This window comes from Hyperolius riggenbachi, chromosome 8 (assembly GCF_040937935.1).
Source record: "Hyperolius riggenbachi isolate aHypRig1 chromosome 8, aHypRig1.pri, whole genome shotgun sequence".
Lineage (NCBI taxonomy): Eukaryota > Metazoa > Chordata > Amphibia > Anura > Hyperoliidae > Hyperolius > Hyperolius riggenbachi.
In genome coordinates, this window is record NC_090653.1 from 285,543,483 (window position 1) to 285,687,661 (window position 144,179).

At 47.2% G+C, this 144,179-nt stretch overlaps 4 protein-coding genes across 6 annotated transcripts in view; 3 read left to right on the top strand and 1 right to left on the bottom strand.

The window, feature by feature from the left end:
• LOC137527948 (glutamate rich 3-like) overlaps nt 1–25,445 on the top strand; it is a 43,311-nt gene extending 17,866 nt beyond the window's left edge. Inside the window, exons 6-11 of the mRNA XM_068249068.1 lie at nt 2,759–3,013; nt 10,039–10,338; nt 14,454–14,561; nt 14,682–14,992; nt 17,256–17,479; nt 22,715–25,445. Coding sequence (XP_068105169.1) covers nt 2,759–3,013; nt 10,039–10,338; nt 14,454–14,561; nt 14,682–14,992; nt 17,256–17,479; nt 22,715–23,339 — 1,823 coding nt within the window. The 3' untranslated portion in view covers nt 23,340–25,445. The remainder of the gene's footprint in view (nt 1–2,758; nt 3,014–10,038; nt 10,339–14,453; nt 14,562–14,681; nt 14,993–17,255; nt 17,480–22,714) is intronic.
• Nucleotides 25,446–44,580: 19,135 nt separating this feature from the next.
• On the bottom strand, nt 44,581–73,519 carry PSMD5 (proteasome 26S subunit, non-ATPase 5). Its single transcript, XM_068249085.1, has 10 exons — nt 73,209–73,519; nt 68,366–68,510; nt 63,537–63,650; nt 61,108–61,236; nt 58,109–58,218; nt 54,819–54,961; nt 53,252–53,443; nt 51,166–51,275; nt 50,809–50,949; nt 44,581–44,990 (listed from the first exon to the last, which is right to left on the bottom strand). The coding sequence occupies exons 1-10, from the start codon at nt 73,502–73,504 to the stop codon at nt 44,733–44,735; spliced, it is 1,638 nt and encodes a 545-aa protein (XP_068105186.1). The 5' UTR covers nt 73,505–73,519; the 3' UTR covers nt 44,581–44,732.
• LOC137527955 (protein CutA homolog) lies at nt 73,432–114,139 on the top strand. 3 transcript variants are annotated; one of them, XM_068249091.1, is made up of 6 exons: nt 73,432–73,532; nt 94,891–95,039; nt 101,865–101,924; nt 105,475–105,520; nt 108,384–108,433; nt 113,465–114,139. In XM_068249091.1, the coding sequence occupies exons 1-6, from the start codon at nt 73,503–73,505 to the stop codon at nt 113,559–113,561; spliced, it is 432 nt and encodes a 143-aa protein (XP_068105192.1). In that variant the 5' UTR covers nt 73,432–73,502; the 3' UTR covers nt 113,562–114,139. The 3 variants fall into 3 exon arrangements, with proteins under 3 accessions (XP_068105192.1, XP_068105190.1, XP_068105191.1); XM_068249089.1 differs by lacking the exon at nt 73,432–73,532 and adding an exon at nt 91,675–91,917; XM_068249090.1 differs by lacking the exon at nt 73,432–73,532 and adding an exon at nt 91,675–91,917 and having other exon boundaries at nt 105,475–105,511.
• Nucleotides 114,140–123,476: 9,337 nt separating this feature from the next.
• DNLZ (DNL-type zinc finger) lies at nt 123,477–140,697 on the top strand. The gene is made up of 3 exons (XM_068249940.1): nt 123,477–123,760; nt 129,884–130,023; nt 140,334–140,697. The coding sequence occupies exons 1-3, from the start codon at nt 123,527–123,529 to the stop codon at nt 140,503–140,505; spliced, it is 546 nt and encodes a 181-aa protein (XP_068106041.1). The 5' UTR covers nt 123,477–123,526; the 3' UTR covers nt 140,506–140,697.
• The last annotated feature ends 3,482 nt before the right edge of the window (nt 140,698–144,179 follow it).

Below are 144,179 nucleotides of genomic sequence, written 5' to 3' on the forward strand. Positions count from 1 at the left end.
TTTGGTGCTGTACAGACAGTCACTGAGATTTGGTGCTGTACAGAGAGTCACTAAGATTTGGTGCTGTACAGAGAGTCACTAAGATTTGGTGCTGTAAAGAGAGTCACTGAGATTTGGTGCTGTAAAGAGAGTCACTGAGATTTGGTGCTGTACAGAAAGTCACTGAGATTTGGTGCTTTACAGTCACTGAGATCTGGTGCTGTACAGAGAGTCACTGAGATCTGGTGCTGTACAGAGAGTCACTAAGATTTGGTGCTGTACAGAGAGTCACTGAGATTTGGTGCTGTACAGAGAGTCACTGAGATCTGGTGCTGTACAGAGAGTCACTGAGATATGGTGCTGTACAGAGAGTCACTGAGATCTGGTGCTGTACAGAGAGTCACTAAGATTTGGTGCTGTACAGAGAGTCACTGAGATCTGGTGCTGTACAGAGAGTGACTGAGATTGGGTTCTCTACAGAGGGTCACTGTGGTTTGCTGCTCTACATAGCGTCACTGAGATTTGGTGCTATACAGAGAGTCACTGAGATCTGGTGCTGTACAGAGAGTCACTAAGATTTGGTGCTGTAAAGAGAGTCACTGAGATTTGGTGCTGTAAAGAGAGTCACTGAGATTTGGTGCTGTACAGAAAGTCACTGAGATTTGGTGCTTTACAGTCACTGAGATCTGGTGCTGTACAGAGAGTCACTGAGATCTGGTGCTGTACAGAGAGTCACTAAGATTTGGTGCTGTATAGAGAGTCACTGAGATCTGGTGCTGTACAGAGAGTCACTGAGATTTGGTGCTATACAGAGAGTCACTGAGATTTGGTGCTGTACAGAGAGTCACTGAGATTTGGTGCTGTACAGACAGTCACTGAGATTTGGTGCTGTACAGACAGTCACTGAGATTTGGTGCTGTACAGAGAGTCACTAAGATTTGGTGCTGTACAGAGAGTCACTAAGATTTGGTGCTGTACAGAGAGTCACTAAGATTTGGTGCTGTAAAGAGAGTCACTGAGATTTGGTGCTGTACAGAGAGTCACTGAGATTTGGTGCTGTACAGAGAGTCACTGAGATTTGGTGCTGTACAGAGAGTCACTGAGATTTGGGCCTCAATTCATCAAGACTTATCAAATTGGTTAACAACAGTTAAGTTGATTTCAGGATTCATCAAATTTATCTACAGCTGTAAGCGAGCATTCGGTAATAATTCGGTAATCATTTGTTAGTGATGCGTTAAAACGGAAGAAAGTGCAATTCATGAAAATGTAAGTGGGCGTGGTTTAGCGTTACATTTAGTATTAGTTATCTCCTTCACTGCTCTGTCGTTATTCCTGTCAGATCATTGCTGACAGAGAAGATGGAGCCATTTGAAGTGGTTATGTATTAGCTGAGAGTGATTCAGAGGCGCAGAAAGGCAGGAATAAGGTCTAGAACTACATCAGTTTGCAAGAGAATGGATTTATTTGCTATAACAGGACATCTGCATTTCTCTTGAATCATCTTGTAAGAGAACACAGGCAATGCCAGAGTTAACTAATTTGCTAGCTGCACTACATTGATTCAGAAAAGGATCCTATCAAGCCGCAGCTGGCGAAATTGTGGGATTGTCCCCAAACCACTTCCAGAATCCTGGTCCAGGTGTTAAGCCCTATTCAGAATGTTGCTACGTAGTGTTCAAAGGACTGCCTTTTCCCACAATTCCATGGGAATCTTATGGCCTTGTGTAAGGCTGTAAAATGGAAATATCGACACGTTACCGAATGGTTACCGAATTGTTATCAATATTTCATCGAATTCACACCGAATGCGGAAAAACCTTGATGAATACAACTAGAAAAATCGATAAACTTCGAATTCGGTAATTTAACAAACTGGAAAAAGTAATCGCAAAAGACAATGATGAATCGAGGCCTTGGTGCTGTACAGAGAGTCACTGAGATTTGGTGCTGTACAGCAGTGTTCCCGAACCCTGTCCTCAAGGCCCACCAACAGTGCATGTTTTGTGGAAATCCACACAGGTAGTTAATCAGCTCTGCTGAGACACTAATTACCTCACCTGTGCAGGTTTGTGGTTTCCTGCAAAACATGTACTGTTGGTGGGCCTTGAGGACAGGGTTGGGGAACACTGCTCTACAGAGATTCGCTGAGACTGACATCCTAGTACACATCTGTGGCACCAAATGAGAACCCCAATACCTCAGAAAAGAGGTAACAATGGTGGCTTCCATATCTGTGGTATGATAGACTTACTTCAAAGCACACCTGAACTGAAAATAAACATAGGAGATAATGAATTGTATTTGTATCACTAATGATAAATAGAACAATAGTAACATAATTTTTTTTTTATTTTTAGTTCAGACTTGCATTTTAAGACTGAATTCGAAATAGCAGCCACGACAGTCTCAAGTACAATCTGCTTCATTCAGAAGCAAAAAATAAATAAATAAACAGAAGTATCAACCCTTTGAACCTTTCAGCACTAAAACCTTATCAGCATTGTTTCCCCAGCCAGATAAAGGTGTTTTGCCTTCCATTTACTTTTCAGGACAGCAGGCTAAATTCTGTTTGACTGCCTCATTTGCATAGGTAGCAGAAATCTTTATTTATTTATTTTTTTTAACACTTGCGGTTCTGGAAAACAGAAAGGGCCTTCGGACAATTCCTTAGCAGGACTAGTATGAATGCACCTATGTTTATCTCACCATGTCACATGTCAGTTCAGGTAATAGTAACGCCTATGTAGCCTTCTGAGTGTTGTTGAAATTTCCGCAGTTCCTGAGGTGACAGATACACGGGAGAAGGTAGAGGAAGCAGCAGAATCTCGACCAGAGAAACCGCCAGATGTATCTGACTCTTTGCCCAGCACTCACCCCACGCCTCAGGCACCACCAGTGCCCCTTACCAGGCAGAAGAGGAGGAGGAGAGTGAAGAAGTCAGCGAGGAGACCCTCCAAGAGCGAATCAGATTCTGAGCAAGAGAATAAAATGAGTACCGCCAATCGGAGGCAGCGGAGGCCGCGGGACAGGGGTAAGGCTGCATATAGCACCTCAATAAAGGAATTTATATCGAGCAAATAAAGATCACATATTGCACTCCATCACGTTACACATACACCAAACAAAAGAAGAATTTTCAGACTAGGATAAAGTTCTGCAAAAACTAAATTCAACCTAAATTAGATTACTGTTAAAATCAAACACTCAACCACTATGGACTCTTTATGGAGGCAGGAAATGTGGACGCCCGTGGCTAATGGACGATATGTGCGGCGCCATTGGCGTTAAAGAGAACCAGAGAGGAAGAGCATAACAGATTTATACATACCTGGGGCTTCCTCCAGGCCCATCAGCATGGATCGCTCCCACGCCGCCGTCCTCTGCTGCCTCTGTCCGCCGGTACCGGGTCCCGTCATTGCGGCCAGTCGATGCAAGTGCAGTGCGCTCCCTCCGTACTGCGCAGGCGCATGTGTAAAGCAGGCGCCGGCGAGTGGAGGGAGCCCCTGTGCATGCGTACAACTGGTCGCGTCCGGCGGAAGTGACGGGACCCCGTACTGGCGGATAGAGGCAGCGGGGGACGGCGGCGTGGGAGCAATCCAGGCTGATGGGGCTGTAGGAAGCCCCATTGTATGTATACATTTTTTTTTTCATTTTTCAAGTGCCTTAATATCTGGTTCCCTTTAATGCAGATATGGGCTATTGGGCGCCGAAATCAGAAGTCTGGGCACCCGATAGGAGGGGGGGGGGGTTAGTGTTAGGCTTCAGGAAGGGGGGTTTAGAGTTAGGCATCAGGAAGGGGGGGATAGTCGTCAGGAAGGGGGGGGGGTTAGTCATCAGGAGGGGGGGTGTTAGGTTAAGGCGTCAGGAAAGTAGGGGGGGTTAGGGTTAGATGTCGGTAAAGGAGGGGTTAGGTTTAGTAGTCAGGAAAGGGGGAGGGGGGATTTAGGGCTAGGAGTCAGTAAAGGGGGAGGGGGGATTTAGGGTTAGGAGTCAGGAAGCGGGTTCATAGTGCTCAGTTGCTTTGCATGTGTAAGCCTCTCTTTCTTACACCATCTGCGACACTTCCAGCTTTCGCACTCACTCGGCCACCAGCTCCTCCAGGCATCAACTCTAAGGCGCAGTGCACACCAGAGCTGTTTGGCTGCGGTTTGCGATCTGCTTGCGGGTGCGGATCCGCTTGGGTAATGTATTTCAATGGGCTGGTGCACACCAGAGCGGGAGGCGTTTTGCAGAAACGCATACTCCCGGGCTGCTGCAGATTTTGGATTGCGGAGGCGTTTCTGCCTCAATGTTAAGTATAGGAAAACCGCAAACCGCTCTGGAAAAAAACGGCACTTCAGAGCGGTTTTCCAGGCGTTTTTTGTTACAGTAGCTGTTCAGTAACAGCTTTACTGTAACAATACGTGAAATCTACTACACCAAAACCGCTACACAAAACCGCAAAACGCTAGCTGAAACGTTACAGAAAAAGAAGAAAAAGCGTTTCAAAATCTGCTAGCATTTTGCGGATCTGCTAGCGGTTTTTGGTGTGCACCAGGCCTATGTGGACTCAAAGAGATGACCCTCAGACCTTCTGCGTTTCATTGCTTTATTAAGGTGGAGTGCACTTGGCTGGAGCCTCCAAGATAATAGGGTAACACTGCCACTATCTGGTATACTGCCAGGCCACCAGTCCACCTATATCACAATAGGCAGTCATTATATTACATTTTCACATATATGTTAACAATGACTACAGAAAATGTAACAAACGCTTAACTGCTTGCCGACTGCGTCGCACCCATGGGCGTGGACACGGCAGCAGCTCCAGGACCGCCTAACGCCGATCGGCGTAAAGTACTGGGGCTTCGTTTTTGCAGGAGATCGCGCGCGCGCATCTCCTGTTGGTAGGCGGATCTCCACCTTCAGTCTCCAAGCGGCGATCGCGGCTCGGAGACTGTTAGACGGCGAAACGGCGTCTAATTAGCATGTACAGCGCTGTACTGGGGACAGCCGTGTGACACGGCTGTCCCCTCCAGGGGATCAGAGGTGATCAGCTGTCATAGGCTGAAGCCTATGACAGACGATCACAGTGATTGGCTGGCGGGGGGATAGACGGCGGGTTTAGTAGAAAAAAAAATAAACAAATTTATTATGAAAATAATAAAATAAATATTTGTTTAAAAAAAAAATAAACATGGGGGGGAGCGATCAGACCCCACCAACAGAAAGCTCTGTTGGTGGGGAGGAGAGGGGTGGAATCACTTGTGTGCTGTGTTGTGCGGCCCTGCAGCTTGGCCTTAAAGCTGCAGGGGCCCCTTTTTTACAAAAAATGGCCTGGTCTTTAGGGGGGTTTAACACTGCGGTCCTCAAGAGGTTAAAGGACTTCCGTGGTGACAGTTTTAATCTACTTTTACTTAAGGCTTCTCACAGCCCCTTGAAGCCATTTTGTTTCCTTACCCCAGCTCCAGTCCACCTCAGTGTCCCACTGGCCTCCCATATAGATCGGCAATCCGCAGGCGGGTTGGCGATTCTGAGCGCGCTCGTGCATGCCTGCACATCCATGTCATCTGCCACATACTGGCGGATGGCTTCTAGGGGCTGGGAGAAGCCCCAGGTAAGGAAAAATAGATTAAAACTGTTGCCTCAAGTCCTTTTACAAAAAACAATCCACAGAGATATTGCCGCATGGTGATGTGGAATACAGCATGTCTAACATACGGCAGCCATTCCAGGAAGAGGAGAGCACCTGGCTAACTTTATATCATCTACGCAGCCTGGCATGCACTGTAGGGCTCTCAGGCTGCAAAAAGCACACAGTCATCTCTTCACATTCTACAGAACATTTGCAGATATAAATCATAACTTTATACAACAGATAAATGAACTTTTGCATGAGAGAACATAGAGTTCTTACCTCTTCCGAATCCACAGTCACTCTGTGGGCCAAACCAACTGGTAGGATACACAGGGGGCTTTCTGGAGGAGTCCAGTGCTAAGATTCAGTCTGGTTAAACTTTCCTCAGTTTTAGCTAATGACACAGTTAAAGAGGTTTATTTTGCCTGTCCAGACACTCTGTTAACAGCTTTTTAAACTATAACAAGCGTACATTGCTGCAGCTCCTGTATGTTGGTACGACCCTCTTGCAAACCTGCAGATTGGATTATTTGGTAAAATGCCCGGAGCAGTGCAATAAAAAGGAGATCTGGACTCACCTGGGGCTTCCTCCAGCCCCCGTAGCCCACAAGATCCCCCAGGATCCAGGCCCAGTGCACACCAAAAACCTCCAGCAGATCTGCAAAACGCTAGAGGTGTTCGAAGCAGATTTTAGAGCGATTCTAGGCATGTTAAGGGCCCATTCACACTAGAATGTTTTGCCTGCGATTTTGGCAAAACGCTAGCGCTTTTCAAAGCACTATTGTAATGAAACCCTATGGGCCCGTTCTTACTTGGGCGATTTGCGCTACGCAAATGCGTAGCCCACCATTTTCAGGTGATTTCCCGGCAATCGTGTTTCAGTACTATAGAAGCACTAAACGCGATCGTGAAAAAATTGAGGCAGTAACGCCTCCGAAATCTACAAAATGCTGCAGCCCCCGAGTTTGTGTTTGTGGAAAAAATGAACCCCTCTGGTGTGCACCATCTCATTCACTTTCATTAGCCAAGCGGTTTTCCCCCTGCAAGCGTTTTAAAAACCGTTCCAGGACCGATCTGGTGTGCACCAGCCCTTACTTCCTTCCGTGGTCCCGCTGGTGGCTCCGGGAATCCCGCGACTTTGGCTGAAGTTGCGCATGTACGCCCCTGACGCATCATCTCGCGATCGCCGGAAGCGTCCTGTGCAAGCGACGTTCAGTCTTTAGAGAACCGTGCATGTGCAGGATGCCTACGGCGGCCAGCGTAATAATGTGGCAGGGGTGCGCATGCGCGAATTCAGCCGGATTAACGGAGCCACTAGCGGAACCACTGCTCAGAGTCCCTTGAGGCCCCATTCACACTTGCAAAACGCAAAACCCAAGCGCTTTTGCTACCGTTTTGCTCTGCCAATTGTCGGCGATTAACGCTAAAAAAAAAAAATCGCCATTCACACTTGCTGATTTTTTGCGTTTGCAATTAGCACTTCTATAGCACTAAAATGCGATCGCCGGGAAATCGCCTGAAAATGGCGCAGAATACAAATTTCCGTTTAGCAATTTGCGTTAATGCGACTAACGCAAATCGACCACGTGAGAACGGGCCCATAGAGTATTATGGCACTAGAGCATTACAAAGCGCTAGCGCTTGAGCGTTTTTTCGAAAACACCAGCAAAGCACTCAGATGCGAATAGGGCCTTAAAGTTCACTGTGTTAAACATGTCAACTTACTGCCCATACAATTCTATGGGCCTGGTCACAATGCAGCGTTGTAACTAATCGCATTATCCTCATGGTGCCCATACACAATACAATAAAAACGTTAGATTTTCCCGTTTCTTCGATCTAAATGATCAAATCGAATGAAAGTTGAAAATATTTTATTTTTTTTTCGATCAACAAATTCGAACGATTATCCAGTTTTTTCGAGAAAAATCTGATCGGACATGCTGGAAAATCTTTATATTCCAACTAACGGAATAATCAAACTAAATTATCTAATCGAAAAAAAAATGAAAAATTGTACCATGTATGGCCACCTTAACTCTGCATGCAGGCTTTGCATTAACATCTATATCCAGTCTTCATTACAGTTCCCACTCATAACCCGTGCGTGTGAATTCCGGCTACACAATACTTCTTTTTGTACATACCAGTAACTTTTAATGATAATTTACTTTTGCTAAACCTAACCTAGTTTTCACTTAACCCCTTCCTCTCTGCAGTATCGATAGGAAGTTACAATAGCCTCAACTAACATTGAGCTCTGTGCAGTGCGTGCCCACTTACCAAATATCCTGCTTTGTGCAGATATCTGGTAGATGTTATGCTATAGCACTCTGGTATACTGACAGTAAATGTGACAGACAGATATCGCTCTATATTCGTACTCAGTACAGCTCTACATAAAAAAGCAGCATTTAAAGGAAACTCGAGGTGAGAGGGATGATCCAAGAAAAACTTTTACTCATTGCATTATTGTGTTCCTTTCATATAGTTTATAGGGCATTCCTCAAGCCAAATACTTATTTTGTTTTAATACTCTAATTCCGTATAAACTAAACAAGCCTCACCCACAGCTCCTATTGTGCCTTGGCACTGTAGCAAAGGCTTATGGGAGCTCAGTCTGGGCAGGAGGAGGAGGAGGTGTTCCTAGCAAGAGATTTGATGGCAGAGGTGAGGAGGGAGAAGGAGAAGGGACTGAATTTACACACAGGCAAGCTCATAGCATCTCCAGCCCTCAGCCTGTGACAAACAGAACATGGCTGCCCTCATTGTATCACAGGAATAAATAATCATATTCTATTTAAGCTGTTTTCAGCTAGATTTGCTGTGTAAACTATCTAAACTTTACATGAGATATATAGACAAGTTACTTGTTATAGTTCGTTTTTCATCTCGGATCTGCTTTAATCACTTAAAGGGATACTGTAGGGAGGTCGGGGGAAAATGAGTTGAAGTTACTCGGGGCTTCTAATGGTCCCCCACAGACATCCTGTGTCTGCGCAGCCAGTCACCGATGCTCTGGCCCCGCCTCCAGTTCACTTCTGGAATTTCTGACTTTAAAGTCAGAAAACCTCTGCGCCTGCATTGCCGTGTCCTCGCTCCCGCTGATGTCACCAGGAGTGTATTGCACAAGTCCAGTATGGTCTTTGGTCTGCGCAGTATGCTCCTGGTGACATCAGCAGGAGCGAGGACACGGCAATGCAGGCGCAGTGGTTTTCTGACTTTAAAGTCAGAAATTCCAGAAGTGAACTGGAGGCGGGGCCAGAGCATCGGTGAGTGACTGCGCGGGCACAGGATGTCTGCGGGGGACCATTAGAAGCCCCGGGTAACTTCAACTCATTTTCCCCCGACCCCCCTACAGTATCTCTTTAAGGACCACAGTGTTAAACCCTTCTAAAGACCAGGCCATTTTTCAATAAATAAATAGGCCACTGCAGCTTTAAGGCCTCGCCGCAGCGCTGCACCTGTGAGCACACAAGTGACCCCCCCCCTTTTCTGCCCACCAACAGAGCTTTCTGTTGGACACCCCCCCCCCCATGTTAATTTTTTATTTTTTGTAAATATTTATTTTATTAGAAATGTACATTTTTTATTTATTTATTTTATGTACCCCCCTCCCTCCCTCCCCCCATCAGCCAATCACTGTGATCATATGACAGCGGAACACCCCCGAGCCTACCAGGGGGACAGCCATGTCACACAGCTGTCCCCAGTACAGCGCTGCTGCAGATCGCAGCGCTGTACGGAGTGAAAAGACGGCGTCTAACAGTCTCCTAGCGGCGTTTGCCTACCAAGCTAAACAATACCAGTTGCCTAGCATTTCTCTTGTTACTCTGCCTCTAATACATTTAGCCATAGACCCGGATAAGCATGCAGCAGATCAGGTACTCTGACTCAGATGACTCAGGTTTTACTGGATTAGCCATACGCTTGTTCCAGGGTTTTGTCTCCGACACTACATATGCCAGAAGATCAACAGGACTGCCAGGCACCTGGCATTGTTTACAAGGAAGTAAATATGGCAGCCTCCATATCACTCTCACCTCGGGTTTCCTTTAACGGTGGACAAAATATTTAATGTATAGCTGCAGCCAGAGATATAGGCAAGTATGTAGAATGTGTATTTTGGATAAAGGAGGAGTACTGGACAGGATAGATCATATTCCTGCAGGATTATTTATAACAAAAACAGCAATGTGCAGAAACCCATAGCGAGTGGCTGGATTTTACTGCAGGGTGTAAGGCAGGTGTCGCTCTGGACTATCGGAGTCTGTACATTGCTTTATACATTGCAGACTATGTTAAGACAGGATTTTTAGCCGCAGAAGCCTCGCTTCACACAAAGCGGAGACATCTGAGCACTTTTCATTGCTGAGCTATAAGACAGTATTCTTACATCTGTGTGTCTTCAGCCTATCAATACTTTACTTCACATTTAGATTGCAGAAGGAGCCAAAAGCTCACCCCCGATACAGAGAACGCCACTGAGATGGGGGCTGGGCGAGCGCGGGGGTGTCACGTGATGCCGTCCATTAGCGAGGACGCGACTGTCAGCTCTGTGGACAAGGAAGAGACATCCAAGGGTGTTAAAGGATCCCCAGGAATCGCTGTGACCAGGGAAGACAACTCACCAGGCAAAACAAAATGGCTGGAAGCGGCGGACGCAGCGAGGACAAATAGGGGGCACAACCAGGACAATGACAGAGTCGACGCACAGGGGGCGCCACTGCGCCATTCCAGTGAGTAATTATATCTGTTGGGGGGGGGGATGGGAGAGCACTGTACCTCTGGCAGTCCTATAGATCCCACAGGACGGAACAGTTGATGGAGGGTGGGGCAGGAACAATAGCCAATCAATGGGCTATATCATTGCACTGCATCCAACAGCACAGCCCACGGTTGCAACGATTTTTTAAAGGGGCACTATGGCAAAAAATTGTAAAATTTAAAATATGTGCAAACATATACAAATAAGAAGGACTAGTCCAACTCTTAATAGGGGATTCTTATGGATTTATTTATTTTCAAAAACACTTAGTGAATGGCAGTTGCTCTGTCCAACTGCCAAAAAACTGTGTAGCGAGCAGGGAAGATGGCCAGCATCTTTGTTTAAATCCTTTTTAGGGAATATCTTTATAAAGAATAAAAGCCTTGCTGAGAATCCCCTATGAAGAGATGGACTAGTCCAAATCCTGTCGCTTCTGTCAGATTTCTATCACCTACTGTAAGTGACAGCAACATAGGAGAAAAGTAATTTATGGCTCATTTTACTCTGGAAAAAACGTACTTCTTATCTGTATGTTTGCACATATTTTAAATTTCAAAAATGTTCGCCATAGTGCCCCTTTAATAGATTTCCTGCTGAAATGTATTGAAAATCGATCTGCAGTATGTGGTAGGAACCGACCCCTCTCTGGTCACATTCTAATCAGAGAGGGGTCGCTCGTTTTGTCAATATGTGGCAATCTATGTGTGTATGGCTAGCTGAAAGGACTTAGTTGCTGTAATGTTAGAGTGCTGTGAGTGGAGTCTTTCTCAAGAGCTCCACCTGCTGATCAGTATGAAATATGCAGTCTTGTACTAAACCAAACTCATTTCAAATTAAGTCAAATACTGCATTCTGTATTTTACATTGTAAATCTTTTAAATCCCTGATTTACATTCTGACATTTATTACATGGTGACATTTTTACTGTTGGCAGGTGATGTAGCTGCTGCATGCTTTTTTTGGCAGTTGGAAACAGCTGTAAGCAGCTATTTTCCACAATGCAGCAAGATTCACAGACAGGAAACTGCCAGGAGTACCACAGTCCTCAGAGTTTCTTGTGGGAGGGGTTTCACCACAATATCAGCCATACAGCGCCCCCTGATGGTCTGTTTGTGAAAAGGAATAGATTTCTCATGTAAAAGGGGGTATCAGTTACTGATTGGGATAAAGTTCAATTCTTGGTCGGAGTTTCTCTTTAATGGAGTCATCAGGCAAAGACTAGGAAATCTTATTTACTTTGTCTGCAGCTGCCGGTCCGGGGTCCCCGCACATTGAAGAGGCCGTCCTTACTGCGCCTGCATACAGCGCCACTGTCAATCAAGTCCACGTTGTCTGCGGTGTACTCCCCACTACCTTGAGGTCGTCCTCTGCACCATGCGGGGACCCTGGGCTGGCGGCTGCGAATTAAGCTGTCAGCGTGGTACAGGCAGCTGCAAGGGGCTGGAGAGAGCCCCAGGTAAGTAAATCAGATTTTCTATTCTTTGCCTGATGATTCCTTTAAAAAGGAACTGTCGCGAAAATCTTAAAATTTAAAAACACATACAAGTAAGAAGTACATTTCTTCCAGAGTAAAATGAGCCATAAATTACTTTTCTCCTATGTTGCTGTCACTTACAGTAGGTAGTAGAAATCTGACATTACCGACAGATTTTGGACTAGCCCATCTTCTTATAGGGGGGTCTCAGGGTTTTCTTTATTTTTAAAAGCACTTAGTGAATGGCAGTTGCTCCGTCCAACTGCCAAATAAGTGTACGGTGAGCAGGGAGGCTGGCCAGCATCATTGTATAAATCTTTTTCAGGGAGTGTCTTTATAAAGAATAAAGGCCATGCTGAGAATCCACTATGAAGAGATGGACTAACCCAAAACCTGTCGGTAATATCAGATTTCTACTACCTACTGTAAGTGACAGCAATATAGGAGAAAAGTAGGTTATGGCTCATTTTACTCTGGAAGAAATGTACTTCTTATTTGAATGTGTTTTAAATTTTAAGATTTTCGTGACAGTTCCTCTTTAACCAGTTCGCATTCAGTCGTTTTTCGCTTCATGCATCCGAACAATGTTCACCTCCCATTCATTAGCCTATAACTTTATTACTACTTATCACAATGAACTGATCTATATCTTGTTTTTTCCGCCACCAATTAGGCTTTCTTTGGGGGGTACATTTTACTAAGAGCCACTTTACTGTAAATGCATTTTAAAAGGAAGAATAAGAAGAAAACGGAAACAAATCATTATTTCTCACTTTTCGGCAATTATAGTTTTAAAATAATACATGCCTCCATAATTAAAACCCACGTATTGTATATGCCCATTTGTCCCGTTTATTACACCATTTAAATTATGTCCCTATCACAATGTATGGCGACAATATTTTATTTGGAAATAAAAGTGCATTTTTTCCGTTTTGCATTCATCACTATTTACAAGCTTATAATAAAAAAAAATAAGAAATATTTCATCTTTACATAGATATTTAAAAAGTTTAGACCCTTAGGTAAATATTTGTGTTTTTTTTTTTTTTTTATTGTAATGTTTTTTTTTTTTTTTAATTAAACATTTTATGTGGGTATTTTTGGGAGGGTGGGATTGAAATTGTATTTTTTTTGTAAATATATGTGTATTTTTATTTTTATTTAACATTTAGATGTAGTTTACTTTTTGGCCACAAGATGGCAGCCATGAGTTGTTTACAGTGACGTCACTCTAAGCGTACCACGTACGCTTAGAGCGACATAGGAAGCAGAAAAAGCGTAGCTTCCGAGAGAAGCTGTCGCTTTTTCTGCGGGGGAGAGGAATCAGTGATCGGGCACCGTTGCCCGATTCACTGATTCACTGGCTAACAAACCGCCGGCCGGGAGCGCGCGTGCACGCGCGCGATCGGCCGCGTGGACGCGCAGGAGCGCACATGGCTTCCTGGACGTGAGTTTCACGTCCAGGAATGTCAAATAGTTAAGGCCTGGGACCCACTACAAAGTGCTATCGCAATTGCTAGCGATTTGTGGTAGCGATTTGCAAGTGATTTTGGGAGTGGTTTCCCTGCTCCTATAAAATGCATAAGAATGGAAACACTCCCAAAATGCTGCATGTCCTGCGATTGCGATTTGCCTAATCGCAATCGCTCTAGTGGAATCTGTATCATCCATTTACATTAGGTGAGCGTTTTCGGAAACTCGCTAGAGATTGAAAGCGATCCCTAACTGCTCAAAAAAAAAACCGCTCTGGTGGGTTCCAGCCCTGAGGGAGAGTCTACACTATGCAACTCTTTGTATTCTATGCATGTTTTCGCACACCATAGACTGCCTGCCCCAGTTAGCAGACTATGGGAATTGTACGTGCATTACACACGCACAAATCCCGGGCGGAAAAAAATCAGAGTTACAAATGCATGCATCGCTATTGAAAAGCATTATGTGCAATTTCGCATTGCGCAAAATCATATGTGGCCCCAGCGTACGAGAGGAATCGGCGCGGGAGACTTGGGCGCAGGATACAGCCGATATATGGCTTATCCTGCTGCTGCACAAGTCCCGGCCGTGTTAATTACTATTCCCCTTCCAGGCCGCCATGGATGGTGGGGAATGAAATAATTCGGCTTCCAGCGATTGCTGTAGGCCGAATTATTGTGTTTTAATTGTAACTTCAGTTCTGTCTTCTGACGGCACCAAAGTTACTCCCTGTGCGCTGTTATAGCTGTAGTTCCTATTACGGCCTATGGTGGCGCCGGCTGCACCCAAGTCTCCTGCGCTGGATTCACCGTGTTTGTGGCCCCAGCCCAAACATTGGAGTGTTTACCTTCCATTCCATTTTCACTCTAAAATACACAAAAGAAGTGGCACATTTTTTGTTCACATGATTAAATCAATTTCAGAAGTTGGCCAAAATTGCAGAGAAGCTTAGGGCCCGCTCTGCTCCAGAGGGGAGACATTTAGCAGCGCACACCTGCCTTCCCATGCAGCCGCCGTACTGCGGAATCTCAGAGACCCGACACGCGGTGTAACTGATGTGGCCAATTCTCTCCTGCTCTCTGCAAGTGATTTTCCTGTAATTAGATCTTGGAAGCTGATACTCCCTGTTATCCCAGTACAGACCATCCACGGGCGGCTGGCCAGGGCTCTGAGAGAGGACACGCACCATTCTGACGTGGAACTGAGCGATTCCAGTGACAGCAGTGACATCCTCAGCATCTCCGGTACGTCCAGACTGGGGACAACTCTACAACGGACAATGTCCAACGTCAACATGATCGCGGAAGTCCTGCTTATGGGTTCCTTTCCTACTAAATATTTACACCCTTTATGTTTTTTTTAAGGGACGTCCACTAAAGAGATGTCACTGCCACACCTGGAGCAGAGGGCAGCAGCCGAGAGGACGGAAGAGGTGGTTGACGGAGTGAATGTTCTATCACTGAAGACATCCAACCATGCGCCATTACCACCAAAATCAGACCAGCAGGCGGCAGCAGAGAGCATGGAAGTGACAGCTGAGGTAAGAAGTCCTGAAGATGAGTCTTCAGTACCAGAGCTAGACCAGAAGAAAGCAGAAGAAGAGAGGACAGAAGGCGACAATGAGGAAACACCCAAAACAGCAGCGGATGAGGAAGAGGAAGGTCTCCTCTCTCAGGTGAGAAAGAGCACTCTGCCATTTCAAGATCCAAATACTCATTTAACCAATTAGCAGCTTCAATAGAGTCATCTGGGTTGAGATAAGCGCACTGCTTGTGACCTCAGTCGGCAAAACTCATTGTGCTGTAAATTCTTGGAATGCTTTCATCTCTCTCTACTAGCAGAAAATATAGAAACTGAAAGCAGAGGCCCTCTGCTATTGTCTCACACTGCCCCCTAGTGACAAGTGGCCATAAATACATATTGCAGCTGTACTAAGCAGGGAAATGTAACAAATAAGAAATAAAAAAATGTGCTAAAATAAATTGGCCTGGAACACTTGAAATCCTCTTAATAAATTGGCTGCTAAAGGGTTAACAATACCTCCACCACCTTTTTCACTGACAAAGCACGCCTTCAAGTGGACACATAACCAAGGCGGCGTATAGGGATGGTCAACGAGATACAAATAATTCCGAATTGATACAAATTTATTTACGCTTGAAAATGGACCATTCCAGCCCCACCTCTGCTTCATTCAATTGGTCCATCTTCAAGCGGTATATACTGTATAATCTCACGATAGTAAACTCTGATATAATAAAACTTCGGGTATAGTAAACTAAAGGTGCTTGAAAGAAATCGCCGCCCCCTCCCCCAAGCCGTGGGTGTGGGGGGCTGCCTGAGCTGGAGGGGATAGCGGGCAGGAAGGGGGTATTGGGCTTAGCGGCGGGGAGGGGGGGTCGGACCCCCCCTCCCTCGCCTGGGTCCCCCGTCCTCCGCTCCCCTCCAGCTTTAAAAAGTGACGTCGCTGGCTGCAGCTATAAGAGGCAACGGGCGGGGATCACTCACCTCTTCCTCGTTCCAGCGTGCGCTCCACTGCCGTCACTTCCTGCTACGCCGCAGGAAGTGACGTCATTGGAGCGCACACTGGAACGTCACTTTTTAAAGCTAGAGGGGAGCGGAGGACGGAGGACCCAGGCGAGGGAGGGGGGGTCCGACCCCCCCTCCCCGCCGCTAAGCCCAATACCCCCTTCCTGCCCGCTATCCCCTCCAGCTCGTGCGGCCCCCCACACCCACGGACGGGCGGGTGCCGCCCCCGGGTGCCGCCCCCCCAGAAGTGCCGCCTGAGGCAAAAGTTTCACCCCGCCTCATGGGCGGGCCGGCCCTGCGTACACAGGTCTGATTTTATGCCCGATTGTCATTCAAACTGGATGTTTGAACGGCTTGTCATTCAAATGAAAAGTCGTACAGATACCTTGTATACATGGACGACAAAACGTTTGAAATGCTAACTACAGCTAATTTAAATGTCTTTTGACTGGTCAGTGGACTGGATAGAACAATGGACCAGATCAAATGACTGATCAAACTACTTGTTGTTTGAATGTCTATTAGTGTCAAAGTAATAGACTTTCATTGTCGGTTGTACACATGTAGGGACCTAACTGTCGTTTGAACGACAGTTACTCCACAGATCCACCAAGCGGATCAGTGAAAACTGCTGCTATCAGTCTAACGATCGAACATACAAACGCCCAACTGTTGTTCAAAGGACCGGTTTGAATGATAAGTCGTTCAGAAATATCAGACGTGTGTACGCACCTTTAGTGTCCAGGTCCGGCCAAGCACCATTATAGGCATAGTAATCCCATATACAGTAGAACTTCTGTTATAGTGAACCTGTTTTTAAGCCGTTGCATGATTCGGTATCCAGTTATAGTGGAAAGTGGGCGGGCACATATATCATCAGTCGGAAAAAAAACCCCACAGTATCTAGGCTCCTCCCCACCTCTAGTTAGAATATTTAAATAAGTAATGAGGGATGTGTTAAAGGGGGTGTGCTTAGACGACATGTGGACAGAGGAGAACACTATAACTACTGTATCTGCATGAATTGGTGAGAGCTATGCTTCCTGTGAATGATTGATTGAGATGAGATGGAGCCCCAGGCAAGATAGTAGCTTTGGCCAATCCTGATGGGCCTTTTGGCAATCTAAGGAGAGAGACATTACAGAGAAAGTGGGGGCACTATATAGCCAGATTCCTGTAATGATTGATGATTAGTTGGGGGTCACATTATCACAGTTCCCTGCTTTCCACGCAGATGCTGCCATCTAGTGGAGCCAACAGGAAGTCCCTGCATCTGCTTGAGGCTGGGAAGGGGGTGGAGATTTGTCTGCTGCATACCATCAATCACACCACTGCTGTGAGATATTTTACTTATGAATTGTCTCCCCATCACTAACACTGTACTCTGCACCGGACTCCTGTCTCAGCAGATCTCAGACCTTGCGGCAGTCCTCCAGGAGAGCGATGAGGTGCACCAGCTGGTTCTCCGGAACACCGGCATGACAGACCGCATGCTTCAGCAGCTGATGCCCGCCATAGTAGACAGCAAGTCCGAAATGGAGACCATTAACCTGAATCTGAATGAGATCAGCCCAGAGGGGGTGCAGAGCCTCGTCCAGCTGCTGCGGGTGAAGCCCAGTATAGAGAGCCTGCTGTGAGTATGGAGAAAACTGAGGGGGCTGGGCATACCCTGGGGATGGGGGGGGGGAGGGATGTGACTGCGGAGGAAGGGGGATCTGACCGCAAGGGGAATCTGACTGCTGGGGGAGGGCAGGATTTGGACGCAGGGGGAGGGATCTGACCGCAAGGGGAGGGGGTTCTGACCACAGGGTGAGGGATCTGACCGCAGGGTGAGGGAGAGATCTGACCGCAGGAGGAGGGAGGGATCTGACCGCAAGGGGGGAGGGGGATATGACCGCAGGGGGGGAGGGGGATATGACCACAGGGGGGGGATCTGACCGCAAGGGGGGAGGGGGATCTGACCACAGGGGGAGGGGGATCTGACCACAGGGGGTTCTGACCGCAGGGGGATGGAGGGATCTGACCGCAGGGGGAGGGAGGGATCTGACCGCAGGGGGGGAGGTGTCTAACCGCAGGGGGATGGAAGGATCTGACCGCAGAAGGAGGGAGGGATCTGACCGCAGGGGGAGGGATCTGACCGCAGGAAGAGGGAAGGATCTGACCGCATTTGAAACAGCCTCTTTACTACCCAGACAGGAGAGAGAGATGCATTATTATTGATTTTTAAAGCACCAACCTATTCTGTGGTGCTGTACACTTTCAATTTTGATTTGCCAATTTTACCACCTTTATTTAAAGTGGACCTGAACTCTTGCATAGGACAGAAGGAAAACTAAGATAAATGAACCCTGTTTGTATTTAGAGACGTGTAGGGAAGTGGAATCGCTACAACCACCGATACATGACCCAAAGGAGCAGGGGTCATGAGTCTCAAAACGTACAGGCAAACAAAGATGTCCCGCTACACCATGGATGGGTAAAAAAAAATTCCTTCAATTTTATTGGCACATCAGTAGAACAAAAGTCTGACGCGTATCGGAGCTCAAGGCTCCTTAATCATAGCCCATGAGCTCCGATACGCGTCAGCCTTTTGTTCTACTGATGTGCCAATAAAATTGAAGGAAAATTTTTTACCCATCCATGGTGTAGCGGGACATCTTTGTTTGCCTGTATGTATTTAGAGAGTTTAGCCTGTCAAATTCTCCCTTATCTGTGACTAATCACAAGTTGTAATTTGATCTCTTCGCTGTGTCAGGTGGCTGCCATGGCAGAGCAGCTAATTTGTATACATAGGATGTTAACCCTATGTCTGCTTCCATGAAAGCAGGAAGTAGACACACTGCAGATTTATTAACGGATTTGTATCAGCTGTAACACAAAAATGTTTTTCTGTAAAGGTTATTATGCTGTTGCTTATCTTCTAGAGCAGAGAGGAAGTTCAGGACCGCTGTAATATGAGGTCCAACAGATTTTGAATACTGTGGCCTCAATTCACTAAACCTATTACTGCACAGAAAATTTGAATTACCGACTAGTGAGGTAAATTACCGACCGCATTCGGTAAATCAAACAAAAGTGTTGAATATTTTTCTCCAGCTCTTACCAGCCGAGAACTCACTCTTTCCAAACTCTCTGTGCGGTAACTTGACAGACAACCAGGCAGCCAATAGGGAGAGCCACACAGCACTGCTTCTCATCCTGAGGTGTGGTCTGACACCCTGGAGGGCGGGACTTCACTCTGGCAGAGTAGGTGAAGGAGACAAAAGAGCTTCCCCTGGTGGCTGCAGCACATCTAAAGGGATGACAGAATGCACTGCGCAGAAAACCAGACTCATGCACACAGTTTCCTGCCTGCGCTGCTCCACAGCTGACATAGGCCCAGTGCTCACCAAAAACCTCTAGCAGATCCGCAAAACACTAGCGGTTTTTGAAGCAGATTTCAGAGCGATTCTAGGCATGTTTAGAGACGTTTTCTAAACATGCCTAGCGTTTTTTTGGAGCATTTTTGTGTAGCAGATTTCAAATATTGTTACAGTAAGGGCCCGCTTCCACTAGCGCGGAAACGGGCCCAATTCGGAGAGTTTCCCCGCAGGCAAATCGCGTGGGGAAACTCTCCCATAGGAAACAATGGCGCCGCCGGCCGAATCGCTTAATGCTTAATGCAAAATGCTAGGTGAAACGCTACAGAAAAATAACAAAAAGCGTTTCAAAATCTGCTAGCATTTAGCGGATCTGCTAGCGGGTTTTGGTGTGCACCAGGCCTTAAAGTATAGGAAAAGCTCAAACCGCTCTGGAAAATGCTAGATCAGAGCTGTTTTCCAAGCTGTTCAGTAATAGCTTTACTGTAACAATATTTGTAATCTGCTGCACAAAAATGCTACAGAAAACTCCTCTAAACATGCCTAGAATCCCTCTGAAATCTGCTCCAAAAACCTCTAGCGTCTTGCGGATCTGCTAGAGGTTTTTGGTGTGCACTGGGCCTGACATTGAGGCAGAAACGCCTCAGAAATCTAAAAAATGCTGCAGCCCCCGAGTTTGCGTTTGTGGAAAAAACGAACCGCTCTGGTGTGCACCAGCCCATTGAAATACATTAGACAAGCAGTTTTCAAACCACTAGCATTTTTAAAAACGCTCCAGAACCACTCTGGTGTGCACCAGCTCATACTGAGCAGGGCTTAGTGGATTGAATCATGTTTGCTCGGTAAATTACCAAACTTCTACTGCATGCAGGAAATCTTAGTGAATTTAGAAAAAAAAAGGTGTAAAATAAATACTGAACTAAATTATTTTACCGAACTTAGTGAACTGAGGCCTATGAGCAGATTTTGTAGGCGAACTCTCATACTACAGAGGTGATCAAATGGGTCAGTGATTGGCCAATCAAAATGGAAGGTGTGTGCCAGGCTTTAGAAACAAACACAGGGTACATAATAATACAGACAATAGGATACACAAAATATTAACATTGGTACATAATAAAGAATTAGCAGACCTGGTAATTATAGCGACAAATGTAACAATGAACAAAATGTATAGCTAATTCCAAGACACAAAAGGGTGAGAGAGCCCTGCCCTTGTGAGCTTACAATCTAGGGGTGTAAGAATAGACCCTGCAAGGGATGCAATCGCAGGGGGCCCAGAAGCCACATGGGGCCCCATCCTGGGAGACTGACAACTAAGGGCACGGAGAAAAAAAAAAACTTTCTGCTCTCTGCATAATTGTTCTAATGACTGCATCTGCTCAGCCAGTGATAAGGAATCATACAAAGTTTTGTAGACAAAGATTTGTAGACAGTCCCTGGCGGCATCCAAAGTTTCGCAGGGGGGCCCAGTGATTTCTAGTTACGCCCCTGTTACAATCTAAAGGATTAACGGAGGAACAAGTGGCAGGGTAGCACATTTAGGGCTGGAACCCACTAGAGCGATTTTCTGAGTGTTTAGGGAGCGATTCAAACCGCTAGCGAATTCCCTAAACGCTCAGCTAATGTTAATGAATGGGCCAAATTCTACTGGAGCGATTGTGATGACCAAATCGCAAAACGCAACATTTTTCGAGTTTAGCATTAGCGGTTCTGCAATGTAAACCTTAAAATGTAAAGGTTATAAACGCTGGCGTAATCACTCATCAAAACCTGCCCAGAGCGATTTTGATAGCGTTTTGAAATGACTGCACACTGTAACAAAATGAAAATAATTGAAAGGACCAATGAGAATTTAAAACGCTAATCGCGAAACAATCGCTGGCAAAAAGCTAACACTTTTTAAAAACGCTACCGCAATCGCTCATGAAATCGCTTACAAACCGCTCATACAAAACGCTAGCAATTGCGATTAGCGATAGTGTTTTGTAGTGGGTTCCAGGCCTTATACCTGGAGGCAGTGTGTTTTTAGGTTATATTTAGTAAGGAGCACACCTTGGCCAGAGGTTGAAGGGGGAATGGCCTAAGCTAGTGTGTGTACTTGTCAGAAAAAAGGGAGTTTTGAAAGAGTGCTGAAAAATTTCAAAGGTTGGAGAGTGACGGATTTGTTTTGGAAAGGGGTACCCAGAGGACGGGTGAAGCATGTGAGAAATCTTGTATACGTGAATGTGAGGAGGTGATTGTGCCTACGGCCTACAGTCTCACTACACGGTGTGGGGACCCCGGAGGACTGGTGCTGGCCTTGGGAGACACCAAGGTGGGTGGGTGGGGGGGTGGTGGAAGGGAGAGCGGTTGGAGGAAGCACCTGCTAAAGGGTGAGGATGATCAATGACATGCAAGGTATTTCTCCTGGCATTCAAATGTCATGCACATGTTATGCAAACCTCATTGTTTATCTCTAGTATTGGGTGCGGCCGGTGGGCAGAGCTGAGATTTTAGAAGGGGAGAGATCTCACTTTTAGAGTCCCATAGAGACAGAAGGATCCAGTAGAGGAAGACCTGATAATGGGTGCAGAACTGGGAACTTAGAACGCAGAGCTCTCGCCACTGAAGCTCCTGTAAGGCAGGAGGAAACCATTAGGGATGGGACCCACTAGGGCGTTTGTTTGTTTTTTTGCAGTGTTTTGGGATTGCCAACAATCGCCAGTGATTACCAAAAACGCTTCGCCAATGAAAGTGAGTGGTGGGGAACCCAGTAGCGCGATTGCGATTAGGTTTAATCACAATCACAGGACATGCAGCATTTTGAGCACGTTTGCGCCCAATGCTCGGTACAGTAGTGATTTTGCAGCAATTTGGGGGGCGAGCAGTTATTTATACTGACAGAGTGTCCGGCTTCTGTCCGTAGCCCCGCCTCCTAGCAGAAGAGGTGACAGGTGCTTCTCTGATTGGACCTAGAGAAGCACCTACGACCTCTTCCTTTTGGGGGGCGGGGCTACGGACCGAAGCCAGACACCTTCTAAGTGTTATAAAGATTATTTTTTTAAAAAGAGACTCGCTAATCAGAAGCGCTGTACAGTTTATTGTACAGGGCTTTTAAGCGTCAAAAAATTGCGAGCGTAATCTCCCTAGGAATCGCTACACAGCAATTCCTAGTGGGTTCCAGGCCTTAGGTGGTTTAGTTATCTGCCCTCCACCAAATGCTGACCGGTTTACAGTGGAGTGGCTTTTGTAAAACTACAAACAGAACACACACATACTAGTGATGGGCATCTAGGAGAACTCATGAGGAAGCATGTGATCAGTTTGATCAGGTGACAGATATGTAAGTCTCTGATTTCCCGTGATCACATCCTGTTTTACCACATGATCATGACTAGCAAATCAGAGACTTCCATATCTATCACCTGACCAGACTGATTACATGCTTTCTCCAGGAGTTCTCCTAGACATGACGCTCGAACTATCAGTTTTGTTTTGATACCAGAAGTTTTGTCTTTCCTGGGCAGGTTATACGGGAACCAGCTGGGCGATAAAGGCATCAAGATCCTCATGGGCGGTCTGTCTGACATCCTGGTGTCCCAGCAGGAGGCCGCCGCCCTCTCGTCACATGACACGCCCCTTCTCCGCCTATCAGAACTGGATATAGGAGGAAACGACATGGACGACGAAGCACTGAAGAGCGTGGCGGATTACCTGAGGCTGGACCCGCCCCTCAAACACCTGGGCCTTGCCCACATCTCCGTCCAGTCCGCGGACGCCTGGAGAGATCTATTCGACGCAGTGAAAGAAAACACCAACCTCACCCACCTCCTCCTGGACGAGAACGGGCTCGGCGACGCCGGGGCCAGGGAGGTGGCGGAGGTCATTCGTGTAAACCGTGCTCTGGTCACCATCGATCTAGACGGTAACGAGATCGGTGAGGAGGGAGGAGCGGCCATTGTGGAAATCCTTACCGCCATTACAGGAACGCCCCTCACTACGATAAGCTTAGACGACAATGCGATCAGCGAGGTCACCGTGTCGACTATCCAGGGATTACTGACGGCAAATCTCACCGACCAAGAGGGCGATCAGGGACCTTCTGTGACAGCAGAGAGCGAGGACAGATCAACGGAAGAGAGTCCAATGTGACATTGGGGGCCACAAAACTCGCCCACTTCTAATGATGTTCATTTTTGTTTATAACAGAACTGTAAATTATATCCTTAAAGGACCACACTAGCGACAAAAAAAAAAGTAAGCAGTTCAAATCTGTAAGAACTGACAGATTTTGGACTAGTCCATCTCCTCATGGGGGAGGTGTTTTCTTTGTTTTCCAAAGCACTTCCTGAACAGCAGTTACAAAGTCTAAGGACCCATTCACACTTTCTGATCGCAAAACACTAGCAATTTTGCAAGCGTTTTGCTCTGGCATTTTTTGGCGATTAATGCCAAAAAAAAATCACCATTCACACCTGGCGATTTTTTAGCGATCGGGTTTTATACTTCTATAGCACTAAAACGCGATCGCAGGGAAATAGCACGAAAATGGTGCAGGCTACACGTTTGCGTTTAGCGTTTTGCGCAAATCGCCCGAGTAAGAACAGCCCCATAGGGTTTCATTGCACTAGTGCTTTTAAAAAGCACTAGCGTTTGAGCGTTTTGCCAAAATCGCGGCAAAACGCTCAAGTGTGAATGGGCCCTGACTGACAAAATAGTGTGTAAGTGAGTAGGACAAACAAAGAAAATCCTGAGAATCCCCCATGAGGACGTGGACTAGTTCAAAGCCTGTCAGTTCTGTCAGATTTGAACTGTTTACTTTCTTTCGCTGGAGTAGTCCTTTAACCTCCCTGGCGGTATGATTCCTTGCTGATTTTAGGGTCTAAAAGGAGTACAATTTTCTCATGTGCTTATAGACCCTAAAAACAAGAAGAAAAAAATCATACCACGACAGAGCCTGGAGCAGCCTCTGCACTTGCTCTCCTCCCTGGGCTCCAGCGCTGCAGTTCTCCCTCCGTCCTCTAGGTGGTGCTGTAACCCTATAGTGAGATTGCCGCCTGTCGTCATGACGACAGTCTGCGATTTCACCAGGGGGATGCACAGCCTCCGTGGACAGGAAGTGGAATGGCTGCCAGCCCGGGGAGTGAAATCGTCCGCGGTGCGCAATGCTCTGCATGGACCTCCCGCCGGCTACCACGAGTGTAGCTCGGGGTTACCGCTCTGAGCTGCAGTTTTCCACCCCGAGTCTAGCTCGTGGTTACCGCTATGGAGTTTAATGTAAATTATTCATACAATTACAAAGTAGCGTTCATCTATTAGTCAAACTGATAATTATTGCATGCAGATTTCATACAAATTTGTACGCAGCTTCAAATTAGGCCAATCGAATGCAATTCCTGGTGACTTACTGGCCCAATTCTAAGCTGCATAGCATTTAAATTAAAGAGGCCCTGTAGTGACATAAAGTAGAATGTTGTAAATTACCCAGGATGCCCGCATTCATTGGTAATTTTCCTGGTTTCCGCATCAGTAACACTTCCTATATCTATAGATTGCTGTATGTTGGTCAGTAGCCCCGCCCTCCCAGTGATGCTTAGCCTAGGCTGTTTAGCTATGCAGATATCTCCCCAGAGCATTCTGGGAGGCTAGGCATATTTTCAATGACTTCAGAGCGATCAGTAAACAAACATTCCGGAGAGATCACCTGACAGGAGTAAAGATGTGGCCACTTGTGATAAATTTCAGAATGTAAATCGGAGAGGAAAGATTTTACAATGTGCACATGCTGACTAAATAACTAAATAATATTGTATATATAAATTATTCATTACTTTATTGTCACTACTTCTACTTCCTCTTTAAATCTGCATGCAAGACAGAATTATTAGAATCTCACTGACTAGAAGCCACTCCTCTTCTTGTCAGACCGCCCTTTTTGGCTGCTGCTGCCCTAGACCATAGCCATTGGGGCCTTTGCATAAAACCGGTCTTGCTAGACTCCAGGTGCCCCTCCCCCCCATATGCTGGATTGGAAAGAAGATACTGAGAACCCCCCATGAGAAGATGGACTAGTTCAAAACCTGTCAGATTTGTATTGCCTACTGTAAGTGACCGATACACAAGAGAAGAGTAATTTATAGTGCATTTTACTCCAGGAGAAATTTACTTATTGTACAAATGTATTTAACAATTTGCAATTTTTTAATGATAGCGGTTCTTTAGGAAAGATAAATATTATGTGGCTTATAATTCATATAACAGTTTGCATGCGTATGATTTCTAGTGTGTATTCAGTAGTTGTGTGCTGTATACAGTAACGTATGGAACCGTTTGCATTCATGTAAGACTTGTTTTCTTGAACTTAGCTCTCAGGTGAAAGACAAAGGCCCATATATGCAATGTTTTTTTTTTCACCTGAGTTATCTCCTAGGAGATAATTTTCATCTTCTCTTTTAAAGAGAACCTGTAACAAAAATAAAGTTCCTCTGGGGGGGTACTCACCTCAGGAGGGGGAAGCCTCAGGCTCCCAATGAGGCTTCCCCCTCCCCTGTAGCTGCAGGCAACCCAGTGCTGGCTCCCCCGAAGTGTCCCGGAATCCTCCCGTGACAAGTGCTTATTTATTTACCTTCCCTGGCTCCAGCGGAGGCGCTGTTGTGGCTCTCAGCCAGGGTCGGACCGCCCATGAGGCGGGGTGAAACTTTTGCCCTGGCGGCACTTCTGGGGGGACAGCACTCGCCCGTCCGTGGGTGTGAGGGGCCGCCCGAGCTGGAGGGGATAGCGGGCAGGAAGGGGGTATTGGGCCGGACCCCCCCTCCCTCGCCTGGGTCCCCTGTCCTCCGCTCCCCTCCAGCTTTAAAAAGTTGCGTGGCAGGCTGGCTGGCTGCAGCTGTAAGAGGCAACGGGCGGGGTTCACTCACCTCTTCCTCGTTCCAACGTGCGCTCCACTGACGTTACTTCCTGCCCGCTATCCCCTCCAGCGGCCCCTCACACCCGCGGGGGGGGGGGGGGCTGAGTTTGCTTAAAGCTTGCCTCAGGCGGCAAAAAGTCTAGGGCCGGGCCTGCTCTCAGCACGATAGGCGGAAATAGCCGATCTCTGTCGGGTCCACTCTACTGCGCAGGTGCAGGAGACTTGCACATGCGCAGTAGAGCGGCCCGACAGCAATTCCGCTATTTCCGCCTATCTGCGAGCGGAGAGCCGATACTGCGCCTGCGCTGGAGCCAGGGAAGGTAAATATTTACGTACCCGCTGTTCGGAGGGGCAAAATGAGACCGCCGTGGGACACAGGAGGACTGGGGAAGCCTCAATAGGATCCGGAGGCTTCCCCCACTTGAGGTGAGCACCCCCCAGGGGAAGATTTTTCATTACAGGTTTTCTTTAACTTTTCAGCATTTTACAATAAAAAAAAAAAAAAGTACACAAAAGTTGGTGAAAAGGTGCTTTCAAATTTATTTTGAGGATTTTCTTGCTTGCCAGTGGATTAAATTGTACTTGAACTCTTGCACAGGACAGAAAGAAAACAGAAATGCACCCTGTATGTATTTAGAGAGTTCAGCCTGTGTAATTCCCCCTCATTTTTCTCTAATCACAAGTTGTAATTTGATCTCCCCTGTGTCACATGACTGCCTATGGCAGATAAGTCTATTTGAAAGCACAGGGTGTAAATAATATATCTGCTTCCATGAATCAGGAAGTAGAAACTGCAGATTTTAAGATTTGTATCGGCTGTAACAGAGAATTTTTTTTAGTTTAAAGGTTATTATGCTGTTGTGTATCTTTTAGAGCAGAGAGGAAGTTCTGAGTTCAAGTCCGTTTTTAAAAAGCACTTTATGACAAGTTGTGAAAATATCGCTTAGGAGAAAGCCGGGGAGAGAAAGTGAATTGCATATGGGCCCGCATGTCTGCACATATGGTCTAGATTTGGTATATCTTATGCTACACACACACTTGAGATATAAGTCTTTTGAAAATGAAAGATCACAGACCAATTTTACCCCCTTCCATGTAGTATGAGAGCCACACCTACACAGTCTTTTCTATGGAGCTGCACTCCCCATCAGACAGAAATCTTACCCCCTTCCATGTAGTATGAGAGCCACACCTACACAGTCTATTCTATGGAGCTGAACTCCCCATCAGACAGAAATCTTACCCCCTTCCATGTAGTATGAGAGCCATACCTACACAGTCTATTCTATGGACCTGCACTCCCCATCAGACAGAAATCTTTCCCCCTTCCATGTAGTATGAGAGCTACACCTACACAGTCTATTCTATGGAGCTGCACTCCCCATCAGACAGAAATCTTACCCCCTTCCATGTAGTATGAGAGCCATACCTTCACAGTCTATTCTATGGAGCTGCACTCCCCATCAGACAGAAATCTTACCCCCTTCCATGTAGTATGAGAGCCACACCTACACAGTCTATTCTATGGAGCTGAACTCCCCATCAGACAGAAATCTTACCCCCTTCCATGTAGTATGAGAGCCATACCTACACAGTCTATTCTATGGACCTGCACTCCCCATCAGACAGAAATCTTTCCCCCTTCCATGTAGTATGAGAGCTACACCTACACAGTCTATTCTATGGAGCTGCACTCCACATCAGACAGAAATCTTACCCCCTTCCATGTAGTATGAGAGCCATACCTTCACAGTCTATTCTATGGAGCTGCACTCCCCATCAGACAGAAATCTTACCCCCTTCCATGTAGTATGAGAGCCACACCTACACAGTCTATTCTATGGAGCTGCACTCCCCATCAGACAGAAATCTTACCCCCTTCCATGTAGTATGAGAGCCATACCTACACAGTCTATTCTATGGAGCTGCACTCCCCATCAGATAGAAATCTTACCCCCTTCCATGTAGTATGAGAGCCATACCTACACAGTCTATTCTATGGAGCTGAACTCCTCATCAGACAGAAATCTTACCCCCTTCCATGTAGTATGAGAGCCACACCTACACAGTCTATTCTATGGAGCTGCACTCCCCATCAGACAGAAATCTTACCCCCTTCCATGTAGTATGAGAGCCATACCTACACAGTCTATTCTATAGAGCTGCACTCCCCATCAGACAGAAATCTTACCCCCTTCCATGTAGTATGAGAGCCATACCTACACAGTCTATTCTATGGAGCTGCACTCCCCATCAGATAGAAATCTTACCCCCTTCCATGTAGTATGAGAGCCATACCTACACAGTCTATTCTATGGAGCTGAACTCCTCATCAGACAGAAATCTTACCCCCTTCCATGTAGTATGAGAGCCATACCTACACAGTCTATTCTATGGAGCTGCACTCCCCATCAGACAGAAATCTTACCCCCTTCCATGCAGTATGAGAGCCACACCTACACAGTCTATTCTATGGAGCTGCACTCCCCATCAGACAGAAATCTTACCCCCTTCCATGCAGTATGAGAGCCATACCTACACAGTCTATTCTATGGAGCTGCACTCCCCATCAGACAGAAATCTTACCCCCTTCCATGTAGTATGAGAGCCACACCTACACAGTCTATTCTATGGAGCTGAACTCCCCATCAGACAGAAATCTTACCCCCTTCCATGCAGTATGAGAGCCATACCTACACAGTCTATTCTATGGAGCTGCACTCCCCATCAGACAGAAATCTTACCCCCTTCCATGTAGTATGAGAGCCACACCTACACAGTCTATTCTATGGAGCTGAACTCCCCATCAGACAGAAATCTTACCCCCTTCCATGTAGTATGAGAGCCATACCTACACAGTCTATTCTATGGACCTGCACTCCCCATCAGACAGAAATCTTACCCCCTTCCATGTAGTATGAGAGCTACACCTACACAGTCTATTCTATGGAGCTGCACTCCCCATCAGACAGAAATCTTACCCCCTTCCATGTAGTATGAGAGCCATACCTTCACAGTCTATTCTATGGAGCTGCACTCCCCATCAGACAGAAATCTTACCCCCTTCCATGTAGTATGAGAGCCACACCTACACAGTCTATTCTATGGAGCTGCACTCCCCATCAGACAGAAATCTTACCCCCTTCCATGTAGTATGAGAGCCACACCTACACAGTCTATTCTATGGAGCTGCACTCCCCATCAGACAGAAATCTTACCCCCTTCCATGTAGTATGAGTGCCACACCTACACAGTCTATGGGACTGTAGGCAAGCACTGTTAAGTAATACACTCTAAGATGAATAGCTAAATAAATAAAGAATAAGACTCCAGGCTGGCATTTAAAGGCCGTGGCCATCTTTATTGATTAAAGTAATAATAATGAAAAGGTTGAGGTCCTTAAATAACTTTATTAAATTAACACTTAAAAAACATATATAAATAAAACGTTAAATAATATGATCCACCACTACGGTTCAGACCACACAAACTGAATAAAGACTCCGTAGGACCCCAACTACATTCATCCACACTCGAAGGCGTGATGTCGATCAATAAAGACTTGCCACGACGTTGTGATCTGTAAGAAACAAGAAAAACAAAGGGGAAGGGTGGGAGGGGAGCTCACCCAGACCGCTTCTGAACAAAAGGCAGAGATACTGCCGACGGACCCGTCTTATATACACCTAAAGTGCTTCTCATTGGCTGGTGCAACAATGTTTTACCTTAGCAACACCTGGCAGAACTTCACCTGCCAGGAGCGCCGACCAATCACCTGCTTCCCTAAAGCAACGCCTTTCTGCAGCTGCTTCTCAGCCAATCAAAATCTTGGCTACCTCACAGAGGGAACTTTGAATGCAATACTATATGCCTCAGGTTTACCACAGACCCATGCAGCGCCAATTATTATTCATATTGGCCCTTTCCATGGGACTGTAGGCAAACACTGTTAAGTAATACACTCTAAGATGAATAGCTAAATAAATAAAGAATAAGACTCCAGGCTGGCATTTAAAGGCCGTGGCCATCTTTATTGATTAAAGTAATAATAATGAAAAGGTTGAGGTCCTTAAATAACTTTATTAAATTAACACTTAAAAAACATATATAAATAAAACGTTAAATAATATGATCCACCACTACGGTTCAGACCACACAAACTGAATAAAGACTCCGTAGGACCCCACCCGCCAGGCAAACTAGCCTGGCACCCCACCAACAGCCTTCTCAATACAGCACTGGAGGTTCCAATTAAAAATGTCTAAGCCAACATCGCTTAGATGAACTAAATCCTGCCGATATAACCCTTGAGGGCCTCCTTCCAGATCCATGTGCCTGAAAGAAAATCCCCCAATATTTGGAAGGAATTTCTCCAATTTGTGGTTTAGGCGCCTTCTAATCTTCTCGCATGGGAGAAGATTAGAAGGTTGGTACCAAAGCCAACGAGGGATGATCTCTGAAAAAACGATTTTCGTATTTGGAAAGAGAGCTGAACACATTGAGAGATCGTCCCTAATATTAAAAAACAGTTCAAGTGACTTCATTTTTCCTATGTCATTCCCACCTAAATGAATGATTAGGACATCAGGGGCTGGCCAAACACTGATAAGATCATACATAACGTACTTGAATTGATGCCACGACATTCCTCTAACACCATGCCAAAAGACTGAAAAATTTACAGGATCCAAGTTCAGGTTTGTTGAGTAGCATCTTCTATAGGCTCTGTTATGGGCCCAAAAGACATAGGAATGGCCCACTATCCAGACTACCGTTCTTGCCCCTGAAACAGAAATAAATATTATGGGCGTATATATAGCTTAAAAGCTCCAGATTTCCATCTACCCATCTTTTTGATGACACTATCAGAAAGGCCTAGTCTAGCAGCCTCCGTGGCGGCACCAATACGGAATGAGTGTGATGTTAATTTGTAACCCTCTAAACCAGCTGCTGAAACACATAAATTAAGCACCGAAGTAAACTGAAATATCGACAAGGCTAATCCATTCTTGTGTCGAAGCAAAATACCGGGGGAATTACCCCGTACTTGCAGGAAATTACTCACATTGTTTACTGGGCACAACTTATGCCCCTCCCACGAGTTTAACTCAATCAGAGAACCCTTTCCTAACTGGTCAGTCTTAGAGGATTCAAGGAAAATTACTACTTTTCCTGCTGATAAGGTCACATTCCCATATTGCAAACCATTAGAAGAAGAAGTAGAACGCGGAATGAGTTCGGAAACACGAAGGGCGGCAAAAAACATTAAACAAAAAACACAGCGAAAAAGAAGAGATTCAAAATCAGAAAAACAAACGGAAGAGGTAGCCTCCCATAATTTATCTAAAAATTCCAAAGAAATTGGCTGCCTAGAATCAGGCTTCTTGGAAAAACGCTTGTGACCTTTTAAAACCTGCTTAACAGAAAAATAAGAATTACAAGCGGGAAGGTTTTTCAACTTGAGAAAAATGAAATACCCGCCAATGATTTAGCGATATGAGAATGTGACAGACCTTTTGACAAACCGCACGAAATATACTGCAAAACCAAACCCTCTGAAACCTGGTATTCAGATGAGCCTAATAATTGAACGAAATTAACCCAGTCTCTCCATGCGGCTGAGTAAGCCCTCCAGGTCGCCATGGAGACAGATTGTTGAATCCTTGTGGCAATTAATTCCAAATTAGACTCCAAAGAAAAAGAGGCACTTCTTCCCCCACTGGATCTGCTAATGGAGCCAGAGACCGGAACCTTTCCATCTGAAATCGGGAAAGAGCATCCGCGATATCATTGTTTATTCCTGGGACGTGCTGTGCTTTCAGCCAAATATTAAATTTTAAAGTGTATAGTACTAACAATCTTAGTAACCTTACCACTGGTGGCGACTTGGAAGAAAGGCAATTAATTGAATACACCACCCCTTTATTATCTGACTGCACTATTATTCTTTTCCCTTGAAAATGGTGTCCCCAAATATACATTGCTGCTACGACTGGGAATAGCTCTAGCAGAACTATGTTTCCCGTCACCTCCTTCTGCAGCCATTCTGAAGGCCAACCCGCACAGAACCAACGCTTATTCCAGAACGCTCCGCAGCCTACACTGTCGGAAGCGTCCGTGAAAAAATTTAACTCCGTGTTTGTTACGAAATTTTCCTGCCAAATGGATCTCCCATTATACGAGTTAAGGAACTCTGCCCATACTAGTAAATCTTCTTTTAAATCTATTGTTAACCTAACATGAGAAAAGGGGGATTTTAAACCCTTGGTAGCTCCAGACAAGCGCCGAGAGAAAACTCGGCCCATTGGCATTATGCGAGTAGCAAAAGCCAAGCAACCTAGTAAGGATTGTAAATCTTTTAGCAGAACTTTCTTTTTTCTCAACAGGGTAAAAATTAAATTCTTAAGTTTAACTAATTTAGCTTCTGGCAGGCGAAACTCCATTTCGCCCGAATCAATGGTGATACCCAGAAATTCAATGCATGTACAAGGGGTTACTGTCTTTTCTTCTGCCAATGGGATGCCAAAATCCTTACAAATTACCGAAAAAGCCACCAGCAACTTATGACAAACATTGGAGGAAGCGGGGCCCATGAATAGGAAATCATCAAGGTAATGTATTAAATGACTATACCCAGAGATTAGTTGTACTACCCATTCCAAAAAACAGGAAAAACTCTCAAAGTATGAACAAGAGAGGGAACATCCCATCGGCAAGCATTTGTCGAAGTAATACTCATTTTCTATGCAAAAACCAAGCGAGTTGAAAGATGAGGGATGAATAGGTAAAAGACGGAAAGCGGATTTAATATCTGCTTTAGCTAGTAGGGCGTTCTGGCCTAGCGGGCGTAGCAACTCTATTGCTTTGTCAAATGAGGTGTAACATACTGACGACAATTCACTAGAAATTTCGTCATTAAGGGAACTGCCAAAGGGGTATGACAAATGGTGGATTAAACGGAAAGATCCTGGTTCTTTCTTAGGTACGACACCGAGTGGCGAAATACGGAAATTTTCGAAAGGAGGTGACGGGAAAGGGCCTGCTATCCTGCCCTCACACAATTCCTTCTGAATTTTTTCTTTTGCTATGCTCAAATGGGTTTCCATAGACCTAAGGTTCTTTACCCAAGCGCAGGCCACTCCTGAGAAAGCTGGCAAAACAAAACCGCTGCTAAAACCATTAATTAGAAGCGCAGCTTTCTTCCTGTCGGGGTAAATTTTGAGCCACGGTAACATGCTTGCCAGATTCACCGGTGTGGGAGCCCTTGAGAAAAAGCTCCTTGGTTCCTGATTGAGCAACTGTGGCCGCCTTCTTGAAGCATCTGCTTATAGGATGTGCACCTGCACAAAAACCACATTCATGACGATATTTGCACGTTCCCGGCCATTTGCAGTGACTATCATTAAAAGCGTAGCATACGCCTTTTTTGTAATTACTGGTAGTAGAGGATGTGCTTTTGTGACTTGTTGTCTTTTGAGGCATCATTAAGCTGAGCCATAGCTCCACATCCTTTGAACCCCATTCTGTACCTGGGTAAATTGAGATTTTTTGTCTAAAAGCCTCATCGTATGTGAACCAGCCGAAACCTCCATAAGCCTTATATGCTTCAAGAATCGTATCCACATAATGGAACATTTGCGGGCACTTTTCAGGATAACGTTCACCCATAACACATGCATAGATACAGAAGGCTTGTAGCCAATTGTTAAATGATCGCGGCACCGGACGCCGCCTATCATCCTCAGATTTTTCCTCCTTTTTATCAGTTTTTAAATACTCTTTAGCTATTGGTAGTAATGATAGTAAGTCTACATAATCCCCATTCCAAATTTTTTCTTTCACACTAGCTGATAAGTGAAATCCTAGAGGGGAAAGTTTACATGTCATTTGATCCTTGTAGATTGCCTCAGAAACACCTGATTTCCTAATAGGAATAGCAGAGGACTGCTGAGAAGAATGAGCAATAAGAGGAGGAGGAGGGTTAGGAGGGAGAACAGCTGGAGCAGAAGAAGATAAAACAGGGTCAACAGTAGAAACATTGCCTAACCAAACTCTGTCAGCATTAGAAACAGTGCTGGCCTGTAAAGCAGACAATAAGGCTGGAATTAAAACATTTATATCATTGCTGCAGGCATACTTACTACCTCTAGCAGCTTGTGATGGGAGAGGGGCCGACTGCCCCACAACTTCTATCCTTTGAGCGGAGGAGGCGCTGTGGATTCCCCCAGCATGGAGCTGCGCTGCACCGCCCGCTGCCGCCGACCCAATCAACCCAGGTTGCCCTGATAGCTGGAGGTCAGCGGCGCTGGCATGCCTGTGCACGCTCCCACCGCTGAACGCTGCGGATGCCTGGTCGCAAGGAGGCGGGGCTGCCCCCTCTTCGGCGTCGTCATCGGAGGAGGAGTCAGAAGAAATGCCGGCGGCCACCCGATTGGTCGCCGCCGGGTGGGCGGGGCCACTGCTGGCACAGGGAGCGGACGTGCTGGGGAACTCCGATGCTTCGCCCCGCCCATCAGAGACAGCCGAGGCCCGACTGGCCGCCACTTCAAATCCTTCCGCAGGACACGCCTCCTCAGAGCCCGGATTGGTCGGCGGAGGGGAAGGGAGCGAAGGGCGGGCTTGGACCTGGAAAATCTTCACCGCCGATGTCGCCGCTGCAGAGCCCGGTCCGCCACTTCGCCGCTCAGTGCCGGGAGGTCTCCTCTTCTTCCCAGATGGGACGGGTGCTGCCGCCTTCGCTCCGCTGGTCCTGGGAACTCCGCCGCAGGGGTCGTCGGGCGAATAGGATCTCCGCTTCTTCCTGGCCCTCTTCGCCTGCAGGTCAGTAACTCCTCCCGCTGCGCCGCCGCTCCGCTGTTCTTCCTCGGCCAGCTGGAGACATCTCGCCAACATCTCCAGTCCCCCAGGCTCTTCGGCTCTTGAAGCCAACAACCTCACAATGTCCATTGCGGCTGGGGAGCAATAGTAATACAAGCAGTATTACAAGCTCAGAGCTCACCCAGACTGCTTCTGAACAAAAGGCAGAGATACTGCCGACGGACCCGTCTTATATACACCTAAAGTGCTTCTCATTGGCTGGTGCAACAATGTTTTACCTTAGCAACACCTGGCAGAACTTCACCTGCCAGGAGCGCCGACCAATCACCTGCTTCCCTAAAGCAACGCCTTTCTGCAGCTGCTTCTCAGCCAATCAAAATCTTGGCTACCTCACAGAGGGAACTTTGAATGCAATACTATATGCCTCAGGTTTACCACAGACCCATGCAGCGCCAATTATTATTCATATTGGCCCTTTCCATTCTATGGAGCTGCACTCCCCATCAGACAGAAATCTTACCCCCTTCCATGTAGTATGAGAGCCACACCTACACAGTCTATTCTATGGAGCTGCACTCCCAATCAGACAGAAATCTTACCCCCTTCCATGTAGTATGAGAGCCACACCTACACAGTCTATTCTATGGAGCTGAATTCCCCATCAGACAGAAATCTTACCACCCTCCATGTAGTATGAGAGCCACACCTACACAGTCTATTCTATGGAGCTGAATTCCCCATCAGACAGAAATCTTACCCCCTTCCATGTATTATGAGAGCCATACCTACACAGTCTATTCTATGGAGCTGAATTCCCCATCAGACAGAAATCTTACCACCCTTCCATGTAGTATGAGAGCCACACCTACACAGTCTATTCTATGGAGCTGCACTCCCCATCAGACAGAAATCTTACCCCCTTCCATGTAGTATGAGAGCCACACCTACACCGTCTATTCTATGGAGCTGCACTCCCCATCAGACAGAAATCTTACCACCCTTCCATGTAGTATGAGAGCCACACCTACACAGTCTATTCTATGGAGCTGCACTCCACATCATACAGATATCTTACCCCCTTCCATGTAGTATGAGAGCCACACCTACACAGTCTATTCTATGGAGCTGCACTCCCCATCAGACAGAAATCTTACCCCCTTCCATGTAGTATGAGAGCCATACCTACACAGTCTATTCTATGGAGCTGCACTCCCCATCAGACAGAAATCTTACCCCCTTCCATGTAGTATGAGAGCCATACCTACACAGTCTATTCTATGGAGCTGCACTCCCCATCAGACAGAAATCTTAGGTAACAGTAAAAAAGGGCGCAGGAGGCTAGTGGACAAATCGGGCGCCGCCATTCACTCCCATAATAAATATCGTTTAATGGGCGCCCGATAGGAAAAAAGGGCGCCGGAGAAAAATAACGTTTTAAAAGCGGCGCCCGGAGACTTAATGTTTTATTACTGCTTCTCATGATTACACATTATTTAATGATTTATACATTTTTTAATATTATTTTTAAACGAAAAACAGTACAATATGTTTTTGAAATGTTATTAATGCTTATCACAGGGGGGTCTTAGGTTTAGGCACCAACAGGGGGGTCTTAGGTTTAGGCACCAACAGGGGGGTCTTAGGTTTAGGCACCAACAGGGGGGTCTTAGGTTTAGGCACCAACAGGGGGGTCTTAGGTTTAGGCACCAACAGGGGGTCTTAGGTTTAGGCACCAACAGGGGGGTCTTAGGTTTAGGCACCAACAGGGGGGTCTTAGGTTTAGGCACCAACAGGGGGGGTCTTAGGTTTAGGCATCAACAGGGGGGTCTAGGGGTTAGGGGTAGGTACAGGGAGGGTTACTTAGTAATTTTTTTAATAAACGTTATTATACGTTTCACTATTTAAACGAAAGATTAACGTTTTTACAATTGCCGATTTAATGCACATTATTTAATGATTTATAACTTTATAAAACATTAATTTTAAACGAAATACAGTACAATACATTTTTAAACGTTATCCATGCTTATCGTTTAAAACCCCGCGCCCTTTTTTCCCAGCGCCCCTTTTTAACGTACGCGAAATCTTACCCCCTTCCATGTAGTATGAGAGCCATACCTACACAGTCTATTCTATGGAGCTGCACTCCCCATCAAGCAGAAATCTTACCCCCTTCCATGTAGTATGAGAGCCACACCTACACAGTCTATTCTATGGAGCTGCACTCCCCATAAGACAGAAATCTTACCCCCTTCCATGTAGTATGAGAGCCACACCTACACAGTCTATTCTATGGAGCTGCACTCCCCATCAGACAGAAATCTTTGCAAGATGCTGCACACACAGATGCTGTACACATGCAACAGATCAGTATCTGCAAAAGATCTCTTCCTGCAAAAGATCCGTTCCTGCAAAATGCATTCATAGTCTATGAGATCTGCAGATCATCATACACACCTGGTTTAACCCCCTTGGCGGTATGAAACATTCCACCAGGGGGAAGCGCAACAGTTTTTTTTTGTTTAAATCATGTAGCGAGCCCAGGGCTCGCTACATAATAGCCGCTGCTCAGCGGCACCCCCCCGCCCTCTTTGATCGCGTTTGACAAGTTGTGTTTTAGAGATCTAACACTCTAAGACACAGTTGTGTTTTAGAGATCTGTGCTGCATGGGATCTGCAGCCCGCAGCACAGATCGTGAATACAGCAGGGCGATCAGACTCCCCCCCCCCTTTTTTCCCCACTAGGGGGATGACCTGCAGGGGGGGTCTGATCGCCGCTCTGTGTGGCCGAGCGGGGGGGGGGGAAGCTCCTCAAAGCCCCCCTCCGCAGCATTTTCCGCCCTCCCTACCTCTTCCGCCCTCTTGCTCTGGCTGTGAAGTGCGCAGGACGGATATCCGCCCTGCGCATTGTAGGATAGGCTTCAGCCTATCAAATGACGGCGATCCCCGGCCAATCAGAGGCCGGGGATCGCCGATCTGCCCTACGGCGCTGCTGCGCAGCAGCGCCGTATGATGTAAACAGCGGGGATTTTTTCCCCGCGTGTTTACATTTTGCCGGCGAGCCGCGAACGGCGGCTCTCCGGCTGTTCACGGAGACACCCTCCGTGAACTACATGGAAATGGTAACTCACTTAAGACCTGCTGACGCCTATGGGCGTTAGCTGGTCGTTAAGGTGTGTATGATGATCTGCAGATATCATAGACTATGAATGCAATTTGCAGGAACAGATCTTTGGCAGGAACAGATCTTTTGCAGATACTGATCTTTTGAATGTGTACAGCATCTTTGTGTGCAGCATCTTGCAAAGATTTCTGTCTGATGGGGAGTGCAGCTCCATAGAATAGACTGTGAAGGTATGGCTCTCATACTACATGGAAGGTGGTAAGATTTCTGTCTGATGGGGAGTGCAGCTCCATAGAATAGACTGTGTAGGTGTGGCTCTCATACTACATGGAAGGGGGTAAGATTTCTGTCTGATGGGGAGTGCAGCTCCATAGAATAGACTGTGTAGGTGTGGCTCTCATACTACATTGAGGGTGGTAAGATTTCTGTCTGATGGGGAGTGCAGCTCCATAGAATAGACTGTGTAGGTGTGGCTCTCATACTACATTGAGGGTGGTAAGATTTCTATCTGATGGGGAGTGCAGCTCCATAGAAAATACTGTGAAGGTGTGGCTCTCATACTACATGGAAGGGGGTAAGATGTCTGTCTGATGTGGAGTGCAGCTCCATCGATTAGACTGTGTAGGTATGGCTTTCATACTACATGGAAGGGGGTAAGATTTCTGTCTGATGGGTAGTGCAGCTCCATAGAATAGACTGTGTAGGTGTGGCTTTCATACTACATGGAAGGGGGTAAGATTTCTGTCTGATGGGGAGGGCAGCTCCATAGAATAGACTGTGTAGGTGTGGCTTTCATACTACATGGAAGGGGGTAAGATTTCTGTCTGATGGGGAGGGCAGCTCCATAGAATAGACTGTGTAGGTATGGCTCTCATACTACATGGAAGGGGGTAAGATTTCTGTCTGATGGGGAGTGCAGCTCCATAGAATAGACTGTGTAGGTGTGGCTCTCATACTACATGGAAGGTGGTAAGATTTCTGTCTGATGGGGAGTGCAGCTCCATAGAATAGACTGTGTAGGTGTGGCTCTCATACTACATGGAAGGGGGTAAGATTTCTGTCTGATGGGGAGTGCAGCTCCATAGAATAGACTGTGTAGGTGTGGCTCTCATACTACATTGAGGGTGGTAAGATTTCTGTCTGATGGGGAGTGCAGCTCCATAGAATAGACTGTGTAGGTGTGGCTCTCATACTACATTGAGGGTGGTAAGATTTCTATCTGATGGGGAGTGCAGCTCCATAGAAAATACTGTGAAGGTGTGGCTCTCATACTACATGGAAGGGGGTAAGATTTCTGTCTGATGTGGAGTGCAGCTCCATAGATTAGACTGTGTAGGTATGGCTTTCATACTACATGGAAGGGGGTAAGATTTCTGTCTGATGGGGAGTGCAGCTCCATAGAATAGACTGTGTAGGTGTGGCTTTCATACTACATGGAAGGGGGTAAGATTTCTGTCTGATGGGGAGGGCAGCTCCATAGAATAGACTGTGTAGGTGTGGCTTTCATACTACATGGAAGGGGGTAAGATTTCTGTCTGATGGGGAGGGCAGCTCCATAGAATAGACTGTGTAGGTATGGCTCTCATACTACATGGAAGGGGGTAAGATTTCTGTCTGATGGGGAGTGCAGCTCCATAGAATAGACTGTGTAGGTATGGCTCTCATACTACATGGAAGGGGGTAAGATTTCTGTCTGATGGGGAGGCAGCTCCATAGAATAGACTGTGTAGGTGTGGCTCTCATACTACATGGAAGGTGGTAAGGTTTCTGTCTGATGGGGAGTGCAGCTCCATAGAATAGACTGTGTAGGTGTGGCTCTCATACTACATGGAAGGGGGTAAGATTTCTGTCTGATGGGGAGTGCAGCTCCATAGAATAGACTGTAGGTGTGGCTCTCATACTACATGAAAGGGGGTAAGATTTCTGTCTGATGGGGAGTGCAGCTCCATAGAATAGACTGTGTAGGTGTGGCTCTCATACTACATGGAAGGTGGTAAGGTTTCTGTCTGATGGGGAGTGCAGCTCCATAGAATAGACTGTGTAGGTGTGGCTCTCATACTACATGGAAGGGGGTAAGATTTCTGTCTGATGGGGAGTGCAGCTCCATAGAATAGACTGTGTAGGTGTGGCTCTCATACTACATGGAAGGGGGTAAGATTGGTCTGTGATCTTTCATTTTCCAAAGACTTTTATCTCTAGTGTGTATGTAGCATTATAGCTGGTGTACTCAGTACTGTCTCCAAGCCAAAGTCAACGATCACATCTGTGTCTGGGAAGCACATATACAAGAAAATATCGCTGTATAAATAGGTGAAAGAAAGCTCATAGGACACATTGCCGAGATATGACCTGAAGGAGTTGGTATGTATTTTTTCCTATGTGACTCTTGAGGACAGATACTGAAGATATGTTGCTAGATATGTTTGCTATTGGGATACGGATTATAACCCTGTTATGTGTCATTTGTATAGAATTCCAAGAATACATTTATTTTAGAAGAAAAAGATTTTGGTGAAAGACTCCGGTTATTTCATTCGGGGATATCTGTGATGCTACAAATACATATTGTTGGTATGACAGGGGCTGAGAGCCCATCTGGCCGACCCCAGGAGAATTGATGCTTAAAGGACTTCCGAGGCCAAAAACAAGAAAATGACACTATACCTTTTTAATATCAGAATCCACGGAGGATGTCCAGCGCGTCCCCCGCACCGTTCCGCCGTCATTGCAGCCCTTTTCGTTCCCCCATGGCTCGGCCCGACCCCACTGAACGGGTCGCATGTATGCCACAAGTAAGATGGCCGCCGCCTTGAGCCGCGGCTGCGCAGTACGCTTTGCCGCAAGTGCGACTGCGCAGCCTTACGGGACTCTGTATGCAGCGGGAGGTGGCTAAAGGCTGCACAGTCACACTTGTGGCATACATGCGACCCGTTCAGTGGGGTCGGGCCGAGCCATGGGGGAACAAAAAGGGCTGCAATGACGGCGGAACGGTGCGGGGGACGCGCTGGACGTCCTCCGTGGATTCTGATATTAAAAAGGTATAGTGTCATTTTCTTGTTTTTGGCCTCGGAAGTCCTTTAAGAGACCCTGAAGCGAAAAAAAAAAATATGATATAGTGAATTGGTTTTGTACTATGAATAATTACTAGAAGATTAGCAGCAAAGAAAATATTCTCATTTTTATTTTCAGGTATATAGTGTTTTTTCTAACATTGCACCATTCTATAATATGTGCAGATTACACAACACTCAGCATTCAAAATAATTCTTTCAGAGCAGTCTGTGAACTAATGACCTCTCCTCTGGCAGAGAAAAAAGTAAATAGTTCAGGAACAGTGGAGATAATAAATGTCAGAAGACAGCCCTCTCCACGACTTTGAAAGTCGTAGAGCTTAATTGCTTTTTTGCATAGAGATAACAACTGGAGTTTAACTCTTCCTGTACTGGAAACAATTAGACTGATGTATCTGATCTTAATGTTTTATTTCTTAGCTGTACTACACATACAAATCATAATATCATAATTTTTTTTTTCGCTTCAGTGTCTCTTTAAAGGAGAACTGTAGTGAGAGGGATATGGAAGCTGCCATGTTTATTTTCCATTAACCCTTTGGGGACCGACGTAGATTGAATCTACTCCAGCAGGTGGTGCTGCCGTCCTGATTGGACGTTGATTCAACGTCCGCACTAATGAACTGTCCCGCCGCGATCGTTCGCACCGGAGAGATTAAGCTGTCATATGATCAGCTGGCATCTCCCCTCAGTGATCAGCAGCCATTCCGTATCACCGACGGATCATAGTGATCAGTTTGACAGCTGCGGCGGTAGGGGGGAAAAGAAGAGGATCCACTAACCTCCCTGCCGTTCCCGCGACGATCGGCACTCCCCACTGCTCTTGTCAGCATCTCTGCACCTTCTGACATCAGCGTTGGGTCCCGGCTTGATGACGTCATCAAGCCGCAACCCGGAACTGAGCGGCAGTAGGAGCAGAGATGCTGGCCGGAGCAGAGGGGTCCGCTGCGTCTCATCGCTGGAGCCTGGAAGGTGAGTGATGGCTGCTGCGTGCAGGGAGGACATCTGGCTAAAGGGAGGGACACACAGCCCAACATACCACAGAGGGGATCAGGCTGCCTTACCCCCCCCCTCCCCAAATGCGCCCCCCCCCCTTTCAGCAAAAACGCCTGGTCCTTAAAGAGAACCCGAGGTGTGTTTTAAAGAAAGTTATCTGCATACAGAGGCTGGATCTGCCTATACAGCCCTGCCTCTGTTGCTATCCAAAACCCCACTAAGGTCCCCCTGCACTCTGCAATCCCTCATAAATCACAACCGTGCTGTGAGGCTGTGTTTACATCTGTAGTGTCAGTCTCAGCTGCTCCCCCGCCTCCTGCATAGCTCCGGTCCCTGCCCCTGTCCCTTCCCTCCAATCAGCAGGGAGGGAAGGGATGCAGGTGGGGACTAATGTTCTGCAGGAGGCGGGGAGAGCAGCAGACTGACACTATAGAGATAAACACAGCCAGCTCTGACAAGCTGTTTGTCAGCAGCGTGGCTGTGATTTATGAGGGATTGCAGAGTGCAGGGGGACCTTAGGGGGGGTTGGGATAGCAACAGAGGCTGGGCTGTATAGGCAGATCCCAGCCTCTGTATGCAGATAATATTCTTCAAACCCACCTCGGGTTCTCTTTAAGGGGGGTTAGGCGGCCTGTCCAAAAAGTGTTAAACAATACCAGTTGCCTGGCTGTCCTGCTGATTTCTGGAAGAAATCCAGTTAAACTTCAGTCAGAGCACCTGATCTGCATGCTTGTTCAGGGTCTATGGCTAAAAGTATTAGAGGCAGAGGATCAGCAAGGCAGCCAAGCAACCTAGCCGTAGCAATCACCTCTGCGACCCCCGCCATTGCAGGGGGGCCCCGCCTCCTCCCTCTCCCCAACCACAAGTGCAGCCAGTTAGCAGACAAACCTCCCCATTCACTCACAAAATGTATATGCAGCAGTGTGTGTAATAGTTTCCTGCTTCCAGAGGCTGCTTCACAGCAGAACACTCTCTGCTGCCATTTGCCGGCTCCCAATCCTGTGGGATTCGGGGACAAAGGGGGCCCCATGCTATCATTTTTGCAGGAGGGCCCTATTAAGTCTAGTTACACACCTGCCAGGCAATGTGCATTGTTTAAAAGGAAATATATACTGTATTGCAGCCTCCATATCACTTTCTGGTCAGTTGTCTTTTAAAGAGAACCAGAGATGAAGCACCCTCGTGTATTTTACCATATATATCAATGGGAACATGACAGTAAACACCTAATCTGCTCTTTGTTTCATTCTTCTCTGCCCAGACTGCTTCTTATCAGCCCTGATAAATCCCCGACTCAGCACTCACTCAGTCTGGCTTTGCTCAGGAATCATTATAGCTGATTTTGTCTTCTCTGATGTCTTTTCAAGCCCAATCCTGCCCTCTTGTGGCTCTGATTTCCTGCCAAGATCATACATAGCAGGAAATCAGAGCCACAAGGGGGAAGGCTTGGGCTTGAAAATACATCACAGAAGCCTTACTTGGCTATAATCATTCCGGGGCAAAGCTAGACTGAATGCTTAGTCGGGATTCTTATCAGAGCTAATAACAGGCAGACTGAGCAGAAAAGAATGAAACAAAGAGCAGAGTAGGTATTTACTGTCATGTTCCCATTGATATATATGGTAAAATACATGATAAGATATATAGACAAGTTACTTGTTATAGTTAGTTTTTCATCTCTGATAAAGGAAACCCGAGACGTCCTCCTCTGCCTGGATCCTCCGCTAGCTGCCCCAGCAATTCCTCCAGTTGGGGTGTAATGCCCCATTGCATTCCCGGCCACAGGATCACGACAGGGGAGTGCCCGCGGTGGACTGTGTAGACTGGCGGATATACCGGGCCACCAAGCGGAGGATCCAGGCAGTCTGGGCGGACAGCGAGGGACCAATCAGCCTGAAGGGGGCTGGAGGAAGCCCCAGTATGTATACATTTATTTTTTGTATTAATCGTCTCAGGTACACTTTAAGGAAACAATCGATAATGTGTACATTCACAATGGCTTGGATGCACCACCTGCTGCTCTGTTTTCATACAATTCGATCGGAATAATCTGATCGAAAATAGGATTGTTTTATTAAAAATTGTACCCTTAAGCAGCCCATACACTCAGCCGATTTTCGGCAAATCGGTTGGCCAATCGACCGATCGACGGCCGATTTCGATCGATTTCGATGGATTTCCATCGAACTTGCAGGGTGGAAAATTTAGGTCGATCTGATGAGATTGCTTATCAGTTTGCATTGGCCTTAATGGAAATCTGATGGCAAAAAAATGCCATCAGATAGAATTTCAATAGATTTCAAACTGAAATCTATTGGAATTCTATCTTGGTAAAAAATGTTCTAAAAACGCATCAGATAGATCATCAGATGCATTTCTTATCTATCTGCTGCCAATCTGACGAGTGTATGGGCACCTTTAATGGACACTTCTATGTCTAAAGTAAAACCTGTAAAGAAATACATAAACACAATAGGCTCTTAGAAAGCAGTTTATATTTCTACACCATGTAACTATACACACACACACAAGCCAATACTGGTCATCTCGATTGTTTGGTCACACCAGCAGCGGTCACTAAAGATGAGGGGGGGGGGGGAAGGAATGATCCCCTCTGCGATTAGCGTCCCCTATTCTGCCCCTTCTACGGCCACGGCGGAGGTAGCCTGGATGTAGTAGGGCCCTTCCCGCAGGTAGGCCCGCAGCCGCAGGTAGTGCTGGTTGCCAAACACTTCCGCTATGGTGCCCGAGTTCACCAGAGCTTTCACCAGTTCAAATTTACAATCCTTGGAATCCTTGTCGGGGTCCACAGTCCGATCTACAATGTACTCAATAAATCCCGGGCTTTCAATCATCAGCTTCTGCGCCCAGGGCTGGTTGGCAATGGCCTACGAGTAGACAACAAAACAAGTCAAAAAGTAGCACTTTACGAGCCAAAGGCAGTGCAAGAGAGAAAAGAAGATTGACCATAGCAGTAGGTACCTTAAAGTGAACCAGAGACGAAGCACCCTCATGTATTTTACCATATATATCAGTGGAAACATGAAATTAAATATTTATATTAAAATAAACGAACATCCTGGGAGTGATCATAGTCCACCAACAGAAAGCTCTATTGGTGGGCAGAAAAGGGGGGGGGGGGGGAATAAATTGTTTGCCGAGTTGGACGGCCCTGCAGCGAGCACTTAAAGGGCACCTTAACTGAGAGGGATATGGAGGTTTCCTTCTAAACAATACTAGTTGCCTGGCAGTCCTGATGATCTCTTTGGCTGCAGCAGTGGCTGAATCACACACCTGAAACAAGCATGCAGCTAATCCAGTCTGACTTCAGTCGGAGCACCTGATCTGCATGCTTGTTCAGGGGCTGTGGCTAAAAGTATTAGAGACACAGGATCAGCAGGAGAGTCAGGCAACTGGTATTATTTTAAAAGGAAAAATCCACATCCTCAGTTTAGGTTCCCTTTAAAGCTGCAATGGCCTAATTAGGAAACAATAGCCTGGTCACTAGGGGAATTTAAGCCCAGGGTCCTCAACAGGTTAAAGTACATGAAGTGACATGTGACATAATGAGATAGATGTGCATGTACAGTGTCTGGCACACATAACTAGCCTGTGTTCCTTCTTCTGCCTGAAAGAGTTAAAAATCAGGTATGCAAGTGACAGTTTCTATCTGGGTCGGAACTACGTCATACTATAGCACAGGGGTAGGGAACCTAGAGGCCCTGTAGTGACATATAGCAGAATGCAGTAAAGAGACTCTGTAGTGACATATAGCAGAATGCAGTAAAGAGACTCTGTAGTGACATATAGCAGAATGCAGTAAAGAGGCCCTGTAGTGACATATAGCAGAATGCAGTAAAGAGGCCCTGTAGTGACATACAGCAGAATGCAGTAAAGAGGCCCTGTAGTGACATACAGCAGAATGCAGTAAAGAGGCCCTGTAGTGACATACAGCAGAATGCAGTAAAGAGGCCCTGTAGTGACATATAGCAGAATGCAGTAAAGAGACTCTGTAGTGACATATAGCAGAATGCAGTAAAGAGGCCCTGTAGTGACATATAGCAGAATGCAGTAAAGAGGCCCTGTAGTGACATATAGCAGAATGCAGCAAAGAGGCCCTGTAGTGACATATAGCAGAATGCAGTAAAGAGGCCCTGTAGTGACATATAGCAGAATGCAGTAAAGAGGCCCTGTAGTGACATATAGCAGAATGCAGTAAAGAGGCCCTGTAGTGACATATAGCAGAATGCAGTAAAGAGGCTCTGTAGTGACATAGCAGAATGCAGTAAAGAGGCCCTGTAGTGACATATAGCAGAATGCAGTAAAGAGGCCCAGTAGTGACATATGGCAGAATGCAGTAAAGAGGCCCTGTAGTGACATATAGCAGAATGCAGTAAAGAGGCCCTGTAGTGACATATAGCAGGATGCAGTAAAGAGGCCCTGTAGTGACATATAGCAGGATGCAGTAAAGAGGCCCTGTAGTGACATATAGCAGAATGCAGTAAAGAGGCCCTGTAGTGACCTATAGCAGAATGTAGTAAAGAGGCCCTGTAGTGACATATAGCAGAATGCAGTAAAGAGGCCCTGTAGTGACATATAGCAGAATGCAGTAAAGGGGCCCTGTAGTGACATATAGTAGAATGCAGTAAAGAGGCCCTGTAGTGACATATAGCAGAATGCAGTAAAGAGGCCCTGTAGTGACATATATCAGAATGCAGTAAAGAGGCCCTGTAGTGACATATAGCAGAATGCAGTAAAGAGACTCTGTAGTGACATATAGCAGAATGCAGTAAAGAGGCCCTGTAGTGACATATAGCAGAATGCAGTAAAGAGGCCCTGTAGTGACATATAGCAGAATGCAGTAAAGAGGCCCTGTAGTGACATATAGCAGAATGCAGTAAAGAGGCTCTGTAGTGACATATAGCAGAATGCAGTAAAGAGGCCCTGTAGTGACATATAGCAGAATGCAGTAAAGAGGCCCTGTAGTGACATACAGCAGAATGCAGTAAAGAGGCCCTGTAGTGACATACAGCAGAATGCAGTAAAGAGGCCCTGTAGTGACATACAGCAGAATGCAGTAAAGAGGCCCTGTAGTGACATATAGCAGAATGCAGCAAAGAGGCCCTGTAGTGACATATAGCAGAATGCAGTAAAGAGGCCCTGTAGTGACATATAGCAGAATGCAGTAAAGAGGCCCTGTAGTGGCATATAGCAGAATGCAGTAAAGAGGCCCTGTAGTGACATATAGCAGAATGCAGTAAAGAGGCCCTGTAGTGACATAGCAGAATGCAGTAAAAAAGCCCTGTAGTGACATAGCAGAATGCAGTAAAGAGGCCCTGTAGTGACATATAGCAGAATGCAGTAAAAAAGCACTGTAGTGACATAGCAGAATGCAGTAAAGAGGCCCTGTAGTGACATAGCAGAATGCAGTAAAGAGGCCCTGTAGTGACATATAGCAGAATGCAGTAAAGAGTGACATAGCAGAATGCAGTAAAGAGGCCCTGTAGTGACATATAGCAGAATGCAGTAAAGAGGCCCTGTAGTGACATATAGCAGAATTCCTGTAAAGAGACCCTGTAGTGACATGTAGCAGAATGCAGTAAAGAGGCCTTGTAGTGACATATAGCAGAATGCAGTAAAGAGGCCCTGTAATGACATATAGTAGAATGCAGTAAAGAGGCCCTGTAGTGGTATATAGCAGAATGCAGTAAAGAGGCCCTGTAGTAACATATAGCAGAATGCAGTAAAGAGGCCCTGTAGTAACATATAGCAGAATGCAGTAAAAAGGCCCTGTAGTAACATATAGCAGAATGCAGTAAAGAGGCCCTGTAGTGACATATGGCAGAATGCAGTAAAGAGGCCCTGTAGTGACATATAGCAGAATGCAGTAAAGAGGCCCAGTAGTGACATATAGCAGAATGCAGTAAAGATGCACTGTAGCGACATATAGCAGAATGCAGTAAATAGGCACTGTAGTGACATATAGCAGGATGCAGTAAAGAGGCCCTGTAGTGACATATAGCAGGATGCAGTAAAGAGGCCCTGTAGTGACATATAGCAGGATGCAGTAAAGAGGCCCTGTAGTGACATATAGCAGAATGCAGTAAAGAGGCCCTGTAGTGACCTATAGCAGAATGTAGTAAAGAGGCCCTGTAGTGACATATAGCAGAATGCAGTAAAGAGGCCCTGTAGTGACATATAGCAGAATGCAGTAAAGGGGCCCTGTAGTGACATATAGTAGAATGCAGTAAAGAGGCCCTGTAGTGACATATAGCAGAATGCAGTAAAGAGGCCCTGTAGTGACATATAGCAGAATGCAGTAAAGAGGCCCTGTAGTGACATATAGCAGAATGCAGTAAAGAGACTCTGTAGTGACATATAGCAGAATGCAGTAAAGAGGCCCTGTAGTGACATATAGCAGAATGCAGTAAAGAGGCCCTGTAGTGACATATGGCAGAATGCAGTAAAGAGACTCTGTAGTGACATATAGCAGAATGCAGTAAAGAGGCCCTGTAGTGACATATAGCAGAATGCAGTAAAGAGGCCCTGTAGTGACATACAGCAGAATGCAGTAAAGAGGCCCTGTAGTGACATACAGCAGAATGCAGTAAAGAGGCCCTGTAGTGACATATAGCAGAATGCAGTAAAGAGGCCCTGTAGTGACATATAGCAGAATGCAGTAAAGAGGCCCTGTAGTGACATATAGCAGAATGCAGCAAAGAGGCCCTGTAGTGACATATAGCAGAATGCAGTAAAGAGGCCCTGTAGTGACATATAGCAGAATGCAGTAAAGAGGCCCTGTAGTGACATAGCAGAATGCAGTAAAAAAGCCCTGTAGTGACATAGCAGAATGCAGTAAAGAGGCCCTGTAGTGACATATAGCAGAATGCAGTAAAAAAGCACTGTAGTGACATAGCAGAATGCAGTAAAGAGGCCCTGTAGTGACATAGCAGAATGCAGTAAAGAGGCCCTGTAGTGAAATATAGCAGAATGCAGTAAAGAGTGACATAGCAGAATGCAGTAAAGAGGCCCTGTAGTGACATATAGCAGAATGCAGTAAAGAGGCCCTGTAGTGACATATAGCAGAATTCAGTAAAGAGACCCTGTAGTGACATGTAGCAGAATGCAGTAAAGAGGCCTTGTAGTGACATATAGCAGAATGCAGTAAAGAGGCCCTGTAATGACATATAGTAGAATGCAGTAAAGAGGCCCTGTAGTGGTATATAGCAGAATGCAGTAAAGAGGCCCTGTAGTAACATATAGCAGAATGCAGTAAAGAGGCCCTGTAGTAACATATAGCAGAATGCAGTAAAAAGGCCCTGTAGTAACATATAGCAGAATGCAGTAAAGAGGCCCTGCAGTGACACATAGCAGAATGCAGTAAAGAGGCCCAGTAGTGACATATAGCAGAATGCAGTAAAGATGCACTGTAGCGACATATAGCAGAATGCAGTAAATAGGCACTGTAGCGAATGTAGTAAAGAGGCCCTGTAGTGACATATAGCAGGATGCAGTAAAGAGGCCCTGTAGTGACATATAGCAGGATGCAGTAAAGAGGCCCTGTAGTGACCTATAGCAGAATGTAGTAAAGAGGCCCTGTAGTGACCTATAGCAGAATGTAGTAAAGAGGTCCTGTAGTGACATATAGCAGAATGCAGTAAAGAGGCCCTGTAGTGACATATAGCAGAATGCAGTAAAGAGGCCCTGTAGTGACATATAGCAGAATGCAGTAAAGAGGCCCTGTAGTGACATATAGCAGAATGCAGTAAAGAGGCCCTGTAGTGACATATAGCCGAATGCAGTAAAGAGGCCCTGTAGTGACATATAGCCGAATGCAGTAAAGAGGCCCTGTAGTGACATATAGCCGAATGCAGTAAAGAGGCCCTGTAGTGACATATAGCAGAATGCAGTAAAGAGGCCCTGTAGTGACATATAGCAGAATGCAGTAAAGAGGCCCTGTAGTGACATATAGCCGAATGCAGTAAAGAGGCCCTGTAGTGACATATAGCCGAATGCAGTAAAGAGGCCCTGTAGTGACATATAGCAGAATGCAGTAAAGAGGCCCTGTGGTGACATATAGCAGAATGCAGTAAAGAGGCCCTGTAGTGACATATAGCAGAATGCAGTAAAGAGGCCCTGTAGTGACATATAGCAGAATGCAGTAAAGAGGCCCTGTAGTGACATATAGCCGAATGCAGTACATTATTCAGGATCCCCACTTTTACGGTAGTTCTCCTGGTTTCAGCATCAGAAACACTTCCTGTATAGCTATATTGCTGCATATTGGTATATAGCTCCGCCCTCCCAGTGATGTCACATCCTAAGCCGTTTATCTATGCGGAATTATCCTCCCGGAGGATTCTGGGAGAGCAGGTGATGCACCTGACAGGACTAAAGAGGTCTCCACTTGTGATACATTTCAGAATGTAATTCAGGTAGAGGAAAGATTTTACGATGGACAAATCACTGACTAAATAATTTATAAATGAATATTGTAAATAATTTTATTCTTTACATTATTTTCACTACAGGGCCTCTTTAAAATCTAAAGACTTTTCTAAAAGCTCCACTTTCAAATCAGTAACACAGTAAATATGGGACAAAAGAGAGCTGCTCACAGCTCATACATGTTCAGGGGCTACCTATCCAATATAAGGGGTGTGTCCGGGCAAGGCTCCGGATGTGCAGTGCATTGTGGGAACTTACAGTGAAGACTTTGAGGGCAGCGCAGTGCAGTTCCGGGAAGGGCTGCGTGGCGATGCTGCGGAACATGTCCATCGGCTGGTTAGACAGGTTGTGGAACCAGGAGGCAGCCATGGCCAGGAGATCCTCTGTGTGGTGCTCCGCCTGCAGATGGGAGGAGAGATCAGATGAGAGTACTCCCGACACTGAGGGTAACCGCTTCTCATGCCACTACTGTGACATCATCTCCCTGCGCCATGCAGGCACCACGCAAAACACTCCGCCCTCTGCTGGCTGGAAGCTTGCCCTGCTGTCTATCCCAGCATTTGAGAGAAGCCTATGACAGGCGGCTGCGGATCATGTGACAGTGGCGGCACTCACCGGTAGGTGGAGGACAGAGGAGACGGCGTCCAGGCATCGCACTCTCAGCTCCGTCGTGGCGTTCCGGCATTGCTGGCCGATCCTCCTGAAGACGTTATTGAACCTTAAGCCTGGGGGGAGGGGAAAGTGCTGATCACAAGCTGACATGAATAACACAGAGGCCTAGTTCTCATTAGTTGTATAATTAGGCATTGCTTTCATTGCTGCAGCAGCTCCCTGAGCAAGCTTTGGTCTGTCCATAAACAGTTGAACATTGTTCCGTGTATTGCGAACAACGTCAAAGGAGCCATCTAAAACCACTGTTTCCATGTTCGCCACATCATGTGGATGGACGTGCAGCTCGGCGGCGTGGTGGTTAGCTCTCTCGCCTTGCAGCGCCAGGTCCCCGTTTCATATCCCAGCCAGGGCACTATCTGCATGGAGTTTGTATGTCCTTCCCCTGTCTGCGTGGGTTTACTCCAGGCACTCCAGTTTCCTCCCACAAAACAGATAAGTTAATTGGCTTCTCCCTAAATTGTCCCTAGGCTACAATACATACACTACACGATACATACATAGACAGGACTATGGGAGGGATTAGATTGTGAGCCCCTCTGAGGGACAGTTAGTGACAAGACAATACATCTGTACAGCTCTGTGGAAGATGTTGGCGCTATAGAAAGACTAAATCATCATGTCACACATAGTGACCGATATATCGTATAGGGGCTCTAGATCAGTGATGACCGCCATACACAGGTCAATTACGACCTGATACGCCAAATTAAATTGATCCCTCTCCGATCAGAAATTGATCAGATAGAGATTCATTCCTACTCCACATTGCACACTCAGTCTGATAGATCTCATGGAAAAAAAAAACAAAAAAAAAAAACAATTGAGTGTTGTTAGGCCCAGAATGGCTTTACAGCTTGGGGCTGGGTGCACACTTAGCAGAAACGCAAGCGTTGTGGAAAACGCTGCATTTTTGCCGCTAATGGACGTCTATGGGCCGCAGGAAAAACCGCGTGCCATTTTAAAAATGCAGGTTTTGTTGCATAATCTTCAAAGATGCAGCAAGAACGAACATAATGAAAGTCAATGGAAACGCAATGGCATGCGTTTACCGAAAAAAAAAAAAAAAGAAAAAAAAAAAAAAAAAAAAAAAAAAAAAAAAGGTTTTATGATGCATTTCCACTTCCTGTTGTCTTCCTAGTGATTTGCATAAAAACGCATGAACACATACAAAACGCATATGCAAACGCATTAAAATGCCCGCAAAACGCATCCGCACCAAAAAACGCACACAACATAAAATGCAGCATTTCATGGTATGTTTGTGTACACCCAGCCTGAAGCATGTATGGAGATTTATCAACATGCCCGATTAAACGTTTAACCCATAAACATCTCAAAATAGATGGAAAGTTAATCAAATCAGATAATTTGTCAGCAATGAGAGCCCAGAGGATTCCAAGTGAATGAAAACCAATAGTAACTACTGGGCGGAGTATCTAATCCCTATACAACGGATAACATTTCTGGTTTGACGTCCTCGAAGGATGGTCAGAGATGCAAATAATTTCGAGTTGATGCAGCATTATGCTAACTTTGTATGCAAATGTATGCAGCTTTAAAAATGAACCAATCAAATCCTGCTGAGGTAAAATGTGATTGGTCCATTTTCAATCTGCATAACCTTTGCATAATGCTGCATCAACTTGCAATTATTTGCACCTCACTGACCATCCCTACATATTTCACGATTGGCTCCTGGTCTTCTTCTGCTTTGGTCTTTTTGGTTCCCTGTGCTAGACCCACTCATGTGAAAACCAATATGTCTGTCCCCAGCATTACACGTTAACCCACTCATTCAATATAACAATATTCCTTGTATTTCTTGTCATTGGTGGTGTCACAAAAGAGGGTATAAATAAAAAACAAAAAAGCATATTTTATCACATGCCCCCCCTTCTTCCCCCCCAAAAAAGAGCCCTGATGATTCACACCGGGACATAAAGCTACCTACTGGAGGTGACAAGTTCTAACAACCACCAGATGTAACACCTATCCCTGCCCAGCTAATGTGACACATGACTTCACCCACCTGTTTTCAGTAGAACTTGTTTTCCCTCCACAGTGGCGCCCAGAACAGCCAGCGTGTCCACAGCGACCCCAATCATGGTGACATCGTGCCCCTCCGCCATGTCATACACCTTCTCCAGGAACGCCGGGTAATGCTCACAGATCTGCTGCGGACTGTCCAGAACTGCCAGGTTCCCAAAGAACTTTATCAGCCCTGGAAATATAACACACGGCTTGTCATGTGACAGGAAGCTGCGGGAGCAGGGACAAGGCTGGTCACGTGACAGGAAGCCGCAGGAGCAGGGACACGGCTGGTCACGTGACAGGAAGCCGCGGGAGCAGGGACACGGCTGGTCACGTGACAGGAAGCGGCAGGAGCAGGGACACGGCTGGTCACGTGACAGGAAGCGGCAGGAGCAGGGACACGGCTGGTCATGTGACAGGAAGCGGCAGGAGCAGGGACATGGCTGGTCATGTGACAGGAAGCGGCGGGAGCAGGGACACGGCTGGTCATGTGACAGAAAGCGGCGGGAGCAGGGACATGGCTGGTCATGTGACAGGAAGCGGCGGGAGCAGGGACAAGGCTGGTCATGTGACAGAAAGCTGCAGGAGCAGGGACAAGGCTGGTCATGTGACAGGAAGCTGTGGGAGCAGGGACAAGACTGGTCACGTGACAGGAAGCTGCGTGAGCAGGGACAAGATTGGTCACATGACAGGAAGCTGCAGGAGCAGGACACGGCTTGTCACGTGACAGGAAGCGGCGGGAGCAGGGACACGGCTGGTCACATGACAGGAAGCGGGGGGAGCAGGGACACGGCTGGTCACATGACAGGAAGCGGCGGGAGCAGGGACACGGCTGGTCACATGACAGGAAGTGGCGGGAGCAGGGACATGGCTGGACACATGACAGGAAGTTGCGGGAGCAGGGACACGGCTGGTCACGTGACAGGAAGCGGCATGAGCAGGGACACGGCTGGTCACATGACAGGAAGCGGCGGGAGCAGGGACACGGCTGGTCACATGACAGGAAGCGGCGGGAGCAGGGACACGGCTGGTCACATGACAGGAAGCGGCGGGAGCAGGGACACGGCTGGTCACATGACAGGAAGCGGCGGGAGCAGGGACACGGCTGGTCACGTGACAGGAAGCGGCGGGAGCAGGGACACGGCTGGTCACGTGACAGGAAGCGGCGGGAGCAGGGACACGGCTGGTCACGTGACAGGAAGCGGCATGAGCAGGGACACGGCTGGTCACATGACAGGAAGCGGCGGGAGCAGGGACACGGCTGGTCACATGACAGGAAGCGGCGGGAGCAGGGACACGGCTGGTCACGTGACAGGAAGCGGCGGGAGCAGGGACATGGCTGGACATGTGACAGGCTTCATCTGACTGACTACCAGCAAAGTTGTGCAGAGCCCAATTATAGGCAGGGTACACAACTTGCATTCAAAGCAGATGCACCAAATTAACATTAATGGAGGATGTTAGCTTCCAAAACAGTTTGCATGCAGAGTGTTCTGTACTGGGACCCATCCAATAACTTGAGGAATGCCTCAGTCTGGCTGTCTGCAAAATCTAGACACACCTACCTGGCAGGTAGAAGGCGGAGAAAGGGTCCGACTCCGCCCCCAGGATCATGTTGGACATCTTGTCGATGACGCCTTGTTGTGCCAAATACCGGCGGCAATGAAGTGAGCCGGCCAGAGCCGTCACCATCTCTGCACAGGTTACCCTGCGGGGAGAGAGGGGAGGAAATGGTTACTGGAATGGTGGGAGGCCTTCAGATCAGCAGGAGGTCACCAGCTGAACAATATCACCCCACCAGCACAGTCAGGAGCCGCCACCTCTGTGGATTGTAGTCATGTTAGATCACTTGTGGCATCAAAACAAGGTTCATTACTGAATATACTACTCTCTTTCCATTGGTGCGAACAAAAATGTCTACAGGATCAGTTTTCTGGAGTTTCCTTCCTCATCGGAGGCTCAGAATCCGCAACAGACTAAAGTCTAAAGGCCGTAAACTGTATATAGCCAAAATATATAAATATCTGTGTCTGGAGGGCTTAAAGAGGAACTGTAACCCAGGATTAATCTTCATCCCAATCAGTATCTGTTACCCCCTTTCCCATGAGAAATCTTTACATTTTCTCTAATAGATCATCAGGGGAGTCTGTATGGCTGATATTGTGGTGAAACCCCTCCCACAGTGTGATGTCATGACCATGGCCCTGACAGTTTGCTGTGAACCTGTAAGATCTTCTCGCCGCTCATGGCGGCAGAATGCCGAGACCCACGCTGAGGTGCAAGCCTCTGGGTCTCGGCGAGGCTCTGATGTCAGTGGAGCGCACAGCGCCCAGTTCCCACTGTAAACAGCGTGTGTGCATGGCGTGTCAGCTGACTTGCTGAAACGCCACAAGGTGATTGGACACTTTGGATTCCTGTTTGATTGGTTAGTCCTTGGTATAAAAGTAAGGTCATCGCCCGTGATAGCCTCTGCTGGGCTTGTTGCTGAGACTGCGCTCACTGCTCGGCTTGTTAAATTGATTTTCCCTTGAACTCTGCCTGGACTGACTTCGGATTGGATTGACCACGTTATCTGCAAAGTGTTTGAACTGTCTACAACCTATCCTTCCCTGCCTGTGATCACCAGGCTATCATCTGGACTGCCTCCACCTCAGGCCTTAGGTGTCTATATGTCTGAGTTCATAGTGCTTATATTACTCATACTGCCTTGTTTGGTGAATACTATCTGTCAGCCTGTATGCTACATCTGCCTGCAGGGTATTGTAGAATTGTATTAGGTAGGAGTTTGTGCAGGTGTTACGGGCTGGGCTATAGGTCAGTCAAATGGGTATACAGCCTGACCTATAGTCATTGACCAGGCAAGCCTGACAGAACCTCATTGCATTGTGGGAAATAACAGCTGTTTCCAACTGACAAATACACACACACACACACACACCTTTTAGCCTACCACATTTTTAGTGGATGTGTTTATAAATAATGTCAGTTACGCCTAGTGCCCACCAGAGCGGTTCGGCAGCGGTTTGCGATCCCCTTGCGGGTGCGGATCTGCTAGGGTAATGTATTTCAATGGGCTGGTGCACACCAGAGCGGGAGGCGTTTTGCAGAAACGCATACTCCCGGGCTGCTGCAGATTTTGGATTGCGGATGCGTTTCTGCCTCAATGTTAAGTATGGGAAAAACGCAAACCGCTCCGAAAAATGGCACTTCAGAGCGGTTTGCCAGGCGTTTTTTGTTACCAAAAACGCTTCACAAAACCGCAAAATGCTAGCTGAAACGCTGCAGAAAAAGAAGAAAAAGCGTTTCAAAATCTGCTAGCGTTTTGCAGATCTGCTTGCGGTTTTTGGTGTGCACCAGGCCTTTGTGCTGTCTTTTTTTTTTTCTTGTCTGCCAGTATAGATGATGACCTGCAGGCTCACAGTGCATTAACCACTAAAGTCTATCTGGACGGATATATCCATCCAGAAGACTGGGCTGCTCTTGCTGCCTGAGACCTGCGATCGCGCGTGCTCCCGCTACCTGCCGTTTGTCCCCGATCAATGAATGGGAATATACTTCCCATTCATCAATCTAAGTCCCCCGTAGAAAAACCGACGGTCTCTTATCAGAGGCCACGGTCTTTCTGCCAAAAAAAAAAAAGTTTCCCGTCCTCATTCTAATGTGCTCTATTATACTTCCCCCACGATGGGGTAAAATGTCAAGGAACCCCTGCAGAGTCTTCAAGGAACCCTTGTTGAGAAAGCCTGTTCTAGTTCCTGGAAGTGAGATTGTTCGCTTCCAGGACTTTTTGACTGTGGCCAAATAGTAAACTACACCCACATATATATATATTTTTTTAAATAATTACAATATATTACATTTAAAATTAGCTCTTTACCTCCCACACCAAAAATTAACCAAATACTTTTATTAAAAAAATTACAATTAAAAAAAAAAAGCCCCAACAAATTGTTACCCAAGGGTCTGAACTTTTTAAATATACATGTCAGGAGAGTATATTATTATATTTTTATATTTTAAATGTATTTAAATTAATAAGCTTGTTAATAGTGATAGACGCACATTGAAAAAAAATGCACCTTTATTTCTAAATAAAATATCTGCACCATAAATTGTGATAGGGACATCATTTAAAACGGTGTAATAAATGGGACAAATGGGCAAATAAAATACATGAGTTTTAATTACGGTAACATGTATTAATTTCAAACTATAATGGCCAAAATCTGAGAAATAATGATTTTTTTCCATTTCTCAATCTTCCTGTTAAAATTTACAAAAAAAATAATTCTTAGCAAAATGTACCCCCCAAAGAAAGCCTGATTAGTGGCGGGAAAAACAAGATATAGATCAATTGTGATAAGTAGTTATAAATTTACTGGCGAATAAATGGGAGGTGAAAGTTGCTCGGATGCATACGGTGAACAACACTGAAGGCTGAAGTGGTTAAACATGAACAAATAACACGTGAGTTTCAATCGTTTCTTGATTTTTCTTCTATTTAACTTCTCACTTTACAATGTATTGATTTATTATTTTTAACCCCCTACTACTATCTTTCAGGAAAGTTCCTCTTCAAGGCCCTGTTGGATGTTGTGTCCCGCCTCAGACCAAGCCTGTTTCCCCCCAAACTCAGCACAGAAGGATTTCTGAGACCACCCAGATAGCGGCTCTGCAGGAATCCTATGTGCTGAGCAGTATGAGGCTGAACCGCACTGGAGGCCATCACCCTTACCTGAGCAGTATGAAGCTGAGACTCACTGGAGACCGGTGAATAAAACGTTTAGGGAGGGCCAGCAAGATACAGATTATAGTAACACCCCAGAGGAGCAGGATATGATGTCATTACCCTTACCTGAGCAGAATGTCGTCTCCGGTGAGCTCATCCGTTAACTGTGATAGAATCCCGCTGCTGGCACAGAACTCAAGAGACTCTGCCGACACTGAGGAGATCTCCACCACTAACTGGCAGGAAGAGAGAAGGGAAAACCGCATTATACAGTGCTCGGTGCATGGTGGGGGCTCTGGGGGTGGGGCAGTCTAAAGGGGTGTGGCTCCAGATGCAGCAGCTCTTGGGTAAGCAATCTGTGCATGGAAAAGGGGTGGAGCGCTGAGTATGAATAAGGGGCGGAGCTCTGGGGTAAGCAATCTGCGCATGGGGAAAGGGCCGAGCTCTGGGGTAAGCAATCTGCGCATGGGGAAAGGGCCGAGCTCTGGGGTAAGCAATCTGCGCATGGGGAAAGGGCCGAGCTCTGGGGTAAGCAATCTGCGCATGGGGAAAGGGCCGAGCTCTGGGGTAAGCAATCTGCGCATGGGGAAAGGGCCGAGCTCTGGGGTAAGCAATCTGCGCATGGGGAAAGGGCCGAGCTCTGGGGTAAGCAATCTGCGCATGGGGAAAGGGCCGAGCTCTGGGGTAAGCAATCTGCGCATGGGGAAAGGGCCGAGCTCTGGGGTAAGCAATCTGCGCATGGGGAAAGGGCCGAGCTCTGGGGTAAGCAATCTGCGCATGGGGAAAGGGCCGAGCTCTGGGGTAAGCAATCTGCGCATGGGGAAAGGGCCGAGCTCTGGGGTAAGCAATCTGCGCATGGGGAAAGGGCCGAGCTCTGGGGTAAGCAATCTGCGCATGGGGAAAGGGCCGAGCTCTGGGGTAAGCAATCTGCGCATGGGGAAAGGGCCGAGCTCTGGGGTAAGCAATCTGCGCATGGGGAAAGGGCCGAGCTCTGGGGTAAGCAATCTGCGCATGGGGAAAGGGCCGAGCTCTGGGGTAAGCAATCTGCGCATGGGGAAAGGGCCGAGCTCTGGGGTAAGCAATCTGCGCATGGGGAAAGGGCCGAGCTCTGGGGTAAGCAATCTGCGCATGGGGAAAGGGCCGAGCTCTGGGGTAAGCAATCTGCGCATGGGGAAAGGGCCGAGCTCTGGGGTAAGCAATCTGCGCATGGGGAAAGGGCCGAGCTCTGGGGTAAGCAATCTGCGCATGGGGAAAGGGCCGAGCTCTGGGGTAAGCAATCTGCGCATGGGGAAAGGGCCGAGCTCTGGGGTAAGCAATCTGCGCATGGGGAAAGGGCCGAGCTCTGGGGTAAGCAATCTGCGCATGGGGAAAGGGCCGAGCTCTGGGGTAAGCAATCTGCGCATGGGGAAAGGGCAGAGCTCTGGGGTAAGCAATCTCTGCATGGGGAAAGGGCCGAGCTCTGGGGTAAGCAATCTGCGCATGGGGAAAGGGCCGAGCTCTGGGGTAAGCAATCTGCGCATGGGGAAAGGGCCGAGCTCTGGGGTAAGCAATCTGCGCATGGGGAAAGGGCCGAGCTCTGGGGTAAGCAATCTGCGCATGGGGAAAGGGCCGAGCTCTGGGGTAAGCAATCTGCGCATGGGGAAAGGGCCGAGCTCTGGGGTAAGCAATCTGCGCATGGGGAAAGGGCCGAGCTTTGGGGTAAGCAATCTGCGCATGGGGAAAGGGCCGAGCTTTGGGGTAAGCAATCTGCGCATGGGGAAAGGGCCGAGCTCTGGGGTAAGCAATCTGCGCATGGGGAAAGGGCAGAGCTCTGGGGTAAGCAATCTCTGCATGGGGAAAGGGCAGAGCTCTGGGGTAAGCAATCTGCGCATGGGGAAAGGGCAGAGCTCTGGGGTAAGCAATCTGCGCATGGGGAAAGGGCAGAGCTCTGGGGTAAGCAATCTGCGCATGGGGAAAGGGCAGAGCTCTGGGGTAAGCAATCTGCGCATGGAGAAAGGGCAGAGCTCTGGGGTAAGCAATCTGCGCATGGGGAAAGGGCAGAGCTCTGGGGTAAGCAATCTGCGTATGGGGAAAGGGCAGAGCACTGGGTTAAGCAGTCTGTGTATATGGATGGAGCAGCAGTGCGTGTACAGGGAAGGGGTGGAGCAGCAGTGCGTGTACAGGGAAGGGGTGGAGCAGCAGTGCGTGTACAGGGAAGGGGTGGAGCAGCAGTGCGTGTACAGGGAAGGGGTGGAGCAGCAGTGCGTGTACAGGGAAGGGGTGGAGCAGCAGTGCATGTACAGGGAAGGGGTGGAGCAGCAGTGCATGTACAGGGAAGGGGTGGAGCAGCAGTGCATGTACAGGGAAGGGGTGGGGCAGCACTGCATGTACAGGGAAGGGGTGGAGCAGCACTGCATGTACAGGGAAGGGGTGGAGCAGCACTGCATGTACGGGGAAGGGTTGGAGCAGCACTGCATGTACGGGGAAGGGGAGGAGCTCTGGGGAGCAGCAGTCTGTATATGGGGGGGGGGGGGGGGGAGGATAGTCTGTTTAAGACAAACTCTGGAGGTAGCAGACTTTCTATAAGAGGGCAATAGTAGGTTTGGAGATGGCGCACCTTACCGTGGGTATTCAGGGTGCATAACCAGGATGCAAAGCCACATCCAATCCTATATAATAAAACCCCAGGTGTCCCTGCGTCATCATTGTCTTTGTGTCCGTGTGTTTTTCTACGGCGCATGTGCGCAGCATGGACAGCCTAGGAGAGGAGCAAGACATTCCAGGGGGCCGGCCGGGTGGGCGTGGGCGAGTGCGCGCGCAGGAGCTGGCATGTGGCAATGACTAGAGCCCATTTTTAAACGGGCAGAGGCCACCAGTCCAATATAACAGTCCAAGGTTGGTTAGCACACCAATAAAGTTTCAAAATGCGCTTTTATTTCTTAGTGCATTTGTCAGCACCGAGTATGACAATTGTTTCGGGGCCACGGAGGGCCCCCTTCTTCAGAAAGTGCCTGAGCACCAGGGCACACCCCTATGTATAATTGAATGGGAGGGGTTGGATGAAGCACCTGTCCCCAGGAAAGGGGACCTGTCCTCTGGTGAGGCAGGCACCCCTGTACATGTACATACGCGCTGCCGCCTCTTACCTCATATACGCGATATCGAATAACGTCGCTGATCGCCATGACAGACTTCAGATGAGTGAACACGTTGCTTCTGATCATGGTGCTGAGGCCAGACGTGGAGCGGGAGATCTTACATAGACACTTAATAGCCTGAATAACAAAAGACACACAACAGAAAAAAAATAGTCAGAGTGTGGTGCTAATTACCAACCTTTCAGCAACCCTCATTCTGTTTTCATATGACCCAGAAGAGGCCAGTAAACATTTGCCTCGCAGCAGACACCTTCTTTTTGAATAAAGCCGGCCCTGGACTGCTGGATACCTCATGTTCCCCTTCTCAGGATAGTGAGGCACAAATGGAGTCTGTTGCATTTATCAGAGTAGTAGGTGCAGCCATGGAGGAGGAGCAACTGCTGGGGGCGGAGTTTATACCCCAGAGATTGGCCATGGAGAAAATGGAGAAATGGAGGCTGCTCTTCCTGAGCTCCTTCAGAAAACTGCCTGTGTCCTGCCTATGACCACAGATGGCCAATCAGATGCAAATCATTTTGGCTGGTTTGCTGCAACTTTGAACGGGGCCGATTCAAGTGGGCAGGAAGAGCATCTGATTGGCCGGGTTACAAGCTGCAAACAAACAATTTTAACCCTTTCCAATCCTGCGTCAGGCTATGTCCGACAACGGCCTTTCCCAGCATAGGCCCAGAGTCAGGCATGGTACACAGGAAAAATGGCTGCGCCAGATGGCGCTGTTGTCGGATAACTTTCGGCACGGGGTCAGCTACTTTAGTTCAAAGTGTCAGACTATTGTCTGACTTTAGATCGCCGCTGGCCTCTTCCTCCGCCGCTGCAACATGTAACTTACATATTACATGTGTGCCCGTGGGCTGTGTGCATGTGCGCATAGGGGTGCCGCTGCTGAATCTAGGATCATGGGTCACCCTATGTGGATTAAAGTCCGACGCTCTGACCCCCTCCGGCACCGCGCTGCACAGTTACGCTGGCTCTCATGAAATGTGGGCGGAGTAAGAGTGCATGAGCTGGCGCCAGCCCTGTCCCCTCCCCCGATGCCAGGTCACCTTCTCACTCTAGTGAGAGGAGGTAGAGACACCTGGAAGCTCCGCCTCTGCAGCCCTGGCTAGATCACCCACGTCCCCTCCAGAAAAAACTAAGTGCTGGGGGGGGGGGGGGGGGGGGGGGGGGAAGTGGGTGATCCAGAAACTGGATTGGAGAGGGTTAATTCAATCTGCATGTAAGATGGAAGGGCTGGCATCTCATTGGCTATCTTAAGCTGATTACGTGATCCCAGCTATGACACACACTGATCGCCGGACACAAGTGAGCAGACCAGGCGCTCTGACTCCTCCCATTGGAGTACTGCTTCCAGGCAAAGTGAATTAAATAGGACATCCGGGTGATCAGCATTACAGGCCACCGACTGATCAGCAATGGCAGCCTCTGTTTGGTAAGAAAGTGTCACTTTGAAGGGAGTTGTAACATCCCAAAATATTCATTTTTCTAAAATTGGTTGCTATAGATCCATTTTTTTTAAAATCCATTTACCTGGTCTGGATGTCTCTGCCTAGCTGCAGGAACTGCACAGTGCCAGGGGGATTTTTTTTTCTTTAGTTACAGTAACAATCTTATCTCAGCATGCATATAACAGAACGTTTTCTATTTTAGATAAGATAAGGACACTATGATCAGAAGAGTTTACACAGTGATGTAAGCCTGCTGGCTAGGTGAGGTTTGCTATGCCAGGGACAGTAAGCTGTGGCAGTACAGAGGAGAATTAAACACTGAGCTGGGATGGGAAAAATGGAAAAAAAAAAGAGAGAAAAGGGCAGGAGTGATGTCACATCCGGCATCACAGAGAAACAGTAAAGATGAAAACTAGCAGAAATATGTTTTTTTTTTCTTCAGATCACATTTCTTCTAAATCTGACAGCGTACACTAAAAACCACAGGATAGGTAAGCTAAATAAGTCATTTTTTTATTGTTTTTTTTCCTAGTTAATATGGAGTTTCATCCCACTCCGAGGACTCAGCCACACTGCTGAGCGCTTTGCGAGCTGTCCGCGCTGCGTCGGCGTTTTTAAAAAAGCACTCCTGTTGACTTGCATTTAAATCGTGGTAAAATCACTACAGTTTCAAAAAAATTTTCTCAATTGTGGCGATTTTACCACGATTCTAATGCAAGCCAACAGAAGTGCATTTTTAAAAACGTAGACGCAGCGCGGACAGATCGCAATGCGCTCAGCAGTGTGGCTCCGCCCTGTGTGGGGGGTTCCATTCTAGCTGAACCCGTCCCCTCCAATGACCAGCGTGTAACTTTGCTATTCTCTGCTCCGTGATTGGCTGTAACAGCTGCCAGTCAGCAGACAATGTGAATGATGAATGAATGAATGAAGAAACCCTCCCCCTATGTTTTCTGGCCAGCGGGGGGCGCTCACCTCCTTGGCCACAGAGATCTTGTCATTCCCGATGCATTGGGCGATTTGCTTTAGTAGCTCCTCCTTGTTCAGGATTTCTGTCTCCGCCTCCGGACATTCCACAATCCGCCCCACCTGTGAAACAGAAAGCATAGAAAAAAAAATGAGGTATCCGACATTCAGGACACAGAGACACAAACACGCCACAGAGAGGATAAACAATCGGCAGCAAGGAGAAGGATCTGCTACAAAATTACCAAAATGTGAATAAAAGAGGAGATACATTTCACACCCATATGTGGCTATGAAGAGAATATAATCCAGAATAACCTGGCTAAACATCTGATAAAATCTTGTCTCATCTCCTTATTATCCTGCCTGCTGTTATCCCAATGTACAAAATCATGTTTAGGGCCCTTTTACACTTAAAGAGAACCCGAGGTGGGTTTGAAGATTATTATCTGCATACAGAGGATGGATCTGCCTATACAGCCCAGTCTCTGTTGCTATCCCAAACCCCCCTAAGGTCCCCCTGCACTCTGCAATCCCTCATAAATCACAGCCACGCTGCTGACAAACAGCTTGTCAGAGCTGGCTGTGTTTATCTCTATAGTGTCAGTCTGCTGCTCTCCCCGCCTCCTGCAGAACTCCAGTCTCCTACTGCATCCCTTCCCTCCCTGCTGATTGGAGGGAAGGGACGGGGACAGGGACCGGAGCTATGCAGGAGGCGGGGGAGAAGCTGAGACTGACACTACAGATGTAAACACAGCCTCATAGCACGGCTGTGATTTATGAGGGATTGCAGAGTGCACGGGGACCTTAGGGGGGTTTGGGATAGCAACAGAGGCTGGGCTGTATACACAGATCCAGCCTCTGTATGCAGATAACATTCTTTAAACACACCTCGGGTTCTCTTTAAAAAGAAACCGTGACCACGAACTGAACTTCATCCCAATCAGTAGCTGATACTCCCTTTACCATGAGAAAAGCTTTTCCTTTTCTCAAATGGATCATCGGGGGTTCTGTATGGCTGATATTGTGGTGAAACCTCGCCCACAGTGTGATGTCAGGACCACGGTCCTGACAGTTTCCCCTCTGTAAACTTCATTGCATTGTGGGAAATAGCTGTTTACAGCAGTTTCCAACTGCCAAAGAAGCAAGCAACATCTCTTTCCACCGACATCACCTTCCAGCAGTAAAAATGTCACCATGTGGAAAATGTCAGATTGTAAATCTGGGGGAGGAAAGATTTTACAACGGGCAAACACTGACCAAATCATTTATACATAGTTATCGTCAAAAATGAAACACTTTTTTTTTATTGCATTATTTTCAATGGAGTTCCTCTTTAAATCAGTTGCTCTCAGTTAAAACGGAAAGAAAACTGATATTTAAAGTAATGCCCATGTTTCCCTATGGCTCAGTTCACACTATACGTGTTTAAACTGAAATCTTTTTCACAATGCACTGCTATGGAAAAAAAATGTATACCAACGCACACTAACGCATACCAAGTTATTAAGTTTAAATGGGCCCTAACCCTCACCTCACAGTACAGCAAGCACTGGAAGTGATGTCACATCCAGTTCACACAGAGCTATACCATAAGGAAGGCACGGCACGCTGTGTACAATCAGTGTGGCTGTCATACAGAACCACACAGATCCGTTTCTCCTCTGGTTGTTTAGCCATATAATCTTATGCACTTGGTAGATCGGTTCGCTCTAATATGGAAATAAAGACTATCTGTATAATATGGGTTCTCTGTCCACCACACTTTAGCAGCATACCATTCTGTGGCAATGCATGTACTGTACGAAAAAATGCGAAGGTCAAGAAACAGCAGACAAGCATGGACATGGTGGAGTCGGATAGAAAGCGAAGGGACCCTTCTGCATATGTGACGTTCTGCCGCCATCTGTCCTGGGAATTAGTCCAGCAATGGACTCAATGCGCGAAGCAGGTTATTTTGGCGCTGAGCGTCAAAGCTGGTAGCTGCTATAACACTAACGCCAAGTGCACCCCGCACAAGGGTAATTCGGTGTTCCTAAATACTCCCTCTGAGTTGCTACGACGGCATAGGCAAATCAAGTGAATGGCGAGTATGTTTATCTCCCCACTAGGGGGGGTGGTGGTGGTGAACATAGCCCACTGAAACCAATGATGGGGAGGCAGCGTGGAGGGCATTATTAATCAGTTTCCTATGTGAGGTGATGACTGCATTTCATATGGGGGAAAAATGGCTGCATTTCATGTGGATTGTTTGCTGCATTTCTCATGTGGGGACGATAGCTACAATTGCAATTTGACAATGGTCATTACATTAGACTTTCATATATTTTAGATTCATTACACACAACTGAAGTAGGTCAAGCCCTTTATTGTTTTAATATTGATGATTTTGGAATACAGCTCATGAAAACCCAAAATTCCTATAGTACATTAAAGAAAATAATGAACTTTATCACAATATGCAAATTTTTTGAGAAGGACCTGTATAGCAGAATGAATAGTCCATTATATATTCATTCACCAGAAGCGTTTACTATAGCCAGATGTTTACAATAACGAGATTCAATTGTATTGTTAAAGAACAAGCGACACCCATGCTAACCTAGATATAAACAACACATATATAAGTAGATGAATACTACTGCTACTTTCAGGGCTGTGGAGTCGGTCCAAAAATCCACCGACTCAGACTCCTCAGTTTAGGATTCCACCGACTCCACGACTCCGACTCCTCTAATTTGCATATAACAATTTTGTTGATTAAAAGTATGTAACATGAAATTCGTCTCTTCACTGCCAACGCTTAGGAATTTTACAAGACAACTGAAGTGAGAAGGATATGTAGACTACTATATTTATTCCCTTTAGACTAAAACTAGTCCTTGGTAAGAGTACTTGTAAAAAGGTACAAACCGGAACAAAGAACATCTATCAGGCCCTAGGCAATGTAAGTGTGGGTACATGTAAGAATGATGTGCAGGTACTCTGCAGGGGAATGAGGAGATTGTAATCAGACAACACCTCTGTATTCAATGTGCACAGCATTCTCAGTGGATTCCCTGCAGCTCTGTGGGGAGTGCATATGTAGAGTATAGTACTACTGTGTAACAAAGTAAACCTGAGACAGATGAAATTAAAGTTTTATACATACCTGGGGCTTCGTCCAGCCGCCTTCAGGATAATCAGTCCCTCGTTGTCCTCCTCCACCACCTGGATCTTCTGCTATGAGTCCAGGTACTTGAGCCAGTCGGGCGTAGTGCGCATGCACACACTCCGCCGCCAGGAGCATACTACACCTGTGCAGCACTATTGCGCAGGTGCAGAATGTTCCTGGCTGTGGGAGCGGCATGCGGCCGGACAGCGCTGACTGGCTGAATTACCAGGACTCATAGCAGAAGATCCGGGTGGTGGAGGACAGCGAGGGACTGATTAGCCTGAAGGGGGCAGGAGGAAGCCCCAGGTATGTATAAAACTTTACTTTTCATCCGTCTCAGGTACCCTTTAATTTGTAGTCACCAAACCAAATTTTAACAACATATCAAATTATTTGATTTCATCAACAAAGGGAGTGCATACATTTGCATAAATCAGCATCAATGCAGAATTATTTCCATCTCGTTGACCATCTCTATTAGTGACACGGCTACACATCAGGCTTTATACTTACAGCATAGATGTTATTTAGTATATATAAGAGATTCCTGTGTACACATCATATATACAGTCACAATCAGATATGTATATCTGACTTTAAAAATACGGGGACTGCTTTATTGAAGCAGCACAAGTAACTCATTTTGATTGGTTTATTTCATTTTTGTGGACTAAGCACAGCTATTACTGTATGTATAAATTATTTATGATGACTATTATCTGAGAAATAGAACATTTTATCATATTTTCTATTTTAATTACAGTTACAAATTCATTAGGAGTCGGAGTCGGTGCATTTTTTCCCGACTCCGACTCCAGACACCCAAAATTGCCCGACTCCACGACTCCGACTCCACAGCCCTGCTTACATGACAGATGTATTGTGCTATCCACATAATGATTCCTGTGAATTTCTATAAAGGAAAAGCAGAAACCCCTATTCTAGGCACTAGGCAGTGGCCATCTTGCCAAGCTAATGCTGACATCATATCCTCCCTGACTCTTGTTTTCCCCCCTCCCTTCTCTTGTTCATTGTGTATTTATTATCTGCCCTCCTCCCAGAGTCTTCAGACACTCCCACTGAGGTGTATACTAGGAACTGCACTGGCTATTTTTTATTTACACATCCAATAACTGAGTCACCTCAGCCTTGCTTGTAAACACAAGTAATCAGAGGGTGTTTCTGATAAGCAGCTAGGCAGGGAAATAAATGGAAGAGGGGGAATATATTATGGATAGAAAGAACTCCCAGCATTCAATTGTCTACTGACTACTAAAGGGCCAGTGCTCCTAAGGTATGTGATAACTCCAAATCATAACAGCAGAAAAAGTTTTGCAAGTTTTGAATGCAGGATTAGCATCTCTATCACTTAATACACTCAGACCAGTTGCTGTTGAAATTTGATTTTTATGGTGACAATCCCGCTTTAACCAAGGAAAAACTAAACAAGAAAAACTAGAAAAAAAAAGAAGTGGTATGATCATTTTACAAAGGGGTTTCTCGACCGTAAAAAGATTGAGAAAGGCTATGAACTATTATTCTGCTCCTTTGCCAGCCGCTGAATTTACCCCAAGCACAGTATGAAAGGATGGCGCTTCAATGCTGTTTACCATAACTATGAACACAATGGGGCCAGCTTTCCAGAGAAAGTCGTCTCTGGTCTGATAAGTCACCTGACCGGTACCTGTGAGATGGTGAGCAGCGTGACCGAGTCCTCCGGATGGTAGAATCCTTGCAGGAGTTCAGCCTTGTAGTTCTGGGCAATATAAAGCGGATCCAAAGCCTGCAGGAGGCGCTCCAGTATGGCGACGCACAGGTTCACCTGTTCCCTGGAAAGAGACAACATGCTTATAGTCACACTATAACACTGGCCTGTAGGGGGCACTGCAGTATGGCGACACACCTGTTCCCTGGAAAGACAACATGCTTATAGTCACACTATAACACTGGCCTGCAGGAGGCGCTCCAGTATGGCCACACACAGAGACAACACGATTACAGGTGGCAGAGGGCACTGCTGCAAATCAAAGCCAAAGAGATAAACTCCTATTACTCCAGCAGACAGAGGTACATGTATAATAAGTACAGTACACCCTCTAGTGGTGGTTTTATTATACAACAGTAGAACACAAACAGCATATAAGAGCGCCCTCAAGCTGTGACTGCATTAGCTCAGCAGACACACCACCAGTTTGTTTATGGAACAGCAGCGCCCTCTGCTGGCCATTATCACACATATAACGGTTTATGTATAGAAGAGCAGTGTCCTCTGGTGGCACAAGAGCACACAATGTATGCAATAGGAGCACCCTCTGCTGGTCGTTGACACAGGAGTAGGCTATGCATGCAGCAGGAGCGCCCTCTGCTGGCTGCTGACACAGGAGCAGGCTTTGCATGCAGCAGGAGCGCCCTCTGCTGGCCACTGACACAGGAGCAGGCTATGCATGCAGCAGGAGCGCTCTCTGGTGACACAGGTGCAGTCTATGCATGCAGCAGGAGTGCCCTCTGCTGGCCACTGACACAGGAGCAGGCTATGCATGCAGCAGGAACGCCCTCTGGTGACACAGGAGCAGGCTATGCATGCAGCAGGAGCGCAATCTGACACACAGGAGTAGGCTATGCATGCAGCAGGAGCGCCCTCTGCTGGCAGCTGACACAGGAGTAGGCTATGCATGCAGCAGGAGTGCCCTCTGCTGGCAGCTGACACAGGAGCAGGCTATGCATGCAGCAGGAGCGCCCTCTTGTGACACAGGAGCAGGCTATGCATGCAGCAGGAGCGCCCTCTTGTGACACAGGAGCAGGCTATGCATGCAGCAGGAGCGCCCTCTGCTGGCAGCTGACACAGGAGCAGGCTATGCATGCAGCAGGAGCGCCCACTGCTGGCAGCTGACACAGGAGCAGGCTATGCATGTAGCTGGAGCGTTCTCTGCTGGCCTCTGACACAGGAGCAGGCTATGCATGCAGCAGGAGCGCCCTCTGACACACAGGAGCAGGCTGTGCATGTAGCAGGAGCGCCCTCTGCTGGCCTCTGACACACATGAGTAGGCTATGCATGCAGCAGGAGCGCCCTCTTGTTGCCACTGACACAGGAGTGCCCTCTGGTGACACAGGAGCAGGCTATGCATGCAGCAGGAGCGCCCTCTGACACACAGGAGCAGGCTATGCATGTAGCAGGAGTGCCCTCTGCTGGCCTCTGACACACAGGAGCAGGCTATGCATGCAGCAGGAGCGCCCTCTTGTTGCCACTGACACAGGAGCGCCCTCTGGTGACACAGGAGCAGGCTATGCATGCAGCAGGAGCGCCCTCTGACACACAGGAGCAGGCTATGCATGTAGCAGGAGCGCCCTCTGCTGGCCTCTGACACACAGGAGCAGGCTATGCATGCAGCAGGAGCGCCCTCTTGTTGCCACTGACACAGGAGTGCCCTCTGGTGACACAGGAGCAGGCTATGCATGTAGCAGGAGCGCCCTCTGCTGGACACTGACACACAGGACTCAGGAGCAGGCTATGCATGCAGCAGGAGCGCCCTCTGCTGGACACTGACAAAGGAGCGCCCTCTGGTGACACAGGAGCAGGCTATGCATGCAGCAGGAGCGTCCTCTGCTGGCCGCTGACACAGGAGTAGGCTATGCATGCAGTAGGGGCGCCCTCTTCTGGCCTCTGACACACAGGAGCAGGCTATGCATGCAGCAGGGAGCGCCCTCTGCTGGCCGCTGACACAGGAGCAGGCTATGCATGCAGCAGGAGCGCCCTCTGCTGACACCGCAGCAGGCTATGCATGCAGCAGGAGCGCCCTCTGCTGACACCGCAGCAGGCTATGCATGCAGCAGGAGCGCCCTCTGCTGGCCGCTGACACACAGGAGCATGCTATGCATGCAGCAGGAGCGCCCTCTGCTGGCCGCTGACACACAGGAGCAGGCTATGCATGCAGCAGGAGCGCCCTCTGGTGGCCACTGACACAGGAGTGCCCTCTGCTGACACAGGAGCAGGCTATGCATGCAGCAGGAGCGCCCTCTGCTGGCCACTGACACAGGTGTAGGCTATGCATGCAGCAGGAACGCCCTCTGGTGACACAGGAGCAGGCTATGCATGCAGCAGGAGCGCCCTCTGCTGACACAGGAGCAGGCTATGCATGCAGCAGGAGCGCCCTCTGCTGACACAGGAGCAGGCTATGCATGCAGCAGGAGCGCCCTCTGCTGACACAGGAGCAGGCTATGCATGCAGCAGGAGCGCCCTCTGCTGACACAGGAGCAGGCTATGCATGCAGCAGGAGCGCCCTCTGCTGACACAGGAGCAGGCTATGCATGCAGCAGGAGCGCCCTCTGCTGACACAGGAGCAGGCTATGCATGCAGCAGGAGCGCCCTCTGCTGACACAGGAGCAGGCTATGCATGCAGCAGGAGCGCCCTCTGCTGACACAGGAGCAGGCTATGCATGCAGCAGGAGCGCCCTCTGCTGACACAGGAGCAGGCTATGCATGCAGCAGGAGCGCCCTCTGCTGACACAGGAGCAGGCTATGCATGCAGCAGGAGCGCCCTCTGCTGACACAGGAGCAGGCTATGCATGCAGCAGGAGCGCCCTCTGCTGACACAGGAGCAGGCTATGCATGCAGCAGGAGCGCCCTCTGCTGACACAGGAGCAGGCTATGCATGCAGCAGGAGCGCCCTCTGCTGACACAGGAGCAGGCTATGCATGCAGCAGGAGCGCCCTCTGCTGACACAGGAGCAGGCTATCCATGCAGCAGGAGCGCCCTCTGCTGACACAGGAGCAGGCTATCCATGCAGCAGGAGTGCCCTCTGGTTACACAGGAGCAGTGTATGCATGCCGCAGGAGCGCCCTCTGCTGACACAGGAGCAGTGTATGCATGCCGCAGGAGCGCCCTCTGCTGACACAGGAGCAGTGTATGCATGCCGCAGGAGCGCCCTCTGCTGACACAGGAGCAGTGTATGCATGCAGCAGGAGCGCCCTCTGCTGACACAGGAGCAGGCTATGCATGCAGCAGGAGCGCCCTCTGCTGGTTGCTGACACAGGAGCAGGCTATGCATGCAGCAGGAGCGCCCTCTGCTGACACAGGAGCAGGCTATGCATGCAGCAGGAGCGCCCTCTGCTGACACAGGAGCAGGCTATGCATGCAGCAGGAGCGCCCTCTGCTGACACAGGAGCAGGCTATGCATGCAGCAGGAGCGCCCTCTGCTGACACAGGAGCAGGCTATGCATGCAGCAGGAGCGCCCTCTGCTGACACAGGAGCAGGCTATGCATGCAGCAGGAGCGCCCTCTGCTGACACAGGAGCAGGCTATGCATGCAGCAGGAGCGCCCTCTGCTGACACAGGAGCAGGCTATGCATGCAGCAGGAGCGCCCTCTGCTGACACAGGAGCAGGCTATGCATGCAGCAGGAGCGCCCTCTGCTGACACAGGAGCAGGCTATGCATGCAGCAGGAGCGCCCTCTGCTGACACAGGAGCAGGCTATGCATGCAGCAGGAGCGCCCTCTGGTGACACAGGAGCAGTGTATGCATGCCGCAGGAACGCCCTCTGCTGACACAGGAGCAGGCTATGCATGCCGCAGGAGCGCCCTCTGCTGACACAGGAGCAGTGTATGCATGCAGCAGGAGCGCCCTCTGCTGACACAGGAGCAGTGTATGCATGCAGCAGGAGCGCCCTCTGCTGACACAGGGGCAGTGTATGCATGCAGCAGGAGCGCCCTCTGCTGACACAGGAGCAGTGTATGCATGCAGCAGGAGCGCCCTCTGCTGACACAGGAGCAGGCTATGCATGCAGCAGGAGCGCCCTCTGCTGGTTGCTGACACAGGAGCAGGCTATGCATGCAGCAGGAGCGCCCTCTGCTGGTTGCTGACACAGGAGCATGCTATGCATGCAGCAGGAGCACCCTCTGCTGACACAGGAGCAGGCTATGCATGCAGCAGGGAGCGCCCTCTGCTGGTTGCTGACACAGGAGCAGGCTATGCATGCAGCAGGAGTGCCCTCTGCTGGTTGCTGACACAGGAGCAGGCTATGCATGCAGCAGGAGCACCCTCTGCTGACACAGGAGCAGTGTATGCACGCAGCAGGAGCGCCCTCTGCTGGTTGCTGACACAGGAGCAGGCTATGCATGCAGCAGGAGCACCCTCTGCTGACACAGGAGCAGGCTATGCATGCAGCAGGAGCGCCCTCTGCTGACACAGGAGCAGGCTATGCATGCAGCAGGAGCACCCTCTGCTGACACAGGAGCAGGCTATGCATGCAGCAGGGAGGTCCCTCTGCTGGTTGCTGACACAGGAGCAGGCTATGCATGCAGCAGGAGCGCCCTCTGCTGGTTGCTGACACAGGAGCAGGCTATGCATGCAGCAGGAGCGCCCTCTGCTGGTTGCTGACACAGGAGCAGGCTATGCATGCAGCAGGAGCGCCCTCTGGTGACACAGGAGCAGGCTATGCATGCAGCAGGAGCGCCCTCTGCTGGTTGCTGACACAGGAGTAGGCTATGCATGCAGCAGGAGCGCCCTCTGCTGGCCGCAGTGCACCACACACCTCTCTCGGGTCTCCACCAGGCGGAAGACGGGCCGGAGGCTCCATGCGGGCCGACGCTCGCTCAGGCCGGTCAGCGGAAGGGCGAGCACGGCAGTCTTCAGGCTCCGCAGCGCCTCTATGGGATCCTCCTGACCGGAGAGCTCTGCCACCAGCTGCTGTATGGGGGCCGCCATCTTCCTCCACCCGGACACGTGTCCCTTACGCTGCACGCACGTCACGTGACGCGCCCCGCCCACCTGATAGGACTTCCCGGCATCCTCTGCGCGCCGCCTCATCAGCTCAGCTGAGCGTAACATGTCGCCACAGACAGCAGTGCTCATAGTGGTGAGAGCTGTACTGATAATAGATACTGATTATATGTGGCGCTGCTCACAGGAAACATACTGATAATAAGCATAATGGGAATAATAATGAGAAACAACAATCAGCTCACAACTGCCCCTTTTTGGCAATTAAATCCCTTTTTCTTCCTCACGAGTCCCTCTTTCAGGACAGATCTGCGTAAATATATGTATTTTTCTAATGAAAAAAAAATGTTTTATTGATAACATTTCCCCCCCTTTCCTTTAAATTGAAATTCTTTTATATCTCAAAAAGTTGGGCGGTATGAATAAAATTCGTAATCAGCGTTCTCCCCAGAGATTTTTTTTCCAGCTGGGTAGCCTGAAAAGCAACTGGGTGGGGTGCAAAGGGGGGTAATCCAGGGCCAATGCATGGGCTGCAGTAGAGAGGGTCAGTATACAAGTGTGTGTGGGCTGCAGTAGAGAGGGTCAGTATACAAGTGTGCGTGGGCTGCAGTAGAGAGGGTCAGTATACAAGTGTGTGTGGGCTGCGGTAGACAGGGTCAGTATACAAGTGTGTGTGGGCTGCAGTAGAGAGGGTCAGTGTACAAGTGTGTGTGGGCTGCAGTAGAGAGGGTCAGTGTGCAAGTGTGTGTGGGCTGTGGTAGAGAGGGTCAGTATACAAGTGTGTGTGGGCTGCGGTACAGAGGGTCAGTATACAAGTGTGTGTGGGCTGTGGTAGAGAGGGTCAGTATACAAGTGTTTCTGGGCTGCAGTAGAGAGGGTCAGTATACAAGTGTGTGTGGGCTGGAGTAGAGAGGGTCAGTATACAAGTGTGTCTGGGCTGCAGTAGTTAGGGTCAGTATACAAGTGTGTCTGGGCTGTGGTAGAGAGGGTCAGTATACAAGTGTGTGTGGGCTGTGGTAGAGAGGGTCAGTATACAAGTGTGTGTGGGCTGTGGTAGAGAGGGTCAGTATACAAGTGTGTGTGGGCTGCGGTACAGAGGGTCAGTATACAAGAGTGTGTGGGCTGTGGTAGAGAGGGTCAGTATACAAGTGTGTGTGGGCTGCTGTAGAGAGGGTCAGTATACAAGTGTGTGTGGGCTGTAGTAGAGAGGGTCAGTATACAAGTGTGTGTGGGCTGCGGTACAGAGGGTCAGAATACAAGTGTGCGTGGGCTGCGGTAGAGAGGGTCAGTATACAAGTGTGTGTGGGCTGCGGTAGTTAGGGTCAGTATATAAGTGTGTGTGGGCTGCGGTAGAGAGGGTCACTATACAAGTGTGTGTGGGCTGCTGTAGAGAGGGTCAGTATACAAGTGTGTGTGGGCTGCGGTAGACAGGGTCAGTATACAAGTGTGTGTGGGCTGGAGTAGAGAGGATCAGTATACAAGTGTGTGTGGGCTGTGGTAGAGAGGGTCAGTATACAAGTGTGTGTGGGCTGTGGTAGAGAGGGTCAGTATACAAGTGTGTGTGGGCTGTGGTAGAGAGGGTCAGTATACAAGTGTGTGTGGGCTGTGGTAGAGAGGGTCAGTATACAAGTGTGTGTGGGCTGCGGTACAGAGGGTCAGAATACAAGTGTGCGTGGGCTGCGGTAAAGAGGGTCAGTATACAAGTGTGTGTGGGCTGCGGTAGTTAGGGTCAGTATACAAGTGTGTGTGGGCTGTGGTAGAGAGGGTCAGTATACAAGTGTGTGTGGGCTGCTGTAGAGAGGGTCAGTATACAAGTGTGTGTGGGCTGTGGTAGAGAGGGTCAGTATACAAGTGTGTGTGGGCTGTGGTAGAGAGGGTCAGTATACAAGTGTGTGTGGGCTGTGGTAGAGAGGGTCAGTATACAAGTGTGTGTGGGCTGTGGTAGAGAGGGTCAGTATACAAGTGTGTGTGGGCTGTAGTAGAGAGGGTCAGTATACAAGTGTGTGTGGGCTGTAGTAGAGAGGGTCAGTATACAAGTGTGCGTGGGCTGCGGTAGAGAGGGTCAGTATACAAGTGTGTGTGGGCTGCTGTAGAGAGGGTCAGTATACAAGTGTGTGTGGGCTGTGGTAGAGAGGGTCAGTATACAAGTGTGTGTGGGCTGTGGTAGAGAGGGTCAGTATACAAGTGTGTGTGGGCTGTGGTAGAGAGGGTCAGTATACAAGTGTGTGTGGGCTGTGGTAGAGAGGGTCAGTATACAAGTGTGTGTGGGCTGTGGTAGAGAGGGTCAGTATACAAGTGTGTGTGGGCTGCAGTACAGAGGGTCAGTATACAAGTGTGTGTGGGCTGTAGTAGAGAGGGTCAGTATACAAGTGTGTGTGGGCTGCGGTACAGAGGGTCAGTATACAAGTGTGTGTGGGCTGTGGTAGAGAGGGTCAGTATACAAGTGTGTCTGGGCTGCGGTAGAGAGGGTCAGTATACAAGTGTGTGTGGGCTGTGGTAGAGAGGGTCAGTATACAAGTGTGTGTGGGCTGTGGTAGAGAGGGTCAGTATACAAGTGTGTGTGGGCTGTGGTAGAGAGGGTCAGTATACAAGTGTGTGTGGGCTGTAGTAGAGAGGGTCAGTATACAAGTGTGTGTGGGCTGTGGTAGAGAGGGTCAGTATACAAGTGTGTCTGGGCTGCGGTAGAGAGGGTCAGTATACAAGTGTGTGTGGGCTGTGGTAGACAGGGTCAGTATACAAGTGTGTGTGGGCTGTGGTAGACAGGGTCAGTATACAAGTGTGTGTGGGCTGTGGTAGAGAGGGTCAGTATACAAGTGTGTGTGGGCTGCGGTACAGAGGGATAGTATACAAGTGTGTGTGGGCTGTGGTAGAGAGGGTCAGTATACAAGTGTGTGTGGGCTGTGGTAGAGAGGGTCAGTATACAAGTGTGTGTGGGCTGCTGTAGAGAGGGTCAGTATACAAGTGTGTGTGGGCTGTAGTAGAGAGGGTCAGTATACAAGTGTGTGTGGGCTGCGGTACAGAGGGTCAGAATACAAGTGTGCGTGGGCTGCGGTAGAGAGGGTCAGTATACAAGTGTGTGTGGGCTGCGGTAGTTAGGGTCAGTATATAAGTGTGTGTGGGCTGCGGTAGAGAGGGTCACTATACAAGTGTGTGTGGGCTGCTGTAGAGAGGGTCAGTATACAAGTGTGTGTGGGCTGCGGTAGACAGGGTCAGTATACAAGTGTGTGTGGGCTGGAGTAGAGAGGATCAGTATACAAGTGTGTGTGGGCTGTGGTAGAGAGGGTCAGTATACAAGTGTGTGTGGGCTGTGGTAGAGAGGGTCAGTATACAAGTGTGTGTGGGCTGTGGTAGAGAGGGTCAGTATACAAGTGTGTGTGGGCTGTGGTAGAGAGGGTCAGTATACAAGTGTGTGTGGGCTGCGGTACAGAGGGTCAGAATACAAGTGTGCGTGGGCTGCGGTAAAGAGGGTCAGTATACAAGTGTGTGTGGGCTGCGGTAGTTAGGGTCAGTATACAAGTGTGTGTGGGCTGTGGTAGAGAGGGTCAGTATACAAGTGTGTGTGGGCTGCTGTAGAGAGGGTCAGTATACAAGTGTGTGTGGGCTGTGGTAGAGAGGGTCAGTATACAAGTGTGTGTGGGCTGTGGTAGAGAGGGTCAGTATACAAGTGTGTGTGGGCTGTGGTAGAGAGGGTCAGTATACAAGTGTGTGTGGGCTGTGGTAGAGAGGGTCAGTATACAAGTGTGTGTGGGCTGTAGTAGAGAGGGTCAGTATACAAGTGTGTGTGGGCTGTGGTAGAGAGGGTCAGTATACAAGTGTGCGTGGGCTGCGGTAGAGAGGGTCAGTATACATGTGTGTGGGCTGCGGTAGAGAGGGTCAGTATACAAGTGTGTGTGGGCTGCGGTAGAGAGGGTCAGTATACAAGTGTGTGTGGGCTGTGGTAGAGAGGGTCAGTATACAAGTGTGTGTGGGCTGCTGTAGAGAGGGTCAGTATACAAGTGTGTGTGGGCTGTGGTAGAGAGGGTCAGTATACAAGTGTGTGTGGGCTGTGGTAGAGAGGGTCAGTATACAAGTGTGTGTGGGCTGTGGTAGAGAGGGTCAGTATACAAGTGTGTGTGGGCTGTGGTAGAGAGGGTCAGTATACAAGTGTGTGTGGGCTGTGGTAGAGAGGGTAAGTATACAAGTGTGTGTGGGCTGCAGTACAGAGGGTCAGTATACAAGTGTGTGTGGGCTGTAGTAGAGAGGGTCAGTATACAAGTGTGTGTGGGCTGCGGTACAGAGGGTCAGTATACAAGTGTGTGTGGGCTGTGGTAGAGAGGGTCAGTATACAAGTGTGTCTGGGCTGCGGTAGAGAGGGTCAGTATACAAGTGTGTGTGGGCTGTGGTAGAGAGGGTCAGTATACAAGTGTGTGTGGGCTGTGGTAGAGAGGGTCAGTATACAAGTGTGTGTGGGCTGTGGTAGAGAGGGTCAGTATACAAGTGTGTGTGGGCTGTAGTAGAGAGGGTCAGTATACAAGTGTGTGTGGGCTGTGGTAGAGAGGGTCAGTATACAAGTGTGTCTGGGCTGCGGTAGAGAGGGTCAGTATACAAGTGTGTGTGGGCTGTGGTAGACAGGGTCAGTATACAAGTGTGTGTGGGCTGTGGTAGACAGGGTCAGTATACAAGTGTGTGTGGGCTGTGGTAGAGAGGGTCAGTATACAAGTGTGTGTGGGCTGTAGTAGAGAGGGTCAGTATACAAGTGTGTGTGGGCTGCGGTAGAGAGGGTCAGTATACAAGTGTGTGTGGGCTGCGGTAGAGAGGGTCAGTATACAAGTGTGTGTGGGCTGCAGTAGAGAGGGTCAGTATACAAGTGTGTGGGCTGCAGTAGAGAGGGTTTCCCATTGCCCCCAATGCTGCAGCATTTTTTGTCCAGATCTGTTCCGCTGGACAGAGTGGTCTGGAAAATTAGGGCCTGCAGCAATTTTTAGACCCAGGGACAGAACATATCCGTACCAACGGACGCATGTGAATGGATCCATAGGCTAACATTGGATCCTTTCACATCCGTTCCGTTCGTACTTTGTACAGTATACGTTCCGATCCGATCTGCAAAAAAAAACGGTAATGTGAACCGTAAGCTGCATTTCCTAAATGGTGGTGTATGAACTATTTTTGTGTGTTTTTCTTCAGTAAAGAGTTCTAACTTGTTATACTGGATGCCTATCTGTATGTACAGAACACTGCTCCAACAATATCCTGCATGTGGATGGCCCTCGGCCCAGAGAAAGGCCCCGGGGGGCTGTGTTGGGCAGCAGTCGGCCACAGAGAGCTGTTTGTGGAGTGTCAGGATATGGAGAGCCTCTGTGTACAGTAATCTGCACAGGCTGCGCCAGGCCCGCACCAGGGTGAATGGTATCTTTATCTGCTGGTCACACAGTGTGGAGAGAGCAGCTCCGCCTCCCAAACACACGTTATCTGTCCGGGACACACACACAGCACCTCCGTCCAGGAGAAAACAGCCAATATCTCATGAATAGCACTTTATTCTCGCTGTCCCCATCGCCAGGGAGCGCGAGCCGCAGCAGCAGAGTCCGCCAGGAATTTATTCACTCACAGACTTTTCACAACTTTATCCTGTTCTTATGGGTTATCTTAAAATGGACCTAAACTCAGAACGTCCTCTGCAACAGCATAATAACCTTTTAAGAAAAACATTTCTTTGTTACAGCTGACACAAATCCCGCAGTGTGTCTACTTCCTGCTTTCATGTAAGCAGATATGTTGTCAACATCCTGTGCTTTCAAATAAGTTTATCTGCCGTGGCAGTCAGGTGACTCAGGAGAGATCCGATTACAACTTGTGATTAGTCACAGATGAGATGGAATTAGACAGGCTAAACTCTCTAAATACATACAGGGTGCAATTCTCTGTTTTCCTTCTGTCTTGTACAAGAGTTCAGGTCCACTTTAATACCTTCTTTTAACCCTTTACCTATCTAAAGGCACGTACACACTCATAATCAGCATTGCCAGATGGGGGGCGGGACATGATCTTTCTGGTGACCTTGCAGGGGCGAGATTGTACAGACATGAAGTGGCAACATGCTCTGCTCTATGTGAGGGAGGCAGAGCGTTGTTGGAGTGATGTCACGGGGTGGGTGTGGTAAGTGGGGAGAACAAAGTGATCCCCAGGATGGAAGGCTGATTGAGCAGTCGGGGGAGGGGGTGCTACAGTGCACCTTCCGGACTCTCGGCAGAGGCATTTGTTATAGTGTGTATGGGACTTAAAGAGAAACTCCGACCAAGAATTGAACTTTATCCCAATCAGTAGCTGATACCCCCTTTTAAATGAGAAATCTATTCCTTTTCACAAACAGACCATCAGGGGGCGCTGTATGACTGATATTGTGGTGAAACCCCTCCCACAAGAAACTCTGAGGACCGTGGTACTCCTGGCAGTTTCCTGTCTGTGAACCTTGCTGCATTGTGGGAAATAGCTGTTTACAGCTGTTTCCAACTGGCAAAAAAGCATGCAGCAGCTACATCACCTGCCAACAGTAAAAATGTCACCAAGTAATAAATGTCAGACTGTAAATCAGGGAGAGGAAAGATTTTACAATGGGCAAATACCGACTCAATCATTTATACATAATTATTGTAAAAATGAAGCACTTTTTCATTACATTATTTTCACTGGAGTTCCTCTTTAAGGCTTTTTTGTGTATACTCAAAATGAAGCAGAGTATTTTGCAAGGCTTGGCATTCCTTCCTGACTCCATTTCTGCGGGGATCCAATACAGGGCCGTTTCTTGGGCAGTGCGGGCGAGACGACCGCCCTGGGTGCAGACCAGCAAGTAGAAGAAGGGGGGCGCAGGCAGAAGGACATAACCGCTAGGGAGATGGTGCAGCCAAATGGAAGAAGAAAGAAGATTACCCGCAATCACCTTCCTTGACTCCTCCTGGGCTGCCTGCGTCAGACGTCACGTCATCATCACATCACCACCGCTTAATGACACCTGATGTCCTGTAGCGGTACTGCAGGCTGTCAGTGCGCGGCAACCATGGAGGAGTCGGCTTTCCGGGCTCTCCTCGCCTGTGTGTTTTCCTGGTCTCTGCTTCCTCCTGGATGAGCGGCTGGTCACTAATAAGTAGGCAGATCTACCAGTGACCTGTGGCTGTGTGACTGTCCCTAAAGATTAAGAGTCCGAGAGTCCATGTGGGGGGAAGGGTATCCACTCTTACACCCTCACCCTAGGCGCAATTTAGCCTAGAAACTGCCCTGATCCAGTATGTGGGGCAAAACATGACTATACTGCTGGCTTGTATGCTTCAGGTTTCACCAGTTTGCATACAGCACAGTCCCAGGTATCTGGCACCCAGTGGCGTAGCTAAGCGGCTGTGGGCCCCGATGCAAGTTTTACAATGGGGCCCCCCAAGCACTCTATACATACCAATTGATACGGCGCACCAAAACCTGGCAATGGCAACTACAGTGTCAGAGGTGCAAGAAGGGGATGGGGAGCAGTTTGCTAATGATTACCAATATTAAAAGTATCTGTAGAAGTGATTATTATAAGCACAGGACCAATAGAGAGCTAATACTGTAGTTGAGGGAGGGCCCTTCGGGGGCCCCTCTGGACCAAGGGCCCTGATGCGGTCGCTACCTCTGCACCCCCTATTGCTACACCCCTGCTGGCACGAGCGGGGATCGCCTGATGACAGACACATCTGCTTGCCCGTTGCTTGACCACCCGTCGAAAAAGCACAAACCTCCCCCCTAAATACTCACCGAGCCTCCAGCGACGTCTTGCACCTGCCTGGTGCTCTGGCTACCTCCGTGCACGGAACGGTGATTGAGCTCCTATACCGAGTATAGCAGCTCAGCCGCAATCACATTAGTGGAAATGAGTTTGATACGTGATCGCAGCGCAATTGCGATCGCGTTTCATAGTGGAAAAAATCTCTCAGTGGTGCTTACTGCTCAGAATAGCTGGTGTCTGTTTCAGCCAAGAGCCAGCAGTAAGGAGTGCAGGTCTATTCCTAGAGAGTAATGGACACTCTCTGCTGTACTCTGTACAGTGCTGCAGAAGATGTCAGTGCTATATAAATACATGATAATAATATGGTAGGACATCAGACTATGACTATGGTAGGATTAGAGTGTGAGCTCCTCTGAGGACAGCCAGTGACATGACTATGTACTCTGTAATGTGCTGCAGAAGATGTCAGTGCTATATAAATACATAATAATAATATGGCAAGACATTAGACTATGACTATAGTAGGATTAGAGTGTGAGCTCCTCTGAGGACAGTCAGTGACATGACTATGTACTCTGTAATGTGCTGCAGAAGATGTCAGTGCTATATAAATACATAATAATAATATGGGAGGACATTACACTATGACTATAGTAGGATTAGAGTGTGAGCTCCTCTGAGGACAGTCAGTGACATGACTATGTACTCTGTAATGTGCTGCAGGAGATGTCAGTGCTATATAAATACATAATAATAATATGGGAGGACATTAGACTATGACTATGGTAGGATTAGATTGTGAGCTCCTCTGAGGACAGTCAGTGACATGACTATGTACTTTGTAATGTGCTGCAGAAGATGTCAGTGCTATATAAATACATAATAATAATATGGTAGGACATTAGACTATGACTATGGCAGGATTAGAGTGTGAGCTCCTCTGAGGACAGCCAGTGACATGACTATGTACTCTGTAATGTGCTGCAGGAGATGTCACTGCTATATAAATACATAATAATATGGTAGGACATTAGACTATGACTATGGTAGGATTAGAGTGTGAGCTCCTCTGAGGACAGTCAGTGACATGACTATGTACTCTGTAAAGTGCTGCAGGAGATGTCAGTGCTATATAAATACATAATAATAATATGGGAGGACATTAGACTATGACTATGGTAGGATTAGATTGTGAGCTCCTCTGAGGACAGTCAGTGACATGACTATGTACTTTGTAATGTGCTGCAGAAGATGTCAGTGCTATATAAATACATAATAATAATATGGTAGGACATTAGACTATGACTATGGCAGGATTAGAGTGTGAGCTCCTCTGAGGACAGCCAGTGACATGACTATGTACTCTGTAATGTGCTGCAGAAGATGTCAGTGCTATATAAATACATAATAATAATATGGTAGGACATTAGACTATGACTATGGCAGGATTAGAGTGTGAGCTCCTCTGAGGACAGTCAGTAACATGACTATGTACTCTGTAATGTGCTGCAGAAGATGTCAGGGCTATATAAATACATAATAATAATATGGTAGGACATTAGACTATGACTATGGTAGGATTAGAGTGTGAGCTCCTGTGAGGATAGTCAGTGACATGGCTATGTGCTCTGTAATGTGCTGCAGGAGATGTCACTGCTATATAAATACATAATAATAATATGGTAGGACATTAGACTATGACTATGGTAGGATTAGATTGTGAGCTCCTCTGAGGACAGTCAGTGACATGACTATGTACTATGTAAAGTGCTGCAGAAGATGTCAGTGCTACATAAATACATAATAATAATATGGTAGGACATTCGACTATGACTATGGTAGGATTAGAGTGTGAGCTCCTGTGAGGATAGTCAGTGACATGGCTATGTGCTCTGTAATGTGCTGCAGGAGATGTCACTGCTATATAAATACATAATAATATGGTAGGACATTAGACTATGACTATGGTAGGATTAGAGTGTGAGCTCCTCTGAGGACAGTCAGTGACATGACTATGTACTCTGTAAAGTGCTGCAGGAGATGTCAGTGCTATATAAATACACAATAATAATATGGTAGGACATTAGACTATGACTATGATAGGGTTAGATTGTGAGCTTCTCTGAGGACAGTCAGTGACATGAGTATGTACTCTGTACAGTGCTGCAGAAGATGTCAGTGCTATATAAATACATAATAATAATATGGTAGGACATTACACTATGACTATGGTAGGATTGGATTGTGAGCTCCTCTGAGGACAGTTAGTGACATGACTATGTACTCTGTAAAGTGTTGCAGGAGATGTCAGTGCTATATAAATACATAATAATAATATTGGAGGAAATTAGACTATGACTATGGTAGGATTAGATTGTGAGCTCCTCTGAGGACAGTCAGTGACATGACTATGTACTCTGTAATGTGCTGCAGAAGATGTCAGTGCTATATAAATACATAATAATAATATGGTAGGACATTAGACTATGACTATGGCAGGATTAGAGTGTGAGCTCCTCTGAGGACAGTCAGTGACATGACTATGTACTCTGTAATGTGCTGCAGAAGATGTCAGGGCTATATAAATACATAATAATAATATGGTAGGACATTAGACTATGACTATGGTAGGATTAGATTGTGAGCTCCTCTGAGGACAGTCAGTGACATGACTATGTACTCTGTAAAGTGCTGCAGAAGATGTCAGTGCTACATAAATACATAATAATAATATGGTAGGACATTAGACTATGACTATGGTAGGATTAGAGTGTGAGCTCCTCTGAGGACAGTCAGTGACATGACTATGTACTCTGTAAAGTGCTGCAGGAGATGTCAGTGCTATATAAATACACAATAATAATATGGTAGGACATTAGACTATGACTATGATAGGGTTAGATTGTGAGCTTCTCTGAGGACAGTCAGTGACATGAGTATGTACTCTGTACAGTGCTGCAGAAGATGTCAGTGCTATATAAATACATAATAATAATATGGTAGGGCATTACACTATGACTATGGTAGGATTGGATTGTGAGCTCCTCTGAGGACAGTTAGTGACATGACTATGTACCCTTTAAAGTGCTGCATAGGACATCAGTGCTCGATAAATACATAATTAATAATAATAATAATATGGTAGGACATTAGACTATGACTATGATAGGGTTAGATTGTGAGCTCCTCTGAGGACAGTCAGTGACATGAGTATGTACTTTGTACAGTGCTGCAGAAGATGTCAGTGCTATATAAATACATAATAATAATATGGTAGGACATTAGACTATGACTATGATAGGATTAGAGTGTGAGCTCCTCTGAGGACAGTGACACGACTGTACTCTGTAAAGTGCTGCAGAAGATGTCAGTGCTATATAAATACATAATAATAATATGGTAAGACATTAGACTATGTTTATGGCAAGGACTAGATTGTGAGCTCTGAGGACAGTCAGTGACATGACTATGTACTCTGTAAAGTGCTGCAGGAGATGTCAGTGCTTCATTGCCTGTAGTTCATGCTGGCTAGGGACTACAACTCCCTCATTGTTCTCTTCCAGCTGAGCCTATGATTAATGATTAAGGATCTGGAGAGAGGTGGCATCAGGCCTAGACTCAGATTTCACTGAGCTGCTTGCTTAACCTGTTCAGAGACCATACGGGTTTTGCAGGTGGGACTACTGGGGCCAGCCTGGCTTGCAGATTCAGTGGTCGCTGGCCAGAGAGAAAGCACACAAGAGGAGGGTCTGTGTTTAGTTCTCACATCTAATCAGGGAAGTCTCAAAAATAGAAACCTCTCTGCACAGTAAGATATTGGAAGTGAACAGGACTTTCCCTAACTGCGGGGAGAGAGAGGCATAGAGGAAGAGAGAGAAGAGGAGAGAAAGAAAGCTGGAGGATGAGAGAGGGAGGGGATAGAGGGAAAGAGAGGGGGATAGTGGGAGACAGGGACAGAAAGAGAGTGACCAGGGGGGGGGGGGGTGTTGGGGTTTGACGGGGCGGTTGAGGAGAGGTGAGAAAGAGAGAGGAAGAGAAGTAAAGAGTATGATAGAGGAAGGGGGATAGAGGGAGAGCTACAGAGAGAGGGGGTAGTAGAAACGTGGGGGGAGTAGAGGAAGAAAGGGAAGATGTAGATAAGGTATGAAGAATGACATAAGGGAGAGCTGTGAAGAGGGTGTGCTGCATAGAGATGGCCCGAACGGTTCGCCGGCGGACGGACAGTTCCTGGCGAAATTTAGCTGTTTGACGCGTTCCACCCGCCCCCTATACAACATCATTGGGCTAAACTTTGACCCTCTACATCACAGTCAGCAGACACATGGCAGCCAATTAGGCTGCACTCACCCACGGACCCCCCCTGGCCCCCTCCTATAAAAACACAGCAGCGCCGGCCATGTTCTCAGTCTGCTGCTGCTGTAGTGAGAGGAAGGGTGACGCGCACGCACACACGCACACACCCCACACTTGCTGTGTTTTTGACACTGATTGTGTGCCTCTTTGTGATTACACATACTGTCTACCACTACTGAATATTTTTAGTACTACTGCATACCACAATATGGAAAAAATGACAAGCAGCGGCAGGCCACCCCGCAGGTCTTTCCGAGGTCGTGCTGGTGTGATTTTGTGCGGCCCTCCACCAATGCACAGAGTTCAGAGGGCACATACCCTCAACCCCCAAAATTCTGAGGACTTAGTTGACTGGTTAACACAGAACACCTCATCCTCCTCAGCTTCTGCACGGAACTGTGACCTATCTTCCTCCTCCTGCTCTGATTCTGGCACCCCACAACTTCTTACCACTCAGCCGGCAGCCACCACCACTACTACAAGTGATGATGTGGGTATGGATGTCACGCGGGAACCCGGAAGACGAGATGAACAGGGGGTCAGTTCAGAGGGGGAGACAGAGAGGAGGAGGAGACGAGTTGCTGTAAGCAGGAGGGGGAGCTCATCGCAGCAATGTCACAGCTCATGGCAATGTCCAGTGCCATGTATCGCCACCTAGGGTCAGCCAGCCAACACGCCCTTCAACGCCTGCTGCTGCCACCACCACAATGCCGTTATTCCAGAGCTCACCAGTGTGGCATTTTTTTGTGTCTTTGCCTCAGATTACAGCAATGCCACCTGTGATATCTGCCAACAAAAACTGAGTTATGGAAAGTGCAACACCCACCTAGGAACAACTGCCTTACGATGGCACTTCTCTCCCATCACAAACACCAGTGGGGTGAGCACATGAGGAAAAGCAGCACACAAACGCAAAGCCACCCTCCGTCTCCTCTTCCTCCTGGTCCAGCATCTTCAGCCACTTTATCCTCTGCTGCCCTTGCACCTTCACAGCCATCCTTCTCCACTCCACCTCTCACCTTGAGCAGTTCCTGCTCCTCTGCCCACAGCAGCAGCCAGGTGTCCGTTAAGGAAATATTTGAGTGGAAGAAACCAATGTCTGCCAGTCACCCCCTTGCCCGGTGTCTGACAGCTGGCTTGGCGGAACTGTTAGCTCGCCAGCTGTTACCATACCAGCTGGTGGATTCTGAGGCCTTCCGAAAATTTGCGGTGATTGGGACACCACAGTAGAAGATACCAGGCCGCAATCATTTTTCCAAAAAGGCAATACCCAAACTGTACACGATTTACTCTACCTGATCCATGTATACCCACGCAAGATTTTTAAAGCACTTCATACCTCCAATTTAGGAATGTTATGTGATTTCTGCCCTTTAGGCATTATAACCCTACTCTGTGTCAAATACGTAATTTTACGAGGGGCTTTTGGCATGTATCCCACTCCGCCATGCCCCCCTCCAGGTGTTAGATCCCTTGAAACAACCATTTCATCACTTTTGTGGCCAGAAATAGTCCTTGTATGTTTTAAAATTTGCCTGCCCATTGAAGTCTATGGCGGTTCGCCCGGTTCCTGTGAACTCAAACGTTTGCGGAAGTTCACGTTCGCGGTTCGCGAACCTAAAATCTGATGTTCGGGCCGTCTCTAGTGCTGGAGAGATGAGGAAAGGGGAGAGATGAGGAAGGTAGAGTTTAATAGGATGAAATACAGCAGGGAGAGATAAGGAGACAGATGTGAAGAAGGAAGAGAGACAGAGGAGAGTGATGCAGAGGGGAAGGGGGGGGGGGGGGGGGGTTATAAAGAGGGATTGAATAGTAAGAGATGGAGGAGAGAGACAAACTGTATATATCAGGAGACGGAGGGGAGAGATAAAGGAGGAGAGACAGAGGGTATATATTAGGAGGAGAGAGGCAGGGTGGAGAGATGGAGGAGAGAGGCAGAAGGGAGAGATGAAGGAGGAGAGAGAGACAAGGGCCCATATGCAATTAACTTTTTCTCCTGAGTTTTCTCCTAAGTGATATTTCTAAACCTGTCAATAGAATGCCTTTTAAGCCACCAAAAAGCAAGCAAATACTCAACATTATTTTTATAGTTGTTTTTCAATTACTTTTTGGTACTTTTGTAGATGAAAAGTACTGGAAAGTTTTTTTTAATTTAAGATGAAAAATAATCTCCTAGGAGAAAACTCTGGTGAAAATGTGTATTGCATTTGGCCCGGGGGGTATATATTATGAGAGAGGGGAGAGATGGAGGAGGAGAGAAGCAGAGGGGAGAGATAGAGGAGGAGAGAGGCAGAGGGGTATATATTAGGAGAAGGAGGAGAGAGGCAGAGGGGTATATATTAGGAGAAGGAGGAGAGAGGCAGAGGGGTATATATTAGGAGAAGGAGGAGAGAGGCAGAGGGGTATATATTAGGAGAAGGAGGAGAGAGGCAGAGGGGTATATATTAGGAGAAGGAGGAGAGAGGCAGAGGGGTATATATTAGGAGAAGGAGGAGAGAGGCAGAGGGGTATATATTAGGAGGAGGAGAGAGGCAGAGGGGTATATATTAGGAGAAGGAGGAGAGAGGCAGAGGGGTATATATTAGGAGAAGGAGGAGAGAGGCAGAGGGGTATATATTAGGAGAAGGAGGAGAGAGGCAGAGGGGTATATATTAGGAGAAGGAGGAGAGAGGCAGTGGGGTATATATTAGGAGAAGGAGGAGAGAGGCAGAGGGGTATATATTAGGAGAAGGAGGAGAGAGGCAGAGGGGTATATAGTAGGAGAAGGAGGAGAGAGGCAGAGGGGTATATATTAGGAGAAGGAGGAGAGAGGCAGAGGGGTATATAGTAGGAGAAGGAGGAGAGAGGCAGAGGGGAGAGATGGAGGAGAGAGGCAGAGGGGAGAGATGGAGGAGAGAGGCAGAGGGGTATATATTAGGAGGAGGAGAGAGGCAGAGGGGTATATATTAGGAGAAGGAGGAGAGAGGCAGAGGGGTATATATTAGGAGAAGGATGGGAGAGGCAGAGGGGTATATATTAGGAGAAGGATGGGAGAGGCAAAGGGGTATATATTATGAGAAGGAGGAGAGAGGCAGAGGGGTATATATTAGGAGAAGGAGGAGAGAGGCAGAGGGGTATATATTAGGAGGAGGAGAGAGGCAGAGGGGTATATATTAGGAGAAGGAGGAGAGAGGCAGAGGGGTATATATTAGGAGAAGGAGGAGAGAGGCAGAGAGGTATATATTAGGAGAAGGAGGAGAGAGGCAGAGAGGTATATATTATGAGAAGGAGTAGAGAGGCATAGGGGTATATATTAGGAGGAGAGAGGCAGAGGGGTATATATTAGAAGGAGGAGGAGAGAGGCAGAGGGGTATATATTAGGAGAAGGAGGAGAGAGGCAGAGGGTATATATTTATAAGGAGGAGAGAGGCAGAGGGGTATATATTAGGAGGAGGAGGAGAGAGGCAGAGGGGTATATATTAGGAGGAGGAGAGAGGCAGAGGGGTATATATTAGAAGGAGGAGGAGAGAGGCAGATGGGTATATATTAGGAGAAGGAGGAGAGAGGCAGAGGGGTATATATTAGGAGAAGGAGGAGAGAGGCAGAGGGGTATATATTAGGAGAAGGAGGAGAGAGGCAGAGGGGTATATATTAGGAGGAGGAGGAGAGAGGCAGAGGGGTATATATTTATAAGGAGGAGAGAGGCAGAGGGGTATATATTAGGAGAAGGAGGAGAGAGGCAGAGGGGTATATATTATGAGAAGGAGGAGAGAGGCAGAGGGGTATATATTAGGAGAAGGAGGAGAGAGGCAGATGGTATATATTTATAAGGAGGAGAGAGGCAGAGGGGTATATATTAGGAGGAGGAGGAGAGAGGCAGAGGGGTATATATTAGGAGGAGGAGAGAGGCAGAGGGGTATATATTAGAAGGAGGAGGAGAGAGGCAGAGGGGTTTATATTAGGAGAAGGAGGAGAGAGGCAGAGGGGTATATATTAGGAGAAGGAGGAGAGAGGCAGAGGGGTATATATTATGAGAAGGAGGAGAGAGGCAGAGGGGTATATATTAGGAGGAGGAGGAGAGAGGCAGAGGGGTATATATTATGAGAAGGAGGAGAGAGGCAGAGGGGTAAATATTAGGAGAAGGAGGAGAGAGGCAGAGGGGTATATATTATGAGAAGGAGGAGAGAGGCAGAGGGGTATATATTAGGAGAAGGAGGAGAGAGGCAGAGGGGTATTGTGATGAAACGCGGAAAAGCCGCTGTCTCTCAAGGTGAGGCGGCTGTTTCCGCGTCCAGCATGGCATCACAACGCGGAAAAAACGCCGCATGCCGCATAGGCAGAGCGGCAGAATCTGCATTGGTAACGGCGGAATCCGCATTGGTAACGGCAGAATCCGCATTGGAGGCGGCTCCCGCACTCGGTTCATTAGATACATTGCAAGACAGTACTGGTGTGGCTGGGACTGATAGTCCACCAAGATTCAGAGTGACACGCGCGCGCGCACAGAGGCAGAGCTTAAATAACAGTCAGAAGGGAGTCAGCTGACCAGGCGGGTCAGCTGACATTTTCCACTATTCTCATTGGTCCAGCAATTAGGGAGGTCCTGGAGAGGTCCTTGTGTATATATACTGCTGGCTGTTCAGTTGCTGGTTGTCTGGCGTTGCGAACACATACGTGGGAGCACTCAGACCCGTAGTCAGATCCTTAAGTGTGCCGGGACCAGCTGGAGCTGTAATCCTACACTTAGCTAGATTCTGTTGATAGTTTAAAGTACTAGTTTGATTGTGATTATCTGTTATGACCCTTTGCCTGCCTGACCATCCTCCTGTATTCTGATCTTGTACCTTGCCTTCTGATACTCTGTTGCCGAACCTCGTCTCATCCTTAGCCTCTGCTTCTGCCTCTTGATCTTGTACCTCGATAATTCTGATACCCTGTTGCCGATCTCTGCCTGTACCTAGACTCCGCCTCTGCCTTCTGAATCTGTACTTTATCTGTCCGTGTGTTACGACCTGGCTTGTCCGACCTCGAGAACCGACCTCACTATTGTAGGCGGTTCCCCATCCTGTTAGTGACACTTCCCCCTGAGTGTCACTCTCAGACTAACCTTCCTACTCGCAGCCTGACTCCTCCCGCCTTGGAGAGTTCAGGTCTTCGGAAGGAAGCCGTGCAGTACTCCTCACTGCACTGAGGCCAGTCCTCTAAGTGTTACTGTTACACCAAACACTACACTCTACTCAGGTGAACAGAGGTTAGCTGGTATATCGGATTATCGGTGATACTGCAGATCACTTATAATCTGGTATACATCTGTATTCCCAGTGATACTGCAGATCACCGGTAATCAGATCCTCTCTGTGCTTCACCGTTCGTTACAGTTATATATTAGGAGAAGGAGGAGAGAGGCAGAGGGTATATATTAGGACAGGAGGAGAGAGGCAGAGGGGTATATATTATGAGAAGGAGGAGAGAGGCAGAGGGGTATAAATTAGGAGAAGGAGGAGAGAGGCAGAGCCAGAGGGGTATATATTAGGAGAAGGAGGAGAGAGGCAGAGGGGTATATATTATGAGAAGGAGGAGAGAGGCAGAGGGGTATATATTATGAGAAGGAGGAGAGAGGCAGAGGGTATATATTAGGAGAAGGAGGAGAGAGGCAGAGGGGTATATATTAGGAGAAGGAGGAGAGAGGCAGAGGGGTATATATTATGAGAAGGAGGAGAGAGGCAGAGGGGTATATATTAGGAGAAGGAGGAGAGAGGCAGAGGGGTATATATTATGAGAAGGAGGAGAGAGGCAGAGGGGTATATATTATGAGAAGGAGGAGAGAGGCAGAGGGTATATATTAGGAGAAGGAGGAGAGAGGCAGAGGGGTATATATTAGGAGAAGGAGGAGAGAGGCAGAGGGGTATATATTATGAGAAGGAGGAGAGAGGCAGAGGGGTATATATTAGGAGAAGGAGGAGAGAGGCAGAGGGGTATATATTATGAGAAGGAGGAGAGAGGCAGAGGGGTATATATTATGAGAAGGAGGAGAGAGGCAGAGGGGTATATATTAGAAGGAGGAGAGAGGCAGAGGGGTGTATATTAGGAGAAGGAGGAGAGAGGCAGAGGGGTATATATTAGAAGGAGGAGGAGAGAGGCAGAGGGGTGTATATTAGGAGAAGGAGGAGAGAGGCAGAGGGGTATATAATAGAAGGAGGGGAGAGATGAAGAGAAGGAGGAGAGAGATAGAGGCAGCTGACAGAGGGAAGGACTTGCACACGCTTGTTGGGCACAGAGCATGTAGAGCAGCGTGTTGCAGGCAGCCAGCTCTCTCCCCCTCCCTCTCCCTCCAGCGTGATGAGGGGACTGGTGGCACCAGGCAGGCAGGAGGATGATGTTAGGGTGCTGCTCCCAGAGGTGCCAATCTCTCCCTCAGAACTGGCATCGCCCTGGCTGGATGACCGTCCTGCTGGTAAGTGCTGCTCTCCTCGCTGTGTGGATGAGAAGGCTGCTGTGCTGTGATTGTGGCTGTAGAGAGAAGCGGAAGAAGTGACAGTAAAGTGACTCCAGAAGAGAGGGCAGATGCCAGGATCCTCTCACACTCGTCACCTTCCTGTCAGGTGCCATGCCAGCACTCTCTGCCTGGGAGATAGAGCCTTGCTGAGGGTGATGAGCGGAGTCACTGCTGACAGGTGGTGGAAGGGGGAGAGATCTGATACCCCAGCACTATCCTCTTCCCAATAACCCTTCCTGCACCAGCCAAGCCTGCCCATAGGGGGTTAATCTCCTCCAGGCACTGGGCATTACCCCCCTCTGGCAGCCAGTATTACCTGCTGGGATGTGGCATTCCCAGCATATTTCCGTGTGATAATCCCCAGGTCACATGTTGTCGGCTCCGGAGTACAGCCAAAGCCACTGGCCAGCCCATCCAGACTAATACGTTACATGATTTTCCACCGAGCGACTAATAATCAATCTACTTTATTGGGCGATCAACAACAGTGTGATCGATCGACTAATGGCTAGGGATAAACTACCGATTTCGCGGAATTACGATTTCCAAGTTGCCGCTCGTAAATAGTCTTTCTGTGGCAGAAATCCGTATGCGGAAATCAACACAACTTTTTTTTTTTAAGTGGGATAAAACTCTGACATAGCATTCAATAAAAATGTGTTTTAGTACTTTTAATTACCCATACAGGTATCATATTAGCTTTTGTGCTCAAGTAATATTGTCTGTCTACAAATTCCCAAAAGATAATGCTATTATCTCTTGGGATGTGGCCAGAGCTTTCCACTGAAGAAAAAAGTGCTGTGTTTAACTGTTTGGGTGCTGTTCTGCTACAATTTTTGCGGTAGTAGATTTTATGCTGTAAATAATCTTTTAGAACACATAGGAAATGCTGAGTATCATACCACTGTAACCATTTAAGTCTATCTGGAAGGATATATCCGTCCGGATAGACTGTGCTGCTGCCGCTGCATGAGGCACGCAATCGCACACGCTCCCACTGCCTGCCGTTAGTTCCCCGATCATTGAATGGGAATATAATTCCCATTCACCGATCTAAGTTCCCCGCAGAAAAACCGACGCTCTCTAATCAGAGACCGTGGTATTTCTGCCCCCAAAAAAGTTTCCTGTGCTCTTTATTGTTCCTGGAAGCGTGATCGTACGCTTCCAGGACTTTTTAAACTGTAAAATGCACCCATATACATTTTTTAATAAAGAAATACATTATTTTACATATAAAATTATCTGTTTCCCTCCCACACCAAAAATTACCCAAATACATTTTTTAATAAAAAAAAATATGCATGTCAAGAGAGTATCTTATTATATATTTTTTTAAATTATGCTTGTAAATAGTGATGGACGCAAATTGAAAAAATGCACCTTTATTCCTAAATAAAATATCTGCACCATACATTGTGATAGGGACATAATTTAAACGGTGTAATAACCGGGACAAATGGGCAAATAAAATACATGAGTTTTAATTACGGTAGCATGTATTAATTTTAAACTATAATGGCCAAAAACTGAGAAATAATAAATGTTTTCCATTTCTTTCTTAATCTTTCTGTTAAAATGGATTTAGAAAAAAATAATTCTTAGCAAAATGTACCACCCAAAGAAAGCCTAATTAGTGGCGGAAAAAACAAGATATAGATCAATTAATTGCGATAAGTAGCGATAAAGTTATTGGCAAATGAATGAGAGATGAAAGTTGCTTGGATGCATACGATTTTAAACGCTGAAGTGGTTAATTACCCAACTTCCTTAACAAAAATGGCTAAAAAACATTGAAAAGTCGGAAATTCAGAATTCCGTGGAAACTGTAAAGACATTTGTCGGAATGCGGAATTGAGAATCTGCATTTCCATCCCTACTAGTGGCCCACACACTGCGAGATCCTGGTGATTCTCCGTCACTAATCAATCTGAACGATGTTATGCCTCCACGCTCTGACACCAAAAACAATCCTGTGTCCATCTAAATCATGTGACTGTTAGCTGATTCCTCACCATCGACTGATATTTTCTCTCCAGCCCAATCGAGGTAATTGGTCAGCTTGACCAAATATTGGGCAATTTCCATCAAACGGGCAGAACGGAACATAATCGATTCTCCCGTGATCCGAGAAAATGTTCTGATCGAATGATTGATTGCACAAGAAAGTTGAGTAATGTATGGGCAGCTTTACAATTAGTGCATGGCTGGACTTTCTATATTTCAAACAAACAAGCATAGGACACTTATAATGCGCTTTTCTCCTGGCGGATTCAAAGCGCCAGAGCTGCAGCCACTAGGGGACGCTCTGTTGGCAGTAGCAGTGTTAGGGAAACTTGCCTGAGGTCTCCTACTGAATAGGTGCTGGCTTACTGAACAGGCAGAGCTGAGATTCGAACACTGGTCTCCTGCGTCAGAGGCAGAGCCCTTAACCATTACACCATCCAGCCACCTATTTCCAGGGAGTTGGGGGGTTCTGTTACTCCATTTGATTGCACCAAAATGTCTGATTGAAAGAATTTTGAATGACTTTGGACTAAAATTAATTGTAAAGTACGGACAATTTATATCTATTGGAGCAGTGGTCGATCAATAGGCCATAACGCTGCATCGAATAATGCAACGCTCGATTTGCCATAGATTCCTAGCACCACAACACAATGCAAGTGTATTTCAATGCTGGTGCACTTTCTTTTCGGTGTGGCGAGTTCCATCGGAATAACGCAGAGCATGCAGCGTGTTACCGGGCGACAGGCGCAGTGCAAGCATATAGGCTACTCTGAAGTGCTTGGAGTCCGATAGGAGAAACCAAGATATAATGTTATATGTCTTGTCTTTAGATCTGTCTGCATCCGTCTCTCGTGCCGTTCGTTGGGTTGTAGATTATGATTATTGTTTCGATTATTGAATCTGACACAATCTCGTCTTTTTCAGTTGATGAGCGTCTCGTTTCTGCTGTTTCCGGTATTTAAAAGTGTCCTGTTCCACCTCCACGCGGCCGTGACGGGCGGCTACGTCTCTGGGACGCATTCCCTGGCGTTTATCAACTGCCCCAATGAGCAAATCGCCAAAGACATCGCCAGGTAAAGTGCACTTAAGTTCATCGTTATTATTTGCAATGTATAAAGGGCTTACATGTTACACAGAGGGGTAGGGCTGGATTTACCATGAGGCACTATGGGCACGTGCCTGCAGGCGCCTGATGGTGGAAAGCCAGCTAACTCCCCTCCCAGAGTGCCACCCAGAGCTGGGACAAGGTCCTCCAGCACCCAAGGCTGAGACACCAAAGTGCGCCCCTCCATCCCTTCCACCCCAGCTGTCACACACTGATTGCTATTAGACTAAGAGGCGCCACAGGGCCCACAACCTCCCCAACACCTTAATATCTAGTTATCTGGATTGCAGTCACTGCCATGTATCCCCTTTTCTTATTTATTTCTGCTTCAAACACAATTAGGAATGACAGCTGAATGAATTCTGCGCCCCCTCCTACACTGCGCCCTGAGGCTGGAGCCTCTCCAGCCTATGTCTCGGCCCGGCCCTGCCACCCTCTCTCCTTCCCTATGCAGAGTCCTACTAAGAGTATAAATGAGAGGTTACTCACCCTGCTCTTTCCACTTATGAGATTTCCCTTCAGTCAGGGGCGCCTCTAGCTACTTAATATTGAGGGTAATTCTGGCTACCTAATGCTAAGGGACACCTGTAGCTACCTATGGCAGGCAAGGAAAGGCAGAAGTGACAGCTGGGATATCCAGCACACTTGCAGTGCGGGTCAGCGGGGGTTTGACGGTTCATGGAGGGCGGAGTCTAGGGTGCCAGGACATCTGTGCCTATAGGCTCCTGAGATGTAAATCCGGACCTGGCCTGCAGTGGGGTACTTCATACAGGAAGGTCTTTAATCTTTATAAACTTGAGACACTTAAAGAGACTCTGTAACCCAAAAAAATTCCCCTGGAGGGTACTCACCTCGGGAGGGGGAAGCCTCAGGGTCCCAATGAGGCTTCCCCCTCCCCTGTAGCTGCAGGCAATCCAGCGCTGGCTCCTCCGAAGTGCCCCGGCATCCTCCCCCGACAAGTGCTGATATATTTACCTCTCCTGGCTCCAGCGGGGGCGCTGTTGCGGCAAACTGTACGGAGATAGGCGGAAATACCCCATCTCTGTCAAGTCTGCTGTACTACGCAGGCGCAGGAGACTTGTGTCTGCGCAGGAGACTTGTGTCTGCGCAGGAGACTTGCACCTGCGCAGTAGAGCGGGCCGACATCGATCGGGTATTTCCGCCTATCTTCGAGCGAAGAGCCGATAGTGCGCCTGCGCTGGAGCCGGGAAGCGGGAAGGTAAATCAGAAAGGATGTTCCACTACACCATGGGTAGGGTATAAAAGGTATCTTCAATTTTATTAGCACATCAGAGAATACACATAAGGCTCATGCGTATCGGAGCTCGTGATGGCTCCTTAATCATAGCCCAAATATTTACATCCTGGCTGTTCGGAGGGGCACAGCGAGACCGGCGTGGGACACAGGAGGACGGGGGAAGCCTCGATCGGATCCGGAGGCTTCCCCCACCCGAGGTGAGTACCCCCCAGGGGAACTTTTTGTAGTTACAGGTTTTCTTTAAAAATGTTTGACCAGCAGCCAGCAATGGAGATCTTTACGTGTGCTGTGTTGGAATGACTCTGCGACCCCTCAGAGGCCAAGGTGCAACAATATCGGAGAGCAGCAGAACCATATGGTTACCATGTAGCTCTTTATTATATGTAATTAAAATCACATATCAGAGACAGTCATAATCCAGCGACAGCCCGCTGTTTTGGAGTTACTGCCTTCCTTAAAGGGAAGGTTCAAGCAAAATAAAAAAATGAGTTTCATTTACCTGCGGCTTCTACCAGCCCCATGCAGCCATCCTGTGCCCTCCTAGTCACTCACTGCTGCTCCAGTCCCCCGCCACCAGCTAGTTCTGCTTCTACCAGCCCCATGCAGCCATCCTGTGCCCTCCTAGTCACTCACTGCTGCTCCAGTCCCCCGCTGGCAGCTTGCCGAGCTAGGAGGTCGGCGGGCCGCATTGCGTACATTTTTACGCATTCCCGCTAGTGCAGGAACAGTAACACATAGATTTTTACGCGTTACTGGTTCAATGCATACATTTTTACGAGTACCAGTAATGCGTAAAAATTTATGTGTTAATGTTCCTGCACTAGCGGGAATTCGTAAAAATGTACGCAATGCGTCCCACTGACCTCCGAGGTCAGCAAGCTGCCAGTGGGGGACTGGAGCAGCAGTGAGTGACTAGGAGGGCACAGGATGGCTGCATGGGGCTGGTAGAAGCCCCAGGTAAGTGAAACTAATTTTTTTAATTTTGTTTGGACATTCCCTTTAACCTCCTTGCCGGTTCAATTCCTCCGGCAAGGAGGCAGCGCATGAGGTTTTTTTTTTTTTTTTTTTTAAATCATGTAGCGAGCCGAGGGCTCGCTACATGATAGCCGCTGAGCGGTGGCATCCCCCCACCCAAACGGGATTTCCTGCAGGGCTTCCCCGGTCGCCATGGCGACGGGGCGGGATGACGTCACCGACGTCATGGACGTCGGGACGTCATAGGGAATCCCGATCCGCCCCTCAACGCTGCCTGGCACTGATTGGCCAGGCAGCGCAGGGGTCTGGGGCGGGGGGGAGCGGTGCGGCGGATTGCGGCGGATCGGCGGCGAGCGGCGGCGATCGGAAGTTACAAGCAGCTAGCAGAGTGCTAGCTGCTTGTAACAAAAAAAAATTATGCAAATCGGCCCAGCGGGGCCTGAGCAATCCTCCTGCGCAGGTTACCCCGAGCTGTGCTCGGGATAACCGGCAAGGAGGTTAAAGTACCCCTGAACCACTGTTTTTTTTTAAAACATACATTTAATACTATTTTATTTGTAGTGTTGTGACATATGTCACAGCACCATCCTCCTCCTCCAGCGCCCCTTGTGTCCCCAGCTCTGCTCAGCAGTAGTCTTTGAGCAGAACGTTGATTATGGACAGGGTGGAAGTGGCAGTTCTTCTTCTTCTTTGCCCATCCTTAGGACCGCCTGATGAAGCCGATCGCTGTCATTGGCTAGCGGGGGAGGGAGGACAAGGTTAATATAAAAAAAATAATTGAAAAATGTATTAAATAAAAAAATAAACAAACATCCCTGCAGCAATCAGACCCCACCAACAGAGAGCTCTGTTGGTGGGCAGAAAAGGAAGGAGGGGGGGGTGGAATTGCTTGTGTGCTGAGTTGTACGGCCCTGCAGCGAGCCCTTAAAGCTGCAGTGGCCTAATTAGTGAAAAATAGCCTGGTCACTAGGGGGAGTGTAAGCCTATGGTCCTCAAGTGGTTAATGTGAAGCTAATATTTCAAGATGCAAATACTATTCAAAGTGACTCGTTTCTAAAGGCTCATACACACGTGCAACTTAATGCACAACCAACCGCACAACATGATCAGTTGCACGACTTGTTATTCATACAACAAGTACGTACACACCCGCTGATCAACCAAACAACCAACTCATTTAAATAGCGCGTGTGCACCAACATATCCGCATTCAAAAAACAACCACTTGTTCAAACGACTTGTACACACGTGGCCAACCTGCACGGTAGTTGGGCAGGTTGATCCTCCGGTTGGATTGGGCAAACCGCCTGTTATCAGTTGGACGTCTTGTCTTTTGCCAGCGTACGCACGCCCAATCATCCCACAGATCAAGTTTAGATGATAGTTGGGCGGAATAGTTGTATGTGTGTACGAGCCTTTAAGCTAAATACTCACCTGATGATGGATCGGGGGACCTCACAGCGACGCCTCCTGACGAACGAGGTTCCGCAATCCATCTTTCTGCCCGCATTAACACGGGGCATCACACGACGGGCGCGAACGAGAGTTCAAACCATCGTGGCACTTTGTACGGGAGTCATCAGGGATCTTACAGATCCGATCCACCGTGACGAGCGTTATCACCATACGCTGCTAAGCGTCATTTGCCTAATCACGCACATCTTGCGAGATCACTAAAAAAATCGCCACTCGTCGGAAGAATTGCGCAAAGAATTACAAGGTGGGTACGAGCCATTTTGTCACATACAGTTTGCATTGACTCCTCATGCATGTCAGAGGCGTTAGCACCACTGTCAGTGGCAGAGTGGTACAGGGTGGGACAACGTTGGTGCCGGTTAGTGGCAGAGTGGTACAGGGTGGGGCAGCATTGGAGCTGGTCAGTGGCAGAGTGGTACAGGGTGGCGCAGCGTTGGCGGGGGTAAGTGGAAGAGCGGTACAGGGTGGGGCAGCGTTGGCGCCGGTCAGTGGCAGAGTTGTACAAGGTGGGGCAGTGTTGGCGCTTGTTAGTGGCAGAGCGGTACAGGGTGGCGCAGCGTTGGCAGGGGTAAGTGGCAGAGCGGTACAGGGAGGCGCTGCTTTGGCATCAGTCACTGGCAGAGTGGTACAGGGTGGGGCAGCATTGGCGGCAGTCAGTGGCAGAGTGGTACAGGGTGGGGCAGCGTTGGCAGTGATCAGTGGCAGGGTGGGGCAGCGTTGGTAGTGACCAGTGGCAGAGCGGTACAGGGTGAGGCAGCGTTGGCAGTGATCAGTGGCAGAGCGGTACAGGGTGGGGCAGCATTGGCGGTGATCAGTGGCAGAGCGGTACAGGGTGGGGCAGCGTTGGTGGCGATCAGTGGCAGAGCGGTACAGGGTGAGGCAGCATTGGTGGCAAACAGTGGCAGAGCTGTACAGGGTGGGGCAGCATTGGCGGCAGTCAGTGGCAGAGTGGTACAGGGTGGGGCAGCGTTGGCAGTGATCAGTGGCAGGGTGGGGCAGCGTTGGTAGTGACCAGTGGCAGAGCGGTACAGGGTGAGGCAGCGTTGGCAGTGATCAGTGGCAGAGCGGTACAGGGTGGGGCAGCATTGGCGGTGATCAGTGGCAGAGCGGTACAGGGTGAGGCAGAATTGGTGGCAAACAGTGGCAGAGCTGTACAGGGTGGGGCAGCATTGGCGGCAGTCAGTGGCAGAGTGGTACAGGGTGGGGCAGCGTTGGCAGTGATCAGTGGCAGGGTGGGGCAGCGTTGGTAGTGACCAGTGGCAGAGCGGTACAGGGTGAGGCAGCGTTGGCAGTGATCAGTGGCAGAGTGGTACAGGGTGGGGCAGCATTGGCGGTGATCAGTGGCAGAGCGGTACAGGGTGGGGCAGCGTTGGTGGCGATCAGTGGCAGAGCGGTACAGGGTGAGGCAGCATTGGTGGCAAACAGTGGCAGAGCTGTACAGGGTGAGGCAGCATTGGTGGCGTCCAGTGGCAGAGCTGTACAGTGTGAGGCAGCATTGGCGGTGATCAGTGGCAGAGCGGTACAGGGTGAGGCAGCGTTGGCAGTGATCAGTGGCAGGGTTGTACAGGGTGAGGCAGCGTTGGTGGCAATCAGTGGCAGAGCTGTACAGGGTGAGGCAGCATTGGCGGTGATCAGTGGCAGAGCGGTACAGGGTGAGGCAGCGTTGGCAGTGATCAGTGGCAGGGCTGTACAGGGTGAGGCAGCGTTGGTGGCAATCAGTGGCAGAGCTGTACAGGGTGAGGCAGCGTTGGTGGCAATCAGTGGCAGGGCTGTACAGGGTGAGGCAGCGTTGGCAGTGATCAGTGGCAGAGCGGTACAGGGTGGGGCAGCATTGGCGGCAGTCAGTGGCAGAGCGGTACAGGATGGGGCAGTGTTGGCGCCAGTCAGTGGCAGAGCGGTACAGGGTGAGGCAGCATTGGCAGTCATCAGTGGCAGAGGGGTACAGGGTGGGGCAGCGTTGGTAGTGATCAGTGGCAGAGCGGTACAGGGTGGGGCAGCGTTGGTGGCGATCAGTGGCAGAGCTGTACAGGCTGAGGCAGCATTGGTGGCGATCAGTGGCAGAGCTGTACAGGGTGAGGCAGCTTTGGGGGCGTTCAGTGGCAGAGCTGTACAGGGTGAGGCAGCGTTGGCAGTGATCAGCGGCAGGGCTGTACAGGGTGAGGCAGCGTTGGTGGCAATCAGTGGCAGGGCTGTACAGGGTGAGGCAGCGTTGGTGGCGATCAGTGGCAGAGCGGTACCGGGTGGGGCAGCGTTGGCAGTGATCAGTGGCAGAGCTGTACAGGGTGAGGCAGCATTGGCAGTGATCAGTGGCAGAGTGGTACAGGGTGAGGCAGCGTTAGTGGCGATCAGTGGCAGAGCAGTACAGGGTGGGGCAGCCTTGGCAGTGATCAGTGGCAGAGCAGTACAGAGTGAGGCAGCATTGGCGGTGATCATCAGTGGCAGAGCTGTACAGGGTGAGGCAGCATTGGCAGTGATCAGTGGCAGAGTGGTACAGGGTGAGGCAGCGTTAGTGGCGATCAGTGGCAGAGCAGTACAGGGTGGGGCAGCCTTGGCAGTGATCAGTGGCAGAGCAGTACAGAGTGAGGCAGCATTGGCGGTGATCATCAGTGGCAGAGCTGTACAGGGTGGGGCAGCATTGGCGGCAGTCAGTGGCAGAGCGATACAGGATGGGGCAGTGTTGGCGCCGGTCAGTGGCAGAGCGGTACAGGGTGGGGCAGCGTTGGTAGTGATCAGTGGCAGAGCGGTACAGGGTGGGGCAGCATTGGCGCCGGTCAGTGGCAGAGCTGTACAGGGTGAGGCAGCGTTGGCAGTCATCAGTGGCAGAGCGGTACAGGGTGAGGCAGTGTTTGTAGTGATCAGTGGCAGAGCGGTACAGGGTGAGGCAGCATTTGTAGTGATCAGTGGCAGGGCTGTACAGGGTGGGGCAGCGTTGGCAGCGATCTTCAGGCCGTGCTTCATGGAGGAGTGACCAGCACAATGGCGATTCTTGTACATAACCTGTTTATATCCAATGGGAAACATGTGAATTATGAATGTGGTCATTTAATGACCCGATTAGTCTAATTTACTTTCCGCTTCCCTCAGGGGTATCCTGGAGAAGAGGCTGGCTGCCAGCGTGAATGTGATGCCCAGAAGCTCATCGCTGTAAGTGCTCTGTGACCGCTCGACCATCAATAATTCACACGCCAATTTTCATGTCAAAAACTCCACTGTAATCATCCAAGCCGAGATATGGCAGAGAGGGTCCCGAGATTAGAGGATGTCTCATGATGGGGGGGGGGGGGGGGGGGGGGATTCATACACAAGAGGATTTCATCTTTTAATTGATTTTACAGCAAACCTTCACTTCGCTGTTGAAGGGAACCTGAGGTCAGAGTGATATGGAGGCTGCCATATTTACTACCTTGTAAACATTGCCAGTTGCCTTGCAGCTCTGTTGATCTTTTGGCATAAGTAGTCTCTGAGTCAAAACCCAGGAACAAGCATATGGCTAATCCAGAAAAACTTGTCAGCTGAGTACCTGATCTACTACATGTCTGGTCGGGGTTTATTGCTAAAACTATTATAGACACAGGAGCAGCAGGACTGCCAGGCAACTGGTATTGTTTAAAGTGAACCAGAGACGAAGCACCCTCATGTATTTTACCATTTATATCAGTGGGAACATTAGAGAAAACACATACCCTGCTCTCCGCTTCATCCTTCACTGCTCAGCCTGCTTGTTATGAGCCCTGATAAATTCCCCCACTGAGCATTCAGTGTGGCTTTGCTCAGGAATCATTATAGCTGAGTCTGTCTTCTCTAATGTCTTTTCAAGTCCAAGCCTGCCCCCTTGTGGCTCTGCTATAATGACTCAGCTATAATGATTCCTGAGCAAGGCCAGACTGAATGCTCAGTCGGGGATTTTATCAGGGCTGATAACAAGCAGGCTGAGCACCCCTGACTGCCTGTTCACGCCCCTTCACTGCCCCATTCACACACCCCGACTGCCTGTTCACGCCCCACTAAGTTCCCTCCCATGTTTCCCCTGATCCCTGTGCGTCCACATTGGGCAGAAGAAGCCCAGTCTGGATGTGCTGGTTCGCGGCTGGGACTGTGGGCAGAAGATTAAGAGGATCTGGCTGGTGAGGTGAGTATCTAACTTTTACCTCCTCCCCAGTAGGTTTGCTTTAAAGTACCCCTGAGTGGTGAAGCCCATGGTGAGCTTAGATGACCTCCTCCTCCTTTTTCCTGAGGCTGCTCATTGTCTTCGGGGTCCTTCCCATTCCCTGTCGCCATCCTCTAAGCATTTGACTGAATCCCTCTGGAAAATCCCCTGATCGGCGCCGAGTGATTCAGAACCGCATGTGCGCAGCAAAGGTAAGTACTCCTCCACAAGGGCATGTGTGCTTCAAAACTTGTGCATGCACAGGAGAGCGTTGCTATGGTAATGTAGTTTGTTACCATAGCATTGCACATGTTACCCCTTTAATGGGCGGTGCTCCCCTGTCATTAGTACAGTTAGTAAAATTGCCATGCTCACCCTGCTCATTGTAATCTTACCGCAGTTTGGGATGCTTTGCGGATGTACGCTATGATGTATACAACCATCATACACTCCTGAATTCTCTGATGGGCCTAATACTTCAATCACTCTAGTGATTGGCTTAACATTTCCGCGGTACAATACCGATTCTCTGATTGGCCCATTACTTCCAAGATTTGCGATTGGCCTGACATTTCAGAGTCTTGGTGACACGGTATTCCACAGAATTCCACTGATTTCCGCCACGGAATGGAAATTTTTGATCAGAAACTCGGAAATCGTAAGTTCGTGGAATTTTTAATCTCATCCCTATTGAGAAACCCTGTCCTGCCATTGGCACTCTTTTCCCATTATTCCCCTTTTATTCATCACTACCTGAGCCCGTATTTTCCCCATATTGTTATGCCTGGCATCCGGAATTCTCCATGTCATTATCCCTGTCTGAGGCTGAAGCTACACTGTGAGCGCTTTCTGAGCCCTTTCTTGACTATCAGCGCCTTCTGAGAGCTTTTCAAAAATGCTCCAATTCACTTACATTAACCGTTTAATGACAACTGTACGTATATACACATCCAGTGCAGTTGTGGTGGGTGAATCATCAGTTTGCTCATTTTAATTGTGATGAGTTGTAGAATACATTTTGGTGTGTCTTATGCTGGGTACACACAATACGTCTTTCCAACCGATCGTTTTTCCACTCGATTCTGCGCTCAATACTCTTATCTTCCGCTTGTTTTCTTATCTTTCTCCATTCACTCCTATAGGTGCGTACACACGGCGGATTTGCGCAAATGACCCGTCGTTTGGACGTCCAAACGACTGGCCGTTTGGACGTCAAATCCGGGGTGTGTACAGTCTGTCGTTCAGCTGATAAGACTGGACTTGAGTGATCCGATCGCTCAAGCCCGGTCTTATCAGCCGAACGACAGACTGTACACACCCCGGATTTGACGTCCAAACAACGGGTCCTTTGCGCAAATCCGCTGTGTGTATGTGCCTTAAGAGAAATCGAGTGCAGAATCGATCTGAAGGAATATCGGACGTGTCGGAATTTGTCTATCGAATCCATCTATCGAGAGGAAAAACTTATGTTGTGTACCCAGCATTACAGCTTTTGAACCCACGTCTCACATAAAAAATAGGTACAGACAAACTCAATCCAACATAAAAAGTCATTTTCAAAATTATGATCAAACTTGGGCTAGTCTTAGCAAAACTACAAGAGACATATATGGTAACATTTTAACTGTGATAAGTAGTAGAATAGAGTTTAGAGAGTTTTAAGGCTGAGGCCCATTTCGTGTGTATTCTTTTTAGTCACAAACTGAATCAAAAGCAATTACATTTTCACATATTCTGTATCAAAATAAAATACTTAAAATTAAAACAAAGTGACAGAATATAAAAGAAAAAAACATTTAGTGTTACTTTAAGAACTTGGCTTTTTAAATATATATGTCATGAGGGTATATTACTATTATTTTTGCAAATAAGGTCTTGTAATCATTGATAATGTACAATGAGAAAACAAAAATCAAAAAAACAGAAAAAAAAGACACCTTTATTTCCAAATACAACCCTGTCACCACACATTGTACTAGGAACATAATCTAACCGATGTAATAACCAGGATGAACAAGAAAATGAAATTAGTGGGTTTAACTTATAGTTAGCACTGTTTATTGTAAAGCTATAATAGATGAAAATGGAGAAATAGTGTGTTTCTTTCAATTTTTTCCCCCTGATTTTCCCTGTAAGATGCATAGAAAATAAGGTAATTACTAAACAAAATATTTACACACTAATAACCTAATTTGACCTGAAAAAAATAAAATATAAAGATTGTTAAGGTGTGACAAGTAGTAATAAAGTTATTGGTGAATGAATGAGAGCAGCGTTGATATGTTAAAATTGCTCTTGTCCTGAAGTGGTTAAAATCGCAGTAAAATCGTGGTAAAATTGCCACGATCGAGATTTTTTGAAACGTTTTAATGTGAAATGGGGGTCTTTTTCTAAAGCTCTCAGACAGCGCTGATAGTCAAAAAAGCATTTAGAAAGCGCTCACAGCGTGGCTACAGCCTGACTCCTCGTTATCTGCAGGATTTAGATTGCAAGCTCTTGTTCCCAACCTCCAGTCACAGGGTAATAGCGTATCTTTCTGTCTTGCAGGTATATCTGGAAGGAGGAGATTGAGGAATCTTCTGAGGTACTTTTAGTAAGTGTTTCACTGACCTCAGTTCCTGCACTAACAGCCATTGAAGAGCAGTAGAATACAGACAGCCAGTGAGATGCTCAGAATTTAGATTTGCATGCAAACTTAATGGAAAATTGTATGCGGTGTGGAAACGGTAAAAACCATCTTACGTTACGGGGGAGACTCATATCCACAATGGTTGATGTGATTCTGTGTTCAGTCCCAAGGGCCAATCACGTGTCAGAGAATATAAAAATACAGGAACATCTCTGCACGCGATTGGTTGCTGCAGACTCCCTTCACCAACAGACAAAATAGCTCCTTTGATAAAATATTCAAAAGAAATCCACATCCAGCACCTCCCTTCTTTGGAACTGTCCTGTTTATTTGCTGACGCAGCAGATCACAGTAAGGCAATGTTCACATTATAAATCGACAGCGCTATTTCAAGTGCTGAGCGATTTATTGCAATTTTTTAATAGCCTTTCCCTGCGCTTTCTAAGCTCTTTTTTAAGCTCTTTTGCAGAGGAATTTTTTTTTCACTTCCTGACGTAAGTCAGAAAGTGAACTCTTTCATCTGGAAATGAATAAATACAATGTATGTATTCATGAACGCGCTGGGGAAATTGCTATACAAAGCGCTTTTTTAAGCTCTAACGGACAAGAGTGATTTTCACCTGTCAGTGCTCATCACTTTCATTTGCCAATAGCTTAATCACTACTTATCACAATGAAATTATCTAGATCTTTTTTTTTTAACTACCAATTGGGCTTTTTGGGGTTGATATTTGTTTTCAGTAATTACTTTGTTTTCTATGCATTTTAAAGGGAAAAACAAGGAAAAAATGAAAAAATACACTATTTCTCCAATTTCATCCCCTATAGTTTTATCTGCCTATCTGTCCTGGTTATCACAAGATTTTAATTATGTCCCTAGTACAAAGTATGGTGACAATATAGTATTTGGATATAAAGGTGTATTTTTTCTTTGGTTGGTTTTTTATTCACAAAGGCCTAGTGCGCACCAGAGCGGTTCTGCTGCGGTTTGCGATCCGCTTGCGGGTGCGGATCCGCTAGGGTAATGTATTTCAATGGGCTGGTGCACACCAGAGCTGGAGGCGTTTTGCAGAAACGCATTCTCCCGGGCTGCTGCAGATTTTGGATTGCGGATGCGTTTCTGCCTCAATGTTAAGTATAGGAAAAACGCAAACCGCTCTGAAAAACGGCACTTCAGAGCTGTTTGCCAGGCGTTTTTTGTTACAGAAGCTGTTCAGTAACAGCTTTACTGTAACAATACATGAAATCTACTACACCAAAAACGCTTCACAAAACCGCAAAATGCTAGCTGAAACGCTACAGAAAAAAAAGAAAAAGCGTTTCAAAATCTGCTAGCATTTTGCGGATCTGCTAGCGGTTTTTGGTGTGCACTAGGCCTATTTCCACGTGCACAGGAATGCGGGAGCACGCACGCGCACAGCAGCAGCAGCAGCACTGTCTGACTTATAAAAACGTCCTGGAGTCATTAAGAGGCTCTAGCAGGACATTTTTACAAGTCAGCTTGTCATTAAGTGGTTAAGCGCCACCATAGACCATAATAGGAATTACAGCTATAGCGGCGCACAGGGAGTAACGTTGGCGCCGTCAGAAGACGGAGCTGAAGTTACATTTAAACACTAATTCGGCCGCCAGCAATAGCTGAAAGCTGAATTACATCATTGCCCACCGTCCACGTGGACCTGGAGGGGGAATAGTAATTACCACCGCCAGGACTTGTGCAGAAGCAGGATAAGCCATATACCGGCCGTATCCTGCGCCCAAGTCTCCCGGCCGGCGATTTCATTCGTACCCACTTTGGGTACCTGCGGTTGGAGGTTTCATAAACTGAGGAGTCGGAGTCAGATTTTTGCACAGCACTGCTCAGGCGACACATGCCACCTTTTTGCCGCCGTGTAACACCAGTGCGTACCAAACGGACGACAAGTTTTTTTAAATAAATATATAAACTGCATAAAATTACATACAATACAATACAATAACATTTGTAAAGCGCTTTTCTCCCATAGGACTCAAAGCGCATAACATCCGGAGAATGCCCATGGCCAGCTGCCAGGAAACTGAACTGCCCAACAAGAGAGCAGTTCAACCTCCCAAGGCAAAGGGGCCTAATAAACATGACATAGTTTTTCCAGGGCCGGGCCGAGGCAGAGGCGAGAGAGGCTCCAGCCTCAGGGCGCAGTGTAGGAGGGGACGCACAACTCACTCAGCTATCATTCCCCTATTGTGTTTGAAACAAAGAAAAATAAGAAAAGGGGATACATGGCAGTGACTGCAAGCCAGATAGCTAGAGATTAAGGTGTTGGGGGAGGTGGGGACCCTGGGGAACCTATTAGTCTAATAGCAATCAGTGTGTGACGGCTGGGGTGGGAGGGATGGAGGGGCGCACATTGGTGTCTCAGCCTTGGGCGCTGGAGGACCTTGTCCCGGCTCTGAGTGTTTCGTGACTGCCCCCCTCCCCCTCCCCTTCCTCAGGTGTTATTTTAGTAGCCTATACAGCATTTAAAAGCTAAACACAAATATTTTACAAAAGCAGGAAGTTTTAAATCAGGATGATACCATTTATTGGCTAACTAAAAATTAATAAAAATAAGCAAGCTTTCGGCCTTGCAGCCTTCGTCTGGCTTATATCCTGTTAGTTGCCAGACGAAGGCTGCAAGGCCGAAAGCTTGCTTATTTTTATTAATTTTTAGTTAGCCAATAAATGGTATCATCCTGATTTAAAACTTCTTGCTTTTACTGATGGCTAACACGGTACAATACCCTACTGCTACTATTTTACAAAAGGGTGCTACTTTCTTTCTAAATGTGTTACTGTTTTTTGGTGCAGATGATGAAGACCCGGACGGCCATGATAGAGGAGTTAGCGGAGTATGTCAGGTAGGTTCTGCTGAGACTTCAGTGAACACAATGCAGAGAGGGAGGTCAGTCTGACCACTCACTAGCCTGTCATAACCAACCTCAGCAACACTAAAGCACACCTCAAGTGTGAGAGATACGGAGGCTGCCATGTATACTTCCCCTTAAAGCGGACCTGAACTCAGGACTTCCTCTCTGCTCTAAAAGATATGCAACAGCATAATAACCTTTAAAGTGACCCCATGGTGAAAATTAACTGACGAGATAAACAATTATGTTTACCTTCCTACTCCTAAAAATCACTTTTTTAAGTATTCCAGGGTTTTATTTTATAGTTGCACATTTACAAAGTAGGTTCATTGTTTTACTGCCTCTGCTCAGTGGCAGCCTATAAAGTGTCCCAGAGTGAAAATACATGACCTATTGACCTTGTCCTACCTCCCCCCTGTCCTCAGAAGTTGTATTCTGCCAGGAAAACTTGTATGGCTGTAATTTGCTTATCAGTGATGTGTACTATATTCCCTACAAGACAGAAGCTGTCACTTCCATGCCTGGAAATTAACTCTTTCAGGCAGCAAAATAAAACAAGTAAAACAGCGTGGTTATTAATGTTTTGTACTGTACATACACATGTTTATCTCATCATGTCACGTTGCCTCAGGTACACTTTAAAGGAAAACATTTTTTTGTTACAGCTGATACAAATCCTGCTATAAATCTGCAGTGTGGCTACTTCCTGCTTTCATGGAAGCAGACGTACTGTTAACATCCTGTGCTTTCAAATGAGCTTATCTGCAGGTGACAGTCGAGAGATCAAATTACAGTGGTGATTAGTCACAGATGAGGGGGAATTAGACAGGCTGAACTCTCTAAGTACACACAGGGTGAATTTCTCTGTTTTCCTTCTGTCCTGTGCAAGAGTTCAGCTCCACTTTAATCAATACCAGTTGCCTGGCAGTCCTGCTGATCCTCTTCTTCTAAAGGTAGCCATATATCAGACGATGTGTGGGCAGATCTCTCGCTGATCGGAGAGGGATCTGGGCCATACACTGCAGGCAGATGTCAGCATGAAGTCTGTTGGAAATTGTCCTAGCGCCGCTGCCTCCTCCATCCCCCGACCCGTGGTGAATGTCCCAGGGTCACCTGTCACGGGGGCTCCTCCTCCTCTGTCTGACATCTCCTTGAATTGCCACTGGAGCGGTTGTACCATGTGACCCCGCCGCATGCGGTGACATCGCTACCAGGGCCGGCCCTAGACTTTTTGCCGCCTGAGGAAAAAATGATTGCTGCCGCCGCCCAAGAGATTGGGCCGGGCCGAGGCATAGGCTGGAGAGGCTCCAGCCTCAGGGTGCAGTGTAGGAGGGGGCGCACAATTCATTCAGCTGTCATTCCTAATTGTGTATAAAGCAGAAAGAAATAAGAAAAGGGGATACATGGCAGTGACTGCAAGCCATATAACTAGATATTAAGGTGTTGGGGAGGTTGTGGGCCCTGTGGCCCTCTTAGTGTAATAGCAATCAGTGTGTGACGGCTGGGGTGGGAGGGATGGGGGAGGGGCCTCTTAGTGTAATAGCAATCAGTGTGTGACGGCTGGGGTGGGAGGGATGGGGGAGGGGCCTCTTAGTGTAATAGCAATCAGTGTGTGACGGCTGGGGTGGGAGGGATGGGGGAGGGGCCTCTTAGTCTAATAGCAATCAGTGTGTGACGGCTGGGGTGGGAGAGAAGGGGGAGGGGCCTCTTAGTGTAATAGCAATCAGTGTGTGACGGCTGGGGTGGGAGGGATGGAGGAGGGGCCTCTTAGTGTAATAGCAATCAGTGTGTGACGGCTGGGGTGGGAGGGATGGAGGAGGGGCCTCTTAGTCTAATAGCAATCAGTGTTTGACGGCTGGGGTGGGAGAGAAGGGGGAGGGGCCTCTTAGTGTAATAGCAATCAGTGTGTGACGGCTGGGGTGGGAGGGATGGAGGAGGGGCCTCTTAGTGTAATAGCAATCAGTGTGTGACGGCTGGGGTGGTAGGGATGGAGGGGCGCACTTTGGTGTCTCAGCCTTGGGTGCTGGAGGACCTTGTCCCTGATTGCCCAGCAAGTGTGTAAGGTGCTGAAAAGGAACACAAAGGCTCTTTACTAAGATGCTATGCAAAACAGAAGCGTGCCTTCTTAAAGGAGACCCGAACTGACATGTGACATGATGGGATAGACATGGGTATGTACAGTGCCTAGCACACAAATAACTATGCTGTGTTCCTTTTTTTTCTTTCTCTGTCTGAAAGAATTAAACATCAGGTATGCAAGTGGCAGTTCCAGTCTGAGTCAGACTACAGTGTAACCGTCAGTGATAAGGAAATACAGCCATAAAACACTTTCCTAGCAGAAACTGGCTTCTGAAAGCAGGAAAGAGATAGAAAAAGTCAAGAGTTGATAGATTTTAGCTCTGGCATACGCCAATTAATTTGTCATTGAACAAAAACAATAAAACAGTAAAAACTTAAAAAGTAGATTTAAATACAAGATAAAACTGTGGAATATCTTAACCTCTTGACGACCAGCTAACGCCGATTGGCGTAAACTGGTCGTCTGCGGGTTTCCATGGAAACGGCCGCTCGAACGGTCTGTTCGAGCGGCCTTTCCATGTCCGTTCACGGAGGGTGTCTCCGTGAACAGCCGGAGAGCCGCCGATCGCAGCTCGCCGGCAAAATGTAAACATGCGGGGAAGAAATCCCCGCTGTTTACATCATGCGGCGCTGCTGCGCTCAGCGCCGTAAGGCAGATCGGCGATCCTCGGCTTCTGATTGGCCGGGGATCGCCGGCCTATGATATGCTGAAGCCTATCCTTCAATGCGCAGGACGGATATCCGTCCTGCGCAGCTCACAGGGGGAGGGACAGAGCGCAGAGAATGCTGCGGAGGGGGGCTTTGAAGAGCCCCCCCCCCCCGCAAAGCGCAGCAAGCCGGCGGCGATCAGACCCCCCCAGCAGGACATCCCCTCAGTGGGGAAAAAAGGGGGTAAGTCTGATCGCCCTGGCTCTATCCTGATCTGTGCTGCGGGCTGGAGAGCCCACGCAGCACAGATCAGCCATAAATCCCCTGGTCGTCAAGTGGTTAAAAAGTCATTTTTATGAGGAGGAGGATAGATACAATTATTTATTTCATTCGTTTATTTTCACCTCGGTTGTCCTTTAAAACAGAAGGTATTTGTGATTATTCAGGTTGGAGTGAGCGTATGATGTCTCCCACAATGCACCACTGCTGAATATGCAAATTATCCTTTGTTGTCCCTGTAAGCTAGCCACACCTCCAAATGCGCTGGAATGCAATGATGTGTCAGCTTGTTAATTGTACAGAGCCAGAATAATCCAACATGACTATAGACTGTTTCGGATTGGTTGATGATCCTCATCAGTGCATGGCATGGATTAATGTGACTCTATGGGGTTTGAAACACCCAGAGGCACAGACTAACCAGCGAGCTCATGGTGACCCAGAACTCATTGGGATGTGTAAGGGACTACAATGGTCCTAAAAGCCCCCTTACTAAGATGTTAAGAAAAACAAAAGTTTGCTTTCCTAAAACAGAAAGAATTTGCGATAATTCAGGTTGGAGTGAGCTTGAGATGTCTCCCAGGCACCACTGCTGAATATATGCAAATTAACCATTGTACCATTAGAAGCTAAACACACCTCCAGAACCGCTGGAATGCAATGATGTGTCAGCTTGTTAATATGTACAGAGCCATAATAATCCAACATGCATACAGACTGTTTCGGATTGTTTGATCCTCATCAGTGCATGGCATGGATTAATTTGGCTCTATGGAGTAGGGCTTGTAAATCCGAGAGGCACAGACTAACCAGCGAGCTCAGGGTGACCCAGAACTCATTGGGATGTGTAAGGGACTACAATGGTCCTAAAAGCCCAGAGGCACAGACTAACCAGCAAGCTCATGGTGAGCCAGAACTCATTGGAGTGTGTGAGGGGCTGCAAAGGACCAAATAAATTGTACCATCCTGATTAAAAACTTGTACAATACTCTACTGCTACTGCCATGCTTTTCATCAGTGTACTCTCTCTAGTGTCCTCAGTTTAGTTACATAGTTATTTGGGTTGAAAAAATACATACGTCCATCGAGTTCAACCTAGCCTGGGATATGCTCAGCAGAGGGTCCTGTTACACCCAGGGTGCAGCTCTACGGCCCAGGGGCATGGAAATGATCTCATCTGCTGGAGTCCTTTCACGGTTGGGTGGCTGGACTGGTTCTCTCCAGTTGCAGCTCAGGGTCATTCCTCAATGAAAGCTTCAGTAAAGCTTATAAGAGGTGGTTTTTATGAATGCTAATGTGGATATTGGGAATGCTGTAGATGTGATAAACTTGGAATTTGCAGAGGCCTTCGACACTGTTCCCCACAAAAGTCTGGTGCAGAAGCTGAGGATGCAAGGACTGGGGAAGAGTCTGTGTTCATGGATAGGGAACTGGCTAATGGACAGAAAACAAACAGTTGTAGTCAATGGATCATACTCAAAATGGGTGACTGTTAGCAGTGGGGTCCCACAGAGGTCTGTACTGGGTCCAGTGCTCTTCAATTTATTTATTAATAAATTGTAGATGAAGTAGAAAGCAATGTTGCTATTTATAAATACAAGTTGTGCAGAATCATCAACTCTCAGGAAGATAGTGTCATATTGCAACAGGATCTGGGTAGGATGGCTATATGGGCACATACATGGCAGATGAAATTCAATGTTGACAAATGTAAAGTCATGCATTTTGGACGTACTAATGGTCTAGCACCATACAAAATAAATGGGATACAGTTGGGAACATCAAACTTGGAGAAGGACTTAGGAGTACTCATCGACAACAAGCTAAATAATCGTACTCAATGCCAAGCCGCTGCAGCTAAAGCTAACAAAATTTTAGGATGCATTAAAAGAGAAATAAAAACTCGAGATGCTAGCATTATATTGCCCCTGTTTAACTCTCTAGTAAGGCCACATCTGGAATAAGGAATTCAGTTCTGGGCACCACATTAAACTGTATCTGTGTTTTGGATTACAGGTTTGTTCACCCCTTTGAAACACCCGACTTTCTGACAGTGCCGATTGACAAGGGGAACCCGGCTTATTTTAGATGGATGGAGGAGGTCTTGTCATGAGGACGACGGTGGATTTTGTGTTTGGACTTCTGCAATGATATCCTGGAGGAGGATTATGGCTTCTCGGTAGACGCCAGATCTTCTTTAGCAGTAGTAGTCAGATTTGGTCTTTTGTATGGTCTGTTGTCCCTGCTGCCTACGAGGACTATGAAGAGCACAGACCATGATGGTTGTTGGAGGACAGGAACGTTCCCCTTCCTTCACCTAAGTCCAGGTGATATGACAGGTGAGAAAGGAAAGAGGAACGTCACCTTCCTGCCCAGCAGGTGCAGATGTGAGACAACGTCATGTGGATACCGCGCAGAATGAGGCGCAGATGTGAGACAATGCCGTGTGGATACCGCGCAGAAAGTGCATGAGGGCAAAACGAGAAATAAACCAGAGAAACGAAGAACAACATTCCAGGAATGAGAATTAGAGGTCATGCAGCACTCATTAGAGCCTGTTTCCACAAAAAAACGCAGACGCATGAGTTTTCTGCGCAGTAGGAACAGAGCACAGAACTTGCCACATCATAAGTAGGAATGCTCAAATCCGGATCCGGGGAAGATACCTGGATAGTTGCTATCCGGATATCTCCCAGTAAACCTGTGCGGGTTGGGCGGGGGCCAAGCTTACCTGTCTGATGTCTTCTTAGGTCCGTCCCTGGCGCCTCCCACGATGCGCTCCACGCGGCGGTCACGTGACTACAAACACTTCCTCCTTCCGGGTTGAAGGAGGAAGTGTTTGTAGTCACGTGATGCGCGTGGACCGCATCGTGGAAGAAGCCAGGGACGGACGAAGAAGACATCAGACAGGTAAGCTTGGCCCCCGCCCAACCCGCACAGGTTTACTGGGAGATATCCGGATAGCAAATATCCAGGTTTCTCCCGGATTGGATTTGAGAATCACTAATCATAAGAAATGACAATGTGCGCTGACAGGGTCACATGCATAGCCCCGCCCCCGTTCAGTGACTTATTACCTTCTGAGCAGGAAGTACGTCACTGGGATTCCCGTCGGTCTGCACATGTGCGCTGTGACGCGTTCTGTCATTTACGTGCGTCGCCCATAGTCTTCCATTACCCCAAGCGCCATGCGTTAAGCTTGTGGTAACACTGCAGCCCATGCATAGGATTGGACACTTCCGGCGCACTGCAATGGACCATAATAAGTGTGAGGCCTGGAAGCCACTAGAGCGCTTTTTTGAGCTTTTAGGGAGCGCTTTAAACCGCCACGATTTCCCTAAACGCTCTGGCAATGTAAATAAATGTCACAAATTCCATAGTAGTGATTGTGATCCGCAAAATCAAAATCGCAGGACAAGCAGCATTTTGGGAGCGTTTGCGCTTCAGTGTAAAGTATTTATAGTGCTGGCTAATCGCTCATAAATCATTACACATAGCGATTTGTGTGCGATTTTAAATTACTGCAAACTGTAAAAATAATTTGAAATCAGAATTAAAATCGCTAATCGCAAATCACTATCACAATTGCTGCCAAAAAGCTTACACTTTAATTACTACCAAAATCACTACCAGAAAACGCTCCTGAAATCGCTACATTAGTACATACATTAGTAGCAGCGCTTTGCTAATCACCAGCGATCAGCAAAGTGCTGAAGAATCCCCATGTGTGTACGAGCCCTTACAAAACGCTACTGAACTGTCGTGAAAATCTTAAAATTGAAAACACATACAAATAAGAAGTACGTTTCTTCCAGAGTGAAATGAGCCATAAATTACTTTTCTCCAATGTTGCTGTCACTTACAGTAGGTTGTAGAAATCTGACAGAAGTGACAGGTTTTGGGTTAGTCCATCTCTTCATGAGGGGATTCTCACCATGGCCTTTATTCTTTATAAAGACATGCCCTGAAAAAGATTTATACAAAGATGCTGACCATGCTCCCTGCTCACCGTACTCTTTTTTGGCAGTTGGACAGAGCAATTGCCATTCACTAAGGGCCCGTTCACACTGCACGCGTTTCCAGCCGCGTTTTGGAAACGCGTGCAGGTGGCCGACACGCACGACATCAAACATTGCATAGAGTGCAATGTCTGATGTTCACACTGCATGCGTTCCGGACCTGTGCGGTCTGGGAACGCATGCCGCACGCAGATTTCGTCAAAACGCGTGGCTGTCCCATTCACTTTTCAGTGATGGGATCAGCCACGCAACGCACACAAACGCGGATGGCCATGCGTTCGTACGCGTTGCGGTCCGCACGCGTTCCGCACGCGTTCCGCACGCATGGCCATCCGCATTTGTGATCTGAACGGGCCAAAAGTGCTTTTAAAAATGAATAAAACCCTGAGAACCCCTCATGAGAAGATGGGCTAGTCCAAAGTCTGTCAGTAATGTCAGATTTCTACTACTTACTGTAAGTGACAGCAACATAGGAGAAAAGTAATTTATGGCTCATTTTATTCTGGAAGAAACTTACTTCTTATTTGTATATGTTAACATGTATTTTACAATTTAAGAGTTTCACGACAGAGGTCCTTTAAAAACGCTAGCAATTTGCAATTTGTAGTGGGCTCCAGGCCTGAAAGTCTCCATATACTGTACATCTGGCTTTTGCGGCCCCTTGTGGTAAAATACCTCCATATTTACTTAAGGAGAGGAAAGTCTCTGGATCCTATTGAGAGGCTTCCTATGCTATTCTCCAGGCCCCCATTGCAGAGTGCGCACCCCCTGAAGCTACCCATCGAGGGAACTGTACTGAGCGTCTGAACTCCAGCCAGAAGAAGAGCCCGCCCCCGAGGTTCTGGTGGTTCCCGGGCAGCGGCGGAGGACAGCGGGGGGAAACCTCTGCAGGAACCAGCGGCCTCCCTCCCCTTAGGTGGGTATTTACTTTCTTACAAGTTTGATGCTTCAGGTTCCCTTTAAATGACACCTGAAGTGAGTGGAATATGGAGGCTGCCATATTTATTTCCTTTAGGCTACTTGCACACCAAGACGTTGCGTTCGGTAGTACGTTAAGGTCGCATAACGTGCACCTAACGCAAGGCCTGGTGCTCTTCTATGTGGATGTCAGAGTAAGCCGCGTTGTGCAGCTCACTCTGGCGTCCGTGATGCGTACTCTTGGACGCATGCGGCATCACGTGGTTCCGCCGGCCAATCGCAGCACAGAGCGGCCGCACCAGGAAGTAAACACTGCACGTCACAACGTGCAGTGAATATTAATTAGCCATGTTCCTGGCCGCTCTCCCCTCCTCCCCAACATGACTGCGCATGTGCAAAGTCTAACGTGGCTTAAGCCGCTGTAACGCCGTAGCATGCTGCACTTTCGGCAGAACGTGCGTTACATGTAACGCAACGTGGGCAGTGTGAACAGCCCACTTGTGTTACATTGCTGTGCGTTGGGGGAGTGTTACAGGCTGCACTAACGTGCGCCTGTAACGTCTTAGTGTGTAAGCAGCATTAAAGTGGATCCGAGATGAACTTTTACTCATTGCACAATAATGTTCCTTTCCTATTGTTTATAGGGCATTCCTCAAGCCAAATACTTTTTTGTTTTTGTTTTAATACTCTAATTCCCTCTAAACTAAACAAGCCACGCCCACAGGTTTTCAGAGAGCCTTGGCGGTAGCAAGGGCTTATGGGAGCTCAGTCTGGGCAGGAGGAGGGGGAGGTATTACTAGCCAGAGATTTCAGAGGCAGAGGAGGGAGGAGGAGGAGGATCAGGTTTTTTTTTTTGCTCAAGATGCAGATAAGCCTGCCTCTGTGTAATGTTTACAAAGAATATGGCTGCCCTCATTGTATCACAGGAAGAAATAATCATATTCTATTGAAGCTGTTTGCAGCTAGATTTGCTGTGTAAACTATCTAAACTTTAGATAAGATATATAGACAAGTTACTTGTTATATTTAGTTTTTCATCTCAGATCCGCTTTTAAACAATACCAGTTGCCTGGCTATCCTGCTGATCCTCTGCCTCTAATATGTTTAGCTATAGCCCCTGAACAAGCATGCAGCAGATCAGGTGCTGTGACTGAAGTGTGACTGAATTAGCTGCATGCTTGTTTCAGGTGTGTGATTCAGACACTACTGCAGCCAAAGAGATCAGCAGGACAGCCAGGCAACTGGTAAAGGAATTAAATATGGCAGCCTCCATATCCCTCTCACTTCAGGTGATTGGATATTGTTTCAGAACTAGCGGGAAACACAGCCAAGCCCATATGCAGTTCACTTTATCCCTTAAGATTTCTCCCAGGTGATATTGTCACTCAATGAAATGCCTTGTGAGTTACCGCAAGCAAGTAAATACCCAGAATAATATTGATAGTACTTTTTGGTACTTTTTCAGTTATAAAATGCTGAAAAATGATCTTAAACAGAAGATTCTGGCCTCGTTCACATTATAAATTGCCAGCGCTTTCGCAAGTGCTCTGCGATTTATGGAGTGATTTGTCAAGCGCTTTTCTAAGTGATTTCAGAGCGATTTGTCCTTAGAAGCGCTTTTCTAAGCACTTTTGTGCAGCAATGGTCAGTGATGACGTCAGTCAGGAAGTGAACACTTTGACCCGGAAATGAATAGGGATGCTCAAATCCGAATCTGCTAGAAACCCAGATAGTTGCTATCCAGATATCTCCAAGTAAACCTGGGCGGACTGGGCGGAAGGGTCAAGCTTACCTGACTGACGTCTTCTTTGTCTGTCCCTTGGCGCCTCCCACGATGCGGTCCACGCGCATCACGTGACTACAAACACTTCCTCCTTCAACCCAGAAGGAGGAAGTGTTTGTAGTCACGTGACCGCCGCGTGGAACGCATTGTAGGAGGCGCCGAGGGACGGACCTAAGAAGACGTCAGACAAGTAAAGCTCAACACACACCATACAATCTTGGTTGTACAGATTTACCAAATCTATGTAGTATAAGGGCCACAGATTGAAAATACCTTGAATGATTGAATGGATAAGCTCTTATACTACATGAAAGTGGTAAGATTGAACAACCAAGATTGTATGGTGTGTGTTGAGCCTAAGATTGACCTCCCCGCCCAGGTTTACTGGGAGATATCCGGATAGCAACTATCTGGGTTTCTCCCGGATTCGGATTTGAGCAGCCCTAGAAATGAATAAATACATTGGGCTTAATTCACAAAGCTGTGATAACTATAATCACGGTTGCGCCAGCGTTAAAATGCGCCTAACGTTTTTCGTGCAAAATTGCGCCCGTTTTCGCATGAAAATTCATGTTTGCTCGTGAAAACGGCCGCGATATTGCGTGCAAATTCACATTTACGTGCGAAAAACATTACACGCATTATAGCGCGCGCAAAAACGCTAGCGCGACCGTGATAAGATTATCACGGCTTTGTGAATCAAGCCCAATGTATTTATTCATTCAAGGGCCTGGGAAATCGCAATTCAAATCGCTTTTTCAAGTGCTTAGTGATTTCCCTAAACTTTCAATTGAATCGCAAACACTCAGGAAATGGTGCAGGAGCCGCACTTGCGATTGGATAGAAAGCTCATTGCTTATGTAAGAACACACACATACTGTAAGCTAACATTGCACTAGCGATTTTAAGTCGATTTTTAAAATCGTCAGCGTTAAAAAAAAAAAAAAAGCGAAATTGCTCTTAGCACGAACAAACCTTAAGGGCGCATTCACACTAGAGCGTTTTGCCGCGATTTTGGCAAAACGCTCAAACGCTAGCGCTTCTTAAAAGCGCTAGTGTTATGAAACCCTATGGGCCCGTTCTTCCTTGGGCGATTTGCGCTAATCGCCGCAAATTGCCCAAAAACGGCCAAAAATGCGAGACGCAAACGCGTCGCCTGCACCATTTTCAGGCGATTTCCCGGCGATCGCAGCAAAATCGCTGCAGTGTTCAGTGAGTTTTCCGCGTGAAATCGCGGAAAAATCACTCCTGCAAAATACCGGGAAAAATCGCCAGCGTTTTGCATTTCCAAGTGTGAATGAGGCCTAAAACTTATCTCCTAAAAGAAAACTCAGGATAAAAAGTGAATTGAATGAGGAATCTGACTGCTCTATATGTGCAAATGACACTTCCAGTTGTGCCTTATACTGCATAATAAATGATATAAAATGTTGGTGGTGTTATTACTTTATTTGCTATGAGCTGCACAAGTCCAGTGAGATATACCTGTAGCAATGACCTCCAGTTCCCGCTCTCTATGCAAATTTCCACTGATTTCAAAAAGTGTGAATCAGTCCCACAAGGTGCTGATAAAATCACCCAGCGTGATCAACTCACTTTCGAGTCTAAGGGGTGGTTCACTCAGGTGATTGTGGGTCGGTTTCCGCGGCAGAGACACTTGCCGGTTAAGTGATGCCCATTCAAGTGAATGGCAGCGCTTGTTCTGTACTTTTACCGTCATTTTTTGCGCGAATGCCGTGTTCCATTCCCAATTTTTTCTGGCATTTCAACTAACCTTGGAAACATGCAGCTTCCAGGGTCGCTTAGCTGCCACATCACTGTGTACCCCTACGGGGGTGATAAACGCTGATTGCTGCAGAAAGCCGCCAAAAACTATCAAATGCTTTTCTGCAAAAGCATTTGCCCGAGACGCCACGTAACGCCCGGCAGTCACACGTGTGAACTGCCTTGAGGGCCCATTCACACTTGCTTATCACTTTCTGATTGGCAGGTGATGTAGCTGCTGCATGGTTTTTAGCAGTTGGAAACAGCTATTTCCCACCTAGCAAAAAGGTTCACAGACAGGAAACTGCCAAAAGTTCGAACTTTTCTTGTGGGAGGGGTTTCACCACAATATCAGTCATACAGCGCCCCCTGATGGTTTGTTTGTGAAAAGGAATAGATTTCTCATGTAAAAGGGGGTATCAGCTACTGATTAAGATAAAGTTCAATTTTTGGTCGGAGTTTACCTTTAAGGGGTGCTTTAAAGCAAACCGGAGATGATCATAAAGGATGTATACTTACCCGAGGCTTCCTGCAGGCCCCTGTGGACTGTTAGCTCCCTCTTTGTCCGTCCAGTACCCTCCGTTTTGCGGAGTCTATGATTCAGCCAGATTGCGGGCCACTGCACATGCGCGTTCCCTGACGCCTCCACCCCACAATTGCCCTCCTGTAGCCGTAACTGCACAAGCAGAGTAAATGTCTTAAGGAACTGCACATGCGCAGAACACTCCCGGCCACGTGAGGGCGATTGTTGAATGTACGTGGCTGGTACTGCGCATGCACAGTAGCCCCCATCTGGCTCAGTCGGGGACTGCACTGGAGCTTACAGCTGCACAACGGAGGGGACCGGGAGGAGTCGGAGGACAACAAGAGAGCTAAGGACCACAGGGTGCAGGAGGAAGACCCAGGTAAGTATAAATCCTTTTTTTTGATAGTCGCAGGCTGGGAGCACATTAGGCAGTGCAGAAAACACACTGTGCGGTTTTAATTTTTCGGTGCTTTTTTTTTTGTTAGTATTTCAAATTTTTCAAGTGTTTTTGGTGCGTTTGCCTTTTTTTTTTAATATTTTCCTACCATCTATGGAGTAAAATACAATATATTTAAAAAAAAAAAATTATTTAAAAACACATGTAAAAATGCAGTCCTCTGCATCTCCATTGAGATACATTATGTATGTTTTACATGCGTTTATGAAAACGCACAACTTGCTGCATAATTAAAAAAAAACGCACATACTGGTATATCAGTTTCTACATGCAGCCCATAGACTTTTATTATCGGAAAAACCGCCAGCATTTCTACCTAGTGTGTTCCTAGCCTCAGGTACAGGGACTGATGAAGGACATGGCACTCTTAAAGGACATCCGAGGTGAAAATACACTAATAAGATAAACAATAGTATCTATCCTCCTCCTCCTAAAAAGGATTTTTTTAAATATGCCACAGTTTTATTGTACATTTAAATCTAGTTTTTAAGTTTTTACTGTTTCATTGTCTATTTTTACTGTTTCATCGTCACATACCTTCACTGAAGTATGCCAGAGCTCAGATCTAAGAACTATTGACCATCTTTATCCTTCTCACAGAAGCCATTTACTGACAGGAAAGTGTTTTATGGCTGTAATTACTTATCAGTGTGGGTTATGCTATAATCTGACCCAGTCCGACTCAGACAGAAACTGTCATTTGCATACCTGCTATTTAACTCTTTCAGGCAGAGAAAGAAAAAAAAGGAACACAGCATAGTTATTTGTGTGCTAGGCACTGTACATACTCATGTCCATCTCATCATGTCACCTTGGGTATCCTTTAAAAAAAAACAAAACCCTACAAGGATTATTTGTATATAAACTGCAAGGTGGGGTGACCAAACACCCTAAAAAAGAAGAACAGAGACAACGGGAGGGCAATAGTGCATTGTGTCACAAGAAGAGTGATGGAAAACAGAAAGGATTAGGTTACTCACAAAGGAAGGCTGCAGAGGGGGCAACCAACCACTGAAGGCAAGTGAGATCTATAAATCCGACTCCACTCAGGTGTCTGGCTGGAGCTGGATGTGGTCGCACTCTCTGGAAAACATCAAAGGTCCTATCGATGGCAGAGCTACTAGGTACCAATGTACACCCCTCCCAAAAGAGGGTGAAAAGCACAAAAAGGGTAAGAGGCGCCCAGAAGTAGATAAAACGGAGTAAAAAAAACTTGCTAAACAGGCGTAACTAGAAATCACTGGGCCCCCCTGCGAATATTTGGATGCCCCCCGGGCCCGCTCAGGGCCGTTTTGGAGGGCAGGAGGAGTCGCAGCATGAGGGGAGAGCATTGGCCCCCACATCGGCGGGGAGGGAGAGCCACTCTCCCACTCCCTCACCTCAGGCTCTCCCCTCAGCGCTCCCCCTCCAGTATAAACCGGCGGCAGGAACACAGGCATACCTCTATGCTTCCACCGTGGAGTTCCGATGTCTAAGCGTCTGACGCTACTTCCTGTTTATCAGGAAGTAGTGTGTGGCACTTAGACATCAGAACTCCATGGTGGACGCATAGAGGTACGCCTGTGTTCCTGCCGCCAATTTATACTGGAGGGGGAGCGCTGAGGGGAGAGTAGCTCCCTCCCAGCCGATGTGGCAGCCAATGCTCTCCCCTCATGCTGCGACCCCTCCTGCCCCCTAAAATAGCCCTAAGCGGGCCTCCCCCACAATGGCTGCATTGGTTGCAGCCCCTATTGTTACGCCACTGCTGCTAAAAATAGTATAAGAGAGTTAGCTTAACTCAATGATGACAATCTCCCAGCATTCCCCCCCCATACACTGCACTACATCTCCCAGCATGCCCCATATACACTGCACTACACCTCCCAGCATGCCCCTCCCATTCACTGCACTACACCTCCCAGCATGCTCCTCCCATACACTGCACTACACCTCCCAGCATGCCTCCCATACACTGCACTACATCTCCCAGCATGCCTCCCACACACTGCACTACATCTCCCAGCATGCCCCATATACACTGCACTACATCTCCCAGCATGCCCCATATACACTGCACTACACCTCCCAGCATGCCCTTCCCATACACTGCACTACACCTCCCAGCATGCTCCTCCCATACACTGCACTACATCTCCCAGCATGTCCCTCCCATACACTGCACTACATCTCCCAGCATGCCTCCCATACACTGCACTACATCTCCCAGCATGCCCCTCCCATACACTGCACTACATCTCCCAGCATGCCCCTCCCATACACTGCACTACATCTCCCAGCATGCCTCCCATACACTGCACTACATCTCCCAGCATGCCCCTCCCATACACTGCACTACATCTCCCAGCATGCCTCCCATACACTGCACTACATCTCCCAGCATGCCTCCCATACACTGCACTACATCTCCCAGCATGCCTCCCATACACTGCACTACATCTCCCAGCATGTCCCTCCCATACACTGCACTACATCTCCCAGCATGCTCCTCCCATACACTGCACTACATCTCCCAGCATGCCCTGCTCCCGCCTTGACAGGAAGTAAGATCGCGGCGGCAGCTCTTCCGGCCTAGGCGGTAGTTTCCAGTCACGTGCTCCTCCTCGCTGGAAGCATGCTGGGCGCGCGGTGCTGGCGGGTGCTCTCCCGCTGGGGGGCGGGGCGATGCCTCAGCGGGGTCACTGCGGGTCACGCAATCCACCGCTGCGCCCGGAACGCTCGCCATGCCCCCCGCGCGCAGCCTGGAAACGTTCGAATCTCGGCCCTGCACTCCAGCGCCGCCCGGCTCAGTGACCCTGAAGTGGGCGGAGCCTCGAGCAGCCACTACCACCTGGTGTACACGTGCCGGGTGAGGGGCGGAGCTTCCTTGTTACTGCTGCTGCTGCATATACTGTGTGCGAGCTACTGTATATACTGCATATGTATATACCCTGTGCCATGTATACTGCATATGTATATACCCTGTGCCATGTATACTGCATATGTATATTCCCTGTGCCATGTATACTGCATATGTATATTCCCTGTGCCATGTATACTGCATATGTATATTCCCTGTGCCATGTATACTGCATATGTATATTCCCTGTGCCATGTATACTGCATATGTATTATAGCTTATGCCAGCCTTTCTCAACCTTTTTACCCTGGAGGAACCCTGAAAATAACTTTTCGATCTCAAGGAACCCCTGCAAACAATTTTGTGATCTCGAGGAACCCCTGAATGTATTTTTCCTGAGGCGTGGTCTTTAAAAGTAGGTGAGGCTGTTAATTTCACTACCCCCTATTACACTGCCACTCATTATACTGTGCTCATTATTATTCTGACCCCCAATTTAATGCTTCTTTTTACAGTACCACCTATTATAATTCACCCACGATGGGGGAAAATGCCAAGGAACCCCTGCAGAGTCCTTAAGGAACCCTGGTTGAGAAAGCCTGGCTTATGCTATATGTATATACCCTGTGCCATGTATACTGCATATGTATATGCCCTGTGCCATGTATACTGCATATGTATATGCCCTGTGCCATGTATACTGCATATGTATATGCCCTGTGCCATGTATACTGCATATGTATATGCCCTGTGCCATGTATACTGCATATGTATATACCCTGTGCCACGTATACTGCATATGTATATACCCTGTGCCACGTATACTGCATATGTATATACCCTGTGCCATGTATACTGCATATGTATATACCAGGGCTGTGGAGTCGGAGTCGTGGAGTCGGGCAATTTTGGGTGCCTGGAGTCGGAGTCGGGAAAAAATGCACCGACTCCGACTCCTAATGAATTTGTAACTAATGAAAATAGAAAATATGATAAAATGTTCTATTTCTCAGATAATAGTCATTAAAAATAATGTATATATACAGTATATATACAGTAATAGCTGTGCTTAGTCCACAAAAATGAAATAAACCAGTCAAAATTAGTTACTTGTGCTGCTTCAATAAAGCAGTCCCCGTATTTTTAAGGTCAGATATACATATCTGATTGTGACTGTATATATGATGTGTACACAGGAATCTCTTATATATACTAAATAACATCTATGCTGTAAGAATAAAGCCTGATGTGTAGCTGTGTCACTAATAGAGATGGTCAACGAGATGGAAATAATTCTGCATTGATGCTGATTTATGCAAATGTATGCACTCCCTTTGCTGATGAAATCAAATAATTTGATATGTTGTTAAAATTTGGTTTGGTGACTACAAATTAAAGGGTAACTGAAATGGATGAAAAGTAAAGTTTTATACATACCTGGGGCTTCCTCCAGCCCCCTTCAGGCTAATCAGTCCCTCGCTGTCCTCCACCACCCGGATTTTCTGCTATGAGTCCTGGTAATTCAGCCAGTCAGCGCTGTCCGGTCGCATGCCGCTCCCACAGCCAGGAACATTCTGCACCTGCGCAATAGTGCTGCACAGGTGTAGTATGCTCCTGCGGAGTGTGTGCATGCGCACTACGCCTGACTGGCTCAAGTACCTGGACTCATAGCAGAAGATCCAGGTGGTGGAGGAGGACATCGAGGGACTGATTATCCTGAAGGCGGCTGGAGGAAGCCCCAGGTATGTATAAAACTTTAATTTCATCTGTCTCAGGTTTACTTTGTTACACAGTAGTACTATACTCTACATATGCACTCCCCACAGAGCTGCAGGGAATCCACTGAGAATGCTGTGCACATTGAACACAGAGGTGTTGTCTGTTTACAATCTCCTCATTCCCCTGCAGAGTACCTGCACATCACTCTTACATGTACCCACACTTACATTGCCTAGGGCCTGATAGATGTTCTTTGTTCCGGTTTGTACCTTTTACAAGTACTCTTACCAAGGACTAGTTTTAGTCTAAAGGGAATAAATATAGTAGTCTACATATCCTTCTCACTTCAGTTGTCTTGTAAAATTCCTAAGCGTTGGCAGTTAAGAGACGAATTTCATGTTACATACTTTTAATCAACAAAATTGTAATATGCAAATTAGAGGAGTCGGAATCGTGGAGTCGGAGTCGGTGGAATCCTAAACTGAGGAGTCGGAGTCGGTGGATTTTTGGACCGACTCCACAGCCCTGGTATATACCCTGTGCCATGTATACCGCATATGTATATACCCTGTGCCATGTATACTGCGTATGTGTATACCCTGTGCCACGCATACTGCATATGTGCATACCCTGTGCCATGTATACTGCGTATGTGTATACCCTGTGCCATGCATACTGCGTATGTGTATACCCTGTGCCATGTATACTGCGTATGTGTATACCCTGTGCCATGCATACTGCGTATGTGTATACCCTGTGCCATGCATACTGCGTATGTGTATACCCTGTGCCATGCATACTGCGTATGTGTATACCCTGTGCCATGCATACTGCGTATGTGTATACCCTGCGCCATGCATACTGCGTATGTATATACCCTGTGCCATGTATACTGCGTATGTATATACCCTGTGCCATGCATACTGCGTATGTGTATACCCTGTGCCATGCATACTGCGTATGTGTATACCCTGTGCCATGTATACTGCGTATGTGTATACCCTGTGCCATGCATACTGCGTATGTGTATACCCTGTGCCATGCATACTGCGTATGTGTATACCCTGTGCCATGCATACTGCGTATGTGTATACCCTGTGCCATGCATACTGCGTATGTGTATACCCTGTGCCACGCATACTGCGTATGTGTATACCCTGTGCCACGCATACTGCATATGTGTATACCCTGTGCCATGCATACTGCGTATGTGTATACCCTGTGCCATGCATACTGCATATGTATATACCCTGTGCCATGCATACTGCGTATGTATATACCCCGTGCCATGCATACTGCGTATGTGTATACCCCGTGCCATGCATACTGCGTATGTGTATACCCCGTGCCATGCATACTGCGTATGTGTATACCCCGTGCCATGCATACTGCGTATGTGTATACCCTGCGCCATGCATACTGCGTATGTGTATACCCTGTGCCATGCATACTGCGTATGTGTATACCCTGTGCCATGCGTACTGCGTATGTGTATACCCTGTGCCATGCGTACTGCGTATGTGTATACCCTGTGCCATGCATACTGCGTATGTGTATACCCCGTGCCATGCATACTGCGTATGTGTATACCCTGTGCCATGTATACTGCGTATGTATATACCCCGTGCCATGCATACTGCGTATGTGTATACCCTGTGCCATGCATACTGCGTATGTGTATACCCTGTGCCATGCATACTGCGTATGTATATACCCTGTGCCATGCATACTGCGTATGTATATACCCTGTGCCATGCATACTGCGTATGTATATACCCTGTGCCATGCATACTGCGTATGTATATACCCTGTGCCATGCATACTGCGTATGTATATACCCTGTGCCATGCATACTGCGTATGTATATACCCTGTGCCATGCATACTGCGTATGTATATACCCTGTGCCATGCATACTGCGTATGTATATACCCTGTGCCATGCATACTGCGTATGTGTATACCCTGTGCCATGCGTACTGCGTATACCCTGTGCCATGCATACTGCGTATGTGTATACCCTGTGCCATGCATACTGCGTATGTGTATACCCTGCGCCATGCATACTGCGTATGTGTATACCCTGCGCCATGCATACTGCGTATGTGTATACCCTGTGCCATGCATACTGCGTATGTGTATACCCTGTGCCATGCATACTGCGTATGTGTATACCCTGTGCCATGCATACTGCGTATGTGTATACCCTGTGCCATGCATACTGCGTATGTGTATACCCTGTGCCATGCATACTGCGTATGTGTATACCCTGTGCCATGCATACTGCGTATGTGTATACCCTGTGCCATGCATACTGCGTATGTGTATACCCTGTGCCATGCATACTGCGTACAGTGGTGTGAAAAACTATTTGCCCCCTTCCTGATTTCTTATTCTTTTGCATGTTTGTCACACTTAACGTTTTTTGATGAGCAGAAACATTTAACTATTAGTCAAAGATAACATAATTGAACACAAAATGCAGTTTTAAATGACGGTTTTTATTATTTAGTGAGAAAAAAAACTCCAAATCTACATGGCCCTGTGTGAAAAAGTGATTGCCCCCCTTGTTAAAAAATAACTTAACTGTGGTTTATCACACCTGAGTTCAATTTCTGTAGTCACCCCCAGGCCTGATTACTGCCACACCTGTTTCAATCAAGAAATCACTTAAATAGGAGCTATCTGACACAGAGAAGTAGACCAAAAGCACCTCAAAAGCTAGACATCATTCCAAGATCCAAAGAAATTCAGGAACAAATGAGAACAAAAGTAATTGAGACCTATCAGTCTGGTAAAGGTTATAAAGCCATTTCTAAAGCTTTGGGACTCCAGCGAACCACAGTGAGAGCCATTATCCACAAATGGCAAAAACATGGAACAGTGATGAACCTTCCCAGAAATGGCCGGCCGACCAAAAATACCCCAAGAGCGCAGAGAAAACTCATCCGAGAGGCCACAAAAGACCCCAGGACAACATCTAAAAAACTGCAGGCCTCACTTGCCTCAATTAAGGTCAGTGTTCACGACTCCACCATAAGAAAGAGACTGGGCAAAAATGGCCTGCATGGCAGATATCCAAGGCGCAAACCACTTTTAAGCAAAAAGAACATTAAGGCTCGTCTCAATTTTGCTAAAAAACATCTCAATGATTGCCAAGACTTTTGGGAAAATACCTTGTGGACCGACGAGACAAAAGTTGAACTTTTTGGAAGGTGCGTGTCCCGTTACATCTGGTGTAGAAGTAACACAGCATTTCAGCAAAAGAACATCATACCAACAGTAAAATATGGTGGTGGTAGTGTGATGGTCTGGGGTTGTTTTGCTGCTTCAGGACCTGGAAGGCTTGCTGTGATAGATGGAACCATGAATTCTACTGTCTACCAAAAAATCCTGAAGGAGAATGTCCGGCCATCTGTTCGTCAACTCAAGCTGAAGCGATCTTGGGTGCTGCAGCAGGACAATGACCCAAAACACACCAGTAAATCCACCTCTGAATGGCTGAAGAAAAACAAAATGAAGACTTTGGAGTGGCCTAGTCAAAGGCCTGACCTGAATCCTATTGAGATGTTGTGGCATGACCTTAAAAAGGCGGTTCATGCTAGAAAACCCTCAAATAAAGCTGAATTACAACAATCCTGCAAAGATGAGTGGGCCACAATTCCTCCAGAGCGCTGTAAAAGACTCGTTGCAAGTTATCGCAAACACTTGATTGCAGTTATTGCTGCTAAGGGTGGCCCAACCAGTTATTAGGTTCAGGGGGCAATTTCTTTTTCACACAGGGCCATGTATGTTTTGAGTTTTTTTTTTCCTCACTAAATAATAAAAACCATCATTTAAAACTGCATTTTGTGTTCAATTATGTTACCTTTGACTAATAGTTAACGGTTTTCGATGAGCAGAAACATTTAAGTGTGACAAACATGCAAAAGAATAAGAAATCAGGAAGGGGGCAAATAGTTTTTCACACCCCTGTACCCTGTGCCATGTATACTGCATAGGTATTATTATAGCTTATGCTACGTATATACCCTGTGCCATGTATACTGCATATGTATTATTATAGCTTATGCTATGTATATACCCTGTGCCATGTATACTGCATATGTATTATTATAGCTTATGCTACGTATATACCCTGTGCCATGTATCTTCTCTCGAATTTCAGCAATTTCCCCAAGAGCCAGACAGGAGGAATACCGACTAACAGCTTGTACAATTAGCTAGCTGACTTGGGGGTTGGTTCACTTTGCATGACGAGATCCCCGCACTTTGCCGAGCCATAGGTTCCCTAGCCCTGCTCTAGCTGTTGGATTTTCACATACACTCTGGATTGGTTGGTTGTAGAATTCATCAGTAGCCACCGCCTCCCCTATACGCAGCTTGTGACATCATCTCCTCTTGGCTCCTCCTAGGTTTGCTCGACCAGATCCACAAAGAAGATCTCGAAGTTGGCGTACCACAACGGCGTGGTGATTGTGAAGTGCCCCGGCTGCCAGAACCACCACATCATTGCCGACAACCTGGGCTGGTTCTCCGACCTGGAGGGGAAAAGGTATAACCCGCTGCTCTGTCTGCTCATTGGCTGAATGGCTTATAGCAAACACCCGACTGGGATTGGCTGTGATTGGACAGTTGGTGTCTCCTCGCTATCACCTGAATACATCTGTGTAGGCGGAGACTAATCTTGTGGGCGGAGAGAGGTGGGAAGGAGGGATTGGACACTTTGCCAAGCTCTTAAGGAAGCAGAAGAATGGGTAGAGGTTATCAGAGGATTTACTTGGAGGAGTGTGTATATTGGAGTACAGCGCTATCAGACTGGATAGAAATTCCTGCATTGCTGCAATACACACTTGTTCACACTGTAACGGGGGAAAATTGAACCATTTCCCTTTAAATGGATCAGTTTGATACAGTGGCGTCAGCTCTCCATCCTGTTCCTTCCTTCCCATTTTTGCGTCGACCTCCGATTGGTACCTGTCACCATCGCGCCCAAGGTCCTTAGCCCATTCGCGTTCCGTCGTTTTCACTTGAGCAATGTTCACCTCCCATTCATTAGCCTATAACTTTATCACTACTTATCACAATGAACTGATCTATGTCTTGTTTTTTCCGCCACCAATTAGGCTTTCTTTGGGTGGTACATTTTGCTAAGAGCCACTTTACTGTAAATTTTAACAGGAAGAATAAGAAAAAAACTGAAAAAATTCATTATTTTTCAGTTTTCAGCCAATATAGTTTTAAAATAATACATGCCTCCATAATTAAAACTCACGTATTGTATTTGCCCATATGTCCCGGTTATTACACCGTTAAAATTATGTCCCTATCACGATGTATGGCGACAATATTTTGTTTGGAAATAAAGGTGCATTTTTTCCGTTTTGCATCCATCACTATTTACAAGTTTAAAATAAAAAAAAAGAAATATTTCATCTTTACATTGATATTTAAAAAGTTTAGACCCTTAGGTAAATATTTATGCGTTTTTTTATTTTTTTTATTTAGGTATTTTTGGGAGGGTGGGATGTAAACAGTAGTTTTAGAATGTAAATGTGTGTTGAGTTTTATTTTATTTTTTTACTTTTAGTTGTAGTTTTACTTTTTGGCCACAAGATGGCGGCCATGAGTTTGTTTACATGGCGTTTACATGACGTCACTCTAAGCGTAACATACGCTTAGAGAGACGCATGGGGGAAACAACAGCCAGAAAAAGCTAAGCTTCCGAGAGAAGCTGTCGCTTTTTTAGCGGGGGAGAGGAATCAGCGATCGGGCACCATGGCCCGATTCACTGATTGCCTGGGCTAACGATCCGCGGCTGGGAGTTAGCGTGCACGCGCGCGACTGGCCGCGGGAGCGCATATGGTGCCTGGACGTAGTTTCTACGTCCAGGAACCAAAATAGGTTAAAGTAAATGGGAACCAAGTTAAAATGAACCAGATACTTAAGGAGAGGGAGGGAAGGAGGCTCTGGGCCCTATAGAGCCTCCCCCCTTCTCTCCCTGTCTCCGTTACAGCGCTGGCTCCCCCGGTAGCGGTATCCGACCAATTTGCCCCCAAAAGGAGGCTTCGGGAGCCCGATTGCTAGGGCCATTTTCCACTAGCTGTGTTTTTGCCCAAGACGCATTTGTGTTTGTTTCTTAACCAGTTTGGCCTATCTGGACGAGCTTCCTCGTCCAGATAGGCACTGGTGCTGCCGCCGGCTCGTGCGCGCCCCCGCGCGCGCTCCCGCTGCCCGCCGCTAGCCCCCCGATCAGTGAATGGGAATATAATTCCCATTCTCCGATCTAACTTCCCCGCAGAAATACCGACGCTTTCTCTCCAGAGAGCGCGGTATTTCTGCCCCCAGGAAACAACTCCTCAGCATTTTAGTTCCTAGATGCGAGCTGGTTCGCATCTAGGACTTTTTTCACTGTGGCCATCTTGTGGCCAAATAGTAAACTGCACCCACATACATTTTTGATTAAAAAAAAACATTATTTTACATTTAAAATTAGCAGTTTCCCTCCCACACCAAAAATTACCCACATACACTTTTTTTATTAAAAAAAAAAAAAAAAAAAAACAATTAAAAAACAAAACAAAAACAACATAAATAGTTACCCAAGGGTCTGAACTTTTTAAATATGCATGTCAAGAGAATATGTTATTATATTATTTAAAATTATAAGCTTATAAATAGTGATGGACGCAAATTTAAAAAATGCACCTTTATTTCTAAATGAAATATCGGCACCATAAATTGTGATAGGGACATCGTTTAAATGGTGTAATAACCGGGACAGATGGGCAAATAAAATACATGCGTTTTAATTACGGTAGCGTATATTAATTTCAAACTATAATGGCCAAAAACTGAGAAATAATGAATTTCTTCCGTTTTTTTCTTATTCTTCCTGTTAAAATGCATTTACAGTAAAGTGGCTCATAGCAAAATGTATCACCCACAGAAAGCCTAATTGGTGGCGGAAAAAACAAGCTATAGATTAAGTAGCAATAAAGTTATAGGCGAATGAATGGGAGGTGAACGTTGCTCGGATGCATGAGATTTTCGGCACTGCGGCGCTGAACCGGTTAAAGCGTTATAAAACCCTGACATAATATTCAATAAAAAACATGTTTTCCTAGTTTTTATATGTCATACAATTAGCATATTTGCTTTTGTGCATAAGTATTATTATTCATTTAGAAATTATACGTTCCCAAAGTGCACTTTTTTTTTCTCTGAGAGCTGCCTTTGCATTTTATTCATAACTGCTTTATTCATCGTCTAACTTAAAGTGGATCCGAGATTAACTTTTACTCATTGCATAATTGTGTTCCTTTCCTATTTGTTTATAGGGCATTCCTTAAGCCAAATACTTTTTTTGTTTTAATACTCTAATTTCCTATAATCTAAACAAGCCTCGCCCACAGCTTTTCAGAGAGCCTTGGCACTATAGCAAGGGCTCATGGGAGCTCAGTCTGGGCAGGAGGAGAGCCAGAGATTTCAGTGGCAGAGGGGAGGAGGGGCGATTAGGCGGAGTGCTGAAGATGCAGATAATCTTTTGCCTGTGTGTAATGTTTACAAACATGGCTGCTGTCATTGTATCACCTGTAGAAATAATCATATTCTATTGAAGCTGTCTGTAGCTAGATTTGCTGTGTAAACTATCTAAACTTTAGATTAGATAAATAGACAAGTTACTTGTTATAGATAGTTTTCAATCTCGGATCCGCTTTAAGCATAAATGCTTTCTTATGCTTTCTGATTGTCTCACTGTCTTCAGGGGAGTGTCTGTCAGAGAAGGGTTTGTTTACATTCCTCACTTGATACAATTAAACACAAGATAACATTATCTACAACTTCCGATTGTCCAGCTTTTCCGGCAGGGGAGCTTCTAAGTCCTGTGTGTAACCCTTTGAATGTTGTTCTAGTAAAAAAAAAAAAAATGCTGGTTGTATATAATATGTTGTAAATAATCTATTAGAGCAAATAGAAATGCTGGGTTTCATTCCGCTTTAAGTGCAGCCTGTTAAAATAAGAATCTTGGGTGGCCTTTTCCACTGCTGCGTTCCGATGTTTAAAAAATACGCAAACGCATGTCTGTGTGATTATGATGTGTTTGCGTTTCAATGTAAAGTATAGGAACGCATGAAAAACTTATAAAAATGCGTTTTTGTTTTGATTTAACCACTAGTATCTGTTTTTAAAAATCAAGACAACACTTGCCAATCAGAAAAACGGAAAGGCAAACGCATAAAATCAAAATAGGTCACAAACGCAAGCGTTTTGCAGTTGAAAAGGGCCACTACTGAAGACGAGCTGCTCCATACTGCGCATGTGCAAGCGCCCTCTCTCACACACACCCGCATGCGCAGTATGGAGCCGCCTGTCTTTGAGAGGACTGCCGAAGTCCCCCGCACTGGCGCACGGAAGGGGGTGTTCCGGGTGTCTGGAACACCCCCCCCTGCACCGAGATCGGAAGTGGGGTTGCCGTATGTGTATACGGCAGAGGGTCCGAGGGTCTGACTGGCAGCAGGGGCACCCGAGGCCTCACGCTGCAGGGGGCCTCGCTTGCTGCTGGCAGCGGGCGTACGGGCAGCTGCGGGGAGAAGACTTTCCACTTACCTTCCTCGATCCTGCCAGCTTCTATCTACATCCTGTCCCGGCCGGCGTCTGTTGTTCTGGTAACAGCGCCCCCTGTGAGGACGTACCGCATGTCATCACAGGGGGAGCTCTTACCGATGCGACGCGCGCCGGGAGAGGATGAAGATAGAAGCTGCGTGCAGGATGAAGACAGGTAAGTGGAAACTCCTCTCTCTCTGCTCCCTCCGCCTACCTATCTAATTTATCTATGGGCATATACCTATCTAATTTATACTTGGGGACATATACCTATCTAATCTATACTGGGGGGCATATACCTATCTAACCTATACTGGGGGGCATATACCTATCTAAGCTATACTGGGGGGCATATACCTATCTAATCTATACTGGGGCATATACCTATCTAATCTATACTGGGGGACATATACCTATCTAATTTATCTATGGGCATATACCTATCTAACTTATACTTGGGGACATATACCTATCTAATCTATACTGGGGGGCATATACCTATCTAATCTATACTGGGGGACATATACCTATCTAATCTATACTGGGGGGCATATACCTATCTAACCTATACTGGGGGACATATACCTATCTAATCTATACTGGGGGACATATACCTATCTAATCTATACTGGGGGGCATATACCTATCTAATCTATACTGGGGGGCATATACCTGTCTAATCTATACTGGGGGGCATATACCTATCTAATCTATACTGGGGGACATATACCTATCTAATCTATACTGGGGGGCATATACCTATCTAACCTATACTGGGGGACATATACCTATCTAATCTATACTGGGGGACATATACCTATCTAATCTATACTGGGGGGCATATACCTATCTAATCTATACTGGGGGGCATATACCTATCTAACCTATACTGGGGGACATATACCTATCTAATCTATACTGGGGGACATATACCTATCTAATGTATACTGGGGGACATATACCTATCTAACCTATACTGGGGGACATATACCTATCTAATCTATACTGGGGGACATATACCTATCTAATCTATACTGGGGGGCATATACCTATCTAATCTATACTGGGGGGCATATACCTATCTAATCTATACTGGGGGTCATATACCTATCTAATCTATACTGGGGGGCATATACCTATCTAATCTATACTGGGGGGCATATACCTATCTAATCTATACTGGGGGACATATACCTATCTAATCTATACTGGGGGACATATATCTATCTAATCTATACTGGGGGGCATATACCTATCTAAGCTATACTGGGGGGCATATACCTATCTAATCTATACTGGGGGACATATACCTATCTAATCTATACTGGGGGGCATATACCTATCTAAGCTATACTGGGGGGCATATACCTATCTAAGCTATACTGGAGGCATATACCTATCTAACCTATACTGGGGGCAACTATATGGGCTACCTAGAAACTGCTAGTATTTGGCTCCACCCACTCCATGTTTTGGCCACGCCCACACACCGCTTTCAGGAATCCCCCCCTTGGAAATCCTGGATTTGCCCCTGCCCTGTGACAGGGGATTTAAACACAGGAGCCATCGTTGCACCGACGGCACCGGGAGAGGAGACCGGAAGGCTTTATAGGACCCAGAGCCTGCCTTCTCCTTAGGTAAGCATCTGGCTTGTTTTTTCATATCGATTCCCATTAGCTGCTGCTGCTGCCGATTGGGTTCTCTGCATCCCACACACACCGGTATACCAATCCCAGACCCCCATCAGAGGCATCCAGGGCACACTGATTTCCAAAACACCAATGGGAATCATCCCTGAGCGCCATGGAGGATTTTCATTGGTCCGCTACTTGTCGAACTAATGAGGTTCCTCCCTGGAGAGTGACGATTCCCATTGGTCTGTTGAAAACCAATAGTAGCCTGATGCTTGTGCTGGCGCTCTGGGACCGGTATACGGGCGTTTCTTCTGTCCAGGGACCCAAATGGACGGCAGCAGGTGAGTAGTTTTGTGAAACGCACTCCCATTCCCATAAGCTGGCAATGATTTAGTCGCCATCCGCTTTGTCCGACTGATCTGGAAGAATCTGGCAGGACCTAAAGTTAATTTGTTTTTGGTCAGCTGCTCCCACTTAACAGCCATGCTTTTGGTGTATATGCATAGTTTCTGTTTGGGTTCAAGGTGCGTTTGTAGTTCTTGGGGGGGCTCAGCGCACCTCTGATTGGAGGCCATTCGGAGGCGGCCTGGTGTTGCGCTGATCCACCTTTTGCGCAATTTTCAATTTTCGATTTTATTTGATTAGCCGCACCCAGGCTATGCATATACATAGGTTAGGATTTAGTTAGTGTTAGGCCCCTCCCATGGAGGATTGACTTCTTCGCAGTGGGAGTGACGAGTACTTAATAGGTTGCATGCAAGCTGTTACAGGAAACCAACATCCTCCTCCAGTGGTAGACAGGTCATGTGTATGCTTGGTGTGTATTATATCCCACAAGTGGGGCTTGCACTCTTTTGCAGGTAGGCACTAGTCTGTTTTTAAGTAGCGCTGTTCATTTCCTTGCTATGTACTAATTTAATTTGTTTTTGGTCAGCCGCTCTCACTTAACAGCCATGCTTTTGGTGTATATGCAGAGTTTCTGTTTGGGTTCAAGGTGCGTTTGTAGTTTCTGGGGGGGCTCAGCGCATCTCTGATTGGAGGCCATTCGGAGGCGGCCTGGTGTTGCGCTGATCCACCTTTTGCGCAAGACCTAAAGTTGGGTTCCGCTAGTCAAAGCAGAATGAATGGGTCTGTTCGAAGGACCAATGTGAACGGATCTTATTGCTTTGCATAGAATCCATTTGCATATGTCCGGATCCATTTTATTCAGTTCTGCTTAACCACTTAATGACAAGCTGACTTATAAAAACATCCTTCTAGAGCCTCTCAATGGCTCCAGGACGTTTTTATACGTCAGACAGTGCTGCTGCAGCTGTGTGCATGCACATGCGTGCTCCCGCACGTGCATTCCCGTGCACGTGAAAATAGTGAAGAAAAAAAAACACCAAACAAAAAATACACCTTTATTTCCAAATACTATATTGTCACCATACTTTGTATTAGGGACATAATTAAAATCTTGTGATAACCAGAACAAATAGGCAGATAAAATGTGTGGGTTTTATGCACAGTATGTTTATATTAAAACAATTGGGGATGAAATTGGAGAAATAGTGTATTTTTTCCTTGTTTTTCCCTTTAAAATGCATAGAAAATAAAGTAATTACTGAAAATAAATATTAACCCCAAAAAGCCCAATTGGTGGTGAAAAAAACAAGATATAGATTATTTCATTGTGATTAGTAGTGATTAAGCTACTGGCAAATGAAAGGGAGGAGCACTGAAAGGTGAAAATCGCTCTTGTCCGTTAGGGTAAAAACCGCCTTGGGGTGAAGTGGTTAAAGGATACCCGAGGTGACATGTGACATGATGAGATAGACATGTGTATGTACAGTGCCAAGCACACAAATAACTATGCTTTGTTCCTTATTTTTTTTCTCTGCCTGAAAGAGTTAAATATCAGGTATGTAAGTGGCAGTTTCTGCCCGGGTCGGGACTGGGTCATATTACAGTGTGACTCTCACTGATAAGGAATTACAACTATAAAACACTTTCCTAGCAGAAAATCGCTTCTGAAAGCAGGAAAGCGATAAAGGGTCAATAATTCATAGATTTCGGTGGCAGCCTTTGAAGATTGACGACCCCTGGATGGGTCTGCATCTTCTGCACATGTACAAGTGACAAAAATGAAGAGGATGAGAAAGGCAATCGTCACTGCAGGTGCTTTATTCCAACAGCGAGGCACAGTATTCCAGTACAAAACAATGTAGCTGAAAGAGGTCACATACGATCTTGTAGAGTGTGGTGGTGCGGTGGGTGCTGGGAACAGGTGCCTGATGGCCGTTTCGCGCTATAAATGCACTTCCACGGAGGCTAGGAACATCCTAGCCTCCGTGGAAGCGCATTTATAGCGCGAAACGTACTTCATTTTTGTCTACACTGCCTCTCACTCATATCTGAGCACGCAGATTGTACCAAAGCGGGAGAAGTGTGTGAACCCTGCCTGCATCATTCCAGTGTCATCATTCCAGTGTCAACTATAACAGAAGTTCTATTACCGGTATGTCCGAGTTTACTATACCAGGCATTACTCTCATATACTTATAATAGTGCTTGGCCAGGACCTGGACACTTAGTTTACTATACCCAAAGTTCTACTATATCTGAGTTTACTATAACGAGACTATACAGTAAAACCATGAAAATAGTTCTGTAAACAAATATACCACCTATAGGACAATAAAAACATAATGACCATTAAAAAGAAAATGTCAAATGTTTTTTCTAAAGCCAGATAAAAGAATAAACTTAGAGGAACTTCAGCCTAAACAAACATATTGTCATTAAGTTACATTAGTTATGTTAATTAAAATAGATAGGTAATATAATCTCTTACCCACCCTGTTTCAAAAGAACAGGCAAATGTTTGATTTCATGAGGGTAGCCATCTTTTTGGTTGAAAGGAGGTTTCTTTGATGGGTGGAGCTTAGCTAAAAATGCAGCTTAAAATGATGCTTTGGTAAGAAAAACAAAGTTCTGATGCTGTGAAACTGTTAAAAAACACCAAGCCTTTCCAGTGCTGCTGAGTAGATTTTTAGTCCGGAGGTTCAGTTTAACTACTTAAAGGGAATGTCCAAGCAAAATACAGAAATGAGTTTCACTTACCTGGGGCTTCTACCAGCCCCATGCAGCCATCCTGTGCCCTCGTAGTCACTCACTGCTGCTCCAGTCCCCCGCTGGCAGCTTGCCGACCTTGGAGGTCGGCGGGACGCATTGCGTACATTTTTACGCATTCCCATTAGTCCAGGAACATTAACACATACATTTTTACGCATTACTGGTTCAACGCGTAAAAATTTACGCATTGAACCAGTAATGCGTAAAAATGTATGTGACAACGTTCCTGGACTAGCGGGAATGCGTAAAAATGTACGCCTCCGAGGTTGGCAAGCTGCCAGCGGGGGACTGGAGCAGCAGTGAGTGACTACGAGGGCACAGAATGGCTGCATGGGGCTGGTAGAAGCCCCAGGTAAGTGAAACTCATTTTTTTTTTTATTTTGCTTGAACCTTCCCTTTAATGGTTTTAGTACAGTACATCTACTCCCCTAAAAACTTCATCTTAACCTCAGGGGAGTAAATATCCGTACTCCCGTCTAAATCGCCGCTGTGTGCTCTCTTGCTTGCCCGTGCGTGCGATCCTGCACTTGTTATCGCCGCCACCCGTTACCCCGAAGAACAATGAATGGGAACGTAGTTCCTTGTGTCAACCTACGTTCCCTGTGTCAGCGTTTTAGGTCACCGTGTCAATGATGGCAGCATCAATGTGATGCCTGCGGCCATTTGTAAACACTGTAATTACCCTTACACTCATTACTTCCTGTTTTGCATACTAAAAGCTAACACAGGAGGCTAATGAGTGAGGACATCTTGTGGTCAAATAGTAAAATTACACCTTCATCCATTTATTTTAATTAAGAGCCCTACACATAATTTATGATTAACCCCTTACCTCCCACACTCTTCCATAAATACCCACATGAACCTTTTGCATAAAAAAAACAAAAATACAATAAAAAAAAATTCCAAACCATAAATGGTTATCTTGGGAAATGAACTTTTTTTTTAATACGTATGTCAAGAGGGTATATTAATGTTATTTTTTTAAATTATGGGCTTGTAAATAGTTATGGATGCAATACTGAAAAAATGCACCTTTATTTCCAAATAAAATATTGGCACCATACGTTGTAGTTCGAACATCATTTAAATGGTGTAATAACCAGAACAAATGGCCAAATAAAATACATGGCCTTTAATTATGGTAGCATGTATTATTTTAAAAGTATAATGGTCAAAAACTGAGAAATGAATTTTTTTCAATTTTTTTATTAATATTCCCATTAAAATGCATTTTAGAAAAAAATAATTCTTAGCGTAATGTATAACCCAAAGAAAGCATAATTGGTAGTGGAAAAAAACAAGATATAGATCATATTGTTGTGATAAGTGGTGATACAGTTATTGGCAAATGAATGGGAGGAGTGCTGAAATGTGAAAATTGCTCAGATGCATAAGGTGAAAATACACTGAAGGCTGAAGTGGATATTAGAACAGAAATGTAAGATAAAGCTGTAGTTCTCGGTATTGAGGGTATTGCTGGTAACGATTTCTTGTCACACTGAAGGAATATTGAAGAAATCCTGGCTGCGAAGGGGGAGGCGGTCAGACGCGTGATGGGAGATGATGCCCTGGAACTGCTTCTCGAGAATCGCGCGACAGGCAAGACTTCGCAGGAGCAGGATGATCACGACAAGAATCTGCCACCGTCCATCCCCGGAGAGAAGCCGGTCACATGACTCAGGGATGACCAATGGACTGATCTGCCGCCTTGCGGAGCCGGAGGGGGGCTCTTCCTCATCCCCCCTGTTATAAAGCTGGGGAGTCAGGAATGGACTCTGGTATCTCTGTACTGTATATTTTATATCATTTTCATTATTTAATTGACTTTGCAGCACTTCTAATTAAAGGGTTTTTTTTGGCTGTGATAAGTTGGTTTTGGATTAGAAAAAATTGGCGAGGTAGAGATAAGGCTGGAGGAAGCCCCAGATATGTATAATTTTTTTTTTTTTTTTTTTTATTAACCAGCTGAGCGGTCTGGACGAGCTCAGCTCGTCCAACACCGCCAGCGGCTGCCGCTCAGGCCCTGCTGGGCCGATTTTAACGAAATAAAAAGCAGCACACGCAGCCGGCACTTTGCCAGCCGCGTGTGCTGCCTGATCGCCGCCGCTCTGCGGCGATTCGCCGCGAGCAGCGGCGAAAGAGGGCCCCCCTAGCCGCCTGAGCCCAGCGTAGCCGGAACAAAAAGTTCCGGCCAGCGCTAAGGGCTGGATCGGAGGCGGCTGACGTCAGGACGTCGGCTGACGTCGATGACGTCACTCCGCTCGTCGCTATGGCGACGATATAAGCGAAACAAGGAAGGCCGCTCATTGCGGCCTTCCTTGTTTATTCTGGGCGCCGGAGGCGATCGGAAGATCGCCTCCGGAGCGCCCTCTAGTGGGCTTTCATGCAGCCAACTTTCAGTTGGCTGCATGAAATAGTTTTTTTTTAATTTAAAAAAAACCCTCCCGCAGCCACCCTGGCGATTTAATCAGAACGCCAGGGTGGTTAAAGGGGTTCTGTGGATATTTTTAAAAACAAAAACTGACACTTACCTGGGGCCTCTACCGGCCCCCTGCAGCTGTCCTGTCCCACATCGGTCATCTATGATCCGCCATTTCCCGCCGCCGGTTACCGTCCAATTATTCGTAGACAAATGCAACTGCGCGGCCTCGCTCCCTCTCGCAGTACGAGGAAACTTCGTACGCAGGAGGCTCCTGGAAACGGGAGCGAGGACACGGCCGCGCAGTTGCATTTGTCTAGTTAGACTAATAATTGGACAGTAACCGGCGTCGGGGAACAGAGGATCGTAGATGACGGTGTGGGACAGGACAGCTGCAGGGGGCCGGTAGAAGCCCCAGGTAAGTGTCAGGTTTTTAAAGTCCCCATCTCAGGCTTACTTTATATAGACTCTGCCTACATTGTTTGAAATCTGCTCTACATGAGTTCTGTGTTATGATGTCTGACCCCCAACTGCTCCTCCCATAGCCTTTGAGTGAGCGGGTCAGCGGGGTGCATCATATTCTCATACCGTCCGTAGCTGGGCACAGTAGCAGGCTAAAGTGGCATCTGCAGGTTTACAATGTCCAGTTGCTTAAAGGATACCCGATGTGACATGATGAGATAGACATGGGTATGTACAGTGCCTAGCACACCAATCACTAAGCTGTGTTCCTTTTTTTCTTTCTCTGCCTGAAAGAGTTAAATATCAGGTATGCAAGTGACAGTTCCTGTCTGAGTCAGGACTGGGTCAGACTACAGTGTGACCCTCGCTGATAAGAAATTACAGCTATAAAACACTTTCCTAGTAGAAAATGGCTTCTGAGAGCAGGAAAGAGATAAAAAAAGGGTCAATAGTTCATAGATTTTAGCTCTGGCATACTTCAATGAAAGTGTCAAAAACAATAAAACATATAACAATAAACAAAATAAAATGTGGAATATATTAAGTAATTTTTAGAAGGACGTTAGATACAATTTTTTTTATCTCAATAGTTTATTTTCACCGTTGGTGTCCTTTAACCTCTTGAGGACTGCTGTGTTAAACCCCCCTAAAGACCAGGCCATGTTATGTTAAATAGGCCACTGCAGCTTTAAGTCCAAGCTGCAGGGCCGCACAACTCAGCACACCAGTGATTCCCCCCCCCCCCTCCCTTTTTTCCCCACCAACAGAGCTCCCCCCCGGTGTATATTTTCTTATACACATATTTATTTTATTTTTGTACTAATAAATTTCCCTATTTTTTATTCTTCCGCAAGGCCCGCCAGCCAATCACTGTGATCGGCTGTCATAGGCTGTCCCCAGTACAGCGCTGCCTTAGATCGCAGCGCTGTACATGCTAATTAGACAGCAGTTTCGCCGTCTGACAGTCTCCGGCGCTTGGAGACTGATGGCAGAGCTCCGCCTACCAACAGGCAGTGTGCGCGGATCTGCAATGGCCGACCCCAGGACTGATCGGCGTGACGTGGCCGTGTAGCAGTTAAAGCAGAACTGCTGTCCCTAGTATAACACATAATGAGGAGGGATGAACTGTGTAATTCAGAGTCCAAATTACACAGAAGTTTTACATATACAGACCGCGGGGGGTATGGGGGGGGGGGCAGTACAAGAATCCAGAGACTTCCCTCTTCATAGGTAAACGCCTCACTTTTATTTTTTTGTCAGGTTCTCTTTAATACAGTAGAATCTGGTTACAGTAAACTCTGATATAGTAAACCTCTGGATATGGTAAACTCAGTCCTCAGGTCCCAGCAAATGCCTCTGTATAAATATACAATGCATGACCAATTCTGATATAGTAAACTACTGATATAGTACATTACTTTTCCTGGCCCCTTGGAGTTTACTATAATGGGATTCTACTGTAATAAATTAATTGATTATTGCATATTCAGTAGTGGTGCATTGTGGGTAACCACAAATGTTCACTTATAGCTAAATTCTGTTTTAAGAAGGCAAACCACACCAAGCATTGCTTATTACTAGGAGGGCTTTTCGGTCTCCTTTATCCCCTATACATTCCTAGTGGTTTGGGTCACCCCGAGCTGCTAGGTTACTCTGTTGGTTAGAAAGTATCTTGTAGTTGTGCAGGATGGGCACTAGGTGTCGCAGTGAGGCCAGAGAGAGGCGTCATACAGCAGCTGGTGGCATTGCGTCTTGTAGTTGTGCAGGATGGGCATTAGGTGGCGCAGTGAGGCCAGAGAAAAGCATCATGCAGCAGCTGGTGGCATTGTGTCATGTAGTTGTGCAGGATGGGCACTAGGTGGCGCAGTGAAGCCAGAGAAGCATCATGCAGCAGCTGGTAGCATTGGGTCTTGTAGTTGTGCAGGATGGGCACTAGGTGGCACAGTGAGGCCAGAGAGATGGCATCATGCAGCAGCTGGTAGCATTGGGTCTTGTAGTTGTGCAGGATGGGCACTAGGTGGCGCAGTGAGGCCAGAGAGAGGCATCATGCAGCAGCTGGTGGCATTGCGTCTTGTAGTTGTGCAGGATGGGCATTAGGTGGCGCAGTGAGGCCAGAGAAAAGCATCATGCAGCAGCTGGTGGCATTGAGTCTTGTAGTTGTGCAGGATGGGCGCTAGGTGGCGCAGTGAGGCCAGAGAGAAGCATTATACAGCAGCTGGTGGCATTGTGTATTGTAGTTGTGCAGGATGGGCACTAGATGGCGCAGTGAGGCCAGAGAGAAGCATCATGCAGCAGCTGGTAGCATTGTGTCTTGTAGCTGTGCAGGATGGGCACTAGATGGCGCAGTGAGGCCAGAGGGAAGCATCATGCAGCAGCTGGTAGCATTGTGTCTTGTAGTTGTGCAGGATGGGCACTAGGTGGCGCAGTGAGGCCAGAGAGAAGCATCATGCAGCAGCTGGTAGCATTGCG

Bases quoted from the DNA above. Each gene is read 5' to 3' on its own strand.
- PSMD5 (XM_068249085.1), bottom strand. From the start codon at position 73,504: ATGTTACGCTCAGCTGAGCTGATGAGGCGGCGCGCAGAGGATGCCGGG. The intron at 61,237-63,536 runs GTGAGCGCCCCC...TTTGTTATTCAG, and splicing joins AGATCTCTGTGGCCAAGGAG to GCTATTAAGTGTCTATGTAA. The intron at 51,276-53,251 runs GTGGGTGAAGTC...CCCTCCCCCCAG, and splicing joins ACAAGTTCTACTGAAAACAG to GCTTAAGGTTCAATAACGTC.
- LOC137527955 (XM_068249089.1), top strand. From the start codon at position 91,837: ATGATGTTAGGGTGCTGCTCCCAGAGGTGCCAATCTCTCCCTCAGAAC. The intron at 91,918-94,890 runs GTAAGTGCTGCT...CGTCTTTTTCAG, and splicing joins GCTGGATGACCGTCCTGCTG to TTGATGAGCGTCTCGTTTCT. The intron at 105,521-108,383 runs GTAAGTGTTTCA...TTTTTGGTGCAG, and splicing joins AATCTTCTGAGGTACTTTTA to ATGATGAAGACCCGGACGGC.
- DNLZ (XM_068249940.1), top strand. From the start codon at position 123,527: ATGCTGGGCGCGCGGTGCTGGCGGGTGCTCTCCCGCTGGGGGGCGGGG. The intron at 123,761-129,883 runs GTGAGGGGCGGA...GGCTCCTCCTAG, and splicing joins ACCTGGTGTACACGTGCCGG to GTTTGCTCGACCAGATCCAC. The intron at 130,024-140,333 runs GTATAACCCGCT...GTCACACTGAAG, and splicing joins TCCGACCTGGAGGGGAAAAG to GAATATTGAAGAAATCCTGG.